The sequence below is a fragment of the Limanda limanda genome, chromosome 6 (assembly GCF_963576545.1).
Source record: "Limanda limanda chromosome 6, fLimLim1.1, whole genome shotgun sequence".
Taxonomy (NCBI): domain Eukaryota; kingdom Metazoa; phylum Chordata; class Actinopteri; order Pleuronectiformes; family Pleuronectidae; genus Limanda; species Limanda limanda.
This window is the reverse complement of record NC_083641.1, coordinates 25,732,721-25,865,522: the sequence shown is the minus strand read 5'-3', so window position 1 is coordinate 25,865,522 and position 132,802 is coordinate 25,732,721. Positions and strand designations below refer to the sequence as shown.

Genomic DNA, 132,802 nt, shown 5'->3' with positions numbered 1-132,802 from the left:
GGGATGACAAGCTTCAGCCTTGCCTGTGATGAATCTGGTCACAGATAAGATGGTTCACCCTTGAACAGTTGATATACCAGAGCCTCATCGCAGAAATCAAATCAGCGGCTGTGTGAGTCCGCGGCTCGGAGCAGCTCTGAGAGTCGGTGGGATCCGGTGAGCTGGAGATGGAATCAGCTTTTTATTCCAACAACACTGACGCTGCTTTTTTTCCACGACGGTCAGTGATGTGTCTGTGATTCACAGAGAATCAGATCAGAATCCGTCAGACGTACAGAAGAGAGAGAAGTTTCTGAAACTTTTATTTTTGTGCCTCTGCGTGGGTTGTGTGATATTCACCGCCGCAGTGACAATTTAAATTCAAACAGATGTGTTAATTATATTTTCTACAAAGTACAATTTTGTTAATTTAAAATTTAATGAGGTTTTGACTTGTTCAGAGTGTGAATGTGTGTATGAGCTGTGATTGACGGCATGCGATTAAAGCAAATGACAGGTTTTGGCAGATGAGAGTAAAACAAAAATAAAAATCCCCGTGTTTGAGAACTACAAAGTGATAAATGTGGAGCTTCCTGCTTCCTGCTTCCCTCAAAGGAAAAGTGGTACATGAGGATTGGCTCCTAAATGGTGGAATGAGCTCCCCATTGACATCCAGACATCAGAATGTTTACACAGCTTCCGCCGCAAACTAAAAACACACCTCTCCCGACTATACCTTGAATAAAAAAATCAAAAAATACTAACAATTTTTGAAACTAACAATTTAGTAGCACTTAAATGGCACTTACTTATAGCATTTTGTAATTTTGCTTTATTTTTGAAGAAATTGTACTTTCTTGATTCTTGTTGTTCTTGGTTTGTGCCCTCTGGGTTGAACGCACTTATTGTAAGTTGCTTTTGGATAAAATGAAATGTAATGTAACGTAATGTAATGATGCACAGTAAAATCAGCATACCCAAATTAACACTGTAAGAGTTGGTCTTCACACTTTTAAAGTGTCTATATGGGTCCACACCTCAGTGTTAATTTTACACTTTTTCGAGTGTTGGTACCTTTACACTAAGTTAGTGTAAATTTGAATCTTTTTGGAGTTAAAATGTAACACTGCCTAACACCAACCAGTGTTGTTTTTTTTAACACTTCTATGTAGTGTTAGCAATTAACTCTCTCAGAGGACTATATATTAACTACACAAGTGTTACCCCCATAACACTTAAAAGGTGTCAATATAGTTCTTATATATATATATATATTCCTAAAAAAAATACTTAAAATTAAAAAGGTAGTCATGTTTGGCAGTTTAAAAACATTTATTTTCAAACTTGCACCACAAATATTAGAACATGCAACAGTAGGGCACAATGTATGTCCTCTCACTCTCATTAGAGTATTGCTTATCAAACGGTCTAAGATACGTCAGCTGGTCAATGAAAATCACAATATGTTCATTCTTTTGCTCTTCTATACAGTATGCATGAAAATGCTAATCGAAGTACAGTGTGTCAACAGCACTGCCTATTATGAAAGCACGTTGTTCATGTTTTATGATATTACAGATTTTCTTAAATACAGGTAGGTCATCGGATGCATGTAAAATCATAACTCTGTGATGTAGCTGTGGTTATTGTTTCTTGTGTTCATAGAAGGTAATGACAAGCTGCAGTAAACCAGACCAGCTCTGTGTTCTTTCATGACTCACATGTGGTCTCTCTGCAGCTCCTGGCCTTTCTTCAGGGTCTGTTCACGTTCTACCACGAAGGATACGAGCTGGCTCACGAGTTCGAGCCGTACAAGCAGCAGCTCCAGTTCAACCTGCAGAACGTAAGTCCCCGGCACCCTCGGGGGGGTGGTGGGGGGGTTTGTGCGCCGAGGCAACCAGCCACGTAATCACATTCTGCAGCTTATCAGGTCCCACGATGCAACAGGCAGGAGTTCACACAAACGGATGTGTGTTTTCCGAGTGTTGTGTTGCAGGCAGTTACCCATTTAACGTTTGAGTTAAACCTCAGCTACTGACATGTCCCCCCCCCCCACTCCACCCCACCCCTACCTCCCTCTATCGCTATATGACCTCACCTCCTGCAGCCCGGCGGCCAAAATCTCACTCTGACCAAAAGTGTCAGCATCATTGCTCTGAAACTTTCCACTCCATCAGAGGTGTAAAAAGTACTGAAATAAAGTACCTTTACTTTGATGAAATTGTACTTAAGTACAAGTAAAAGTACCCATCTAAAAATCTACTTAAGTCAAAGTAAAATGACCCATTTCAAAAACTACTCAAAAAATTACAAAGCACACGAAAAAACTACTCAATTACAGTAACGTGAGTAAATGTAATTCGTACCGTCATACTAGCCCCTTGGTACTGTGCAGCAAAGTTATTTTGAGATATTAAGCTGTATTTGAAATACTGTGATGATGGAACAGCAATGATTTTACAGAAACATATGTTGTTATTCAATTTCAAGCAAAAGCAGCATCAATATAATAATCCACATACCAGAGACTGGAAAATTTGTTAAATTACGTTTATGCCCCATTATGCCTATTGTCGCATCATACCTAAATTGTATATCTATTGTATATGCTATATTGAAATTAACAATCTCCACTTCATTTAGAATCTGTATGACATTTTTTTTATATAATTGGAAATTTATTCAGGCAATAAGGGGATATCCCTTTTCTCTGTGGCCTCAGAGGCAGGAAGCTCCACTCGGAGCTGAGGAAGGTGAAGCTCTCTCCTCTTCTCCCATGACTCCAAAGAAAGACACATTTCTTGCAGCATCAACAACAAGAGTCTCTTTCCTAATTTGGCCTCATCCTTTTCCATTATGGATGTAATGTGTTTGGATAAGATGCAGTGTTTGTATTTTCCAAGGAGCTTCCCGGAGTGTGAGTCTCTCTCTCAGGTGTCCTCATGCAGCTCCACAAATATGAATCATTCGCCGGCTTGTTTGTGAATCCACAGTTATTGAAATCCACAGTTATTGAAAATTGGAACTCTTTTCAGACTGTTCTGCTAATTGTTGCACTCACGCCACAATCTCAAATTTCTGATCTGATCAAAGTCAAATTTGTAATTCGCAAAATTTTTCCTAAAATTCTTAATTAACCGCTTCACGAAGAATCAGACACCACTCAGTCAAGGATACAGACAAATCGTTAAATATCTACTTTCATGAATAATATGTTGATTTATCTTGTTCCAATAATCAATTAATCATGTTGCCAAGTTTGGAATCTCTTTTAATTCATGAGAATATTCATAACTGGTTCATATTGTGACCGGGGCAGCGGGATGAGAGATTGGCTGAAATCAAACACCGTAAAGTGGCTCCCTGCTGATCAACAGCGGCTGCATTGATCGAGCCAAATTCATGAAAGCCTGGTTTGAGCTTCCCGGAGTGTGAGTCTCTCTCTCAGGTGTCCTCGTGCAGCTGCACAAATATGAATCATTCGCCGGCTTGTTTGTGAATCCACCGTTATTTGCAGTCTCCGAGCAAAATAAGGACATTTCCCAGATGAGAAATCGCACGGCACACAAAGATGTCATCTGTAACACAATCCCACGTTTTTTTTGTGTTTCCGCGCACAGACACGAAACAACTTTGTGAGCACCAAGCAGGAAGTGGAGAAGCTGATGAAGAGGATCAGGACGGCGGACCAGGAGTACAAACCCCTGGGCCAGTGGGCGATGGAGGGCTTCCTGTACGTCCAGGAGAAACGTGAGTCTCTCAGGCTGGGCTCCCGGCCAGCTTCACCCCCCCTTCCCCCTCCCCCCCCCGCTGCTCTTCACTTCTAAGTGCACGGTTATGCATCCATCACCATAAACATGACTTGAGTTTCTCCCAGGCCTCGGCACAAGAGATCATCTGACACACAACTCATAATTCATCCTGTTCTCGGATTCGCTTTGAAGTCTCTCAAACAAGGAGAGGGGGGGGTAGCTTTTGATCAGCACTGATAAACAACTTTTGATTTATCCCGCTTTAATTGAAAATTGATTTTCAGAAGTCCTTCCAGAAGTCTGCGTTTCAGAGAAGAATACTTCTTTTTTTTTTTATTTAAACATATATTTATTGGTTTTATATAGTTTTATACATTTACATCAATTTACATACATACAAGAACCTTCACCAACCTGAACATATGGCAGCATAAATGGAAATAAATAATACAAAAGTCACAGAAATTGCTAAGATATGATTTCAACATAAATTCAAGTAAAAAAAATTACAATGAAAATACTAATTTAGTTTAAACTAAATTAAAACAAAATTAAATACATATATATAAGTAAAATAGAATACAGTCACTAACAAGAAACAGAGCACGGCACACATTCCTCATACCAGATTAGTCACTTCACATTTCCAATGCCTCTTCAATGTCACCATTCCTAACAAAGTCCAAAAACATCTCCCAGATACTGTAAAATTGAGAAGCTTTCTTCCTAACTACATGTGGTAACTTCTCAAGAGCCAAACTCGACGTTAAGTTTTTTAACCAGTGGCCTAGAGAGGGGCAACGAACATTCCTCCACGCCAGAGCTATTGAGCGCCTGGCCTCTAGAAGACACAGGTCAACCATTTTTCTTTCTCTATTAGACAGAGAACAATTGTCTGGATAGATGCTAAATATACATAGCTTAGGATTTAGAGAAGAATACTGTTACTTTTCTTATTTATTATTAATTTTTCTGTATGTTTCTGCCGCAGGTCCTCTGGGATGCACGTGGATCCGTCACTACTGCACGTACGAGAAAGGCAGCAACACCTTCGCCATGAGCAACGCGGACATCAAGTCGGCCGGGAAGCAGGTATCAGTTCAATCCGATGGAAGTTTACTCGCAGGTTTAGTCGCAAATACAAATGCTACAAGCTGAGATAAGACTGTGATCTCTGTGGGTGAAAGCAGAACTCCTTTGAGGCGGATGAGAATGTCTCAACCCCCTCCCCCAGAGGAAGGGAAAAAGTCAAGATGACAGAACTGCAAATTGGCCTCAAAACACAAAAGACTTAACTGGAGGAAGACAAAGACGGTTCAAAGACAACACAAGACACAAATAACCAGAGAAGGGAAACCAAGGAACCAGAATAACCTTGAGGTTTCAGCTTTTTTAGGGCAGCGACTGAGAGTTTGTGCTGATCAAATAATGGAGTTATAGTTGTTTCTTACTTTGTGCATTAAATCAAAGTATTCTTTTTTATGGCACTTGTTAAACAATCATATTTTTAGACCTGTATCAACATTTCGCATTTGCAGAATCAGAGCAAGTGGATTCATGTTTATATTTTTCCTGGTAGTTGAGAGGCTGTTTATTCGTGTGTTGTTTTTTTTTATTATTATTATTTTAGAACGGCCTTGTCCTGAGCCAGCCGGAGATGTTCAAGCTCCGATCCTGCATCCGAAGGAAAACCGATTCCATCGACAAGCGATTCTGCTTCGACATCGAAGTGGTGGAGAGGTCTGTGGAATCTGCCTGCTCTGAATAATATGCTTCATCACTTTACCTGCTCTGAAAACACAGAACCTGATATTTAAAGTTATTACCACCAACACCAGGATGTTGTCATTTGTTTTTCTATTTGTAGTTCTGACAATGAATTTAAAGACAACATTTAAAACTATAGGGCAGGACACGTTTTTTTGTCATCGAGATTCTTGAATTATTAAGAAATCAAGGAAAATGTAGAATCTCACTATAATTAAGAAAGTGAAAAAGAAATCCTGGATCTGATAACCATGGCAACGCTTTGTAAAATTGAATTTAAAATGCTCATATTTAAAAAGTAAACAGGGGGTAATTCTTCTTCTTTTTTTTACATTTAACATATTTTACGATTTGAAGTTTAGTTGATGTTTTGTTCCTCATGCATTTTTATTTCCATTGAACCCGACTGATTCTGGCAATTAACCCAGATCATCTGAGGGAGTAAACAGCATTAGAACCTGGTGTGATTCACAACTTCAAAGACCCCCCGTTGACCAGTGATACATGTTTTCAGCTGTTTGTGTCCTGCATGTCTCTCTCTCTCTCTCTCTCTCTCTCTCTCTCTCTCTCTCTCTCTCTCTCTCTCTCTCTCTCTCTCCCCCCCTCTCTCTCTCACTCTCTCTCGCTCTCGCTCTTGTTGTTGTTGTACGTTCACGACGTCCGTATTGACTCTGCTTCTAAAACCAACTCCCGTCTCTTTTCTCTGTGTTCGTGTGGATGTAGAAATGACATCTGTCGTGGAACTCTTTTCAGACCGCTTCAGTTTTTCTATAAAGTCCGGTATGTGAACTGACCCGTGCTGCATGTGCTGCATGAACGTTCTGCTAATTGTTGCACTCACGCCACAATCTCAAGTTTCCTGATGTGATCAAAGTCAAATTTGTAATTCTTGAAACTTTGCCTAAAATTCTTAATTAACGGCTTCACGAAGAATCAGACACCACTCAGTCAAGGATACAGACAAATCGTTAAATATCTACTTTCATGAATAATATGTTGATTTATCTTGTTCCAATAATCAATTAATCATGTTGCCAATTTTGGAATCTCTTTTAATTCATGAGAATATTCAAAACTGATTCGTATTGTGACCGGGCAGCGGGATAAGAGCTGAAATCAAACACCGTAAAGTGGCTCCCTGCTGATCAACAGCGGCTGCATTGATCAACCAAATTCATGAAAGCCTCATTATTATGAATATTATAGAATTCTCTCATCACAGTGTGTTGCTGCCGCGTCGCACCAGCCGCTGCCACCGCTCACCCTTGGCGATTGTTGCTGAGCATGGAGAATAACTGCAGTTTATTCGCAGGACAACTCATTTATCATAAACAGCGATGCCCCGAGGTGCTTATTCCAACCACAAGGACAATGTGGGCCAAGCTCCAGTCATCTTCAGGCTCATCCATCTATCCTTGTTATAATAAACATGCTGTTGAGAGCAGTGCTCAGACAGAAGCAGGCCAAACGTCAAGGGTGTCTACACCCAGGTTACTGGTTTATTCAGTCACAGAAGGTATTTTAATTTGATCTGCTGGGATTGTGACACATCCATCTTATTACGAAAGCTCAGCATGAAGCCCAATTATAAATAATTTTCCATTTTTTGAGTGCCACACTCTCCACTATGTATTTCAATCAATCAATCAATTAAATTGTATTGTTCATATTCACAAATCACAGTTTGCCTCAAATGTTTCAACCAAAAGTGAAGAAAGACTCACAAAAAAATCCCTTTTGACAACAATTGTGCTTCAACAAGACAAAATGTCCAGTGTGGAAATAGAGTTTTATGAGCAGTGTTAAATTCCAGATCCTCAATACAATAAAAAACTGTCTCAATCTACAGTAACGTGTCTTTTTCTAGAACGAGTGTCCCTAGTAATCCACAGCTTACTGGTTTATTTAATCACAGAAGGTATTTTAATTTGATCTGCTGGGAATGTGACACATCAATCTTATTATGAAAGTTCAGCTGGAAGCCCAATAATAAATAATTTTCCATTTTTTGAGTGCCACACTCTCCACTATGTATTTCAATCAATCAATAGATCAATCAATCAATCAATTAATCAAGCAAGCAAGCAATCAATTCAATTGTATTTGTATTGACCATGTTCACAAATCACAGTTTGCCTCAAATGTCTCAACCTAAATTTAGGAAATACTCACAAAAAAATTCATTTTTGACAACAAGCATTGCTACAATAAGTCAAAATGTCAGCTCAGGAAATAGAGTTTTATGAGCAGTGTTAATTTTTAGATCCTCAATACAATAAAAACTGTCTCAATCTACAGAAACGTGTCTTTTTCTAGAACGAGTGTCCCCAGTAATCCACAGATCTGTCAGCAGGTTGTTTTATGTGGAGTCTGTATTCCTGCACAGACGTCTTCATGTTTTCTTCATAAACACACAACCCATGTTCAAAAATCTTAAAACCCAAACTATCTGCATGTCAAAAACAACCCACTGAGGTTGCTTTTGCTGCATGTGTTATATTAATTATAACACATGCACAACCTGACGTGGCTCCATGCTCGTGTACTAACTCTCACTACTGGTGGGGTGGAGTTTTATTTTTATTTCTTTACAGCAGTAATCATCAGGCGAAGTCGTATCTACCGAGGCCGTGCAACAAACACTCGTGTGCGGTGACGGTGTGTGTGTGTGCATGTCGGGTGCAAAAAAACAAGGATTCACTCTAATCTCAAGCACACGTATAGCTTTTAATGGCGGGGGGGTGTGGAATGCGAGCGCACCGAGCCGAGCCAGGGCACCGCATCGTTTGAGGGCAAGAATTTTTGCACACGAGCTATTTTAGTCGCACTAGTCCTTTTATAGTGGTCTGAGCCAGTGTAAACATGCTCGGTCCAGGGGCCCCAGCGGCACTGGGATCAGACTGAGACCAGCTTCTTCTCTGAAATCTGTCCAGGCATGGCGTCATGACCCTGCAGGCGCCGTCAGAGGCCAACCGGAGATCCTGGCTGGAGGCCATGGACGGCAAGGAGCCGGTGAGGAACTGTTGCCAGATTGTCTTTTGAAATATTCATGTTGGTGCCTGATGCTCGTTTGCCCCGGGAAGGTTGGTCGTCACTGGCGTCCTCTACTGGTGGCGTCCGAGTAGAAACCATGACCTCACCGTCCAGCTTGTGCTAATAATAGACCAGTCAAGGAGTGCTGGGAAACAAATCATTCTTCTTCTTCTTCCTGGTATTGTGAAGCAACACTTTAATAATTATTTTTACAACCTTTCTCTAGATTTACAACCTGCCGGCCATTCTGAGCAAAAGAGAAGAGAGTAAGTGTTTTTTATTATTTGAATCCTTTCAAACCCTTTTTCTTGATTTTAAATGAATCCTCTTTCATTTAATTCATCTTTTTTAAGGATTGGTGATAAAATCCCCAACACACACATATCAAACAACACATTTTGTTACCTTTGGCTACAGCGTGTGTGTTCATTAACACAATCACTTGACACACATGCACTCAGCTGACATGGTGAATCCTTCCAGCAAGGCGGTGGGGGGTCGTATCTTATTAGTCAGAGCAGCAGCACACGGGCAGAGCTTATTATTGCTGCCTGATGCGTGGTTAACCCAGACAGTGACTGACGTGTGTTGATCCCTCTCCTCCTGTTGTATTACAGCGTTTCTTAATGAGGCGGGATTTAACTTCGTACGCAGATGCATCGACCTGGTGGAGACGAGAGGTGAGGCCGTTCAAACACAACCACACAACACGCTGCGGCCCGGGAATAACAATGTGCTCCATTCATCCGTCTGGTGGCCGTGGCAACGGGATGCTTGGGTTTGTCTTTGTTTCGCTCGTTCCACTTCTTTAATTTCCCTCTTTCTTTGGTCTCTCAGGCATAAACACGCTGGGGCTGTACAGAATCGGAGGGGTCAACTCCAAAGTCCAGAGGCTGATGACTACAGTCTTTTGTGAGTTGCCTTGATATCACAAAAAGAAACACATGTTCCCACTCACTGCCCCACGAGGAATTGGGTAAAAATAGCCCAAAATCAGACGTTTATGATTATTCATAATGGAAGGAAGAGTTTTTCGTTGCTTCTGAAACCGATCCTCATCATTAGTATCATTGTGTTCAGTGTCTGAAAGCAGCTGGTAGAGCTGAGCAATGATAAACATGTTAAAATCAGTCTATATTGATAATTGCCACGATATACATCACAATATTTTTCTTTTAAGTTTAACATTTTTGCTACTGAATGAAGGTTTTCGGGTATAAACTCTTCTACACGAACAGAAACTGACAAATACTCGATAAACAGGAAATCAGTGGGCTAGTCCTACTCACGGTGCACAATGCATAAGCAATTTATTGATAATTATTTGGAATGTAGATGTAGATTATTGTAGAGTAGAGTTTTTCTGCCATTTCAGCGTTTCTTTATACCTTTTATATTTAATATCATTCTCACACGACAGGCAGCAAAACCACCAGGTTTGATTCTGTCATTTCCAAATACCACGGTGACCATTATCTTTAAATACTGATTATTTTCCATCAGCTCAGGTTGAGTCCTGAGCTGTAACAAACCTGACGTGACCCTGTAGAGTGAGTGAAGAGGTCCTCCTGGTGGCGTGAGGGAGTAACAGCCATCTGGCCTGGTATCTGTCATTACCTTGTTAGATATACATGTAAAAGAAATAGTCTGAATGATTGAGTTAAGCCTGTAAAACCCGATCTCGGTCTCGGCGACGCGAAACACACATGATCATTTCTTTCAGAGTCTTTTCCACAAGGAGACAGTCTGTATTTTTTTAATGCTCCTTCTGAAAGCCGCCTGCCGGGTCGTGTCAGGCCGCCTCGCTTTTCCTTCACACAGTTTACGGCTTAATCGTTGTGGCGATATAAAAAACAAAGTGTGTTCCCCAACAGCCTCCAAGGCACCTGCGGATATGGACCTGGACCCGGAGACGTGGGACAACAAAACCATCACCAGCGGCCTGAAGAATTACCTCAGGTCAGCTCGCCCCTGCCAGCTGTGTGTCCTCAGCTGTCAGGAATCATCATTATCTCCCTAATGTCTCTTTGAAAACCTCGGCGGTGTGAGTCACGCGCTCGGCGCTCGGTGCTGACTCACCGGGGGGGGGGGGAGGTGAATGTGGTGAAAAAGAGCTGTGTCACTCAGGGAATAAAAACTCTTCTCTTTACTCACCAGGTGTCTCTCCGAGCCTCTGATGACCTTCAGGCTCCACAAGGATTTCCTCCTGGCCGTCAGTAAGTTACCACCAGTTACGAACAGTCATATTGTAATAATAATACTTCATATTCTTTCGTTATTGCACATGAGGGATTATTAAACTAGCAGAGTAAACTCCCGTCAGTTAAGTTGTTTAAAGAGCAAGAGGCTTTGAACTGAGCCACAATTTAAATTATTTAATTTCAACATTTCAACGTTTCAACACTAGGAAAATCAAACAAGCAACGATTCGACCAATTAAACTTTTTCCATCTCAGAGAATGGCAGCGTGCCATGTGTGTGCCGAGGAAGAAATGTCAAACTGAGAAATTCAATCGGTTTAATCTGACTCATTTGTTTCTTTCTGCATCTGAGTCATGAGCACGGAAATTCAACGTGGATTTTGTTTTTGTTTTTGTTTTTTAACCATAAGTTGAATTCCGAGTGACGCCCCGGTTCTAACCACGTCTGTGTGTGATGAGCTGTTTGTTCGAAACTGTCATATTCAGTTTATGGATTTAGCAGATGAATTAACAACTGCACTGTCAGTGTGTTTAGCTCCAGAACATCTATCATCACCATCCTAATGATCTTCTATCAATTTGCCTTCTCTCAGAGTCGGATGATCAGAACTACCGGGTGTGTGCCGTCCACGCCTTGGTGCACAAGCTGCCCGAGAGGAACAAGGAGATGCTGGAGCTGCTGTTGAAACATCTCGTCACGTACGTATCTCTGCAGTGATCATATTGTCCTCATGGTAGTTCCTCTTATTGTCCACCATACATGAGACAGTGTCCCTAAGTGATTCCCCGTTGTGTCCACCTGCAGCGTTTCCACACAAAACCAGTGCAACCTGATGACAGTGTCCAACCTGGGGGTCGTCTTCGGCCCCACCCTGATGCGCGCCCAGGAGGAGACTGTGGCCGCCATGATGAACATCAAGTTCCAGAACATTGTGGTGGAAATACTCATTGAGAACTTCAACAAAGTGAGTCACAGCTTCAGAAAGCCCTACTTGAAATACACCCTCAATATTCAGGACAGTGACTTGGAAGTCTGATTCCCCGACTCTCATAGGCAGATGGTCTGTGGAAATGAACAGTTGTATCCCTTTTGAAAAGATTACATATAGTCTCAGAAAGAAATACAAGTTATTTTTAAAAATCTGGCAGCCTTATTTGGAGTACATGGATACACCACCAACAGTACCACAGGACTGTAACTATTTGGAGCTCTGAACCACATTATTTACTGTGTCATTGCGGTATTTCTCTGTGATGTGTCATCCTATGCACCAACTTTTTTTGTTGTTGTTTTTTGTTTTGTTTTGTCTTTGGTTGGGGGGAATTATGTAATTAGTTTTATTTCATCTATGTGTGTATTTTGTTTTTACTTTATTATGTAAATTTCAGTAATGTTTAATGTAGAGTTTTCTGTGTGCTCTGCATGTTCTCATGTTCTGAAAATATTTTGAAAAAAAAAATATTCTAAAAAAAAAAAAAAAAATATTCAGGACAGTCATTAATATTCTGTCATGGACCTCCACCAGATCTTCCACCAGCCTCCGGACCCCAACGTGCCCCTGCCGCAACCACAGAGCCGGCCGGGCTCTCGCCGGAGCCGAGCCATCTGCCTGACCACGGGCCCCCGGAAGCCGCGGAGCCTCTACACCCCAACGCTTTGTCTGGCAGACGCAGAAAGTGAGTACCGACCACCGCGGGTCATCACACCGCCATTTGCCAAAATCCATCAAGGGGCGTTTAATATTTGTCAGACATCTGCACAGTTCCTGACGGTTTCTCCTCTGACGAGCTGGCTTTTATGAAAGGGAGAGCTGAATGAATAATGGGATCTTTCTTTGAGTCATAAATTAACCACCTCCTCACTCGGCAGCAGGTTTTAATGAGGGCTTTGTATTCCTCCTCTCTGGTCCCTGCATAGGTGACGCTCTGAGCAGCAGCCCGGGCAGCACCCCCATGGGCAGCATGGAGTCCCTGTCCTCCCACTCCTCCGAGCAGAACGCCTCCTCCAAAACCGCCTCCTCCTCCTACGCCCAGGTGAAGGAGAAGTCGCAGCTTGACCTCCGCCGGGCGCCGTCGCAGCTCTCCCTCGGCCCCAGGAGTGCCGGGGGGGTCAGCAGCCCGGAGTCCAGCTCCAGGGAGGAGGCGGGCCGGACGGACGGCGAGTCGGAGGACGCCCTCAGCCTGTCCTCCGTCAGCACTGCACCCTGGCTGTCTCCCGCACCCAAAAAAGCTCCACACGTCCGGCCCGACCTGCGGCCGCCGCTGCTGCCGAGCCGCTCGCCTGCTCCCTCCCTGAAATCACTGCATATATCTGAAGGTGGGAAAACCAATGAGTAATCCATCAGTCCCAGTAATCGATTGTGTCTCCCTGGCAGTAAGGAAGGGGAAAGTAACCTCATGAAAGTGTCATTTTTCCAGACTGGATTCGTAAACTGGATTGTTTTATTGTCATAACTTCTTCCTCCAGGACGTGGTCATTTCAAAGAGTGATAGCCCCCCCTCCCCTGCCCTTCCCCTTTAAGCATGATTTAAATACCTGCATTAAAATCTTTCTGACATGGATCATTTCCTGAGTTATTTGATGTGTTTCAAACTTTTTTTTTACTGTCTTTTTTTTGTCATTTCCTGGCAGACTAGAACTTATTATTTGTGTCTCTGCCTCAAGGCCTCAGGAGCTGCTCTGGATCCGTCCAGAGTCTGTCACCACCGCTGGAGCCCAGGGAGAGCCTGAAGCCTGCGGGGGGGCACCCGGACCTGCCGCCCAAACAAGTCCTCCGCCGCCGGCTGGACACGACCGTGGGCAACGGATACCAACGACCTGGCTCAGTGTAATGACCTCAGATCCTTGCTTCTGATACCGATCGTCATCATTAGTATCATTGTGTTCAGCGCGTGTCTGAAAGCAGCTGGTAGAGCTGAGTGATGATAAACATGTTAAAATCACTCTGTATTGATAATTGTCACTATAAATATCTAGGGGTGGGAATTGGCAAAAATGTGACGATTCAATAGTATTGCGATACTTGGGCCACGATTCAATAGTATTGCGATTCTGCGATATATTGCGATACTGCAAGTATTGCGATTTGATTCTGCGATATAGGAGGAAATATATAGAGGAAAATAAGACTGCTCAACTCACTTAAAATGTCACATTTAATTCTGTGAACAACATTGTCTTCTACACATTAACTGAAGTGCTAAAACTTTGTCCTTGAACATTCAGGACACAGGACCTTTGTAATTATTTTCTGAATAGGAGACCTCTCACATGAACCCTGAGCTCCCAGCACATAACTTACAATTATTTAAATACAATACAGTAACGTAAAGCAGACATAATAGAGTAACATAAACCTGAGAATAATCATATAAATAAGAGTAGCCTAGAGCTTCAATCAAATTGAGAAAAATAAACATATGTATGCTACTAGAGTCCAGTCCAGTTGGCTGCAAGGTCATGACCCAAAATGTTAAATTCATTTGGAGTATTGGCATTTTTGTTCAGAAAAAGGAGTTGGTCAACATGCTCAGATGTTAAAGTTCCTCTGGGCCGTTACTATATCTCCTGCAGTGGAGAACATCCTTTCTGCCTACACACTAGGTATCTTTTAAACTCTGAAACTCTCCTCGTCATGCTTTGCCAGCCAGGGGCTGTTACATATATAATTGTAAATAAAGTCTTTAAAAAAAATAAAAAAATGTTTAATACTTTGTGCTACAGAATCGATATAATCGCGGGCGCAAAATATCGCGATACTGAACAGAATCAATTTTTTCCCCCGCCACTATAAATATCCCAATATTTTAAATATTAGTTAAACGTTTTTCTTCCTGAGTGAATGTTTTGGTTATAAACTCTTTCTTTAAGAGCAGAAAATGACAAACACTTGATGAACAGCAAATTATATAGATTCATTATTAGCTCCTCACTGTGCACAATGCATCAGCAATATATTTATATATATATATTTGGAATGTAGATATATTTCTATTGCTATTACAAAAGATAATATTTCATTGCCCAGACATATTTTGAATTAGGTCACTTGTTTCAATTGTAAATCTGATATCTCTGAGTTTGAAGTTTTTGCTCGGGAGTGAAGGTTTTGGGTATAAACTCTCTATATGAACAGAAAATGACAAATACTTGATAAACAGGAAATCAGTGGTTCATTCCTACTCACTGTGCACAATGCATAAGCAATATATTGATATTTATTTGGAATATAGATGTAGATTATTTCATTGGCCAACCGTAGTTTGAATTAGGTCACTTGTTTCAATTGTAAATCTGATATCTCAGGGTTTAGACTGTTGTCTGAGGAAACAAGTGATTTAAAGCAGTTCCCTTGCCTCTGAACATTTTAAACATACCAGGCATTTCTCACTGTTTTCATCATTTAATGAAACAATATATTTATGACTGCATACGTATAATATCCCCTTGGGAATGTTGAGGATAAAAAGTCATGTCTCCTAAAGTCCTAATGGGAGAATGCAGATTTTTGGATCAGTGTGGAAAAGGCCAGCACTGATTAAACTGAGCGTTTCCAGGAAATGAGAGTAAGTCACGGAGCCACGACTCCCTGTCTCCACCTCCTCCTCCTCCTCCTCCTCCTCCACCACCTCCTCCTCCTCCTCCACCTCCTCCTCCTCCTCCTCCACCTCCTCCTCCTCCTCCTCCACCTCCTCCTCCTCCCTCTGTCTGTGACTGTGCAGCATGGAGAGGTCTCTGAGATCACATGAGTATGAGTGAGCAGATTTATGTCTGTTTTCCTCTACGGTGGGAGAACTGGCTTTAATTATGCTCCACCAGCTCCGGGGTTGACGTGACCCAGCAGCCAGCCTGCGCTCGGTTCTCCCGGGACAAATAGATTGTTTGACTTGTCCTGTGTCTGTGTGTGTGAGACAGACGCCGGTCACATGGCATCTCAAGTAGTTGTCCTTGTGTAGCACCCACCCGGCTCGCCCCAGGGTGCAGCTGTCCCCCTTGACTCCGAGGCTTGCGGTGCACAGGTTCGACAGCAGACCTGTCATTTGAGTGTTTTCACCTGGTTTTAAAAAGCTGAAGCTCGGTCCGCCCGGAGGAAGGAAACCTCCCGCCTCTCTCTCCTCCTTCTAGACAATGAGGAATGCTGGCACGGCCGAGGGGAAAGTGGACCGACTGGTTTTAGAAGGAGAAGGTCAGATAGGGTTGAACTTCTCTCTCTGGGGGCAGAACTGCCACTGGAATTGATTCATACCAGTATTGCTTTATAATCATCTCATCACAGGAGCTGTTTTTCTTTCTGTGACAAAATATGTTTGTAATCCATGATATATTGATCTGTTGTTTTTTTTCTAACGGTTGCAGGGTTGCTGCCAGAGCAATGCTGTTTGAAAACAACCCGTCCCAGTCAGTGCCAGTCGGAAGGTGCCGTTAAAACCATGACACAGCAGTTTTAACCTCCTCCCCACACATAGATAGATAGATAGATAGATTACTTTATTCATCCCCGAAGGGAAATTAAGTCGTCATAGCAGCCGGTATATTTGAATACAATAAAATACAATACAATAGAATAAAACAAAAAATTTTGAGGTAGAAAGAATAAAAACAGAAACACAAGATAAATAGGTAGATAAAGAGCAGTGGCAAGATGATGGTAATAGTACTGATGATATGATGGTAATGTTATTGTTAGACAGTATATAAAAATAGTACAGTATATATAGTATATAATATAACATAATATATATTTATATATGATAGTAATTATACCAATATAATAGCAGTATATAGAAATCTCATCTCTTCTAACCTGCCCTGACATCGCTTTTGTTTTTTCTATCTGCTTGCTTGTCTTCACAGAGATGCCAAGGCGATGTACTCCTGTGAGGCGGAGCACAGCCACGAGCTCAGCTTCCCCCAGGGGGCGCACTTCACAAACGGTGAGCCAGAGATTACTGTACTGCAGCAGTTTTCTCGCCACAGCTCACATGCCTCCTAACCCTATCCCTACCCGACATCTGATTCCCAGTGTTGTGTGGACGCAGAAAATGATTTCTGCTCTTAGCGTGACACCCACATATTCATTTGCTAAAGAAACAAACAGCCCCTGGGGATTTTTTTTCTTTATTGCCTCTCTGCTTTTTCCATGAAGAGATGACTTGGCCCACAACCAGTGCAGACAGGTCACTGTAACCCAGAGATGGAAGGCACCAGAGCCTGTTCCCTGTTACCACAGCAGAGCCAGCAGCCAAACGCTGAAACATCAACAAACTCTCCCGAGCAGGAACCAGCAGCCAAAGCACTTTATCAACCGATTCCTCCTCCTCCCAGTCCCGATTCAGCAGATCTGATCATCACCAAAGCTGCTTCTCTTGATTTTGATTGAATCCCAGCTATCGTTTTCCTCGTTGTTTTACTGGTTTCTACTCTTAAGTGTGCGATTAAGTAACATGATCCAACGTTCGAGCCGGAAAAAATGCTCTGCAGGGACGGAATTAATGAGCCGCCTGACCCCGAGTCTTCCTTGATCTGCTTTAAATGTTTATTCGTCTCTGCCTAATAGCGTCTTTAGTTGTTTTGTGTTTTTTTTTCCCCCTGCTGGTATTCACTAAGTCCGGGAAATAATGTAATTAAATCCAAACCCAGTGATTCTCATCAGATAACACTAAATCTGCTTCTCTTGTCTTTCACTGAAGTATTTTTATTTTTGTTCTCTCTCTCTTCCTCCTGTAGTTTATCCCTCTGTTGAACCCGGCTGGCTCCAAGCAACATACGAGGGAAGAACCGGTTTAATCCCCGAGAATTATGTCGTCTTCCTCTAACAGGTGGTGAACGCTGCATCTTTTTTCCTGGTATCCATGGAAGAAAAAAAAAGAAATACAAGATGTTTGTGGCTCGTTGTCGTGTGGCCAATTATCGCTGGCAACCAACATTTCTGCATTTTAAGTATTCTTCAAGTAGAGCAGTAATTGTTTTAACATGTGTTTGTGTCTTTGTTCAAGAGCGTGGTGTTTCAGTTTGAGGACAGGATTTTTTTTTTATTTCACATTAAGATTTTGTAACTCGAATACAGCTGCTTGTGCTCAAATTAGAATATCTTAGAGTTAAGTAAAGATAGTTGCTCTTCCACTCGTGCTAGCGCTGCTTCTGAAACGTCTGCTCTCGGATTTTTTCTCAGTTTTCTTCGTGCAACAAATCCATCAAAAATTCTCTCAACCAATAGAATTCAAGGTGTAGTTGCCCCGTTGGTGCTGTTTTCAAAAAACAAGAAGCAGGACGGCGCCTATTGTGTTCTTATAGCTGCTGTCAACAGTGTTCCCGTCACTAGTAAATTATCGGGAACACTGTGTGCATGACTCCGGTTACAGTAACCACGCGTACGTACAAGACTCTAACAGAAGTGAAGCCAGAACACCCACAACGATGGCGTGACAATTTTGTTTGTTCCAAGAACTGAAGCTAAAGCGCAGGAAATCTGCCCAAGCATCAAAATATCAATTAAAAATATAATTTGAGCACAAGCGGGGGCTGTTTGAGTGCAAGCGCATCTGTAAGTTCGGCTCTCAAACTTAAACACAACCTTGTATTAACGGTCCTAAAATTTCAAAGTCCAAAGTGTACCTCCATTTTCTATAACGACTCCATTGTTACATGTTTAAATGCTCAGAAAAAAAATAAGTACGACATTATTGATGGATGTAAATGTTTGTATATGTAATGACCCGTCGACTGCACTGATGTGTTTTTTTAGTCCTTAAAGATTCACAAACACAATCACAACATCAATTTCACAAGTTTTATTCTCAGAAATATGTAATAATAATATATCTAGAAACTTCCCGTAATATCAACATAAATGTTCAGCAAGTGCTTCATGAAAATCTGCACAGGCTCATAAACATTCGTCTGTATTAACTGTAATTCAACAAACTGTGATTTTTTTTTTTCTTTTAAAGTAAGGATATTAATCTAGTCTATGAGTAAAAGCAATAATGGGGGGGGGGTTGCACCTTAACTGTCATGTTTATGGCCTGTGATGGATGTTGGACCACTGAACCTGCTCACTGCTGCCGTGCACTTTCTGGTTAGCTACACAGCACTGTACTGTACATTGAAGCTCATACGTTAACCTGTAGTCGCTAATCAAAACGATATTAACCTCCTGTAGCTGTTTATTCATATAAATTATCACGTCAAATATAAAAAAAAGTGTTTTTATAACGTCACAAATGCTTCGATCATGAGGTGGAACCTTCAGCTCTGATGCTTGTTGTGGTACTTTTTACTCACTGGTACACTGGTGTACTAGCAATGACAAAGTATTCGATTGTGTTGTGTTATAGATGCCATTCGATATTTAATATTTCTGCCACTGTGGAAACATTTTCAAAGTAGAAAGTTATCAACAATAAATCCTTTTTCCTCTTCAGTCATTACAAACTATTGCTCCAAAAATAAACTTTCTCTGGCGGCCATACATGTATTTCTGAAGGTATTTGGGAATCTCACACTTGCCAAGATCCCGGAGTTCTTTTCCATTTGCACCTTTTAAGAAAGCGAAGTGACCTTGAAGGGTCATGAGGGAACGACACTCCCATACCGTCTGAATTCAGATGTCGGAAATTACGTCAGTATCCTGAATATGAAATCACTTGGCATCGTTGTTTTTATTTCTTTTCTATACTGGCGAGCTTGTTCCCTTGCAATCATAAACTGTGTCTTCACGGTGCCTGAACATGTCTATAAATAAATAGCGTGATTCATTTCACCTCCGCTTCCATATTCTTTTTACTCAGAGGAGAACTTGAATTTGGAACTCAACATGTGAAACATTTTCATTTTAATTCGTATTAGCTGTTGGGGGGTTGAATGCCTTATCTCTCTGGGCTTCTAATTTTAAACAGTTGTGCGTTTCACTTTTGTTAGGGGTAGTATGAGGATGTGGGTTCCTTCCTCTCCACAGTTAAATTTGGTTTTATTGCACATTTTTATACCTTCGTCAAGGCAGGTAAATTTATTTCACTTAAATAGAATTCGTTGTAGAGTTAAGTCCATTAGTTTTAAGGATTTCTTGATATTGTGAAAGACATTGAACATGACTGCACTCACTTGAATTAAATCCATCACATGCGTCCTACTAATCTGTCATTGTGTGGATTTTTTTATGTGGATTTAGAAAGTTAAAAAAATTAGAAATCTCTTCTATTATAAAAAATAACACATTTAGGGCACTGAGCAGAGATTTGCACCGACTCCACTAAATCACTCACAAGGTTTCTGTGCAGTTTTTCACCTCCACCTCAGAGGTTGCTTTTGTTTTAGTGGTTATATTATATATATATTGTGTAATTTTCTGGACCCAAATAAGAACCCATAACATTTAGTTCCCAGAGAATAATTTATGTATCTTAATTTTAAAAAATCTGGCATATTTAAAGGACTGATATATATACATGTGTGCAATTTGGTGCAGATTGATTGAATTTAACAGGACTATTGGTTTAAACACGTGTTTTAAAGAGAGTGGTACTCCTCCCTGACAAAGGTTTCTGACATAACATGATTATTTTAAATGGCAGGTTTCTGCATCTCCTTTATTAAGGAAACACTTTGGGTTAGAAACACTAAATATTTGTGCTCTAGTACAAAAATATCTCCAGAGGTTATCCACCCCAGCTGTTGACCATCTGTACACAGAGGACAGGATGGGAGAGGGCGGCTGCACCAGATTCACACAAGAGGAGCTTCATGGATTCATGCCTCTGAGTTCATAACATTCAAGATGGTTCTCGACTTTAAAACGTATAGAAACTTAGGAACTTGTTCATTGTAGTTCACCTCATAAAGAGCGTCAGAGGCCGTTTGGCAAATTACAGATGACTTGATTACATTTGTAATTGTTGGGTCGCTGAGTAATCCCGTGGCAGGAAGTGTCCACGGCGCCGTCACTTGCTGTGGAACAAGAGAGGCCTCACCATGCCGGCCAGGACCTTGGGAAGCTGGGAGGCAATGACCTCTGACATCATCTCCGGAAACTCCACCTTCATGGCTTCGGCCTGGATGTAGGTGCTCAGACAGAACAGGTTGACCTTCTTCACTATCTGTCGGAGGAGGGGAGACATGCAGACAGTTAGTCTTAGCGAGTTGGATTGAGACATGTGAGTTTATGGTTTCTTTGTGCTGAGCTGTAATGAGGGAGCCTACCTCGTGCATGGTGTCCATGAGCTTGGTGAGGTGGAAGAACCGCTGGGAGCTGGCCATCATGCCCTTGTCCCTCATGTGGATCGCCTTGGTCAGCTCCCGGATGTAGTTCTGTCTCATGTCTTCAAACACCGCCTGGCTCTTGAGTCCCTCGAGAGGCACTGAGGAGCAGAAACATCCAACAAATGATTTCTCCGAACATGCACAGTAGAAACAAATGTAGAAAAGTGAAGATTCAGTCAAACGTTATTGTTTTTTTTCCAAACTCGATAGCAGCTGCTACATAAATCCTGTCAAGGTCCCGTCGCCCAGCGCAACACTCAACACTCAACACTCCCTCCTCTGTGCAGCAGCTCCACAGCAGATTGTTATCGCAGCGTCACATCTCTGCTTTAACACTTTTATGCTGGATGCTTTTAATTCAAACAAAGGTCAATGTTGCAAGAAAAAAACGATTCGGGAGGTGCTTTATCTTTTACCTGTGTTGAGGAGTATTATGGCCTTCATGCAGAGAAACTCCTCGCGGGTGACTTGCAGATTTGAAAACTCCTGAGGAATGAACTGTATCGCCAGGCAGAGGTCGTAAATCGGAGTTCTCCTCATCTGCTCCCTGACGGAGTAGAAAAGAAAAAAATGGTTTCCAGACATCTCCAGAGCTGGTTTGTGAATATATGGGTCAGTGTCACGACTTTGACATCTTCTACTTACTGGCTGAGCACCAGGTCGGGGGCGAAGTATAAATATTCACTGGTGACGTTCTGAAAGGAGCGCCACCCGAGCGAGAACACCATCAGGTTCATCCAAGAGTACTGGATGAGGGTCATCTGATCGGTGATGTGAAGGTTACGAAATCCTAGGAAAGAACAGGAAATGTTTACTTGACATAATCTTGTTTGATTTGAACATTTCCTCTCATATCGCCATGGTGACAGTGAGGTGGCCCTGAGCCGAGCGAGACCGTTACCTGGCAAAGACTTGGACCACTTGACGATCCACAGCAGTTGTTTCTCACACAGCCGGTTGAGACTGGTGAGCAGGAGACTGGGCACGTCGGACTGGGAGTTGTCATAGCCCGAGTACATGATGTCCGGCTCGATGTTTTCCAGAATATTGAGGATCTGCTGGCTGAGCTGCACCTCGCGGATGCTCGGGATGCAAGACATGGAGTTCAAGGCCTGAGCGTCGGCGGACATGGCCAAGTGGGACTGGAACATCAGGGACGGAGCCAGGCCCAGGGTCTTCAGGGGCCCGAAGCGCTTCAGCTTCCTGCCTGTGGCAAAGGACACAAGACCCGGTCAGATTTGAGGATGAAGAGCACAATCTGGGCCGATAACACATCACAGGGCTATAGCTTTTATTTCTGTATTCCAGCTAAATTTACAATTTCAGTGTGGACGTTGAGAAAGAAGTTAAATTTCTTTTTATTTTATATTTTAACTCAGCAAATTGTCTGTTTTTAATCAATTGAATTCACAACTAACTGAAAAGATAGTTTGCAAACTTTGTCATTACTTTTTCATATCTGCCATGATGGTGCATTATCTCTCTGCAGAAAAAGGAACCCTACCTCCGAGCATCATCCCGGCTTGGTAGCACTTCCTGAGGCGACACGCTGGGCAATTTTTCCTCCGGATTTTGTCCACAATGCAGTCGTTTCGCCCGGCGCACAGATAGCTGTGATGGCCTGTTGAGGGAAAAATACACACCATTTTAACACTCCTTGAATCTCAGATACGTGAGGGAGGAGACGGAGAGGCACATAATGAGGCTGGGTGGTGGAGGGGAGGGGGGGTAGATAAAGGGCTCTTGGCTATTAGCGTGGCTGCTTCACTCCACTCGGAGTTCTGAGCAGAGATCTAAGGAAGAAAATTAGATGGAGGCTGTGAGGACAGAGTGACACGGCCGCGGTGAGACATAGTGGCTCTTACATATCTCCCATCGCCAGATAACGAGGGAAAAACAAGTCCGAGACGAAGAACACGGTGAACACTGGTCAGTGTGATACTGTTGTTATAATGACCTTTTAACAACTACCATCGAAGGTCAGTCAAATTTGATGCAGTAACTCCCTCTTTCACATGACAGAGCTGATATCAGAGACTATAATCCCTCCTTTGGGGAATTCGGTTTCTTTGCTTGTCCCGGTGCCCACTGATCAGCTGACAGACTTCATAAATCATCGTAACTTTAATTCACAGGGACACTAAAAATTTTACATTACAGACTATTGGAGTATGGTGATAAAAGGGGTGAAATATTACACATGCACCAACAGAACCAAAACATAAGATACACTATTTACTGTGTTGGAGATAGAAGCAGAGAGATGAAAAACAAAGAGATAGGGTCGATAAAACTAAAAGAACTGGATAGAATAAAGGCATTTAAGAATCTACTGTATCGGATGATGGCTTCATTTCCCAGTTCCAACGCATTAAATATGTGGCTTGCAAATTTGTGTGACTTGAAATGTGTACGCAAACTAAAACTGCCCGTAAAGAGTTGGATTATATCGACTCAACATTTCAAGGAGCAGGTTTTAGGTTTCCCCGTCTTTCTCTTACCTTCCACGGCTCTTTTAAAAAAGACTTTACAGCTGCCACAGGTCAGAACTCCGTAGTGACAACCCGACGCCTCGTCGCCACAAATCACACACTGTCTCTGCGGCGGCATACTGGGGAGGAAAAAACAGAGAAAGTACATGAAAGAACGCCTCCATATGAAGCTAAATTCAAATGAGAGATTTATTTGTGTCATTAAAAGGCAAAAACTCAATGTTCGTCTATTTAAACAGTCTCTATTTTCATTGTCTAACCCTGGACTTGTCTCAATGCTTACAGAAGAGGCATGTTTACATGTTTAGTAAGATGAGAGTAAAAATGATCCATTAGGATCCTGTTATATTTAAGAGTTTGTAGATGGATATTTTACGAGCTTCCTGCTGCTCTTAAGTGGAAGAACATTATTTGTTTTTAAGAAGAACTAGAGTATAGAATAAGTTAATAAAAATTGAACTTGAATGAAAGAGTTTCCATGAGGTACAGATGGTCAGTTGAGATACAGAAAACAGCAGATGTTGTTCTTCCAAATTCTCAGAAACAGAACTGACAAATAATCTTCTTAATAACTTACTGATCATGAACTCACATTGATTATTAAATTGAATTCACATCACAAAGTTAGTTTCAAAGTTTAGATGTGACTCCAAAAAGTTTATATTACCTCCGGCACTTGAAAAGTACTTGAAAAGTGAGAGTTTACAGAATGTAAATAGTTTGAGTTTTGTGTTGTATTTAACTTTTGTTTAAATAATAAGCTCTTTCCACCTTGCTTTTATTTTATTTTAACTATTCCACTGCTGTGTTAACTTGCATTTGACAAATAAAACTTGGTTTAATTACCCGGGGAACCCAGAGAAGGGTGAGTGGTTCCTCTGGGCCAGGGCCTGGTTCTGGATCCCCTCATAGCCCCCCAGGGTGAAGGGGTCGTCGGTCACACCTCCGGACTGGCACCAGTACTGCTGCTCGGCTGGCATCGGCCACCGGGCCACCTCGGGCTTATACATCGACTGCTGAGCTGCTGCTGCGTGGATGTTGGTGTCAAAGTTGATGGCTGTCTTGCCGGATGATCCGCACCTGGAGTCGGCCCTCACCTGGCCCAGCGCCGGCAGCTGCTCCGGCTGGTTCAGGTCCATCAGGAAGTTTGGAGACACGTCCAGCACCGGCCGAGGAGCCAAGGTGGCCACCGGCCTGAACCTGGACACCTCCACGTCCCCGAGCCCCAGGAGAGCCGGGATCTCCGGGGATGGATCGAAGCTGGGACACGGGGTCTCCATAATCCCCGAGGGCTCCTTCTCGTCCTTGATGAATTTATACGCTCCGGTTGTCAGCGCGCCTGGCAAACTGTCCACGTCCGTCCTCTGCACTTTGACAAAGTCTTCCCACGGCACATTGTTACACTTCACAAACTCACTGCCGCGGTCGTAGAAGTGTTTTGAAGCATCGAGCAAGTTATCTTTAAACACTGCGCCCTCCACGCTGGAGTGGAGCCCGTGGATCAGTGCGCCTCCGCCAGCGCCGTGTGCGTAATTACGCACGGAGGACGCCATGCAGGTTAGAGCCTGTGCCTCGCTGGAGAGTTTAATATTAACGTACCCGGCTTCACTGGAGTCCCCCCCCACTCGGGTGTCGGTGGAATCCACGATGGTAGCAACACACATGGAGCTCATCCTTCCGTTCATCTTGTTCTCCATCGTGTGAAGCTCCGGAGGCTGGACGCTGGGTGGCACGTCGTGGCTCAGCTCAGAGATCCTTCCTGTGAATCCTCCTCCCTCTTCTCAGAAAGACTGGGACTTCGTTTCTTTCTTCCACTGAAGCGTTTCTTTCTTTTGCCCTTCAAGTTTCACAGCTGATGAGAGAGAGAAACACAACGATACACTAGTTTCTAGCCTGGTCTTGCTTCTGAGGAGGAATCACTCGTAGTGCGTAATTACGAGTCCTGCCAGAAGAAAAAGCCCTGACATATTTGGACGAATAACAAAGTTTCGTCTCCTTGTTCTTGTGTGTTGCAAGTTTTTAAAGTTGAATAGATGTTAACTTATATAGTAACTTTCTTCGATCTGACTCAACCTCGGAGGAGCTGCCAAGAGAATAAACACAGGCTGGAGAAGTGTGTGGACTTACACGACTTTAACTGGAGACCTACGATAACATATCTAGCCAATGGGGAGAGTCAACAATGGATTTCCTCAATGTCAAGGGCCATTAGCCCCCCCCCCCCCCTGCTGCTCATGGATAAGGTGCAAGATAAATATTAGATACTAGAATAAAAGCAGACATATTATAATAATTGGCTAAACAAAGTAATTAACCACTTTAAATACGGATTCATCTTCAGCCCTGTTGAGTTTCATTAGAGATCCAAATCCATTATTATTTATCTAATTTGTGCTTTAACCTGTATTTATAACTGTTGAACATCCAATCTATGGCAGGTCTGCAATACAATCAAATAAATGGTTTATTTAAAATTTTACTGATTATTTTAGCAAACATTTTTTCAATAGATTTATTTTTTATAATTTTCCATCTTTGCACATTTGCATCTTTTTAAAACTGCTGAAAACTGAAGTTTAACATTTCAGGATTATATTTTTACTGTATATTTGTCATTTATGTTGGAAAGTACAAGACCAGACATACTATATGGACACACTATAGAATAAACAATAATAAAACTGAGGACAAAATCATGCATCCAATTTATGCTTAAACATGTATTTACAACTGTGAAACATCATCCAATCTCTGTAAGGTCTGTAGAAATACCAAAGCAAGTACAATTTTTTACTTTCTTTGTTTTCATTCAACATTTTATTTTCAATTATCTTCCATTTTTGTACATTTGCATCTGTTCAAAGCTTCATGTTTTACTGTATATTTGTGTAATGCACTTTCACAAAGTGAAGAACATCTTCTGTTACATTCTCTGTCATGTCGAGTCATAACTGGAGGGAATCTACTGGTTTACACTGTGTTATCCTGCTCAGATAACACAATGGGTCTGACAGTTGGAGTGTGGAAGTGTGATGCACACGCAGGCCTTGGCCCTATCTCCTGCGTCAACACCAGGACGGTATCACCGGGGATCCTCGTGTTTTGCGGCCGACATAATTCCTGGATTGCAGCTCCACACTCGTATCTAAATGATGTGTTCTTCACCATGCTGTAATGTGGCCCAGTTCTCAGCCTGTAATCTGTAAATGTGATGCTGGAGCCTCATGGTGACCACCGGCGGCTTTCAAATCATTGTGTAACACAATCCCTCTGGCTCCCTCTTTGTAAATCAGATGTCTGATATTGTCGACACACGGGAGGAAAGGCTGCTCGGGGACTCGGCTCGGTAGCTTTTAGTCTCCGAGTGGAACCACTCCACAGGTCAAGCTGCTCTCAGACGTTTGTCCGGCTTCACCGCGAGTGAGGGAGAACAACAATGTCTGATCTAATGATGTGAGGAAGCCATAAAACCCCTCTGTGCCCTGAGATGAAAGCAATCAGCATAGATTTTTTAATTATATTCAGTTGATGTTAGGGATCAACGCTTCAATAAAACACGACATTAGAAACAAGGAGAAACACAGGAATGTCCGAGGGGCCGCTATCACCAGCAATCGTTTCCTTTGTTTTTTATCCAGACTCATACGTCTGTTTTATCACAACTGATTTTACTATTACAACTCTCCCTCAAATCACACTATGCGAACATGATATGTGAGTAATCAGCAGTAGATATGAGGAAAACAGAGGTTGTGCAGCAAGAAAAACCGTGTTCCACCAGTGCCACCATGTTGTTTATCTGTACAGAGACGGGGAGGAGGAGAATGTGACGCTACACTAAGGGAAGGTTTCCATATTTAACATTCTGAATGTCCACGTCTGAGCATTAAGGCCTTTTGACCCTCGATTCCTCAATAATGAGACGAGTGCGGCGTGTCCGGATCTTGATATTGACATTACGTTTTGAAGAAGCCAGCTTGGGCCTCTACTCTTCTTCCTGCTGAACACGCATGACGTCTCCCAGTTTCCCGATGAGCTCAGTCAGCATCTCCGTGTCCTGGCTCTGCCTCTCCAGCAGCTCGTAGCGCAGACTGGAGATGTCTTGCTTTATGTCTTTCAGCTCACCTGTGGGCGGAGAAACAATAAAATATTTTATATTACATATATAAATATATATATTATAAAAAGCAGCGTATCCAGACAAACTCACCTTCTTTTACTTCGTCGTTGTCTTTATCCGTTTGTGCTTTCACGATGTATCTCTTGACGAGGCGGTTCATTATCTGCTGTGGTAACGAATAGAAGATTTGAGTTAGAGAAGAAGAAAAGCTACGTTTGATTATGTAGATTATTATTTGACAGACTCAAGATGTTGGCACATGTTCATAAAGTATATTCACCTTTCATTTCCTTTGCAGCCTTTTACTACATTTTCAAACTTAATTTTCCCTCTTATCAGTCTAAACTCAAAATGGAAGAGCAAGAAAAAGAATTTCACCTCCTTTTTTGGCCAATTTCTCAAAAAACAGAATAACAGATGATTCAAATAATATCACATGTATTAAGACGTATAACTGTCGACATGATTACAGGGTTTTTTATTCCTATTTTCCATAAACAACACAACGACGAAAAAGAGTTGTGTCACTGTCCTGTTGGTAGTTTCAACCTTTGGCCCAGTCTGAGGTCCTGATCTCTCTGGATAAACCTTTCATTTGGTTAATGCCACCTCATGCTTCACAGGCAGGTGATGAGCAGTGTCGGGTTTTTAATCGGACATGATGCTCAGAATTGAGGCTAAATAAGGAAATCATCAGATGAGAGAATCTTGTTTCTCACAGTCTGAAAGTCCTTCAGGTCTAAGGTCGCATGTTCATGTGTTTTTCACATCTGGCCACTCCGTCATGAAGTCCAGACTGTCCTTATCGGATTTATCTCCAGGATCTGCGTGACCATCAGGCTCCAGCCAAGGCCGCTCTCCCCCTGATTGCTTAGTCCAGCCGCGCCATAAGCTCTTGGTTGTTCCAGACTTCTTCATTTTTAAGAATTATGGAGGTCACTGTGGCTCCTGGAAAAACCTTCAATGCCACAGAGTTTAATTTTGTGGCATCCCCCGGATCTGTCCTGCCTGAGAGCTCTGCAGGAAGCTGCTTCCACCGCCTGGTTTGGTCTTTTCTCTGATGTGGATTGAGAGCTGTGAGACTTAATAGACAGATAAGTGCCTTGCCCAAATCATAATCTATCAATTATATTTACTTACTGAGTGGACTCATTGAAGATGTAGATAATTCTCAATGGAAATTCACCTCTTGTAGCTTTTCCATTTCTGTCTTTTATATTATAAATGTTATTATGATTATGATATACTTATGTATTTTTCTTTATATCACAGTTACCTCAGGTACCATATTTATTATATCAGACTCAAGAAGACCATGACTAAAATTATATATTTTTTTTTTACAATGCGTAAAGGTTCTATTATTTTTGTATTAATTCACATTATTAATGTTGAATAGAGATTTATTTTAAAAGAGAAGAGGAGTCACTGCAAAGCCTGATAATTGCAAACTCAGTTTGTCCTTTTTAATAAATTAATAAATTCTACTTTTGTTTTCTCATCAGCTGTCGTTGAGTTTAGATTTCTGTGGGGAAGTCTGAACTATTTCTTAAATGCAGTGTGTATACAGTAATTATCTGATTAGGTTTTTTTAATTTCTCCTCTTGAGTTACTTTACTTTGTAGTATTGCATTTTGTCTTTTTTCTCATGTGTGTTATGAGATGACTCAGCGTTAGGAAACAGAAACGTCTTTACCTGGTGGTGAGTCGGACAAATAGACGCTGCCACGCTCAGATCCTCCTGTTGCCTCAACTGAGATCAGAAAAAAAACACAAAAGAGAAGAAGCACAGTTCATATTTACTTGGAAACTTAAACTGCAGCTTGTAAATGTGACACAAGGGGGCCCTGTAGATCCCTTTTTTAAAGAATATACTGCACCGGGTGAATTCCTGTCTTAACCCATTACTTCACAGTCAACAACACGATTTTGGTTGTTTCCGTGCTTTGAGGTTTTGCTGTCGGCAGCTGACGCCTCACCTTGTTGAGCTCCGTCTCATCGTTTGAACTCTCTTTGTTTTTGCCCTGAGGTGCAGGACGGAGGAATCCTCTGATCCCCAGCAGGAGGGAGATGACAGACTTGGGGCTGGGAACCAGGTTGAAGGGCACGGGCAGCGTGACGCCGTGCTCAAAGTACGAGAACCACAGTTTGGCTCGAGCAAACTTCCACTCGACATCAGCGTCGCTCTGCAGCAACAGAGAAGAGAGAGAATAAGAGGTTTTTCTATTCTATTCTGTTCTATAGTCAGTTTGCCTTTCTGATGTGCAACTTGTCTACATTTCTCTTTCCAATGCTACCTATCATATTAATTGTGATTATTTTTATTTGATTGTTGTGTTGCACATTATTTAATCTGTCATAGGAGACATTTACACAAAATCTGTACTTTTGCATTCATGTACATATTATTATGTCTGTAGCCAAGTCTCACACCTGCCATTTTAAATTAATGTGACAGCTTTTACACAAATCAGCAATAAATCAAAACATCTACGAGTATCTCCAATATAAATATGTTCAAACAACAAAATGGCCCCTTATTGCCTTGGATAACGGATAAGACACAAAAATACATTAGCATTGGATAGTTAAGACTTTACCTGTATTTCCTGGAAGGAGCTGTTGAACATGGCGATGAGCATATTGAGCAGCACAATCACCATGATGATGTTGTACACCCCGAACAGAACGTAGCCGGTGTTCTCGATGAACTTGTGGTCGATATTCAGGACCACGGACTTCACTTCAGACAATCCGAAGATGGCCCAGAATAACGTTTTGAAGCTCTCCTCGAGCCTGGAGGAATGAGGACATGACAATTAAATTAATGTTGTTCAACAAATGTGTTTCTCTCCTCTCGTATTGATTCAACACAGAGTGAATCCAGAGGCACAATTCTCTTTCTTTCCCTTTTTTCAGGTAAAAACTCACGTTGTGAACGCATCGTTGTGCTTGGCTCCGAGGTAGTACGAGTACAGGTTGAACATTCCCACCATGAAAGCCACAAACACTGTGATGAAGACCACCATGAACTTAAAGATGTCTTTCACTGTGCGTCCCAGAGAGATCTGCAGCGGCCCGAAGCTCTCGTTGGCCGGCAGGATGTAGGCGATGCGAGAGAAGCTCAGCACCACTGCGATGGCGTAGAGGCCTTCGGAGATGAGCTGCGGGTCCGAGGGCATCCAGTTGATCCGAGCTGAGAATGAAACAAATGGTTTATGAGAGCAAACGGACTCAGGTGAAAACGTAACGTCTTTGGTGGGAGATATAAGCCACTATATCCACGAAAGTTAAAAAAAGTTCAAAATTCTGTAACCTCCTTTGCAGAGTAAACTACACTCAAAAACAAAACTCACTATTGAATCTTTGCTTTCCACTTCTGGAATTCCCTGATCCCCTGACTCACCCAGCTGGAAGTATTGTATGTCGGAGGGCAGGCTCATGTTGGACAGGTCGGTGAAGTGCTCGTCAACGTAACACTGAGCAGAATACGCGTGCCAGAACGCCATCAACCGGGCGATGAAAGACGTCATGAATATGGCCAAAATGCTGAAGTCCAGAAGGTTCCAGGGTTCGGAGATGTACTCCCGGATATCCTGCGACCAAATGTCTTTACATTCCTCCCAGATCTTCCCTGAACGGAAGAGAAAAATCACAAATATGATCAATTTAATTGATAGTCAAATCACACAAGATATGCTGATGCTGTTTGCTGGCAAAGTGTGTGTGTGTGGGTGTGTGTGTTTGTGTGATGCTGCTCCAGAGTCTCCCCTGTGGCGTGAGAGAGTCACCTTTGCCTTTTTCATCTTTGCAAAGTCACTGCAACTCTGATTTATTATGGTGCACGTGGGAAGAATACATAATTATCTACGTGGGCCATTTCATGGAAGAAAGATGTTTGGGATTTATGACTCGTAATATCCCTGAGCCTGCATGCAGAGCAAAGGGAAGCAACTGTGTCGCAGCCGGACTTAAATCACGAGAGATAGAGAAGAGCTGGCGTCAGAAATATTATCACATTGACATAATCTTGAAAAAATATTCCAATCTACCAGGAAATTATCTGAGCTATAGCGGGGGTTGTATATATAAGAATGGGAGAAGGGCTGGATGAGAGGGAAAGTTTTCACCTATGACCCAGGATATGATGAGGATCTCCATCCAGGTGAAGGGGGTGGTCTTCATACGGAACAGCTGGGCCGGGTGGTCGTGGACGGTCATGTTGGGCAGCAGCGACGTTCCCCCGAAGCGGTCGGCGGCGTTCAGGACCAGCAGGCAGAGGAATATCATGAAGGAAGCAGCGTGGGCCACGAACTTCAGGAAGGGTCCACGCATGAGTTTCCCCAACTGAGAGAAGTCGGGACACACAGAGGTAAAAATCATCTTAAACTGCTCTTTTCATGGTGAGAAATTAATAAACACATAAGAACCAAATCAGTAAACTCTGCTCTGAGAGGGTTTCTGACAATAATGCTTTAAACTTCTATGACCATGAGAACAGAGGAACTTTAGAAAAAGGTTTGTTGATTGTCCACGGAATTACATAAAAGCTACAGGACGGATTTCCACAAAAGGACCAAGAAAGAATCCATTAAGTTTTGGTGCAAATCTGAAAACTTCCTCTCACTATTTCAAACATTGTGACACAGGGAGTTTTTGATGGTTTGTTTGTTTGTTTGTTTTATCCTTGTCACCAATTTTCAAGTGAACAATTCATGGATCTTGATGAAAAAGATCTGACATATTCAGGGAGCCATGTGTGTGGAATTTGGTTTGGATCCAAACAGAAATCCAGTTCTAGCAAGTTTAAACGCGGATTCTATCTGGCCAAATTAGCAAATCCTTTCAGCTGCTGTACGATAACTGTAACTTTGTGTAGCTGAGATAAAGTGGCTTCAGTAGACAATCCACTGTTTATTTGTATCTTCAGTAGTTTTAGAACGACGTCCAAATGACTGTTGGGCCTTGGCGGAGGGACACGCTCTGCTGAATGCTCTTCTAGTTGCCTTCTAAAAATGTTGTGGCAAACATGTTGGCAGCATCGGTTTGTTTCAACTTTCAACAAACAGGGAGAAAGATTGGAAACACGTCAACTGCAAATCAGATGCTCATTTCCCTTTTTTTTTGCTGTGATAGAGTGCAGCTTGAAACGATTTGCAAAAAAGAAAAAGTCAAGACAACAAAAAAGTAGAATCTTGCAGAGTATGGCGGTGCAGGAACTGACCTTACTGGAAGGTGCGATCCAGTACATGAAGGCCAGGATTGGCAGCCCGACTGCTACACCCAGGACGAGCAGGACCTTCACCGCTGTGTTCTGCTGACGGAGTCCGGAGAAGTTCTCGTACCAGATGTAGAGGAGCTGCTGCTGGCAGTTTGGATGAGCTACAAACTGACCCAGGGACAGAGGAAAGCTCCGGTGTGAATTCAAGAACACGTGACGTCTGAAACTAAAACATAAAGTGCGTTTCTCCCATGCTCACCTTTTTAACTTCATACTTCAGCGCGAGTTTCAGCCTGATGTGGCTTTGTTTGCCGAAGGTCTCGTGGCTTTGACACGAGTCGCGGTCCCCGTTTAAGATGGCCTCCACTTCCTCGGTGCTCCGACACAAATCCAGGAGTCCGACCACAAAGTCTTTGCACTGCATGGACAGTTTGTTATAATCGTTCTGCAACAGAGAAAGACAAGAACTGTAGCACCATATAATCTCATCATAGCCTGCAATGGGTTTAATCAATGACCTTAAAGGGTTGCAAAGGGGCGGAAAGTTTCCATGGGAAGTTAAGCTCGGGAATTTTGGGAATTTTGAAAAAAAAAACAACTACGCAAATTAAACGCTGAGCAATAAAAACATCATACAAAACTCTATTTTAAAGATGTATGGAATGCAGCACACGCTGAACGTTGCATTTCAACCCTCCACTGTGCATTCTTCCATCACATGCACAGATAATTCCCAGCATCCTTCACTCTACAGCAGCGCTACTGAGGCCTGCTGTAGTGTGCAGGACTAGTCAGGTAAGTTTCAATGATATTACTGGATAAAATATATTAGCATGCTGATTGAGGATTGTTCATCTGTTCATCTAGCCTATTTCCATTCATTCATCCATCAATTGTAAAATATGTTTACAGACGATTCCAATTGTTTGGCTAACTATTTATATCTCCGGCATTGCATTAGTGTTTTTTTACAAACTTTTTTCTCATCTTATTCTAAAGAACAATGCCACGTGCACTATCTCATGTGTGGAGACACTTCACCCCATCCAATGTAGAAGGAAAGGCTGTGTACATTTGCAAATACTGTGCAAAGACCTATGTTAAGAATGACACAACGATGCAGAAGCATATAGTCAAGTGCCCAAAGTTTCCTCAGGGCTCAAATCAGCCTATGAAAAAAACAAATGTTTATATTTATGTCTGTATATGACAAGGTACATAACCCACAACATTTCCAGTTTATTCCCGTTAATTCCCATGGAAAGTTTCCAACTTTGAATATTCCCGGAATTTTGCAACCCTAATGACCGTACCTTGAACTCCTTCTCAATGTTTGCCAGGACAGCGAGCTCGTTGCTCAGCTCCAGCGCTGCCATCACCGGGTCCTCGTTAGAGAGAGACAGATACGCCGGACTGGCCAGACCTTTGTACGCATTGATCCTGGACAGTGAATGGCTGAAGGCGTCGTATCTCTGCTGCTCGCTGCAGGCTCTGCACTGACAGAAGTAGTCATGAGGCCGCTCTATGCGGGCGCCCTTCGTCAGGAGGATGTGCACGATCTCATACTCGTTGCTCTGCGACGCCAGGATGATGGGAGTGATGTCGTGAGAGAAACGTGTGCCGTCCTCGTCGTAGGCAAAGAAGTCGTCGTGTGACTCCGCCCGGCCCGGGCTGTCGGTGAGTCTCTCACTGTCGGCGAAGGCCTGGTGACCCAGGATGGCCTCCACTATGCGGATGTAGCCTTTGCTGATGGCCAACAGCAAAGCATCGCCTACTCTAGCGAGGTCCTTCTTCCTCAGCAGGAGCTTGGTCACCTCTAGATGCTCGTTGGCCACTGCCAGCTGCAATGCACTCTGGCCCATGTAGTTCACGCAGTTGACGTTGAGGTGTGGAAGCTCCTCCAGCATCCGCCTCACTTCAGGGACGTTTCCGTATTCTGCGGCATCCAAGAAAAGTTCCTCTGTCATGGAGAGGAAGGAGGATGACTGGGCATGGAGGAGGTAACCGGCTCCTCGTACAGCGGGTCTTCGGGGTCTGGACACGGCCGGACGCAGCATCATGGCTTCCCCTTCACTGCTCCATCTGGCAAAAGTATATTAGATGATATAATACTGTTGTTATAAGATAAGATACATTTTTATTTATCCCACACACCTGCACAAACATGCACAGACACACTCATGCAATTGAGGGAAATTTGTCCTCTGCTTTTATCCCATCTGGTGCAGGACACACAGAGCAGTGGGCAGCCATGTACGGCGCCGGGGGGGAAGAGGTTGGGGGAGTAAGGTGCCTTGCTCAGGGGCACTAGACAGGGTAGGGAGAATAGTCTTTTGATTTTTTGGGACAGATCCAGGTTCGTCTTTTTGTTGTTATTCCATCCAGGTAAGTTTTTGTTGAAACTCCGTGGAGTCGAACCGTGGAGTCGAACCAGCATCGAACCAGAGACCTTTTTCTGCCAGTAGTCCAAGTTTCTGCCACTAGTACACGTTATATGACTGCAAGTACAAATAATGTTTCTGTAAAAGTCTAAATACAACCTCAATTTCCACTCACAGCAGCTTCAGGATGAGTATTAATTTCTCCCTAAGCAGACACATGACATTAATTAGTCTACCGGTTTAGATGCATGAGGATCGGCTCCATCTGCATTTCCCCAAAAAAAAGGCCCCGGCATCATAAAGCAGTGAGTGGACAACAATGTGCGATGGACAGCTGGTCTCAGCAGATTCATAACTCTCACAACATGTGCGACGCCACCCACAGACTCATCATCTGCTCGCCTTCATTTCTTGTCCTGGCACCGTTCATCCACTCTGCCTCTGCCTGCTCGCCGGCCAAACACGGAACATTACCCAACGATGCCATCCAGTGTTTAATCCTGGTAAATTTGAATTCACTGTAAAGATGATGGTTACTCACTTCATTAGACGGTGGTGATGATGCTGCCGCGTGACTGTGACTGTTTGGATGCGAGTTTGTGTCGTTGTCAAGACAAGTAAATCCCCTTTCTGTTGTGTGTTATAGCATCTTGAATAATGTGGTTATCTCCGGAGCTAATTGCTTCAGCAATGACGGACGACAATGTTCCTTCATTCAATCATAATTAGAGTTAACAGGATTTTCAATAATTGACCGGTGAGCACAGTATATACACAAATACAGACATGGCATGTTTGGCATCTACGTCAACTGAGATAAGATTAAAAAAAGTATATTTATAGTGAGGAAATTCTGAGTAAAATTGAATTGCATGATCAGCAAATGAAAATAGAAACATTTTTGCATTTGAAATGACAATTTAGCCGTGTAATGAATTTCTGCAAATGTCTTGTTTTAGTTTTTCTGATATTCTTGGGACAGACAAAATTGGATGTGATGAATAAAGGTAGATTAATGACATCACCCCTTTAAAGACGCAGTGTATGATTGATCAGATTGTTCTGCAATCAGTTCATCTTTGTGATATTAATACACATGTAAACAATATATTCCACGTCCTCACTATGTGGATAAGAATAACTCAGTGTTTAAAACAGGAGATCCGGAAACATGTGAAGCTGCAGGATCAGCCTCCTCTCACAGGCTGCTCCTGCTTTTCATGGGCCTCAAACTTTCCCTTCAAAAGCCACAAAATAACCACCAACATTTCTCAAATGACCTCTGCAAGTAATTTCATCATGTTCACTGTGCATCACCAGATATTTCACGTCAATATGAGCAAATCCCAACAAGATACCATCCACTCACCTCAGAGAAAACTGCTCCACTTCATTTCATGAAGCCATTAGAACCCAAAAATATAAAATATATCCACAAGCGATCAGCTGCAGCTCGTGTCCACCAGCCTCTCGCCGACCCGCTCTCCCACCGGTCACACTGACTCTCGCCCTGAGACCTGATTCACAGAGCCGCCTCCACACGCCCACTGGGTGGTTGAGCAGCTTTAAAGGTGCGTATGTAACATGGAATATTAGCATTTGTTGGGTACATTTGGTTCTTCTTTTAGAAAGATCGTATATCTCAGTTTACTAGATTTTCTATAATTGTGCCCGGTGAGCCAAAAAAGGCCAAGATATTAAAACACTATGTCAAACTAATGGAGGATTTAAGCGCTGACCCAACTCACGGTGACATAAATTCAAGCAGACGGATTATTTTCATGTGAACTCTGGTGACGGTCAGTGGTGCACAGGCTCCATGCGGCGACACTAATACTCCATATGGTTGTTTAGGATTTATATGATTATTTAATGCAGTGGGCTTTTGTCAATGCTGCATAAACAATCTGGAAAAAAGCAGATTTCCCTTAATCCTCTTACCTCACCGTGCCCCCAGATGTAGCAGGTAATAATAACCCATGTGTTTGATAAGAGGCAGAGCAGAGCAGGTATAAGCTCGGCAAAACTAATACATCACGAGTATTCAATCAGTGTGAAACGGAGATATAAGATATAAATATTCACCTTATGGTAGTTTCCTCAATATGATGGGGATTTAAAATATATATATCATTATTGTTATTAGTTTAAGTCATGGGTGAAATAAGTTTAAGTGGTAATTCTTCCAAATATCTTCTAGCCTATGATTAAGGTGTTTTTATATATTAGACCACATCCTATTATTCTGGCTGTTGTAGAATTACATGCAGCAATAATAATACTACTACTCATACTATTAATAATACATATCATTGTTGTTGTTGTGTTGTTATATAGCTAAAAGTCACAAAACGTGCAAATACAGATACGGTTGATTTCATTCTCTGTAATTAATTAATTAAAATTAGCGTGTCATTCCAACACCTCTAATCCATCAATTCATTGACCTTCAGTTATCCTTCAAAATATTTACCCTCATCAATGTTGCTAAAACCTTTATCTTGATGATGATGAGAGGCGGTGGACTAGTGGCAGAAACTTGGACTATGGCAGTAAAGGTCTCTGGTTCATCTCTGCTTCGACTCCACGGAGAAACAACAAAAAGACGAACCTGGATTGATCTGTCGAAAATCCAAGAGGATTCTCCCTACCCTGTCTAGTGCCCCTGAGCAAGGCACCTTACTCCCCCAACATCTGCTCACCGGGCACCGTACATGGCTGCCCACTGCTCTGTGTGCCCTGCACCAGATGGGTTAAAAGCAGTGTGCTTGTGCATGTCTGTGCATGTGTTTGGGACAAATAAATGTATCTTAATAAATAAAATGTATCTTAATCTTAATCTACACTTGACATCTATTGCACTTGTATCTGTCCTAGGAGACGGATCCTCACGTGTCTCTCTGAGGTTTCTATGTATTTTTTTATATACAGTCTATGATTTTTACCCTGTTAAAAGGGTTTTTAGTAGTTTTTCCTGACTCTTGTTGAGGGTTAAGGACAGAGGATGTCACACCATGTTAAAGCCCTATGAGACAAATTGTGATTTGTGAATATGGGCCATACTAATAAAATGTAATTGATTGATGATTGATTGATTGGTTGATAATATAAACATGGGCGTCTCCTGGCTTGTAGCCCCTGGTACGTTACAGGCTGCGTTACAGTCGAGTGTGGGACAAGGGACTATTTATTAATTTCGGTCCCCATGTTCTCAGATGAGAGGGGACACACTAGCTGCGTCCCTGCCTCGTCCACCCGGAGAATCTCTTGTTGTTTTAAAACGTGGGAAAACACACAAACTCTGCAGAAAAGTCCGGGACACAAACGCGACAGAAACACACACACACTTCTTCTCTGCACTTTTCTCCATCTTTGTCCTGTTACCGAGCAACCGGCTGCAGAGGACACACACGTCCCACTTCCTGTTTACACCTGTCATGTGACTCACGTTTCCAAGGGCACATCTCCTCTCACGCTGGACGTCGTGTGGCAGCTACCCGGACACACACGAAGAAGAGGAAGAGGAAGAGGAGGAAGAAGAGGAGGAAGAAGGAGGTGAGCTTCCCGTCGGACGGTCACTTCCTCCAGGTTGTTGTCCCGGACACGGACACTTTGAAAAGGACCCGTCTGCGGAGGGACATCCAGCTTCGCATCGTGGCAGCGGCAGCTCGCAGAGGCACTTCCGGTGGTGCACAGAAGCTGCCACTGCTGCCTCCTCCCTGCCTCAGAGCCACTTCCGGTGGTTCACAGTAGCTGCCACTGCTGCCGCCTCCCTGCCTCAGAGCCACTTCCGGTGGTTGTCCCTTATTCCCTGAGAGTTTATGAATGTTTATCAGCGTGTTGAGCGCCAAGAATAATTAATCTGTATTCCCCCACTTCTAATGTGAAATATGTTCGTTTACATATCTGATTTATTTGTTATATTTGTACCTGAATCTACCTAAATGCTGTTAATGCCTTTCCTGTGTTTTGTGTCATTGAACTGAAGCTTGAAATCGTGGCAGCTCCCTCCTCTGTTTGGAGGCAGCTGCCTTTGCTGCCACACTGTCTGAGAGTGGGTTTCTGTTTGTGACTTACTCAGGGAGATTTGGTCCAGTTTGTGAATATGCACTTACTTGTTATTGCTCCAGGGCCATGGAGGGCTGAGACGCTGCCGTACAGTTATGGTTTCATCATAACACCATAAGTAAAACAATAAGTAAACACATATAGTGGTTTATATAACAAATACCGAGTCAGTTGTACTTTCCGAATCATGTGAAAACTGCCAAGGTGATGTAACCAGTTCCTGATGTTTCTTTATGTCTTTCTGTGTAATGACCTTTGTCCAGGCATCATTTCCAGATGTTGATAGAGAGTTGAGCTGTTGTTAAAACGATGAGCAACAATCTGTAGGACACACGGATGTAGCCGGACCTGTGTGTGATGTCAGTGGAACATGATGCTTAATGACTGAAACTGGAACCCTGCTTTCTCTTCAATGAGTTACATAAAGACACTCACATTTTTCCATGACGTTACTCCTCTGTCTGAAATGATGGCGGTGAGAAGCTGTTATTCAAGATTCAAGATTTGTATTATCAAATGCACAACAATAACATTAAGCAGTCGCTGGCAATGAAATGCTTGAGTCACAGGCTCTCTTCTAGCAATGCTCAAGTAAAAAATAAAATAGAAATAGTATAAAATAGAACAAAAATAGAATATCAATAATAAAATAGAATATTATTCTTGATGTATCATCAGCTGTTTAATGCCTGTGTGCCATTGAACGTCAAATATGTTTTAATATAAATGTCAATTTAACCTACAATACCTTTGCTATCTTTGACACACACTTGTAAAACCTGCTGTTTTGGCAGCTCTGTCGAACTGTTTAAGGTTCCATTATGAACATTTACCATAAATTACACAATATTTCATCACAATAGACAATGCTATAATGTAATGCTTTAATTGAGTTATTATGATCTGCCTTTGCACAATTTACTCAAACATAAAGAAATAAAAGGTGATTATTTACACATTTTGAATTAATGGTTGAACAGGAAAGTATAAATAACAGCTTGCATCAATATCAGTACATTTCACTTTATTTTAACAGGATAAGCCAGCCTGTGTTATTTTAATTGTTCTTATGGATGTTAGTGCATTGAACTAAGAGTCCTTGGAGAATGCCTATGAGAACCTGTCATGAGGAAAACATTTTAGCCAAAGTCAACTTATGATTGTAAATAAAGTTTTATTTAAATGGTTTGCATGAGTCTCTCTTTGCTGTCTTGTAACACAAAAAACACAAAATACATTTATTCAGCCTATAGAGAGATAACGTAATGTAATGCACAGTTTAGTCAATACATTGCTACATGAGCAGTGATTATCAGGGAGTTATTCACCATATTATGCAGAATTTAAGGCAAGGATAACAATATACATTTTCTTCTTTGGTTTATCACAGTTTACTCAGGCACAGTATCAGTCAAACTGTAACTGGGAAAACTGTTTTTAAGTTCCTACCCATTCCAGAGACACCAAGATCACACATATGGAAATGAGAGTTTGCAAACTATCTAATAAACTTTCATAAAGCAGAATATATCTCATTGCATGAATCACACACAGCTGCCTGCAAACTGTGTGACATCACAGGCCGCTGCCTCTCAACCGTGTGACATCATAGGCCGCTGCCTTTAGAAGCTGTGGCAGCAAAGGCAGCTGCCCAAATCCCAGAGAGGTGATGTAAACAAATACCCCCGGTTACCATGACTACCAGGTAAACACACAGCGAGCAGGAGACACCGACCGAGCTGCGAAGGAGTTTTAAATCCACCGCATACACTTTGCTGATCCACAGGAGAAGTTACCCTGAACCTTTCCCCTTGTGGGTCCACCTGGTAAACATGGATGAGTGAGCTAGCATCGTTAGCATCGAGCTACACCGAGGTTAGCTCCAGGAGGGACCCGCAGCTCGGAGCCTCCCCGGCGGGCTGCAGCTGCCTGAGAGCCCGGTGTGATCCAGCGGAGGATGAGGCTTCTGCACGACAGCTTCTTCTACCACTCGTATCCTCCTCGTGTTCTATTATCTGTCCTGCAGACTCAGAATAATAATGATTATTGTTATAATTATAATGATGATTTGACTTTATCTAGAGAGAAAAGTGCTGTGCAACAATGACTTTACACAAATTCATCGAACATCACACAGTTTAATGTCAACTAAGATGGAAATCAAACCCAGGAAGTAGATTAAATAACGTCTGAAGAATAAAACGACTGAAATATAGGTACAAAATTTGATTAATATGGAAACACATTTGATATAACCTTTTTTTTATTATTATAACTTTCCTTTAGTTTTCATTATTATGATCCTATATATGTACTCATATATTTATTTATATACTTTTTGTTATTGAACAAAAAGCATACATATTGTAAGATTGCTAGAAATATGATAACATTACACATATATGATGTAAAATTGTGAGAACGGGCATATAAATTAAGTTTAAAAATGTAGATAAAAACGAGTCAGATATTTCAAAACGAGTCGTCCTTAGCTGCTCTCTTCCAGAAATGCCAGGTCCGGTGCTGCAAGCGACCTCCAGAATGAGAAGAAACTTATTGCTGAGGAGCAGAAAGTCTGCCAGGCCCGAGCTCGCAAGTTTTGCCTGGAGACCAAACGACGCAGGAAGTTAGTGAACAGATATTATGATTATGATGCAATGTTGTTTTTAATGTATTATGCAGTCCAAACCTGAACTATCAGGATGAGCATCTTTCATGTCTTCCTGGAGGCAGATGCTGACTTGTTGGTGTAGTAGAGTATGAACCTGTCTCCTCAACATGCAGCCTATGGACTATGCTCCTGTCCTGCTTGGGCTTAACACCTTTGAGGGTTAGATGAGATTTTTTCGGTCTAGGCCTAGAAATAGATCTTGAGCTGCAAAGTTCATCCTCAAATGAGGCTCATACAGACGCTAAAAACAACTTTCCTACTCATGTGTGTGAGTTTTTACTGAATGAAGTCCTCTAAAGACTCTCCTCATCATAATCCACACTGTCACACACAAGAATTTATGAAACAATTATCCATTTTCCAAAGTTAACCACTGAGAAAACCCCTATTCTCAGAGCCTAGAAAATCAAAAGTATTTAAAGTTGCATAGACACTAGGAGGCTTCACTCATAGTAACATCCTCCCAAATGTATAATACAAATACGCAGAACTTTATTGACCCTGCTATGTAATTATTGACAGTCTCTGTGAACCCAGCCTCGAGTGTTTGCTTTAATTTATTAATGACCGAACACATCTCAACAAACAGACTCAGGTTTCTGTATCTGAAACACGGCCGGTCTAGACTCAATCAGTGCCAGCGTGCCTCAGGTATTTGCTCAGCTCTGTGTCATGGCCGCAGGGCGTCGGAGGACAGACAGAAGCAGAGGGACGAGAAGGAGGAGCAGGCCAGGGAGACGATCCTGCAGCAACGCAGGGAGAGAGTGCAGGAGGCTACCGAGCGCTTCCAGAGAGGACACCTGCCTCCCTCTCAGAGAAGGAGACGAAGTCAGTCGTGCATCTCACGTACTTCTCTCAGGAATGAGAAACATTGACGACGGTATCAAGACATTTCAGCTTGATTTGTGTTTTTTTTCCTTCATGTGGTTTTAGCTTTTACAAAAGACGTTCCAAATATTGAGGATGCCCTCAGTCAACTTCAAGGCCCTGTGGGTGGTAACACCCAGCAGTTGTCATACCTGTCCAGAAACCACAACATTAACAGGTAAAACAAAGTCAGAATAATATATGAAATATGCCCCAATCACTGCTTTTAGGATTAAAAATGAATAAATGTATATATTTCATTCGTGGCTCTTTCTTATTGTTGGAGGAGTCGTACATGTTACCTTCATTTTTTCTGTGTTCTCTTGAAGAAACTGCAATCCCTCTCTTCAGTCCACCCACGGCCAAGCTCTCTCTGTTGTGGAGGTCCAGACCAAAATGCTCCTGGAGGAGAGGATGACCTTCTCCAAGAACAGCATAGAAGATGACGAGACACAAGAGAAGCAGCAGAATTACAGCCCACAGGTTCGTCATCATTTCAATTTGAATTCAATTCCAAAACAAAACCTTTTGCTATTTTAAGGTTTTCTTACTCTTTCCATGTTATCCCTTCACTTTTGTTAATGATGTTTAATGTTGTTTTGACTCCCACACATAAGGACCAACACAATCCTGAGGCAAAAAGTAATTAGAAAGATAGAAAAATGGACATTTGAATTAATACAAATGATGGTCATAAAGGTGTAATGTAATCTAAAATTCACATCTTTTTAATCTAATCAATTTATATGAGCTTGATCTAACCCCCTGAACCCTTACCAGCAGATATGTGATAACCTAATTTGTAAACTTCTGTAAATAAGTTAGTCTAATCCTGTTATTTTCTACACTTATAATGTTCTTCTCATATCTTGTTGGAAAGGATGCAGTTCCATTACAACTTTAAAAAAAAAACTGCGCTTCAGATATGAATTCATCCGATGTGGTGTGTGAGGAAAAAACTTCAAACATTTTAGCATAACTGGAGCTTCTTTTGATATATTAACCTACACGAGTAGACCCCTAGGGTGCAGCAGTGTGACATGAGCTCTTCACTGTGGTGGAGGACTCACAAGCCTCAGCACACTGTGGTGCAATATGTGTGTGAATATTGTTTCAAACTTACTTAATGTTTCTTTGTGTGTGTGGGACTAGATGGACCCCAGTAGGTCAAAAATAACAATATGTGCATGAAATATAATTTCTTCTTGTATAAAATCTGTAATTTTCCCACCTGACGATTGTATAAACAACATGTCCAACTCCTTTCCAAAGCTGCCATACTGTCCCAGTTTTGTTAAGAAAAGTGAAGTGCACCTTTAACGGCAGACCCGATTATAAATGATAACAGTGAAGAAGGATCTCAAGTCCTGCAAGCACAACAGAAACCTAGTGTAGTTTTCTAGGTGTATTTACCTAGGGTGACCTCTGAACTACAGTCCTGTGTATGTATAAGATATCTACACAGTTCCCTTTAATCACTTCTGTGTCTCAGGCAGTAGCATTGTTATCAAATGGCTCTGCAGAGTTCAGTTGTCCTTATTTTAACTGACTATTCCTTTTTTGGGGATTTCACTGCGACCCTATCACCTTTAACGGCAACATGATCCAATCATGTCTTGTCTTGTGGGACCAATATGTTGATATACTATGTCAAAGTGGAAAGAATTTATCAAATGTGCGATTTTGTGCTGGAAAAAAAGACAAACATTGTCATGGTTAACAGTTTTTTAATGTGGTACATAAAACAATAGAACATGTCAATCTTATTATCTTCTCCATATTCCAGGACAGCCACGTGTCGGACGTCTGTAAGGACAGTTTGGAGAATGAGGACAACAACAATGCTGGAGATAATCTGTGGAATTCCCGCTTTTACCTGTTCGACTCACAAAAGCCGCCGCATACATCAGACCTCACTTCATCAGCAATGCGGCTTCCCGATGGAAACTTGGCCCGATCACAAAAGCAGCAGGAGCCTCAGCAGAAAACACAAGATGAGTCAGAGGGGCCTAACAATAAGATGCACATTTTCAACGCCCCCTGGGGGTTCAGGTCTGAGCAGACGCAGAAGCCAGAGACACAACCTGCAGTGAACGGCGACAATCAGGCAAACTCCACACGAAACAATGCCAGAGACAACATCAATTTCGTGAACACAGTTACACCCGACAGCACAGCACTTGACTCGTCATGTCCAAAACCAGAGGCTCCGTTGGATCTCCGACAGCAGCGAGTCCACGATGACAGACCCTTCGTACATCCGTCGGCTACAGAGATTCTTCTTCCTGCCAAAAACGGCAACGGCAAAGAGATTTCGTCGGGGGCTCCCCCAAAGCCAAATATTTTCCTATATGATAGCAACATAGATAATTCCTCACGATACGGAACACTTTGGCACACGGGCAAAGAAAACCACCATCTCTCATCCCAGAAAGAGCCCAGCGCTTCCTATATTAACTTCAATAAGTTTTTATACCCGGAGCCCGTGCTGCAACATGCTCGCCCGTCCAACATTCAGGCAGACGCTCTCAAATGCTTCAAGCATCCCGAGGAGGGAGAAGGAAAGTTGCCTCTCTCACTCGGGGAGCCGCGTTCAACGTGTAACGTCAGATTCCTTAAGGGGATTCTTAAAAAGACGTCCAGATACGAGTCGGGAGATTCAGCGTGTGTGCACGGCTCAGGCCGAGAGATCTTTGCAGAACAAGTAGCTTTAGCGATCAAAGATAGTGTTGAATTGATCCGGGTTAAGATGAATAAGGTGAAGTGCAACCCTACCAAAAAGAAGGTGCATTGGTTCGATGAGGTTTATGAGGTGAAAGAGCAGAATAAATACAGGTCTGCCATCCCGTCTCAGTCAAAGAAAAACCCAGAGGACCACCAGCAAAGTCTTGCTCCAGTCCCAGGGGCCCCCAAGCCTGGACCCAGCGTGACCCCTGCAGCCTCCACTGGTTATCACTTTACCAAGCAAGCGTGGGCAGATGTTGGGGTTCAAGTCAGTTTACCCCGGGATAGAGCAGAGGAGGTCAAGGTGCTGCAGAACGCCACCAGGTCCACCGGCCCCAAGGCCCCTTGGAGAGAGAGCTCCGCCCGAGCCAGAGCGGCTCCTGTTTCCTCCGGGGCTAGAAAGGGCACCGTCATACGACCTCAATCTGCCACCGAGCTGAATCGGATTGCCAAAACACAAGGGAGGACCATGGTGCCCCGCCCACCTCCCCGGATGGAAGCGGTGGAGGAGGAGAAGATGGCGTATGTCGCCAAGGCTCCATATGGCGTGGATCACACGTGTGGTGTCAACAGTAAACACGCCGGGGCTGGAGAGCCGGCCCAGCGCAGGGACGCCTCGGGAGGCTCACATCATGTAATCAGAACAGATAGCGGTGTTGTGCACACACCGCTGCCCCCCCCGTACACATGCCCCGGCTCAGAGGGCATGGCGAAGAGCAAGCTTAGCTCAGGTCACCAGGAAACTCCGAGGAGAAGAGGCACGGTGTCCAATGAAAGGGCTCTCTGTTTAGACTTCACTCCCACGGACGAGGAGATCTCACAGCTCTGGCACGGCGTCCGCAGCGCCTTGGCCATCAAGGACGGTAATGTATATTTTGGCCGCCCGGCCCTCACACTGCTCAGGCCTCGGATTGTGTGTTTGCGAGGAAGTGTTATTTAGAGCTGCCCACAGTTTCTCTCAAACCTGTTTCTCTGCCCCCATTAGCTGTCAAACTGAAACCAAACTAAGATAACAATGTGAACTCTTCGCATACGGTTGAATCTCATTGAGGCCGAATCCAGTCGATGGACTGTGTGTGGTGTTTGTGTGACTCGCAAAGTTGTGTAGGCAACCAAGGAGATCCATTTGTCATCATCTACCCATATCCTGTGTCTTCCTTGGCACCACTTCCTATGTCACACATTTGAATAACTGTTCTTTTCGCGTCTCGTATTTGGATCCTGTAAAGTTCTCTCGACTATACACTCGCACAGCAAAGGGGAGGAAAGAAAGAGTAAGCCTGTAATATGTGGAAAAGTGGACTTAGTTGACCCTAAAACCTTCCTGCCTTACAATGGCCCCTTGTCTGCCGCGCCTCGAGCCCAGGCCAATAATCTGTCCCATGTTGCCATCAGCAGCGTCGCGGTGTTATCAGCCACAAGTGATGACCTGCATTTTCTCCCACAACATCACACAGGACTGTTAAAAAACTTGCTTTAAGCAAAAACTGCTCCTGGATACATTCACAAACTCTCATTTAGGATTTGCACAGCTGAACAGATCCAGGTTTGGCTTCATACTGGGAAACTAAAAGCTTCTTTGTCTTTAAATATCATCTTTAATAGGGCAAATATAATTATTGCTATTAAACGGTACATTTACATGTTACAATTAGGGTTGCAAAGGGGCGGAAAGTTTCCGGTAAATTTCCGGAAACTTTCCAAAAAGTTTCTATGGGAAGTTAAGCTCGGGAATTTTGAAAATAATATCAATGGTATTACTGGGGAAAAACATATTAGCATGCTGATTGATGATTGTTCATCTGTTCATCTAGCCTATTTCCATTCATTTATCCATCAATTGTAAAATATGTTTACAGACTATTCCAATTGTTTGGCTAACTATTTATATCTCTGGCATTGCATTAGTGTTTTTTATCAAACTTTTTTCTCATCTTATTCTACAGAACAATGCCACGTGCACTATCTCATGTGTGGAGACATTTCACCCCATCCAATGTAGAAGGAAAGGCTGTGTACATTTGCAAATACTGTGCAAAGACCTATGTTAAGAATGACACAACGATGCAGAAGCATAAAGTCAAGTGCCCAAAGTTTCCTCAGGGCTCAAATCAGCCTATGACAAAACAAAATGTTCATATTTATGTCTGTTTATGACAAGGTAAATACAGTTAGTATAAATTACCCACATTATTTCCAGTTTATTCCTGTATATTCCCGTTAATTCCCATGAATTCCCATGGAAAGTTTCCAGGTTTGAATATCCCCCGAATTTTGCAACCCTAGTTACAATCCTAGGTTGTCTGTTTTCTCAGACCCTTGTAGTCAACTTCACAGACATCTTCTCTTCCTGCATTAGTTGTGCCTGTTGTTGGAAACTTGTGTCTGACAGAATGTAGCGTCGAGCCGGCAGATCACCGGCGCAGCAGCATATCACAACTTGTTTTACTGCGTTTTATTGTCGACCTCCAGCAGCTGTAGTGCCGATGACGGCAGCAGGCCGGAGGAAGTCAGGTGACGTCGTAAAAAAAGAACAAGGAACCAGGAAGTTGGTGGAAGGATGTGTTGGCAAAACTCAGGAGACGTTTTTTTGTTTCCTGTGTTATTTCTGCTGTCGATGACATCCTCATAACCTGAACCATCCGACACCATGGCAACCAACGTCCTCTGATCTTAACAATGCCTCATTTGAACTCAAACCTTTATCTTTTCCTAGACCAAATCAAATTTGTTTTAATTGTTGTAAACAAAGGTCTTAGGAGACGCTGTGTAGTCGCTCGGGTTAAACGACTTGTTGGCGACAACTACAACTAAAGTAGAATCAGTCCCAACAATCAATAATTTAACTTTAATCAAGCTGCACCAAAATGCACAGAGAAATCATTCCTCTAAGCGTTCCTGGTTTTCCATCAAGATCCATGAATTATTCTCTGGGAAAATCAGTGAAAATGTCAAAAACGTCAAAGAAAAGTGAATGTGAATTTATGGGCGTGCTCTCACCACCTTCTATTATCATCCACAATTATGTAGTTCTATTTTTTCATGTTATTCTAACGATTCTGACTAATGCCTTTGCTCTCAGAAAAACTCGCCCCCAGATTCAAGGCGCCGGAAAGTGGGCGTGTCTTCAGGAAACCCTGCTCGGAGCAGTGCAGACAGTCTCCTGGCTCCGGGAACAGGAGGCCTCCTCCTCCTCAGACCTGTCAGGTACATGCACGCCGATGCCCTGTGGGTGGTGGGTGGGGGGTGGAGGGGGGATTTTAAATAATTGATCGGTGGAGGGGTGTGTTTGAACTTGTTGAATCAGTTCACAGTCCCTTTAATGTCGTCCTCGGTGTTAAACCTGACGAAACACAACTATTTATAAGTCTATAGATTTTCAGTAAAACTAAGAATTGACGCAAAATGTGTTGTTTACTTCTCGCTCTGCCTGTTGTGCTTGATTGCTACTATTACTACTACTCGAATATCTTATATAACATTAATCTGAGCCTTAAATAACTTTGTTTATTTTGTGCAGCCATCCAAACAGTCGACGGAGCCAGGCCGAATGTTTCCCAATACGTGCAACGTGGCCTTGACACATGAAGGTATGTGTTCAGTGCATATCAGCATTCAGGTTTCTGTTATAGATCAGATAAGCTTTTCATTTCCAAGAAACTGTCGCCTGTCAAGCTCAACTCATTAGACTTCTCTCCTGCGTGTTTTAAATACCCGAACATTCTCATAGACAGTAGTAAGTAGATTTAGAAAGAAAGACTAAAGTGCAGCCGTATTTTACACATAAAAAGAACTGGCAGAGTAAAGTGGAAGCAGGTGAGAATAGAATACCAGGCCCTTGACGTGATGCTGTCTGTGCTCTCAGCCCAGTTACACCTGGCTGAAGGACACGCTGCCGGCCGACTGGAGGAAAGAGAGATGGTAGCTGCCATGGAAACGGCCCAAACACAGGGCTTCACCACCATCTCCCTGGAGGAGCAGAAAGTCCTTCTCTCGCTGGAGAAGCTCGACCACCGGCTGCACCGTGAGCGCTTTGTAATTGTTGTGTGATTCCAGTCAGAGCTGATCCTCCGCAGTGTCGTCGTGTTGTCATTTTAAATGCAGGGTATAACCTACATCCGGCCTCTCTCTCTTTGCAGGTGTGCAGAAAAACACGCGATGCCTCGGGCTGACGGATGCTGCCTGTGTGAGTGTGAATATCTGCAGGATTCACTGCTTCTCTTATTTTTCTTGCTGAGCATGTTTTAATTCTTTATTTTCTTCTGCTGTTTTCAGACAAAGGAGATGAAAGTCACAAACCACCACAAACCCCGTGCATCCTCGGCTAACGTCCCCCTCTGGTACCTGAAGAAGTCCTGACCGGTGCATTACACCCTGAGTCAAACTCCGAGAGCAAGCACTTTATTACCTTGTAAAGCAGATTTAGTCTCTTTTAAAAAATGAAAGTGCCTTCTGGTAGTATCTGCTAAGAGATAAAACACACTGGACTGTAGATAGTTAAAGTTAGAAAATACCAAAGTAAAATGTAAAGTTTGTGTGCCTGAAATTATTGTATGTTTTATCTGCTTCGGCAAGAATGTATGTAGTCACAAAGATGTACTTTAACTTATATTAAGCCGCTCATTAAACAATCAAAATCAAAGTGCCTATGAAGTCATTTCTACTTTAGAACACACGATCAAAACCAACAAATTATACACTGTAAACTTATATAAGACGAATATAAATCTATATATCAGAACTATGATTTAAAGGAGAATCTAGTTTGGGACCATATTTGACTTGATTAAAGTGTGTTATCGATACACTGATAAACTGAAAAAGTGCAGTATGTGTGTGTGTGTGTGGCCAGATTTGCTATTTCCTAAGCTATGCAGATATGTCTATAAAGCGACGAGGACCGGTTTGTTAAAGTAAGAAAAGACCAAAGTAAAATGTAAAGTTTGTGTGCCTGAAATTATTGTATGTTTTATCTGCTTCGGCAAGAATGTATTTAGTCACAAAGATGTACTTTAACTTATATTAAGCCACTCATTAAACAATCAAAATCAAAGTGCCTATGAAGTCCTTTCTACTTTAGAACACACGATCAAAACCGACAAATTATACATTGTAAACTTATATAAGACGAATATAAATCTATATATCAGAACTATAATTTAAAGGAGAATCTATTTTGGGACCATATTTGACGTGTTATCGATACACTGATAAACTGAAAAAGTGCAGTATGTGTGTGTGTGTGTGTGGCCAGATTTGCTATTTCCTAAGCTATGCCGATATGTCAATAAAGCGACGAGGACCGGAAAGGGTTTATAAAAAGACGTGTTGCGACAGCGAAGGTGTGTTTGTCTTTCCTCGACGGCTGCAGAAAGGACGATTATGTCCTGTGCACATGACTCAACCTACAGGCTCAACAAGGTGAGCCTTCCACAGGGCCTCCGCTCCTCTGCTCCTCCAAACTCTACCGTTGCTCCACTATAAAAAACTATTTCATTTTAATTGTCCACTGCTTATTAGTGAATAAGATAGTTATTAGTTAGAGGCTTCTCTCCCGCTTGCCAAAACAAAAAGTAGGTGCATCTGGGGGAAGAAATAGCTGCAGGGATTATTGATGTGAGTTCAGTGGCCCCTCCTTTACCAGCATGTCTGGTTTTGCCCTTCAGTCCGCCTGCTGGAACTTGCTGCAGGAGGTGGAGGAAGCCCAGGCTCATTTCAAGTGTCGGGTTTCCGACAGTAATGAAACTCTTCTTGGTTTGACTGCAGGTTTCTGACTCTGCTGCATATGATGCATATTCTTTCTCAGACGCTTCACCACAGAGTTTCAAAGGGCTGTAGTTGCTTTGATAAGAAATAGAGTTGTGCATCATCTCCTTTTTACCGTCACTCGAAACCAAAGCAGGGAAATAAAAACATTCAGGTTTGATGATGCAGCAGCAGAAGAGGACGAGTTGTGTGTAACAACACTGACATTTGATCTGAATAATAAAACCCTGGTTTATGCTACTAAATTAAATGTCTACTCAGGAGACAACTAACCTGTCTTTTAATCAAGTGCATCAAATAACAATGTTCTGTATTTACAGTAAGAAGAAATAAGCAAATCCCTCCTTTTCATTAATTTGAACCCTCTAGTCTGTGTATGGATGAATCAGGATGCAAAACTAGAAATACAAAAAACTATACCTCAGAATTCTACTGCTCTGAAATCTGAAAGTCCCTTCGACCGACTGTCGCCAATGTTCCGAGTCATTATGAGCACACAATGCTGAGCTTAATGACATTTAAGCCTTTTCACCGGCACAACACCCAGAAACTCGACAAGAAAGGGCAAGAGTGCTGAAAAATAAGCAAAGACTTTTTTCCACGGATGCAAGTTCGAGCTTGTATTTCTTGGCTTGGTTGTGAAGCTTAAACTCACAAGTATTCTGTCGTGTTTTTCTTTTTGTCACAGTTCATCTAACATGAGAAGAATGATTGAATAATTACTTGGCTGCATGTAGAAAAGAGCAATTAACTGTTCATTTGAAGCCTTGGTGCAAATGTTAGCGTTTACTTTTTTTCACGTTAACTTCCTCTACCTGTTATTGTGCTTTATGCATTTCACCTCCACCTCCTTTGCAGAGTATCATTGGCTACTGAAATATGATCTAAACTTAATTTTCGCCCTGCATGAGTGTATTTTGTTTTGTGAAGCCAACGAAAAACCACAGAGTCAGTCAGAATGTTTCCCTGAACTTACAACACGGCCTTTGGTAATGAACGTGCTGCGTTCACTGTATATCTACCTATATTTAGGTTTTAGTTACAATTCAAAACTAACATATAATTTCTTTAAGAAACTGTTCTCTGTCAAGTTGAACGTTTCTGCATGTATATAATGAGCTTATTGTATTGTTGATATTTGTTTTTAATAGTCATTCACACTCTATACATGCAAAAATATCCATACCCCAAGAACACATGTTCAATAGAGTAAAGTTGTAGATTTTAATTAAATGAAACTGAAAATCACATCTGATAAAAACACTTAAACCTGCTCATATTTTTCATATATATTATATTTGATGGCAAACACTTAATTCCTGTGGTCCCAGTTAAGGTTACTGGTGAGATGTGAGTTGTGGTTGGGTCCACAATGAATGGAAATACAGAGTCCTGATAAGGATAGCTCTGCAAACTTCTGTGTATCTGTGTGTGTGTGTGTGGAGAGAAAGTTCACATGGGTTTATTATGAAATACACTTGTGTAGTACTCATTAAAGTCTGTAGGGGGCGCTGCCTGCAGCAACACTGTGCGTCACTGTGTTCTATAACAACACCAGAGCAACATGTTTGAAACTGGAATATTAGCTACAGGGCTTCAGGCTGATTGCAGGAAATAAAACACGGTATATGGTTTCTGCTGAGTTCTGCAGGTCATCCAATCAAACTCTGCTGAGGAAGAGGAGGATGGAGCGGGATGAAGGGCAGCGTTCTGCTGAGTGGGTGGTCTCCTCTGGGGGGGGGGAGACACTGCAGTCCATCTCCTTTAATGTGTCTGAGTGCGTTACAATGATGTGAAAACGAGCTCTTCCTTCCACATGATGGAGACGTCCTGCCTGGCAGTATGCGTGAACCAAATGTTTCATTCATACAACAGCATCTGTGGCCTTGTGGTTAAATATGAAGAAGTGTACACGCGTTCAAAAAATAAATCAGACTGTGAATCATGAAAAATATTTAAAAAATACACATAGAAATATCTTTAAATCATGTAGGACACAGATACATACATATTATTATGTAATAAATAGAATTGAATATAGTGATGGCATAGAAATCAAACCTGTTGCACGCTCTTGTAAGATATTCTAAAAATGATGTGTAAAATACACAACGTGAATAAACAACAGCAAAATATATGTTTGTGTGTGTGTGTGTGAGTGTGTGTGTGTGAGTGGCTCTTTAATCTGTTCACCGGGGCTCTACAGTGTCTGTGGGTATTTAATAGGGCTTCATAATCATTCATTCAGAAGATGTATGGGAAAAAGGCTGGAAACAGAGCCTCTGTATCCAAAGAGACTGGATCTTGACAAAATGATTTCTCAATGGAAGAGGGGCCTCATTTGCATAACAATTGTGGGAACTGCATGGATCTACTTTTTCATGAGCACTGTAAAAAAGAGAGAGAGAGAAAGAGAGAGAGAGAGAGTGGGAGAGAAAATAGTCCCATTATTATGAGAGAACGTGTGGGTTTGAATTACTGGGTTGTGACATTTTATGTTGCAGCATCATAAGCTAAAGATAAACCATGTTCTGCGTAGCTTGTTTTTCATATTTCTAAAAGTTTTACACGTTCAGTAAAATCCTATTTTTTCTAACGTAAACATTTAAAACAAATAAAGAAAAATATAAACTGGAATTGCCCCAAATAGCTCTACATTATTCTGTTGTTTTTCTGGTAGAGATATAAAAGTAAAAATAACTTATTTGTCATAAAAAATAAAAAATGATTAACGCATCCAAACCCAAATTTAATGGATTCCTCTCACTCCACAAAAGTTTGATGTAAATCTGTAAAGCAGTTTTTGTGTAATCCAACAAATTCAAACAAATCAACAAATTGTAAACGAAAAAGCTGAAGTAAGCACTAAACTTTTCTTCTGTCAATTTCCGGAGGCGATGATAACGCAGCCGAATAAATTATACAACTTGCTTGTGTATTGTATTTTTGGGGGGTTTTGTTTTGTTGTGTGTTTAAAACTCAGGCGCTTCTCACATTTTGTGTTGCAAATGAGCCATAAATCATTGTTCTCCCGAGTGGGCTCTCCAGGGCCCAGCGGGGGTTCCCTGTCATGTGTTTGGTTGAATAAATATATGGAAGACGAGCAATTCAGCAATTAAGTGAAGTGTTGAAGTTGCCCCATCGATTAGTTTGAGATAAACAACAACACAAGTCACACAACAACCTGTGGAATAGACGTGATCCCAGTGAAAAACTTGGGATGAATTTCCCCTTTTTTTAAAAATCTAATTTTTGATTATTTACTGAATTAAAGTTCATGTTTTGGTGTGGACAGGGGACATGTGTGTGTGTCCGCGGGCCCCCTCGGGTTTTACACTCACTGTACCTTTAAAGACTCTTGTCCCAATTAAAGCCAAGCTCCGCCCCTGGAGCAGACATCCCATGAGTCATAAAGTTTGATGTCCTGCCCAAAGTTTAGACCCGACTGGAGCGAAACTTTTTTTTTTTTCTGGAAAGTGAGCCGCTGAGATTTTGTCGCTGCTCGTTTCTTCTTCTTCTAGAGAATCAACCCGCGGACACACGTCTCGTAAGGGGACACACAACACAACACCAGTGGGGACTCTTTGCGCGTTTGTTGTGTTGTTTTTTTCCCGTCTTTTGTGGGTCTGCTTTTTTTTTTTTATTATTTTGTGTGTGTGTCGTTTTTTTGGGGGAGAAAAACGAGACAACACATCCGATTCCAGTGTTGGAATTGTAGATATGCGCTTTGTTAGAACTATGCCAGCACGAAGCCCTAGGGACTCGCTGTGTGTTGCAGACCTGGACAGCTAACACAACACACCGCGGGACAGACACACACAAGTCCTCGGCTGGGAGACACTTGTAGAATGTCTTCGGATCACTTGTGTTGCTGAGAGTCGTCGACACTGATCCCAGTGAAACCAAAAACAACAATCGGACACAAAATAACAAAAAAAAAGTTTTGGGGGAATTGGCCCAAAACTTTTGATTTTTGAAGTTTCGGGACTTTTGAGTAGTTTTTTTGGGACTTTTGTCACCATGGACCAGGGCCAGCACAACCCTCCTGCGGGACACCAGATCGTCCATGTCCGCGGAGACTCGCAGACCGACCTGGAGACGCTGTTCAGCGCCGTGATGAACCCGAAGGGAACCGTCATCCCGCAGTCCGTGCCCATGCGCATGAGGAAGCTGCCCGACTCCTTCTTCAAGCCTCCAGAACCAAAGTCCCATTCCAGACAAGTAAGCCCACCCCATCCCCCCCCACCACCCTCACCCTATTCCCAGAAACCACGGTTAAAGCCCAGGCCCGTCCCAAGGCCTTCATACTGTATGTACACATGTAGGACTTTTACTTTTTAATCCAAATCTATACAGTAAAAAATGTTTGATATTCACTATGTAGGAAGTCAGAGAGTTCCATCGGGTTTACTCTGAACTTATTGAGCAAAGTATTTTTTATAGAACTTTATAGAAATATCCAGAAATGAACAGAGTTGATTGTACACATGTAGGACTTTACTTTACTTAATCCGACTTTGCACTTTGTGTGTTGTTCCTCCTGGAGAAAGTTCGAAGTTGCAACTAAACCCTCCTCTCGATCACATTCCACATCATGTATATATAATGAGGGAATTTTCCAAAACTTACTTTTCTGTCAACACTACCGAAAAAAAACAAAACATGTCCCAAAGGTTAAAAAGTAAAAGTTGAGAAGTAACCAAAGTATTATTTAAAAAGTAACTATTTGACACTTGAAGTTGGTCTTTGAGGATTTGTTGTAATTAAAGTTACTTGTCAAAGAGTCAAACTTCACAGGAGAAATTAACTTTAAATGTGTTTGGTCAGATTCACAACTCGTTGGAAAGTTTATGGACTTTTCCTGCTGGTTTGCATTGAATAAATCAAATGATGGTTGATTTCGTCCTATTTACCCCCCCCTCCCTTCCCCCTTCCCCCCCCCACAACTGTTGCCTGTGGTCCCAGTGGAGTTCTTCTATCATCGGTGCCTTTGCGCATGTGTTGTTGTGCAGCGAGTCTGCGCCTCTGGTCTGTCCCACACAGGCCTCTGATCCCCCCCCTCTCCCTCCCTCCTCCTCCTCCCTCCCCCCCCTTCCCCTCCCCTGGACCTAAACAACACTCATACATGCCTGCACATGAATGGAACTCCCTAACATATGCATTTGTGGCGTGAACACGTATGTAAAGTCACTGGGATTTTTAAAAACATGTGTAATTTATGTACTACACAACACCAAAATCCATAATCCTCTTCTGTTCTGCAGTTATTTGCATCCTTTACACACTATTGCATTTCTTTTGTTTATTCTCATTTTTTAAAAGATTTACAACACATTTATTTAAAAAGTGGTTGTAGTCTTTAACGTTAAATCACATAATAGTTATATCATAATATAATAATTTCACAGTTTTGTGTTCAGTGTATTTCTGTGACATTTCAAGCTTCTGATGATGCTAGAGACAGAAACAAACAAATCTCCTCCACCTCATTTATGAAACTACATTCATGATTCCTCTCTTCTCTTCCCACCCCGGTCACAGGCCAGCACTGACGCTGGGAGTGGCGTGGCCCTCACCCCCCACCATGTCCGCGCCCACTCGTCCCCGGCCTCCCTGCAGCTGGGCGCCGTCTCGGGGGGGTCCCTGGTGGGCATGCCCCCGGCCGGCTCCCCGGGACACCTCCGTCAGTCCTCCTACGAGATCCCGGACGACGTGCCCCTTCCTCACGGCTGGGAGATGGCGAAGACCAGCTCGGGCCAGAGATACTTCCTCAAGTAAGTGTGGGCGGCGTCAGATGTCAACACTGTTCAGAAAAGTATTAAATGTGTTGTGAATGAACGGATGCCCCCTATCGTCTTCATCCCATGTGGTCACCTGGTCAGTTGCTCATCAAGTGCCCAATCTGCTGTGGTGCCATCAAACAGAAGCTCAAGACCTACATCTCTTAAGGGAATAAAAAAGAACGCTTGCTGACTTCAATGCTGCTTTCCCGTCTAACTTTATAATATTGTATTTTCAAATTAAATGCAGATAGTCTGTTATATATTTGAAGACCAATGTCGTCTGTGTGAATATGAGAATGAAAGAACAAGGAAATGTTTTGGACAATCTGAAGTGGTGCATAGCTGTTAATATTGAGGTGATATAATATATATAATCACATAATCATGAATACTGACGTCTGTAAATACACACTTAAATATATTTCCCATATAATAACACTCGTTCTTGCCAGAAGTGCCTTTTGAGTACTTAATGCTTTATGTACTCATTTCTAGATTTTTCAGACATTATCAGGACTAAGACAATTGGCGTCTGTGATTTGGTTGTGCCTCTTAAAGCCGTTGTAGAAACAGCAGAAGTCACAGGTCTTGGTTTTCACGTGCGAGTGAGAATTCTGCTTAAAACCTGGTGTCGAGAAGAGTCACCGGAACATGTCCACCCGGTGAAATGGTTGTTTTCAAAGTGGTCCAGTCTTCAAGGCGACACCCACACGACCATGTTTTTGTTTTCCACACAAGCGTTTGGTTTCCAGATCAGTTTTTGATGCAGAATTGTTCACATGTAAACAGTTGTTTGGTTGTAAAAATGCAGAATTGAACTGTGCAGCAGCTGTTGGCGAAAACAACAGGGACAACAACACTTGTAATCGATTATCCGTGTCAGGTTCTACACTGGTGCACGAGGCCAATGCCAATTATTTTATTTTCCGGAAGAGGGTCATGTGACAGGAGCCTGACAAATCAGCGAAGGTTGTGTTGTGACTGAAAAGACCGAATCAGCAAGCGGTTGTTTTGTGTGTCTCGCCATGTTTCCAAACTTTGGTTTAGCAGCTTTAAAACTGCAGTAGTGGACACTGGGCGTATTGTGGGTTTTAAAACGTAGTAATGTAGCTGCAGCCTACGACAAAAGCTCATTACCGTATAATCTTTACGGTAAAATAATACCTATATTCTAAAGTTTCTGTACGTTAAGGTTAAAAAAGCTAAACTTTTAACCCATAGCAAGTTCAGCGAAGTGTTCCTGAGATTGAATCCTGACACTACAGTTCTTTTCATTGTGCATTATACTGAGAATCATTAACAAATCTGCCAGCGCGTGCGATGGTGGCCAGTGTCCTTCGAATGGACAATTGCAATAGTTGAGTTGTAGTTTATTGACTCGAGTCTCCTCTGCAGACAAGAGACGTCTTAGGAGGAGCTGCTGCTGTATGTAGTGCTCCTTTACTTCGGTCTCAGGTTTCAGGAGAGACAATGGACCACTGTAGCCGTGTCCCAGACAGCCAAGGACAGACGGCCCTGCAGAACTCATCTCCTCCCAGCGCACGTCTCATCCACATCAAGGATCCGACGCAAACTTTGTAAATAGTCGGAAGCTAGAAAAAAGCCAGAGCCCTGTGGGCAAGTCACAGAGTTGATCAGCCACTTGTTGGGCTGTGAGGCTTCTCTTTCTTCTGCATGTACTTAATGGTCTTTTAATGCGTCCATTCTCTGCAGCGCTGTGAAAAGACAGATTGAATAATTCATCAAAGTGATGTCCTCGTCAGCGATTCATGTTCATATAATCTGTTCATTGTGAAACGTCCCGAAGTTTCTGACGCGGGCGGCCGCTCGTGGTCAGAGACGATCCCACGGCCGGCACGCCGTCATTCCGGCTCCTCCCCCAAGACGAGATGTTGTCGGCTCTAGGAAATATTACGGCCTGACACCGAGTCTGAACAAACACGATAGCCTCAGATTCACTCGGATCAACAAAAAAAAGGGAGAGAGCTCTCGGCACCAGATGTTTGAAGGTTTCACATCTGGAGAACATCTGGGCCGTTTGGAGGAGGCTCTCCTAAAATCTTGCAAGAGGACGGGGGGGTAGAAGCAGGATAAAAAACACTTTCCTCACACACTCTCCCAGGATCGCTACAGTTGTTTAGAAACCGACTGATCTGCTGCCCGTCCAGACACTGAATCCATTTTGTAAACTAAATTAAAGTTAGGGTTTGGAATGAGAAATCTTGTATAACTTTCTTGTAGTTCAAACAATTGCTCGGTTTCAGAGGAATGACGTCATTATGTTTTTATAATTGGAACAATGTGTGATTTTTCTTTTTGTTGTTGTTGTTGTTCTTATACAACCACAGGGTAGTTTGAGTTGAGTTAATTCCACTGCTTTTACTTTGAAAACAAAACAGGAAAGCAGAGGGAGAGTTGCATTGATTGATTGATTGGTTAACAATGTGAAACAGAAATCTACAATTACAGATTTGATACAAAGTCACACAACTCTAAGTTGGAATTTAAAAATACTTTTTACAACTTGGCGGAACAGACAACAACTAAACGGTTCCCTCATAAGACCCAACAAAATTGTTTTTATACTCAAACCAAAGCTTTACCAAAAGCCGTTCCTAAACATTAACTCTGGAAAATGTTGGGCTCAATTGACTCTGCATCTTTAAAAGCAGCTTTAGAGAATGAGAGCATTTTAGTAAAGTATGTTTACTGCTCTTTAAATCAATGTTAAACGCACAATAAAACACAAATTAAGATATGTTCACAATGAAGGTTTGCACCATATTATTCAGTCTTATTTGTATCGCGCCAAATCAGAATCAACATTCTCTAAAGGCACTTTACAAAGTGAGTTTGAAAATTTCGAAAAGTTTGTAGCTTTTCTCTAACAAAAAGAACAACTAACTCAAAGTCTCAACTTAATTCGTACTTTTTTTAAAACATAAACGATAAGTGATCTCATTTAAGTAGAGATTTCATAATGTTGTGGCTGCAACTGACTTTTCTGCTCGCTAGTAAACCCGATGTGAACTTTTGGAACTGGAAAAAAAACAGCTGAGTTACTGTGCAGAGAATAGTTTCAGCTGGCGTCTCTGCAGCTCAGAGCATCTGTGCTGGAGTCAGGAGACGTGAAGGAGAAATCTTCCATACGGCCAAACTTCAAAGTGCAGATATCTGATCTGGAATAAAGGCAGCCTCGCCAGAGCTTTGGGAAAAAAGACACTCCCCTATTTATAAACAGGAGTTGCCTGACCAAGACATGTTGCAGGAGGAGTGAGTGTGTGTGTGTGTGTGTGTGTGTGGGTGTGTGGGTGTGTGGATGGACGGGTGGGGGTTGGGAGAGTTGATCACCAGCGAGCAGAGAGCAGGGGCTCACATTTCACTCGGTTGATCACTGTTGTCCTGAGAGATATATCAACTCCGGGTGAAAGTTTTTCTCCTTTAAAGATGCTCCCTCTCTCTCTCTCTCTCTCTCGCTCCTGCTCCGTTCGACGGGTCACTACAGGATTATACAGTCGTGGAATGATCGGCCTCCGTGAGTCACAGCAGCTCCGCGGACGCCGGTGTGTCCCACTCCCCTTTTTAAGACCCCGGCTCCGTTGTTGGAATGAATGGAGCTGTGGGCGCTGGCGACGGTGCCTCCTTTGTGTCAGTGTAGTTAAATGGCAGCCATGTGGAGATGACTAGAGGAGAGGCCAAGAGAAACTGCGGCCCTCCCTTTTGTCCGAGCAGTGAAACAGTGATCTTTATTCAGACCACAGGCCTGTTGAGACTCATGTGAGCCTTCCCAAAATAGACAAATGGCTGACATGAAGCTTGAAGATGGCGGAAAGAGGGAGAGAGACAGAGAGAGAGAGGGAGAGAGACAGAGACAGACAGAGTGAGAGAGAGAGAGGGAAGCAGCTTCTCTTGAGAGCGTTGCCATTTTTCTTCACACCTGAAATGTGAGGCTCCTGACAGGCGGAGAGTTTGGTGTTAAAGTCGTGATTGACCACGTGCAAGAATAACAGTGCTGACAGCTGCAGTTTTTCCACTTTGAATCGTGATAAGCATGAAACGCTGAATTACTATAAGTGCTCAAAACGTCACTAAATCCTTTAACAGGATCTTTCTAGGAGTTTTCTCCTGTTCTGAAACATTCTGTAATATTGTGTTGATCCAGCACCAATCAATTTTTCTTTTACGGGATGTAAAAAATTAACTTTTTACCCAGGAAATGATTTGCCCACTAGAATGGCACAGAGGAGAGTTTATACCTCCGCCAAGGCTCAACAGTTCCCTTATGAAAGCACACACTCATAAATATCAGTTCCCCGAACTATGTCGGATTTGTTTTTTCCTCAAGATCCGTGAATTATTGTCTGTTAAATTAACGTAAATGTGCTGTTTCTCCGCCTGCTGATCCAGAACGGGACTAATATTTAATGAGTTCTTTCCTAAGATATCCTTGCTCCAAGTTTCGTGATTATCTGCTTAGTAGCTTTTGCATCATCTTGCATAAAAACAAACCAACCACTAAGCAGAAAACATGGCCTCCTTGGCCGAGGTAATTCAACTTCATTTACCAAGAAAACACTAATTTTCATAGATTTCAGCTTCTGAAGGATTCATGTGTTATTCTCTGGGAAACACTGAAAAATGTCACAGTTTTAAAGAAAGTTGGGAAAAGTTAAAGGCTCCCTCCCCGGGTACGGAAATCCTTTTTTTTGCGTTATCCTGCTAAATAAATAACAAACAAACTCAAATCCACAATAACACCTCCTTGTCGTAAATCACAAATCTGATAATCAACATAGATTTGTTCTCTTCTTAATCCAGTGGTTGTAGACCCGATGAAAATCAGATACATACGATAAAAGTCTTGCCTGCTAAATGTTTTTGTTGTGGCTGTTGCATAAAAAAAAACAAAAAGCCCTCAAGCGTGGAGAAGACCGGGAGAATGTCAACAAAGTCTGTTGACCTTTCCTCCTCCTTCTCGCAGCAGTTTGCTGTGGCCTGTGATTTACGACAGCAGGGGCAGGGGGGGGTGGGGGGGTCACCTTGCTTGGTGCTCGGACTGAGTGGGGGGGGGGCAGGGCCGGTCTCCAGGGTTGGGTCGTAAACTAATGAAGGTTTCTAATTTAGACACACCGGTGAACCAGGAGGGGTAATCACTGTTTCCGGGCGCTTATTAAATGCAGCTTTGAATGAGCTTTTAGTCCGTGGGAAGTCAGCCCTAAGCAGAGGGAAGCTTTGGGGGGGCTGGGTTGGGTGGTGGGGGCAGCTATTGTGTGCCCTCAGGGGCAGGTAGAGCCGTGTGTGTTGATGGACACTTTTGTCTTTTCTCAATTGGATTCTAAACTGTTTTTACGAGGCTGGTTTCCCACAACGTAGAGCGGCTGATTTGTGTCTTTTTTTTCTTCTTCTATATTTAACTGGAAAAAAAGAAAACACACCACTGTAAAATGATTAGATTCTCCAGTGTGGTCAGATCCGATGAATCCTTTCTCTGTGTGCATTTTAGTGTCCTGTGTGTTTTTTTTTTACTCTGTATAGCTGCAAGCTTCCGATTTTAAAACCAGGAAAACCAAACCAACTGATCACTGGTGCAACTCCAGTGTGTCTCGAGTTTCCTGAACATCTGTTGCACTAAATAGAAGTCAAGACCCCCAATGAGAGCTGGAGGGATCAGTGTTTACTTAGACTTTACCCTGTACTTATATCTGTGTAGCAAGTATTGAGAGTTTCTGCAGACATCTGTACTTTATACTATTTAGCTTGTGCAAAACGAAAATTGTGATTTCTTGTTTCTAAAGTTTTGAGAGCAGAAAAAAAGCATCTTTGCATTGGTGTTTTCTGGTTTTATCAATATTAAGTAGTGAACAATGAAAAGAACTTAAGTTTGATTTTTTTGGTGCATAAATATATACGTGGAAAGCATCTTTTAATGACAGCGATACCCACAATCCTTTGTTATGAAGATGAAACATTATTTCTAAAACATTTATTTAAGTTTTATAGTTAAATTCTTGCTTAACATCTAATGTAAACTTTGTAATACCTAAATATTTCCTTTATCAATTATCTAATTTGCAGCTTTACCAAAATCCATTCCTAAACATTAACTCTGGAAAATGTTGGGCTTAATTGACTGCATCTTTAAAAGCAGCTTTAGAGTATGAGCGCATTTTAGTAAAGTATGTTTACTGCTCTTTAAATCAATGCTAAACGCACAATAAAACACAAATAAAGATTTGTTTACAATGAAGGTTTGCACTATATGATTCAGTATGTAAACTTCGTAATACTTAAATATTTCCTTTATCAATTATCTAATTTGCAGCCAAAAGCTGGGAGCGATAAATGCTGTTATGAGCTGATGCTGCTCACAAATGGCGCTGGGAAGCCCGAGCCGCGAGTCTGCGTGAAGCGCTCGTCCTGGGCAACTTTGTGTTTGACAAACTTTTGGTTTATTGACCACACACAGACAAGACCCTTCCTGTTCCACTGGGGCCTGTCAGCTCGGTACACAAATGGGACTGTGAGAAAGTCAGGCTGGTGTTTACCAAAGTCTTGATGTAACACCTCTGTCCCAGACATCAATGCCTCCACTGTCACCGGGGGCATCGCCACAGAGACGTAGTATCTGGACAGCGGACCCTCTCAGGTGGGGTTCCCGAAAGTGCTCGGACTGTATTTTTATTTATAGAAAAATATTTGTAAATAGCTTGTGTGTTGCCATAAAGCATAACATTTGTATTTTTTTCTATTTAAAAGTATGAATATGATATGTATTAGCGGCAAATGTGATTTGGCAAAGAAGTTTTAAAGTTGTTAATAGCGCTCGCCTACGTTTTTGCCAAAAATCAATCCATTGTGGACTTTAACCCAGGTTCACCTTTTAACAGTGCCATATTCTTTTCTCTCTGTGAAATTCCTTTATATAGGAAGCTGGTTACGTCTAAGATACTTATTTTGTATTATTATACTTGGGTTGGGGTTGTGATTAGATAAGTTTGTACTTCTTCTCACTCCCTGCAAAGTTTTTGAGCGACTAAGATGGAGAAGTTTGTCTGATACAGAGCTAACGTTTGAAAACTTAATAGAATGGATTTAGCCTGGATTTCCTCGTCTCCTCCTTCCTTGTATGGAAGAGACCTAGTTGAGGTAGTTTTGGAATGTTATTTGGAGTCCTTGGTGTCTTCCTTTTGGAGGTTTTCTCGTAACATCCAACTGGGAGGAGACTCCACGGTTGTCCCAGTATTCGCTGGGGCGTTTATATGTACTCTGGCCTCCCTCAGGAGGGGCTGGGACATGTCGCTGGCTGCCTAGTTAGCCGACTCCTGTGACCCGACCCCTGAGAAGTGGAATAAAATGGCCAGAACCAAAACAAACGGCCGTACAACTGAAACAGTTCGGCCACAATCGGTCCCGCTGCTCGGTGAATTAGTTGCTTCATCGGGAAGCGCCATGACACAAACACTCCTTCAAAGGGAAACTTAAAGCCACAATAGGGTCGCAGAGGTCGCCCCAATAATCTCTCTTGATGATGCCCTGCTGATAGAGGGGCAGCCAGGCATCCCCAGTCAACTCGAGGAGAAACGGTCATCCTCATCTTAGAGGCCTGATTACATCTGGCCTCCCTCAGTGCTCTCTTTAGTCATCGGCTTTAACCACCTTCCGAGCATGTACTCCCTGGGTGGAGCCCCTGTGGCCTGAGGATCCCATTTTTAACATTTGACAACTCAGCTGTGGGGTGTGTTTCATCACTGCTCCACTCCCCATAGCTTCACTCCCCTGTTTTTTAACACCAGTGAAATGCAGCTTCTGACATCTGGCTTTTGAAGAGAGACAGTTTTCAAAAAAAAAAAAATCAATCTCGCTTTAAATCCAGCTGTGATCCGCTGTCCTGGCAGGTAGAAGAGCTCACTCGGAGCCCACTTGTTTTTTGGATGGAACCATCTCCTTTTTTTTAAAGACAGATGTAAACGCCACGGTGCTCACGGTGCAAACAGGCCACCTGTGTGTGTTGTTTGTCCGGCTACTGTAATGAAGTCTTGGAAAGTTTCACACTTCTGTAATGGGCTCCCCTTAAAGGGACAGTTCATTGAAAAAACTGTAACTTCACTCACCACTGTGCTGTTGGAGTTGGTGGGTGAAGAGACACTTCTGGAGTCTCAGATGTGCTTTGTAGCATTCGAATCCGATATATAATTGAAGTCAATGGTGCCCGAGACTTCAGACGTAATAAAACAACAGCAGAATGCCTCCATACTGCTCGTGTGTGGTTTCACCCAAGTGTCTGCAGTTCCCAATATTCATATTTGACTCGAAACGAAGTCATAAGCCTAAATGTCCGCTGATATGTTCCTACAAGATGCATTCACTGACCCTCGGACGCACTTTAGGCTTATAACACGATGTAGATGACCTAGTTTCGAGTCCAATATGAAGGTCGGGGCTTGCAGACACTTGGATGACACCACACGAGCAGCATGAAGGCATGTTCTTTGTTGTTTTATTACGTCTGAAGAAGAGTTCCTCCTCCTGAGACTCCAGAAATGTTTTGTGAACTCAAACACTTCACCAACTCCTCCATCGGCACAGTGGTGAGTAGATGAAGGAGTGCATCTTAATTTTTTCCGGTGAACTGTCCCTATTAAGCATGTTGAACTCTTGTTTAGGTTCGGGTTCACCCATAGGAGAGATGTTACATCTTCAGTGATCTCACTTTTACAAAAAATAATCACAATCCTCATGTGACCGACACTGAAAAGTAAAGTTGTTGTACTTAAGCAAAGTCAAGTCTAAACGAAAGGCTCCGCCCTCTCCTTCCTCTGGGAGACACATTATAAATAACAGTGGCACAATAAACGCCGGCTTGATAATTGGTGCCATCAGTCAAGGAGATGTCGAGAGTCTGGGTGGATCCAGAGTCCTGCTCTGTGCAGACACACACACACACACACACACACACACACACACACACACACACACACGTGCACACACACACTGCTCGGCTCAGCCACAGGCGACCATGATGACAGCTCCAGCGAAAATTAGCAAGTGAAGCTCGGCGCTAGAGCCAGACAACTTGATAACGGGTCGTGTTTGAACCACAGCGCTCAGCTTTTGTGTGAATGGCAGTACCTGGCCATTTACAGTCGTCCCCCCCCCTTGTGAGGAAGATAATGATGGGTTATATTTGGTCTTCTGTGTTTCACACAACTGAAAACCAAACTGTTTTCTTACTGTAATGTCCATTCGTCCACAGTGGGATCTCAGATTGGTTTGACAGACCATTTAGCTTCATTTTAAAGATACAGTCGGATTTGGAAAAGAAAATGAAGCACTCCAGTAACGGCGCTTTGAGAAAATGGTTGAAACCACTTGACAGAAATAGGGTAGCAAAGGGGCGGAAATTTTCCGGAAACTTTCCATGGGAAGTTAAGTTCGGGAATTTTAGGAATTTTGAAAAAAAAAAAAAACTACGCAAATTAAACGCTGAGCAATAAAAACATCATACTACTGCTGTAGTGTGCAGGACTAGTCGGGTAAGTTTCAATGATATTACTGTGGAAAATATATTAGCATGCCGATTAAGGATTGTTCATCTGTTCATCTAGCCTATTTCCATTCATTTATCCATCAATTGTAAAATATTTTCACAGACGATTCCAATTGTTTGGCTAACTATTTATATCTCTGGCATTGCATTAGTGTTTTTTTACAAACTTTTTTCTCATCTTATTCTACAGAACAATGCCACGTGCACTATCTCATGTGTGGAGACATTTCACCCCATCCAATGTAGAAGGAAAGGCTGTGTACATTTGCAAATACTGTGCAAAGACCTATGTTAAGAAGGACACAAAGATGCAGAAGCATATAGTCAAGTGCCCAAAGTTTTCCTCAGGGCTCAAATCAGCCTATAACAAAACAAAATGTTTATATTTATGTCTGTATATGACAAGGTAAATACAGTTAGTTTAAATTATCCACAAAATGTCCAGTTTATTCCCGTTAATATTAGACAGACATTATATAAAGCTACCTTTTTTTAGACTTGGAAGTTGGCTTGTGGGCTTGTTCTGTGCTCCTCTCGTGAAGATTAGCAGTGTTGACGTGTTTTGATCTCAATCACTTACAACTGATTCTAATGGTGATAAGTCAAACGCGCCCGAATCTGTTCACAATCTTACAAAACGTGGATTCAAGACAAACAGTCTTTTTAACTTCCAAAGAAACTCTGGTTAATGATTGGGTCAGATTGGACTACAACCCAAACCCTGCACGTGTAAACACTGCTTTTCAAAAGTGTCTTTCTGCTTTGGTGTGGACAGCACAGCCACTTCTCTCTGTGTCCGCTGCCCGGCCCCAGGGTGGGACGGAGCTTTTTTTTTGGGTGGGCTGGGGGGAGGGTCCGGTGTGGCTGTCCTGCTGAGCTCACTGTGGTGTCAGAGACATGTAAAGACAACACCGAGCAGTTGCGACTGGTGGAGGTTGCAGATCATCAGCAATTCCGAAACAGCAACTGGTGGCCTCCAGCCGTCCGTCCCAACAGTTGCTAGGACATTGTTTTGTTTTATGTTACGCCGGCCGGCCGGAAGCAGAGTATAGGCCCCGCCCCCGGCCTTATAGGGTCCGGGGCAGGTCGGGTGAATGGATTATCCTTTAGTTTTAAAAGCTAGTGATGAATTATTGGCTCCCGGTAACTCATTAACCAGCTCTCCCAGTTCCCACGTATACACGGCTCCTTTGAATACAGTGCAGTGCTGACTTGCGCTATTATCACCGGCTGTTCCATTATCACCTCCCTCTGTTTTGTTTTTCTTCTATTGAATCTTTGTTTGCATCTGTTTTGATTGAGTTCGGGCCACAAAAGTTTGATCAGAAAATTCAATATTCGCTCTTTCATCTGCGCCGAGAGAAGATGTTGGAAAAATAAAAGGAGGGTGGGGGTAAAGACAATATGGTCGTAACTGTGTAAACACATGGTAATATACATGAAAGCAAAAGGTATCAGTGACATCAAATTAAAATGTAGGGTAGGTTAGTATGAATATGAATAAGAACAAAAGACTCCTGGAAACTTTTTTTTTACTCAAATAACAGCTCGGCATACATTTCTACATGGCATACAATAAGGAAGAAACCTATGCTACAGTTTGATAGATAGTTGGATAAATAGATGGATACTTTGGTTTGGCTAGTATATCCAGTAAAGCCGTAAAGAAGCACAATTGTTATCCAAATGAAAAGAAAATATTGCTCACTATAATGTTCACTCCCATAAAAACTGTATATCTCTCATTCCCTTTCATGGGAAGTTGTATATTTCCATTCATGTTTTCCAGTTGTTGCGTCTCTGGTGAACCAGGATGTGCAGGCCTCTCATTTACGATAAAGCCTCCCTTCCCTTCTCTTCTCTTCCCTCATCCCAGTGCTCGTCTCCCAGTCTCCTCCCATTGCTCTCTCCCCCCCCACTCCTCCCAGAACAAATGTCATAGTTTCCAGAGTGAGGGAATGAGGCAGCGAAGGGGGGGGCAGGGAGTGTAACAGGACCACAGCAACTCAGGCAGCCAATAGGAATCAGGAAGGGGGGGGGGGATTGCTTCCGTAGATGTTTTTTTGTGTGTTTTTTTTTCACCTCTTTCATTCTTTTCTGTAGTTGTCTTCCCCCCCCCCCCCAGTCTGAGCAGCTCCAGCTAGTTTGCTTGGTTTGTGGTGTTGGTGTGTGTGTCTGTGTGTGTGTGTGTGTGTGTGTGTGTCTGTGTGTGTGTGAGGGCTAGGTCGGGGGGGGGTTGCGGTCGGGGATTTGGCAGCTCCTTTGATCAGTAAAGCATAAACAAGAGGGGGCTTCAAAACGGGGTTGCATTGTGTGTGTGTGTGTGTTGGTGTGTGTGTGTGTGTGGTGGGCTGGGGGGGTTGGGTGGGGGGGGTGGGGGGGTGGAGTGCTGAGTCAGGCCCTCTCTCGCTCTCTGGCCGGCGATGGCGAGCAGACAGGCAGGCTGGGATTACCACAGAGGCCGAGAGAGAGAGAAACTATCCCCAATCTCTCACTTCGCCCAGCTGTTCCCAAAACCTGTGCTAATGGCGCCTGTGGATCGAATGAACACACATACACACACACACACACACACACACACACACACACACACACACTTATGGCACAATGCTGTAGATAGATTTCTAAGGGCGTTGCATAAACTTTCTTAAATTTGTGGTTGTTGTTGTCTATTTGGAATTAATTTGGCCTGCTCCATAAATGTAAGTGTTGGGTTGTGTTGCATAAACAAGCTGCTGGACTTTGGTGCCTGTTTGTTTGAGATGAGTGTGGGGGGGGGGGGTCCCTTAAATAGGATGGCTCGGAAAAAAAACAAAAAAAAGAACAAGTGCATCGTGGGGTTTTAGGTCGTAGCTCAGTCTGCGCCTTTGTGCAGCAGGTGAAAGCTTTGTAAATGTGGCGCCAGATTGTTAAAGCCCCCTGACACTCCACAGTGTCCGAGCCGCTTCCAGGAAAAAAAAAAAAAAAGACCCCCTGCGTTGAGCCCTGGGACTGACCCCCCCCCCCCCCCTCCCTCAATGGAGAGGGTCCCGCTCGGAGAGAGGAGGGCTTCCTGTATTAGCTTTCCATCTTAATCAAGCAACAAGTACCAACAAAGCACTAATTATCAATGCCTTCACACAACGCAACACAATGCACCCCCCCTCCCCTCCCCTCCCCTCCCCCCCTACCCTCCCCTCCGTTCCAGCCCCCCCCCCCCCCAGCGTGGACGAGCCCCTGGAGCAGACGAGTAGAAACATTGTTTGATGTCACAAAAGTTGTTTTGAATCCTCCGGGACGTTTTTAAAGAAGAAATTTTAAAGCGCATTCTACAGTTCACAGATGATTGTAATGGATTTTATTTGCTTAACTTTTATTCTTGTCTTGATTATTCATTGCTTCATTGGTTATTCACGACGTTCAGTTTCATGAGAATGAATCAGAATCAGAATTCTTTTAATTGCCAAGTATATTTGCACATACAGGAAATGGCCTTGGTGTGGTTAGTGCACTGTACATAAATAACAATCAGACATTAAACAACAATATATATATGTATAAAACAATATAAAACAAAACAATATATACAGTAAGAGAGTTATTCAACCCTACGTAACGATGACAGCCTCGTGTGGATCTATACTGAATTGTGCGTCCACGCAGGCGGAGCTGAGTTTGGCTTCTTGTAACAATTGTCATTTACAGAAAGTTGGACTCAGTGTTTTTCAGCTGCAGTCAGTCATCAGCATAGATATATATATATATATATATAAAGACTAGATGTCTTGTTCGACGGAGCCGGACGTCCGCACATGGCGGCCATCTTGCTAGAGGCAGCTTGCTCCCCCATAACATTGTGTTGGTAGTGGTAAATAACCATAACTTGCTCAATTTTCAACCGAATTTTCAACGGTCTGGTTTGTTATAAACGTCAGAGATGTAGTTATGACACTGCATAAATTATTTAATTCTGCCTCTAGCAAGATGGCCGCCATGTGCGGACGTTCGACTCCGTTGGCCGGCAATGCAGACGAGACATCTAGTCTTAATATATATCTATGGTCATTAGCTCCTCCATGTGACCTTCTTGCCCCCCCTGCATTGATACAGACCCTTGTTTGAACTCACAACTGATTATTACTGTTGTCCCTTATTCATTTTGCCTCCTTGTTGTCTCTCCACAGTCACATCGATCAGACCACCACTTGGCAGGACCCTCGCAAAGCGCTGCTCCAGATGAACCAGGTTGCAGCTCCGCCCAACAACTCCCTGCCGGTCCAGCAGCAGAATCTAATGACCCCAGCTAGTGGTGCGTACATGTTCACATAAAAGTTAGTTACATTTTACCGTAGTAGCTGCATGATATTCTTCATAAGATTCCTTTTTTAAAAGTTCAATTTCTTTCATTTTTTAAATACGTTATTTCCAGGCACTTGCTTCGCTTCTACAAATGTATACCATAGAAGTCGGGAGCTGTCTGGTCTAGTTATTACACGCCACGGAGACTCTGCACCTCCGATCCGTCCATGCAGTTGGAATTTGCCCTAGGTGGAGTAAGACGGAGGCAGAACGTGACAGGTCCTGTCTGACATGTTTGGGAGCTCGGTGACTCACAGATTACAGAGTTCATCCGTCAACTCTATCTCTGTGTTTCTCGAATCGTCACTGCTCCGGCAAACTACGAGTAAATCTTAAAAAAAAATAAAAAATAACAACAACCTGATAGCGTGTACATGTAAAACACATTCTACAATCTACAATATAGATAGAGAGATAGATAGATGGATACTTTATTAATCCCAAGGGAAATTTAGATCATCCAGTAGCTTATACACTTAAACACTTAAACACCTCACTGACATAAATCACATACGGAGAATATATTTACAGATATAGGAATGGGATGCAATGATATGATTTTGTGAGTGTCCAGTAGGGAAGTGTTCTTGTGCTTCTGGATACTGGAATCAAACCCTATAGTTTAGGGTTATGGTTAGTTTATTATAGATAGTTTATTATACTTCTGTCGTGCAGTGTTGTCGAGGAAGTGGATGAAGCAGCAGCGTCTCTATCTTTATGATCTGTGCCTCTGGTCCTGCAGGTTCTCTCCCTGACGGCTGGGAACAAGCTATTACGTCAGAGGGAGAAATCTACTACATCAACCACAAGAACAAGACCACGTCCTGGCTCGACCCGCGACTCGACCAACGCTACGGTGAGTTCTGGCGCCGAGAGGCATTTAGATTTGATTTGTTTCGTTTTCAAAGTAAAGAAAACACGTTTGTCCGATTTTTATTAAATTTATATAGTTTTATAATTGGGTAAAAGCTACTCAGAATTAGGGTTGCAAAATTCCGGGAATATTCAAACTTGGAAACTTTCCATGAGAATTAACGGGAATAAACGGGAATATACGGGAGCTGTTGTAGGTAATTTATACTATATACTATAATAATATAATCTTCACGAGAGGAGCACAAAACGAGCCCACAGCCCAACTTCCAAGTCTTCAAAAAGCTGTGACGGTAGCTTTATATCATTTCTGTCTAGGGTTGCAAAATTCCGGGAATATTCAAAGTTGGAAACTCTCCTTGGGAATTAACGGGAATAAACTCGACATTTTGTGGGTGATTTATACTAACTGTATTTACCTTGTCATATACAGACATAATTATGAACATTTTGTTTTGTCATAGGCTAATTTGAGCCCTGAGGAAACTTTGGGCACTTGACTATATGCTTCTGCATCTTTGTGTCATTCTTAACATAGGTCTTTGCACAGTATTTGCAAATGTACACAGCCTTTCCTTCTACATTGGATGGGGTGAAATGTCTCCACACATGAGATAGTGCACGTGGCATTGTTCTGTAGAATAAGATGAGAAAAAAGTTTATAAAAAAACACTAATGCAATGCCAGAGATATAAATAGTTAGCCAAACAATTGGAATCGTCTGTAAATATGTTTTACAATTGATGGATAAATGAATGGAAATAGGCTAGATGAACAGATGAACAATCCTCAATCAGCATGCTAATATATTTTCCCCAGTAATATCATCGAATCTTACCTGACTAGTCCTGCACTCACAGCACACTATTGCTTTTTTTTTTTTTTTTTTAATTCCCCAAATTCCCGAGCTTAACTTCCCATGGAAAGTTTCCGAAAAGTTTCCGGAAATGTACTGGAAACTTTCCGCCCCTTTGCAACCCTACTCAGAATTATAGAACATTTTAGATTGAAACTTTGGTTTTACTTTTGGTTTACTTTCCCGAGTTAAAGGCTCTAATCCTCCCAAAAAAGTAATAGTGTGATTTGATTCTTGCGTGACTCATTTCACACGACATTGTTTTCTTTCTCCCGAGTCACGAGTTTCACCTACACCCCACCTTCAGGATCTGCACCTAACCTTTTGTCAGCCATTTTAGTGCCGGAGCAACAGCTGAGTTGGCCATTAATCCCCCCCCCCCCCGGCGCAGCTACAGTTTGACAGTTAGCTCTCAGTGTGTGTGTGTGGTGGTGGCCCGGTGGCCGGTGAATTAGTGACAGGGCCGCGTTACATGTGTCGGGACTCTGCGTCCATGGGAATGAGCTAATCCCCCCCCCCTGCCCCCCCCCCTTGTGTGCCAGGAAGGCTTCAAGAGATGAAGGTTTGCTGCTTATGTCACTCTGACTCACTTACGCTTCAGGTGCCATCCCTTCATTAAAGCAGCGTTCTCCCAAGGGGGGGCGTGTGGGGTTCGCAAAGTCAACATGTGTGTGAATCAGCACGAAGCCGGTTATCCTGTTTAATTTTAGCGTTACTTCTTTTCTTTTTTGTATTTAACGAACCCACGCACAGAAAAGTGCAGTTTTGTTCTTCTTCTGTAAGAAATTGTGTAACCTGCTCCGGAGTTAGTGAGTCAGTCCGGAGAGTTCAAAACAGAGTTGTAAGGCGAGCGAGGGGGGCAGCTGGGAAGAGATGGCGGCCCCCCGATCGGCGAAAGCCCTTTGAAGATTTATAAGTCTTGAACACACAAAGCTGCTCGGCCCCTGAAAGTGAGTGAGGGGTGAGGGAGGGGGGGAAGGGGGGGGGGACGAGAGACCATTTTAACTCATTAGATGCCATCAAGCTGAATCTGATTCCACCTTTTTGAATAAAGTCAGAATCAGAATCAGAAGGTTTTTATTGCCAAGTAGGTTTACACCTACCTGGAATTTGGTCTCTGGTTATTGGTGCACACAATGAACATAGAAACATAAAAACACAATAAATACACCACACATAAGAAAAACAATAATAACAATAATAAAAAACAATATATACTTACTCACTATTTACTGCTAATTTACTCACTTTTTCTAATATTTATACAAGGTAGCATTTATTTCGACATAAACATATCTATGTAGAAATATATAAAAGACAGAAGATATAAAAAGTGAAGTAGAAAGTGAAATTCAAAATGCAAAACAGTGAACAGTGTAATACAGTATAATATGATATAATATAATAAAATAAAATATGTGTTAATGTAACACATCCTTCAGGTGTTGTCTGTCACAAATCTCCGGGCACACATTCAGACGTGTTCCCACGTTTGCTCGTCTGCTGGTTTTCGTACTTTGTCGAAGTTCCACTCATCTTCTTCAAAAACAACTGAACATGAACTCGTGGCTTGAAGGAAAAAAAAACAAATGTTATTCTTTTGAGTCATATCCTTTTCACGAGTCGTGCACAGAACGGTTCTCCTCTGCATCAGAATCCACTCGGCCGCTGCTATGCAGGTCTCTCTCTCTCTCTCTCTCTCCACTATAAGCCAGCTGCTTTGATAATGGAGGCTAATTTGAGCTCTGAGAAGAAAAGCAGCGGAGCGCCTTGAACTGCTCTCTCTCTCTCTCCCCTGCGTGAGGCCCAGGGCGAGCGAGCGAGCCGCTGCCGCTCCAGACAGACCTGAGTCTCTGCCAGGCCTCTTCATTCTGTGGTCCCAACTCTTAATCTGTTCCAGACCTTTTCAGTCAAAGAACTCCAATGTGAGAGGAGGGGGGGGGGGGCAGAGAGAGTGAGAGGCAAGGCGAAAGGAGAGAAGGGGGGAGAGAGAGAGAGAGAGAGAGAAAGGAAAACGCAGACGGGATAAGCATGCATCCTCTTTGAGGTCCAACGAGGTGGTGAGCAGCGAGTTCAGAGGGGGGGGGGGGTGTTGTTTTCTGGACATACTCCTACTACAGAGGAACAGCAGGAAAACACACACTCTGGTGGGGGGGATGTTGGCGTGCACAGAAACACAGATTCACTCCTGTTCCAGTTGTGCTCTGATGCTTTCACGCTCGCCATTCGTCAAACTCGTCGCCGCGTTAACCGTCATGTGATGTTTTTCTGCCTCCGCCGTCCCGGTCGGAGGAGTTGCCACCTTTTCCTTTTTTTTTTTTTATGGATGTCACCTCCATGACACACTCGTGGTCGGGTTAAAGGGTCGAATCATATTTTCTCACCCACCCTTCAGAGCTCTGCATGTATGTAGGGACGGGTTATTTTAGATTTCAACCTCTGATATTTAGGCTGCAGCACCCTCGGCTCTTTAACTCTCAACCAGAGGGAGGAAAACATGTTAACAGGGAGAAAGGGAAGGACAGAAGTGCAGTAGATGACCTGTGTGTAGCAGAGCACGTCAACAACATGACAAGTTTTACACAACGCTCATGATTCACCGTCCTGATCCATGACCAGGAAGTGGCCGACGTTAATGTGATGAAGAGCGAGAGAAGTTCCATTTGTCCATTTGTTGGAATTGCCACTTATTTTAAAAAAAAAACAATGTTTCTCAATAACTTACTTTTAATGATTCACTCACTTTGAGCAGATTTTAGTTTGAACTGAAAGAAACAGGCCCTTTTTTTTAAATTAAGGCTTTTATTTTGAAACTTTTTTACAATGGCGACACCCTCCAAATGAAAGGGGGTTGGAATGAAATAAAAAAAATACTTAAAAAACAATTAAAACATTACTCTATTTGTTATTCAATGTAATAAGTAAGGTATCTTATAAAATATATAAATGAGTATTGAAATATTCCCATGAAGAGCGAGAGAAGTTCCATGTGTCATCTAGGCCGATATTCGCATCGCCACTTATTTAAAAAAACAATGTCCTCAGAAACCTACTTTTGATGATTCACACACTTTGAGCAGATTTTTGTTTCAACTGAAAGAAACAGGCCTTTTTTTATTAAAGGCTTTTATTTTGAAACTTCTTTTAAAAGCGACACCCTCCAAATGAAAGGGGGTTGGAATGAAATTTAAAAAAAACACATTTAAAACAAAAGACACTTAAAAAACAATTAAAACAGTACTCTATTTGTTACTTAGCTTAGTAAATAAGGTATCTTGTAAAAGAAAAAAAAATATATATATATATTAGTATTGAAATAATTCCATGATGGCTGCTTTATACTCAGTTCTTTTGTTTCCATCCCCACTCCAGAGCCAGGTCAACGCAGGCTGGCTTCACTCAGACCTTACAGGAGTGCGATGAGAAACCAGTGTTTGTTTTACATCCAGACTCTTTCTCCACTTATCTCGACGCTTGGAAAACACAACATTTTCCCAAGGGCCTTTCTTTTTTTTTAAGACTTGTTAAAATCGAAATCAGGCAAATATTGACCGAGCCTTCAAAGCTGCTTTGCCCTGGTCACATTGAGAACTTCCCAGCGCCGGCACACCCTCCCTCCTCACCCTCCTCCCCTCGACCTGCCCCAGGTGATCTCGTGGGGTAATGTGGCTGCCGGTGTGATTGTGTGATTGCGTGATAAGGTTCCTGTGTTGCTGGCTCGTTGTGTAGCGGGAGTGCGTGAAGAAGACAAAAGGCAGACGGCATTAAGTTGTCTCTTATCTCGGTGGCCCACCAGCTATCGCCGCCTGTATGTGCTGCAGACTTCTACCACTCTCACACACACACACACACACAGACACACACACACACACACACACAGACAGACACACACACACACACACACACACACACACACACACACACACACACACACACACACACACACACACACTGCTCTCCGCCTGGACTGGCCTCCTTTTTTAGGCTTTAATCTTCCTGGCCCTGGACTGAACCTGTCCTTCGCTGCTATCTCACCCGCAGATGTAATTCCCTGCTTGGATATACCCATTGTTGTGCATAGTTCTTTTCAGCAACATTAGTTATTGTTTGGTCTGTGAAGTGGTCCTTGACCGAGTGGTTCAGTAGAAATGCAGCCGTGCGATCACACTGCTTTAGTGGATCTCCTTTTTAAAGCAGAAGTTGTGTAATTGTTCTGCAGGAGGACACAGAGTTCAGTTTATCTATGCATCCATCCATCCATCCATCCATCCGTCTGTCTGTCCTTATATTTTGTCTCCAAGCGAACAAAGCTGGCATTTTTGTTTGTGTCTTTAATATTTTTGGTTTACCGAGGGAACCTGCAAGCTCACGTTTACGCACATATTGTATTTTCCAGAGTGGTAAGACCTTGGAACATTGTGGTTTCAGTCCAATAAATCCTCTGGGGAGAGAAATATGAGCGGGTCGCCCATGAGACAGGTTGTAAACAAGGCAGCGTTTAATCCACACGAGATAAAAACTAAACCTCCAGTGTCATTTGAAATAATAATATTTGCACGGGAGGTCCACCTGCCTTTTAGCAACGTTGACATGTATATATAACTTCAGAGAGGGAACAGTTTAGCTTTCAAACATGCACAAAAACTGCCGGGAGCTTCTCTGCACAGACACGTTTACAAGCAGCAATAAATCATCTGCAGGTTCCAGGCGAGAGGAGCAGGAAGTGACGTCGTAGCTCCGCTGCAGAGATCACCTGATTTTCTCGTGTTTTCATTTTTGCGTCAAACTCCTCTGGAGGAAAGTACAGAGGAGGAGTTCCGGTGCGTGTCTGAAAGCAGCTCATGAGTTCAGTGTTATCGGTGACATTAGACCCAAGTTGTTTGAAACCAGAATTCTAATTAAACGTGTGGTTCTCTCGTATATCAGAGGATCACTCCTGAGGTCTCAGTTCCACAGCTGGTGTCCTGACGGCGGAGGGATCCGGCCACAAAAGGCCTCAGTATCTGACAGAGATAAGGAGGAGAAGAAGGAGGAGGAGGAGGAGGAGGAGTGACACCCTCTCCTGTGGATTCGGGTGGATGTGTGTGGGAGAGAGGAGGCTGCACCGTGGCTGTGTGTGTGGCTGCGTCGGGGTGGGGTTGTCAGGGGAGTGAACAGAGAGCCGGGGGGGAGGGAGGGAGTAGTGGGGGGGGTGAGATGGAAGGCAGGGCAGGGTGTGGCCTGCGGAGCTTCCCAGGGAGAGCCCTGAGCCGCGGTTCATTCAGCTGGTGAGATAGTGTAAACAGTGATTGAATGGTGATGAGAGCGGTGCCGGGGCGGGCGAGCGAGCAGCTACAGGGACAGGGAGAGAGAGAGAGAGGAGCTGCCCTCGTCTGGAGCTTTGTTTTGGTTGCTTGCTCCAAACGCATAAAGCAAACAGCGCTCCTCATTGGTCCTGTGACCGTTACACCCCCCTGGTGGTCAGGCACATTTGCTTGTCTGTCTCCACTACAGTGATAAAAAACGCGTGACCTACTTTGCATTGCATAGATTACAGCATTCGCCGTGTCCCCGGCCTTTTTTATTCCTGTGTTTATTATAGCCTCCCCCCCCCCCCCCGCTAGAGTAAAGCAAAACAAAGATTCCACGGGGGAGCAGCTGTGTTTCCAGCACACACACACACACACACACGTTTGCTCCGATATATTGTAAACATATAGCGAGCTTGTTAGTGCACAATGCAATTACATTTGTCGGGTGAGGGAACTTTGAAGCCGGAGTTAAGAGCGCTAGCGGTGTTTACCAATGTTGCTCTATTTTAAATTAACCCAGGGTTCCGATTTGCATAATGTGCTCATATTGCATTCATTAAAGCAGCTGAAGTGGCCTCATCAGGCCGGCGTAAGGAGGCCGGCGGTCTGGAGGGATAATCTGCGATTTGTGTAGAAGGAGAGAGAGAGAGAGAGAGAGCGAGAGAGAGAGAGAAAAAGCACAATGAAAGGATAAGTCATGACTGATGCAATGTACGAAACCAACAAAGCCTGTCTTAGTCAGTGAGTGGGAGGGGATCAGGTCTTACAGGAATAGTGATTGTTTCAGACACTAGGTGGGAAACTTGTATCCGGACGGCGCTCGTCCTACACAACCTGCTGCACTGGCTCCGCGCTGCGACAAGTTCACTGTGCTGACAAAGTCGTCCGGCTTGTTGAGCAGTGTTTTCTAAATGCAGCCACGCATTAAAAGATATAGTTCCTGGATTATTTATAAACTGCTGAAGGACCTTGCGTGGAGTAGTGTTGTGTTTTTAGCGTCCAAGTGTTGGAAATTTGAAATGAGGAATAAGGGTAACGTTACCAGCTCGGGAAATAAATCATGTTAACAAGATAATTCTTCATTCAGGTTTTTGACGTGAGGTGTTTTTGCCAGTACAGAGGAATTCTTAAAATAAGGCTGCTTTATATACATGTCCCTAATATCGAGTTTAATACAAATGAGACAAGGTCAAAGGATCTTCCTGAGAAACTACTAGATCATCAATTTACACTATAAACAAGACCAACTCGTTTAAAAGTCCAAATATCGGGAATCGCAGGTTTAGGTTCAATGTCCCCTAGATTTCCTATAACATAACGTAGTAACCGACCATTTCTGCAAAGCCTAAACTTGCCATGTAGAGCCTCTGTGTGCAAAGTTCAAATTGAGCACGTGTGTGTCATGTGCACGACCTGTTCCGCTGACAGGAGTGACTGATCTGATCTCCCTTTTGTCTCCTGTGCAGCCCTGAACCAGAGGATCTCCCAGAGTGCTCCGGGCAAGGCCGGCCAGCTGCCGCCCAGCATCCACAGCGCCGTCATGGGCAGCAACAACCAGATGCGGCTGCAGCAGATCGAGAAGGAGCGGCTGCGGCTGAAGCAACAGGAGCTGCTCCGGCAGAGACCACAGGTCAGGAAGCAAGAGTGGAAGTGTTTGAAATAAGTAAAGTGTGAACCACAGACCATGTTTAAATTCACTACATCCAGATTTATATTTGGATCTGCACCAAATATCACCAGCTATCATTTAAATGTGCCTGATCTGTACCAAAGTTTACTTGGCTCTTCCTTGGTTCCTTCCCCACCCCTCCACTAAATCTTATGGAAATCGGTTGAATGGATTTAGCTCAATCCTGCTAGCAAATCAAACAAAGACGAAAACAAAAGGGTAGTAGAGTACACAAAGGTCACGGGGTCAATACACTCTCAGGCGATGGCAGCTGTGCCAGGACACCGGAACCTGGGATTGCTCACATGTGGGTCACCGGCAAACTGTTTGTGTAGTAAAACGAGTGAATCAATCTGGATTTTAAATATAATAAATGAGTCATGATTCGTAGGTACAGTGGTGGATCCCAGGCTCACTTTGATGTGTCTTTTTATTATCACACACCGCCCTGCACTGAGGAGCTGAGTCATCCGTGGTCACTTGATTGCTTCCTAAAGGGGATGTGTCACGGGGGGGGGGGGGGTTGCAGCCCAGGACGGCAGTTTACTCAAGGTTGTGTCACAACCACCAGAAACACAGCTTTATGATTATGAATGGCAGCGCTGGGGACTTTGTTTACCATGAGCGTTGGTTGTTTGAAGAGCCCAGTTTAGGAAGTGACCCAAGTGTGTGTGTGTGTGTGTGTGTGCACCAGGCTGTAAAGGGAGAATGATAAGTTATACCATCCTTACTTAAAGTCCAGAGAGCACACACACATGCACTGTGCACATTAACAAACCTGATTAGTGTGGCGAGAGAAATCTGGTTTCTATAACCGGGGGAATTAAGGGATGAAGAGAAATGTGGTTTGCACAGATTGATTTCTGCGACAGCATCCAGATTTCTGAGTCACGTCAAACAGGTTCCCTACCTGTTCTAGTTTTTGTTTTTTTTCTACCGAGAGCGTGTGCATGACAAAGAAGTCACGCATGTAAACAAAGGTGTTCCAACTAACCGGGTTATACCAGTGCAACGTAATCTCACTTCCTGTCTTCCTCTCTGAGCAAGTCGTGTGTAAAACAGGGATAAATAAAGAATCTTTTAATGACAGGGGGAAATAATCAAAGATCTCCATATGACGTACAAACGGCTCAATTATCCAAACCCCAGACAGTGAAACCAAGAATGTAGTGGGAAGTCAAAAACTGCAAAAATGAGAGACGCCTCTATCCCACTCGATTCCAGTAAAACCCCCCTAAAACATTCCTGTAACCTTTCAAAGATACTAAACTCCATGTTTGGATTTGCCGAGGCCACAGTGTTGTAGAAATAAGAGGAAATAGAGAAATGGTTCAGGCTATAGAATCAAGTGGAGAGTTCAACTCGGGGGCAAAAGCTGCCCCACCCAAATGTCTTCCACATGGAGCTGCAGCCGCGTGGAGCTCTGCTGATGCTGCTGCTCAGACATGCACAATAACAGAGCCAGTAAAACCATGGAGGATGTTTAGAGTTTATAACCCTTCAGTGCTTCACAATCCAAATCAGATTGTTTATGTGTGTGCGAAGGAGGTTTGGGGAATAGATCCTGAGCAGGGACTATAGCACCTTCTCCTAATGACAAAACAGAAGGAAGAACTTTTAATTCATGGTTCCTCAACATGAGGAGAGAGATCTTGGCAAGGAAACACTTTTTAATTACAACATGTGAAAGCAAAAGCAAATGTGGGGAAGAGAGTATCTCATTACTTAGCTAAAGGAAGGGCGAATTAAGGCCCTTTCATTAATCTTTTTCGCCAACCACTTTAAATTTAAAAATAAGGAGGTCACATCTCATTGGTTCTTCCTCCTCCTCGTCATTTCTGAGCCTCACTTCCCAGGAACCGTGACGCCGTCATTTCAGCTTCCTGCTCAGGGCGTCCGGAGGGAAAACACCAACATGACTTCATATCCTCGGCCTTATCTGATGCAGCATGTGTAGAAAACAATTGTCTCCAACTGTGGTCGCCCACCCCTCCCCTCTCATGTAATCTGACACTCTGGATGAGGGGGGGAATGGAGAGTCACCATGTTGGAAAGGCTGTGTGCAATTCCTCAATTTAGCTTGTTATGCAAAGACAGCAGCTCCGGCATATTTTCCCTGAAACTGTATCTGTGTGTGATTAGCCTCTGAGGTTCTGGGCGGGGTCGGATTGTGAGTGTCGCTCGCTCATGGGTTTCTCTCTCTCTCTCTCTCTCTCGTTTCCACAGGAGCTCGCTCTGAGGAACCAGCTGCCGACCAGCATGGAGCAAGATGGCAGCACCAACCCGGTGTCCTCGCCCATGGCCCAGGACGCCCGCACCATGACCGCCAACAGCTCCGACCCATTCCTCAACAGGTTGGTTTCCACGGATGTCCGTTCTGTACAGCACACAGGAGAAAGAAATGTCCCACCCCCCCCCTCGGTGCAGCAGCAAACAGGCCAGACACGCAATGTCCGTGCAGGAGCTCAGTCAGCGAGTCGTGTTCCAGGGAGTCTGTGAGCCGGGCCGGTTTGAGTTGGAGCCCCGGTGCAGGGTTCCTACGATCATGGAAAACCTGGAAAAGTCACGGAAAACAATAAAAATCCGAAAAGTTTTGGAAAAGTCATGGAAATTTCTTATATTCATATTTTCATGTCGTTCATTTACGCCGAGTTTTAAATAATTCATATGCTTTTAAAGAAATACGTTCAAAATATAAGCAGGCATACTTCGGTTTGTGTCATTTAAGGTATACTGTAATGCCTTGGAACTCTCATTGTTAGTTTAAATACTACATTTCGTCACTTTTTCACGTACACACCCGAGATTTCACAAAAGGTTGGGTCATGGAAATTTGGTTCAAAGTTCTTGAAAAGTCATGGAAAAGTCATGGAAATCCATTTGGTCAAAATGTGTATTATGAACCCTGCCGGTGAGAGCTCCCTCAGTTACACAAGTAGTAAAACACAGAAGGCCAGTCTCTGGGCTTAACCCTCTTCACATGGTAATGACTCATTCAGCCGGAGTCCACTGCACGACGATGACCTCTGGTGTACGACTGCTGCAGTGGAGGCCAAGCAGGAAAAAACCTAAACGCTGCAGGATTATACTCAAACTATAACAGGATTTCCACAGCTGGAGGAGTGAGGACACACGGACTGAGACTAGAGGAGGTTTGATCTCTACCTCTCTCCTGTGAAGGCCGCTCGGTCGCAGCCTGGGAAATCACTTCCTGCTCGTCTGTCTGAGGACGGCAGAGAGGAAAAGGTCTGAATAGCAAGCAGGCCATGAGAACATGTGGTCCAGTCAGTAGACAGGCCGACCTAATCTCCCCTCCTCCCTGCTGCCTGCGCTCCCCCGGCTCTCACAATGGCCTCATTCATCCTGCCCCTGCCATACTCTGCCTACATATTTTTCCCTCTGCTAATTAGTATAGGCTTGTCAAATGTCTCCCTCACTCCCTCCTTTGTCTCCTCTGCCTCCTTTTCATTGTTGCTCTCTTTTTTTCCCCGGATGTTCCGCAATCAATGGGCGAATAACGCTCGGTTTCAATGGCGTCGCCGTGAATTAGTCGCCAGCGTTGCATAGATCTAAGTGGTGAAATGTGCACGTATATATACAGAGAATACCCCCCCCCCCCATCCTCTCCACCCGAGGGAACCGAGGCCACACTGTTATTTCTCAGCCTGTGTGCTTTTAATAACCCAGTGTGTTTCTTGTGGGATCATTTCATTAAATCCACAGAGTTCAGTTCCGTTTTTCAAAGTACGATCATTAAGGTCGTCCCAAACAAAAAAAGCTTCTACTTCTCTGCAGTTTGGTGAGAATTGAGGATGTTTATTAGCGCCTGTGCAGCTCTTTTTAACTTTTTTGTTATTATTTTTGTATTTCCAGCGGGACTTACCACTCCAGGGACGAGAGCACAGACAGCGGCTTGAGTATGAGCAGCTACAGCGTCCCTCGCACTCCAGATGACTTCCTGAACAGCGTGGACGAGATGGACACAGGTGAGGCTGGGAAACCATCACTTACTGACTGTACGCTCAGTTGGCAGTTTATTAGGAACACCTAGCCAAAGCTCAAGCTGTCACACGTATGTGAATGTGCAGCGAATCTCGTGGGTCAAAGTTCACCGGAGTTGAGCTGCAGGCCACACAGGAAGCAATTGTTTTATAAGCCTCCTATGACACATAAGCGTATGTGTGACCGTGCTGTAATACAACGGTTACATATATATATATAAGCAAATATAAATATATAAATACAATCAATAATATAGAGCTTTAAGTGGGAAAACAAGAGGGTCAGGTGCCGAGGTGAGATTTAGGTTTAAGCTGCTGTTTCAAGGTCGCTTTTCACCAGATTTAAATCAATATTTGTTTACTTAATATTCTCATATTTACCTTCTCCATAAAAAAATGTATTAACTAAAGATAATATCAGCTATTAAATCCAACCTCCATTAAGGTTATAATTAAAATCTAAATACAAATTGGTGCTTAATGGCGTAAAACGTTTTTGATAACAATTCATCAACAGATTTATAAAAGAGAACGTGACCATGTTTCTTTAGATGTGATCAAACTCTTTTAAGGGCGATCATGTAGTTCGTGCCACTTTTGATCTGTGCTGTTTTGTATGAAGAGATGTTTTTCATTTAGCCTATACTGATATGAATGGGGTGAACATGTCTGTATAACAATAAATCGTTCAAAAGGAAGCTGTCCTATTGTTAATCATCACTACAGCATCTCTTCATAACATCTAAATGCAGCCGGAGCCTTAAGCTTCCAACCGTTCGTCACAGAGAAAATCAGATTCATGCCTTTTTAATTAGCTGAATCAACTTCAGTTGACTGTGAACGCTGGAGTTAAACACTGAGCTGATAATGACAGTGATTTTTAATTCTCACCACCATGAGGGTAATGGTGCAGCTCTCTCAAATCCCCGGCACATAATCACCAGCGAACAGCGTGATGGGACCGGTTCCCTCTCGGCTGCTCGTGTTTACTACGTCCTCAAAACATTCTCTTACCTAGAGAATTAAAGTGTATTTCTTCTTCCCGTCCACCAGGGGACTCTCTCCCGCCCTCCATGGGGACGCAGCCCAGCCGCTTCCCGGACTACCTGGACGCCATCCCGGGGACGGACGTGGACCTGGGCACCCTGGAGGGGGAGAGCATGGCGGTGGAGAGCGAGGAGCTGATGCCCAGCCTGCAGGAGGCGCTGAGCTCCGACATCCTCAACGACATGGAGTCCGTGCTGGCAGCTACCAAGATCGACAAGGAGAGCTTCCTCACATGGTTATAGAAGGCCCGGGCGGGGGGGTAGCGCCCTTCCTTCCTCCTCCTCCTCCTCCTCCTCCTCCCGACACTCTGGACCTGCTGCCTGCTCTGATCTGTGAAGGAGTTCCCCAGAAGCCTTTTACAAGACGTTTCAGCGAAGGCCTCTCTGGACTTCTGTCTCGGGCGTTTTAAAGGCCGACCTCCTTTTTTTAAAAATGTTTTCCCGAGGCAGCGTCGCTCTGTTCTTCTCTCTTCACTGGTGTGTTGTCTCCTTTTTATTTTTGTCTGTGTCTTCAAGGCTGGCCCATGAACAGACAATTACGCAAGGGTCCCCGAATCTTTCACAGCTCTGTCCGTGAATCTAGGGCATCTCCACCTAGGGCAGGGGTCGCAGGGGTCGCCCTGTCCCCTGGTCGCCCCCCCACCCACTCCTCTGCAAAGACTGCTCATCCGTTATCACCTGGGGTTCTGCGGTGCCTCCCTTTTTTTTATTTCTTGCAGCACTACTCCACTGTGTTTGCTCCACTCTGAGCTTAAGTAGCTTTGTATTTGGCCTTGTAAGTTTCTTTTTTTCCTTTTTTAATTTTTGTTTTGTATTCAACGAGCCTGAGAAACCAAATATGATGTATTCGAAAAAGACTTAAACAATACTGATTTGGAGGAAAGGCAACGTGTGGCCCAGCTCGGACATGATGGCTTTTTGCCGCTGGGGGGGTGGGGTGGGTGGGGTGGGTGGGCGGAGCCTGGGGACCGACTACATTGCTGCTTGGCTGTGCCAGCAAGTCTAAGTTAAACCTTTGATAGATCAAGTGCCTTCAGTTGTATTTTTTTTTCCTTTTTTTGAGAGACGCGAGCACCACGAACAATTTTTACGAAGTTTTTTTCTGTACCGCAATAAGCATTAGGCTGCGTTCACGAGCGCCAGCCACACTCTTCCTCTATCCACTGTTTCAATAATCACAATTGTATTCTTTTGTTTTATAAACACATGAGGGGATTTAGGGAAATAACTTTTTATCTCAGTCTTATCCAAGCCTAATTCGTGATTCATTCTTTTTTTGTTTTGTTTTGTTTGTGTGTGTTGTTGTTTTTTATTTTTAGGGTTACTACATATGTATGATAGCGTAGATCAAACGGCATTTCGCTTTTGTTCTTCATTCTTTCTTTCATCGATGAACTTCTACATTTAACTTCGCCCGAGAACAAGTCGTCTGCCAGGACACGGATCGAGTTTTTTATTTTATTTTAACAATCTAGCTGATTCATTTCTTGTCTCTTTTTTTATTTACTATATACATATTGGTGTGATTTGTTTTTTGTTGATCACATGCAGCTTTTTTACTATCTTTTCCTAAACATTAACCAAAAAAAGGCAGATCTCAAACAGAAACTATAGCTCTTCGATCAATTGTGACAACGTACATTTATTATACACAACGTTTGAACCCGTCTTCCTGTGAGCATGGTGGGGCGGGGGGGCAGGGGGTTTGTGAACTACAGCTTGGACAAGTTTGAGCAAGTTGAAGAGTCGAGTCGAGGGGGGGGGTGCGGACGGCCGAGGGTTTGACTGACTGGCAGTGAGTTACGTGGATTGTTAATTTTTTTCTTTCTTTTCTTTATCGTGGAGTAATTAAGAAAACAATCAGTTATTATCTCAGTCAGGAATTGTGGTGGCAAATTCCAAAGATGTTTCTTTATTTCTTTCTTTTTTTTTTTTTGTAACGCCGACACTTATATATATTTTGCTTTCATTTTCACCGAGTCCAGAAACGGTTTGATTTGTGAATCAGCCTCTGTATGAACAAACTGTATAAGCTAATGATGAGGAAAAAAAAAGATGTAGGTTTCTAAGTGTTAACGGGCACGTCTGAGTAGGTCTAGCTGAGAGATTCCTTTTATTTTTATTTGTTCTTTTTCTTTAGACGGTTTCGTTTTGAGTGACTAACCCTGAGATTTAAGGATTTAAGGTTTCAGAACAGAGAAGCAAGTGTTTTTTTTTTATTTTCTATCTCCTATAAGCGCTCACATGTTTACACGCTCTCCGAGGAAGACAGAGCGGAAGACCCCGGCGGAGACGACACACCGGCAACACTCTCATAATCATGTTATTTTGATGTTTACACCATGACTACACCTTCTAATTGCTGCAGTAACCTCTGAATAATCCTCCTGCCGTGCCCGCCCCTCCATGAGGCCTCGCAGGATGTCACAGTGATTCTGTTTGCCAGCCGATTACACAATTGGTAGCATTAACTTGATGGAACAATTCATTTTTTTTTTTGTAGATCTGAGAACATGAACTTTTTTATTCTGATCTGTGCGAGAAACCTCTTTTTTTTTTAGTTTTTTTTTATTTTATTGATCATTAAATCATGTGTTGACGATGGATTAAGACGGATAAACAGTGTTGGTGAGAACAATGCAACTAAAAAACGAGTGGTACACTGCAGTGCTTGTATCGCACGGCTACAGAGTTTTCATTTTGATGCAATGATGCATTTTGTCACAGACCTGATTTTATGCTTACTTAGTGTGTACGTGTCGGAGCATATTAGCTGTTGACTGTCAGTGTAGCAGTAGAACTAATCACACAAGTTAAAGGATTTCGTATTTAGAGTTTTTCTAAATGCACATGAAATGATTTATATTCATTAATGATCTATTCATTTTTCGATAGATATGTGCATGTGTTTTAGAAACAATAAATTCTGTTACATTATATCTCTCTCTTCATATGATACTTTGAAATTGACCTGAAATAAACTATATACTTTGTGGTAATATTTTCCCCTGCGTGTCAATTTATTCTTTGTTTTTGGGATTGAATCATAAACTCAGCGATACTCATTCTGTTTTAATGAGTTTAGACTACACTGTTTTGTTTTCTCAGGAAATTTACAAGCAAATATTATGAGCACACATTATGAAACAGGATATACAAGGAAATTATACAACTATGTACGAAAACAATCTAAAATCCATTACTTACCTTCCCTCTGGGTGTTACATTCTCTCTGCACTCTGTTACTCACTGTGAATAAAATAAGTTTTGTAGCCACAAGGTAAACATAATGTGTTAGTACTTGAGATAATATATGTTGTGATTAGGCAGCGTGCAAATGATTCAATTTCCAAGTAGTTTAGTTTTAGTTATTATCTTATTCACTCCTTTGATTGTTGAATCTTTTTTATAACGGGATAGTTCTTAGTATATTTATTGCACAAGTGCTTGTTAGAAACTTAAAGCGAGAGATTGTAGCTCTCAGACATTTTATATTACATCCTCAAACATATTTCAGTCATTTATCCCTTTTTTTATTGTGACACATTTTAGAGTAATATTTCCATTTAGAAGTCCACCAACAAAATAAGCAAGATGTAGTTACCTACTAGGACCTCTAGAGGGCAGAGTTAGCTCAACTCGACGCCACAGACTTTCCCAATATGTGATGAAGTATAACTAATAGACTTTGTCATGTGAGTGTCCATTGGGGTTGAGGTTAAGTGCTGAGTTCAGGGTCATGTGCAGAAGTTAGGTTTAGGGTCAGGATGCTGGAACACGTTAAATCTAAAGGAGTCAAGTAGTGGTTTATATTTTTGGGGCGTCGAATGTACTTTTCACAATATTTGTTCATTTTATATTCATATATTTAGCCAAAAATGTATAGACTATAGATAATGTCACTGTTAAATGTAAATATACAATTTAAACCTAAATGGTTGTCAAAAGTTGCAGCTTTACTTTTCCAGAAAACACATTTGTCTCCTGACACTCAAATAAACCAACACATAAATAACTATATATATGTAAATAATACACAAGACAGTAGAATTTTAGGGTCGGGAGATAGTTGGAGATTTCTAAATAAATCCTTCAGACGGAACATGGATTAGAACATTGATCTAACTAACTTTGCATCACTGGTTGTTCTCCTCTGATGTCGGCAGCACGTTTCCTCTTCATCGAGAAGCTGCTGATGTTTACACACGTCGATGGTTTCACCGTTAAATCGGACGTGAACACATTTCTTCACCGGCGTCATCTCTGACATTCCTCCTTTGATAATTCAAATAAAAAAAACCCAGCCGGTTGAAAACACAGTTGCAGGCTCTTGCATCACTTGTCAAGGTTTTTTCCGGTTTGTCGACAGCGACGGTGAAACGTCAGAACCTCTCGTGGTTTTATGCCAGAATCTCACTTAAAAGGAAATATCTATATGTTAGTATTGTCTGTATACGACGCCTGTGGCAGGGGATCCATCACTCCTCTGATATTTTAAAGCTGAAATTGCTCATTAGCAGTCGATTGGGGACTTGCTGCCTGGAGTTAAAAGAACATGTCACACAGCTACAATAACTATATTCTATTTAAACAATAAAAAACACAAAAATAGAAATGAAAAGGTAATTTCTGACAGTCTAAAGAGAAAAAACCCAAAACACTGAATTCAAATCAAGTTTATTAATTGCATGTGTTATAATGTTTTAATACTATCCCAATAATTATTAAATATCACATGAAAAAAAAAAAAGAATGGTTACATTATTTAAACTGCATCGAAAAAACTACCACAGATCGAAAAAAAGCTTGAACAGTACGTAAGAAAAAAATAAAGAATATCATCTGTGTGTGTTTGTGTGGCAGCAAAACGTCTGAAGGTAAATACCATATCATGCTATAGTGGGTGGAGACATTAATCTTGGAGATGATCCTGAACGCAACACAGCAATGTTTTCTTTTTCACAGTGTGAATTTGGTTTCTCGATCCTACAGGACAGCACTACAGCTTGAAGATGAGCGACCACAAACAACAGCGACCGCAAACAGAAGCAGTTTCATGGGACAAAAAAAAAATACCAGGAACCGAAATATGCTGGAGACAGAAAAAAACAAACAGATTTCACAGTAAATACAATATAAAACAATACAGTATTACTTGGATAACAAATATTGTGAGTTTTTATAAAATCCCATTTTTTTATCATTATGTACAAATGTTCTCTCGTTCCACCTTACGTACATAACCTCGACAGTTTTGGGGCTTTGGGTCTTTCTTTTGTTCTTTTTTTATTTTTTTCGTGAACCAAATTTCACTAGTGGCTCCCGAGAATCTCGTCCAAATTTATGTCTTTCATCCAGTCGTCGTTCCCGGAGCCGGACTTGAGCAGAGAGTCGATGAAGTCTGAGTCTGTGTTGATGCCGGGGACGGTGTTGTCCCCCTCGGGCAGGAAGTCAAAGGTCAGACGGCTGGCCCGGTTGTTCTGGTGGTAGCCGGCCGAGCTCGGGTTGGGCTCGGCGAAGTTCCCGGCTGGAACCCGCTGTTCAGGGGACGCCTGGTTCAGGCTCCCCACCGCCGAGGGGGATCCCATGATCGGCTGGTTGGGTCTGGGACCCGTGTCTCTGATGGAGGGGTTGTGAGGGAGCATCCCGATGTCCGGCGCCACCTGGTTCGGGGGTCCGATGTGCCGCTGCTGGTACGGGTGGTTTGACATGTCCAGCTGCGGGTTGGGGATACGCCTAACGCCAAGTCCAGCTGTCAACTGCTTGTTGGCCGAGCCCCACCCCATGTTGACATTTGTCATCAAGCCTCCGAGACCCTGCCTCGGGACCCCGGAGGAATGCAGGTCAGCTGTCGGCCTCTGGTGTTGAACGCCTGCTACATTGTTCATCCCGAAGGAACCCGCTTGCCCGTTCGGTCCCAGGAACCTCGGTTTATTCTGATTTAGTCCGAGCTGGTTCTGGCTGTTGTGCTGCTGGAACTGGCCGATGCAAGGAGTCGGATGACAGTCGGGGCCGAGGCCGAACCTGCGCTCCGATGGCGAAGGAGTCATCTTGGGACCGGGCCCACTCGGGAGGTGACAGGCCATGGACTGCAGGTCGTTCTCTGGGCCGTTGCTGGTAGACGTGGACGAGTTCTGACCTGAAGAGATCGAAGAAAAACTGGTTATGAGCATGAAAAACAATCACATCGGTTAATTTATGTCCGATCAGAAATGGAAATACCTGTGTAGATGTTTCCTTGCTTGAGTCCCACCATACTTCTTGACTGCTTGTAATCCGGGGGGGGTCTCGTGAGGTGGCGGCTGAACTGATCATGAGCGTTGTCTTTGTCCTGAGAAGAAAAACACACAAAAGTTGAAAAAATATAATCAATAATTTCTCACGAATCATCGCTGCTGTCTGACCGGCTCATCAGTTTGTGATCTTACCGGGTTGCCGATGGCGAGCTGCTGCTGGTTGAGCTGCCTCAGCATGGCTGGCGTTTTGCTCGGGCCTTTCTGCTGGAGGTTTGGCGCCGGAGCTCGAGGCTGCGACTGGGCCGACATGACGCCCAAGCTCCCGTTGATGGGCAGCCTGGGACCCGGAGGAACGCCCTAAGAGGAGGACACACACCGAACGGTTTCACATTAAAGACAACAGCAAATACACCTTTTCTTTTGTGACTTTTCTCTGCTGAGTGCAAGTGAAAGAATTACATGTAATGATAGAGTTTGGCCACGAGAGGGCAAAACTCTACAAGGCATTTTTTAGATCTGTGTCAAAGATGCTATGCAACCTCCAGAATGTGGTCAAGGCGACTCCCTCTGCAGATAAAAACAGGGAGACTTGGTGAGAGGATTTTTCTTTTTTGGGAGGGAGGGTGGGTGGGGGGGATGAGGGGGGGGGGAGTGCGAGCCCTCCTCCTCAAGGCCTGCGTCTCCCTTGATAATTGAGTCTAAAGAGAGTGGAAAGAATCCCTGAGACAGCAGAAAAAATGTGTGCCGATAGGGAGCAGAGCGCCAGCACCATGACTACCTCCATTTAAGCTCTCTCCTTTACTGATCACTGTTGTGTTTGGCACGGAGACATCCCCCCCACCCACCCCCCCCTCTCCAGAAAACCCATTTGGCTCCTGACACTATCACACTGATTAAAACGTTGTAGAGTCGGCTGCACTCAAAGGAAATTGAGACATCCAAACCGGATTTTTTATATTTGAAATCGTTGTCCCGTGTGTGTTTTTTTCCCTTTCAAAGCTTTCACCATCTTGGCATTTGAGATGTTACATATCCTTGTAATGCATTTTTTTTTTTTCACACACGCCATCCATACCCTCCAGAAGTGAAGTGCTAAACCGGTCTTTCTTGTGGACACAAGGACACCCCCCCCACGCCTGGGCCTTGACAAAGTGCAGGCGTTTGTCACGAATGAGGTTAATGTGCACAAAATCCCAGTCAACACAGGCTGTGTGTACAGTGTCAGTCGTTGTGTTGACTTAAAATATTTCCCAGGGTGAAGTGGATTAAATCCAGCAGTGCATTTAGCAGAAGCTATTACTTAGAGAACAGATTCTTTGCTGAGGACGACTCTCTGCAGGGTGGTGACTCTGTGGTCCCCAAAGAAAAACCGAGAGAAAAGAGAGGGAAGTGTGTGTGTGTGCGTGTGTGTACGTGCATATCTGTGTGTGTGAGTGAGAGAGAGAGAGAGAGAGTGTGTATGTGTGTGTGTGCGTCGGTGAATGATAATGAATGGGGGCTGAAATATGGAGAACTAACGAGCCGGGATTAGAGAGCGAGTGAAGTTGAAACTCATCAGGAGTCACAAGCCATTTCAGAGGAGCTAATATTCAGCTTCCCTCGCCCGAGCTCCACCCACACAGCAGAGAGAGAGAGAGAGCATGGCAATGAGGTTACACAGGGACTGGAACATCAAAACACTGCTTTCTCCTGTTACTCTCCCAAAAGCTCGGTGGCCGTGAGCCGACTGTGAGAAACTGTGTCCATCACAGACACACGTCTCCCCACAGTGGTTTGTTCCATCGCCCCGGAGACGGCTTGGTAGATAACTTGTCATCCGCAGAATTGTAAGATAGAGTGTGAACAGTATTACAGAGGGTATAAGCACAATAAGTACACCAACCTTTCCAATAAAAAAATGTTGTTGCTTATAATTATTACTAGTAGTGACATCTGTAGAGGCATGAGTATTACCAGTGGCTATATCTGCATTCTTTATCAAAACGGCACAGCCTAGACATTGAGAGACAACCCATTGCGTGATTACTTTTACTTTTAATACTTAAAGTAAATTTAAAAGTAAGTACTTTTTACTTTTACTTAAGTAGGATTGTTGAAGTAGTACTTTTACTTTTACGTCACCCCTTATTGCCTGAATTAACTTCCAATTATATAAAAAAAATATTATTTATGTTTTTGGCTGTCATACAGATGCTAAATTAAGTGGAGATTGTTAATTTCAATATAGCATAAAGATATAAAATTAAAGTATGAGGCAAATTAGCGACATTAGGCATAATGGGGCATAACCGTAATTTAACAAATTTTCCGGTCTCTGGTATGTAGATTATTACATTGATGCTGCTTTTGCTTGAAATTGAATAACAACCTATGTTTCTGTAAAATCATTGCTGTTCCATCATCACAGTATTTCAAATACAGCTTTATACCTCAAAATAACTTTGCTCTACAGTACCAAGGGGCTAGTATGTATTTTCCACTCCGACCACTAGATGGTGGCAGAGTACTTCCAATACCTTCATGGTGTGTGTACAATTTGCACCATCAGGCACTAGTGGGATAAAAAGACCGGGATGGGGTTTGCGGCGAATTCGCGACATTCGTCTACAAGGGGTTAAGTACATATTTTCCTGGGTACTTGTACTTTTACTTAAGTACTAAACTTCAGTACTTCCTCCACCACTGACGGCTTGTTCCCGCGCCCGCTGTAAGACAAACCCAGTGAGGTGTGTTCTAGCATGTATGACTGAGTAATCCTCTCTGTCATCCTCATGTGTCATAGAGCTGTTTTCCGTGTTCAACCCCCCCCACCCCTTCTTCTCTCATTCTTCACAAGCTTGTTGTAAATGAATACCACATGTGGCTCGGGCCTCAGAGAAGGATCCCGGTGGTGATTTAGTCTCCCATCCTGCGGCAGTAGGAGGCAGCTGACAGCGATCCGGGCCCGGCCTCCTCGCCGGCTCTCACACTGACTGCACTTCCTCCAGGTCTGGAACCCGGGACACGCGGGTCCCCGGGGAGCCGCTCGGCATCTGGACTTGGCCGCGACTCCCTTTCCCAGGAAACAAGCACTCCCTTAGTTCACTGCGCTGCCGGAGTGACCCGGTGTGCAGAGGCTCAGCCCTGGTGGCTCAGCTCGGATCCCAGACTGAGGGATGTTGTGGTGCCACCGGGGGAATCAACACAACATCAACACAACGCTGCAGAGACGTTATTTACATCGAGAGGAGCTTCGGCTTGAGTTGCACTCACAATTCTGTTTATGTAGAAACGAGAGAAAGCAAAGTGCTAGCTCTAAATGGGAATCTATATTAGCTGAGGTTAATCATGACAGCAATGACACTCCTGCACAATGTAGGTACACAACTCAACAATTTATATCACACATCTAGTTGCTTTTAGGCATTTTAATGAAGAATTGCTACATATAATCTTTATTTTTTTAGGAAATTGGTCCTGTTATATGTTTGTTGGCTCTAACAGATTATGAAATAATATTAAACCTTTCTCCTCCTTTTAATAAAACTGATTTATCATATAACTATATACAAAATATGTGTCTTCCCGTATGCTGAGCAGATAAAATACTATATAGAGACTAAAGGGTATCACTGTTTTCACTCCACTAGAAAGGAGAGAAAGCAAAGTGCTAGCTCTAAATGGGAATACCTATTAGCTGAGACTAATCACGACAGCAATGACACTCCTGCACAATGTAGGTGCACAAGTCAACAAAATATATCACACATCTATCTAGTTGCTTTTAGGCATTTTAATGAAGAATTGCTACATATTATCTTTATTGTTTTAGAGGAATTGGGTCATTTGGAGTCCTGAAATATGTTTGTTGGCTATAACAGATTATTCAATAATATTAAACCTTCCTCCCCCTTTAAATAAAACTGATTCATGAGTGAACTATATGCAAAATATCTGTCTTCCCGTATTCTGAGCAGATAAAATACTATATAGAGACTAAAGGGTATCACTGTTTTCACTCCACTAGATCAGTAGATGGTTAAAACTATAAAACTGGAAAGTGAAATTTATAAATCTGTCCTGGAGGCGGTTCCAGTTCCAGTTCAACAGTATAAATCCAATCTCCATTGTGAAAACTTGCTCTTTCTCTCCCCCCGCATTATTATATTATATTACAAGAGGAGTGAATAACTCAGAATACCTCAGTTTGAGCCAGGAAAACCACTTTGTTACAATATATTTCTCAAAGATTGCCTTTTCTGCACCTGCATGCATAAAGCTCCGAGGCATTTCCTTACCAGGAAAAATTGCAAACAGATATTTTAACGCTTTCCACAAAAAAGGGAAAAAATGGGAACACGTCGGATTTCAGGCGTCATAAATAACGACAGCCTGAAAATTATTTTATTAACACGTCAGGTTTTTCTCTTTATAGCATTTGTCACCGTAGCTTAAATACACAACGTAGCTCCACCGCTGGAGTGTGTCCTTGAAGCAGCTCTGCCCAGCGACCACAGCAGGTTTCATAATGCATCAGTGTCCTCTGCTGTTTTCTTACTTTCCCTGAGCGAGGTGTTTTTTCTCTGTGTGTGTGTGTGTGTGACGTCATGGTTTGAGTTTTGCCGAGTGGTGGGTTTGAATTCTGACACGTCTGACTCTGCAAACGATTATTTCAACTGCAAAGCTGTTTTTCTTTAAGGTGGAAAAGGTCTTCGGCCTCAGGAAGCCCGAGTCCTTCTCCCAGCCGGAGGAAGCACAGGGGGAATCGGGGCCACTCTTTCAGGACCTTTTACTTTTCCAGCATTACTAATTCAATCCACTGTGGGAAGAGACTCTTTTCTCTTTCTCCTCTCAGTGAGCTGTCGCTTCCTCATTAGCTGGACTTTTAACCCGTTCCTCGCTGACAGCACAAGACAAACACCGCTTTCAGCTTCTCTCAAACACCTCCTCCTTCACGTTTGCATATTTCATTTGTTCAAAACCTAAAAAAAATGCATCGTTAAAGCTCCACGTTCTTTGGAGGAAAGTTGTCTCCCCCCCTCGTGAACTCCTGCCACAGCCTCGTGTCCTCAGCAGCTGAAGACCAGAGGTGACTGAGCTCTTTTACTTTCAGGAGCTTCGGGCTTTGAAAACTTTTGCTTTTCTAAATAATTGATCAAATTCCAAGTCAAAGCTTTTTTTCATTAAGCTCTTCAGCGCGTCTCTTCCATTTCCTTTTCACCACTGTGGCTTTTTAATTATGCACCATTTTTATTCTCATAATTTCAGATTTTTTTAATATGCTGCATTAAGTTAAGAAGGACGGAAATATCATCATTAGTGATTATCAGCAGCGCCTCTGGCATCACTGATATTAAAGTTACAGCTAATTCTGAATTCTTTTGATTAAAAAGAAATTGGAACTTTGGCAGCCAGGGGTCTCCCAATCAAATCAATAGCAAAAGACCCAGTTTGATGATGTCATGAAGCAGTGTGGGATCATGGGAGTTGTGGTCTTCACCCCCTTTGCGGTGGGAAATCTTCCTTAAACAACTCCGATGAAAACCACGTTCACGGATGAGGTCATCAAAGTTTCATTCACGTAACGCAGCAAACAAGTGTGAATAATTGTTTTTACTTCTCTATTCGTCATTTGCCCTGGAAGTAACAGCAGGAAAAGAGGAAGTTGTGAAATTAAAAACCCAAAACTAAAAGTCCCTTGAATAAATTGGGGGATTTCTGTTTTGTTTTTATACATTTTAATGAAGAATTGTTATAGATTATATCTTTAAGAAATGGGTTAATTTAGAGTTCTGGAAAAATACAGATTACAGATGAATCAATAGTTTAGATTTTAAAGATCTCAGCCTCATAACTGTGATGATGAATATATCTTTAGACACTTTAGGGGGGGGGATACATGACCACGTGCACGGATGAGGTCATGAATCAAAGTTTTATTCATGTTACGCAGCAAACAACAGAGAATAATCGTTTTTACTTCTCTATTCTTCATTTGCCCTGAAAGTTACAGCAGGAAAAGAAGAAGTTGTGAAATTAAAAAACCAAAACTAAAAGTCCCTTGAATAAATTGGGGGAATTCTGTTTTGTTTTTATACATTTTAATGAAGAATTGTTATAGATTATATCTTTTAGAAATGGGTTCATTAAGAGTTCTGGAAAAGTACAGATTCCAGATGAATCAATATGAATGAATTCATAAAATAAAACATAAATCTGTGATGATGAATATATCTTTAGACACTTAAAAGGGCGGGGGGGGGGTGGGGGGGGTAATACATGAGCGTGCACAGCTACACTTTGCGTTGAAGCAGTAAATGACTCCCTGGTATGGTAGTAAAACAGGTTCTGTTACACCCAAGCATGATGATGTATTTGTCATCCTATCTTGTTTACTTCAATGTCTGCACGGCCCCCCCCCCCTACCCCACCCCTCCACCCCCCCCCCCCCCCCCCCCACCCGCTCTCCTTCCTCCCACCCTCTCCCAGTCACTCAGGCACTTGCCTTGATCTGTAGAGGTTAGGAGAGCACTCTTGTGCGGCTCGCATTATCATGTCATACAAAGACGGCTACAGATACTGTTAGTGCAAGAAAATGAAAGAGGGGTGGGAGGGTGGGGGGGGGCTAAATCTCCCCAATCATAACAAATCAGTGATTCAACCTCGGGCACCAGGCTAAGCAGATTACTGTCATTTTCCACCACTTGTCCCTCGTAGCTAACAACCTCCAATTAGCAAATCCCGCTGTGCAGATCTGGGCCCTGACGCGGAGCCGCCATGACAAGCACAGGAATTAGAAGTCCTGCATGTTAATCTACCGCGGGTCTGGCAATCTGTGTCATCATCAAAAAGCACTTTCAGTGGGAAATACGTATTCAGCAGCAGGAAAAAAGGGGGCCGCGAGAACAATGAAGACGAGAAAGTCCCAAAACAAACAGCCGCGAACGGAGGAGGTCGACTGATGAGGAGGACGAGAGCCGGTTTGTTTTTACACCGGTTTTACTTCGGCAGAGGAGGTGACATCCAGTGCTGCAGCTGATTCTTATTTTACACATAGAGGAATAAAACAAACAAGGCATACACTCACAACAAGAAGATAAATCATCGAGATTGAATCTTGAGAGATTAGAAATTAACTTTCAGCTTCTCGCAGCGTAATTAGTCCGATTTGCAGAATGTTTGGTAATAACAGATCAGAGCTGCTGACATTAACCAAACGCTCGTGATTTAATGACATCTGCCGCGTTGTCATCGTGTGATAAAAACCTCGTAACGCCAATGATCATTTTGAGATCAAAAATGCATGAAGGAATATTCTGTGTATTTTTAATTGTCTCGGGATGACCTAGTTAGTGTCTTGGTGTTTTTTAAAGTTATCAAAAGAAATGCAAAGCAGATTTGTTCTCTAACTCCTTAAAAGAGAACATATTGTGCTTTTTAAGTTTCTCTTTCAAGTGTGTGACTACATTGTGTTCGTACAATTTCTGCAAAGCTAAAAAAAGCAGCAGAGGGAGCTCCTTTTCCCCACTGCTCCTGAACGCCTCGTCAGCAGCAAGACCAATACTTGGGACATGACGTTGTCCCACATTTGCATAATGTACACAAAGCTGCCAGTCTGACGGAAACTGTCTGGCACTTTGAACTGCACCGACCTGTATGAAAGGTGCTATGCAAACAATGTTTAAAGGATTGAATGAATAGAGCACGTGAACCTGAATACGAGCATAAGATGTCTCTTTCTAAAAGTTTGGAGATACAAGGTTTCATGTAATAATATATATATTTAAAAGGGATTTTGAATGGAGCCTTTACCTGTCTCTGTTGTGCCAGTTTGAACGGCAGCCCGGCAGGACCGGTCTTGGGCTGCAGACACAGGGCCCCGGACGTGGAGATCTGCTGGTTCTGGAAGTGGAGCGATGCGTGCGGCTGGTTCTGGCACGTGGAAGGCGACTGCTGCTGCTGTTGGGCTGAAGTCTTGTTCACCGAGTTCGTCATGATGGACATCGGCTGACCCCCGGCAGAGTGCGGAGCTTTGGGGCTGAAGTGCAACGTGGGCTTGGTGCTGAGGATCTTCATGTCCAGGTGATGGGATCCGCTGTGGCCGTTGGGTTTGAAGAGGCAGTTGTTGATCCCTTTGCTCTGGGCGCCGATCCTCTGCTGGTTGACCTGCGCCGGGCCGGAGACCTTGTCCTGGGGGAAGCTGCTGGTGGAGGAGTGGCTGTTCATGGCAGGAGCCCAGCTGGGAAGTCCCACAGGTGGCTGCTGTTGGTGGTGGTGGTGGAGCAGAGAGCTCGGCTGCTGCTGGTTGGCCGCCATCTGCTTCAGCTGCTCTGCGTGGGATATTTCTGGCCAGCAGGGCATGGCTCTGGGGTGTCCTGCCGGAGGGTTGGGTTTCTGCGTCGTGGAGGAGGAAGAGGAGGAGGTGCCGGTCAGCGTGAAGGAGGGCCCTGCCGAGGCCGGGCGAAGCTGTGGCGAGCCGGCGTGAACCTGGCCAAAGTCCGGGGAGTGCTCCATCTTGATGGGCTTGTCCATCGGGGAGCACAGACTGGCAGCTGCGCCCGCTGAGCTGGGCCGACCCAGATCCAAACCGAACGTGTCATCCTGTTTCAGCATCTTCTCGAACTCCAGGTCGTTCAGCGGGGACACCGTCTTCGTCAGCTCATCAAACAGATCCTGGAGATCTGGGTCAATCTGACTGCCACATTCGTCCTTGAAGTCGAAAATCATCTCCGTGTTCGACTGGCCGCACGACGGGACTTCGATGGGCTCCTTCTTCATTTCCTTCAGGGTCATGTTGAAGATGTCGGACCCCACTCCGTGAGGCATCATGTAATTCTTCCTCTGCATGCCCATGGCCGACGACCCTTGAAGAGAGTGAGACTGGGTCAAGTTATGGTTGCAAGGTCCATGTCCCATAGAGCCGGGGTCCACGCGGACCCTCTTATAGTCCGCTCCCGAGAAACCGCAGGATAACCCGTTCTGCTTCGGTAGGTGTCCCGGTGCATGGCCCTCGATCTTTCGTCGCAGAGATCCTTGGAGCTGCAAAACACAAGAGAGCAGAGTTTTAAAACCTTGTGTGGAACCGACACAAAACCCTTCAGCTCACGTTTGGTTTTATATATTTATTTCGAGAGCGACCCTGAATAAACCCTTGTCAGAACAGCCCTTTAAGTTCTTGCCCTTGATTCCTGTCAACCAATTTATTTTGTGGCGATAGTTCTGTGCATTAAACTCCACATCCATTTCAAAGTATCAGCATGTAAATTAATCCAATTTCACAATTTGCTCCGAGGCCTGTAGATGCAGCGCACTTGACAAACTTGTGAAATTTAGGAAGATTACTTTTTTTTATTAATAGACAGTTTCTTCTTTCCAACAGAGATTCAGGCTGAAGTCACCCGCTCCCATTTGCAACGTTGAGAGACCACGCAGATACATTCGGATCGGAGCTTAAAACATATAAATGTGTTTAACGACCTGCAGTGCATGATGGGAAACGCTGCTGCAGCACTTAGAACCTTGTTTTTATATAATGTAGCTGGAGCTCAGTGGATGGGCTGAGGAGATAGTTAGGGAATCTGATCCAGTCGACGGACCCGAGAGAGAAGAATAGGGTCTTTGTCTGTTTCCCTCATTTGCATACATTATATCTTCATCCATTGTGCTTCCTCAGATTGCAGAGTTTCTCCTTTGTGGCTGAGATTTCTGCTTAACATGCTGGTGCAGATATCTGACTTCCTTTTGTCCTAGCTCCGTGTTTTCCATTTAAAAGGTTCTAAGCAACACGGCGACGACTCACAACTCCAACACGCCCCCTTCAAAGCATTCAAAAACTAAATTCTCCTCCATGTTATCAAAGTAAAGAAACAAAACAGGATTACTCATATTTTCAGATGTTATCGTCGTGTCAATAGAATAATAGTTTCCTAGCGTCATCGTCAACAACTGGCTGAGAAAGAAATTGTTTATGCAGCGGCACAGTGTTGTATACACATAAAAAAAAACGTTTTGTGCCAGTATCTGACCATCTTTTAATGTGGCGCCTGCATGGAAACCAAATGACTCCGATCCTACGCCGACCTGAGCGCCGGAGAGAGGAGTATCAGCGTGATGCATATTTCACTGTGGGAACAAATTTGAGTCATTTCCACCTGCTGGCACACATTGCATTAAGATGATTCATAGCCTGAGGGTTTGGAGCGGATCCTGTACTTCACTACATTTCTACTCGGCTCGTGTCTGAGTTACTTCTGCTAATGGTCTCAGCGCCGGTTTGGAGACGGGCCTGCATGCTCACATTCTAATCAAGGCACAGAGGCGTCTCTGCCACCGAGGGCGTTAATGGAGAATCTCTCCGCCGCAATTAGCTCCTTTTCCTGCAGAAGATCAGACTCCCTGCTTTTTGCCTTTAGCTTCAGGAGTGCAAGCTTTTTTTTTTTTTTTCAAAAGCATGATTAACTTCCAGGTAAACATTGGGGTTATTTCAGTAAACACGTGCCTGAGCTCCGGGACAATGACCGATGTGAAGGCACAACAGAATAAAACCATTCACCGAATCCCACTCGGCCAAACACAAAGGGAGACTGATGTCAAAGTGAGAGTGGACAGTTTGTTTCCTTTATTTCTCTTTGCCAACAACATGTCGTCACTGTGTGGAGCCGCAGCTGGAGGCAGAATCCTGCTTCTCCACTTTGTTTGGTGGCTGATTTACAAACCTCCTGACATCTGAAAAATGTTATAATATTCTGTCTGTAAGCAATAAAATGTTCTTGTTCGACATGTGACTCAAACACATTTTGTGTCTTTGGATGCAGTGAACAGCGACTGTATTATAACATGGCAATATCTAAATGAAATAAATGTAGTATAGTTGCAGTAGCTTCCTTTTAGTTTGACGTATTTGGGTGTACTAGGTATTATGTATCTTAGGCAGAGCCATATAGCTGTACTACATATTATGTATATGTATAATAATACATATCACAACATTTCACCTGATTGATTATGGTAATAATTTACATTGATGAAATGAATATATATTTAAATGTCGGAAAAAGTAGTAGTAGTAACTGTTTTACATTAATAATTAACATTTTCATTATTATTATTGACAATAATAATAGTAGTGATACTTATTTCATATACTCTACTTTGCTCATATTATATATTAATTACATAAATACATGTAACTTTGAGATGTTGGATGTGGATAAACTGCACTAACTTACTTTTGTGTTCTGTGTCTGACTGTTTCGTATGATTTTATTCAACTCTATGTTTATTCTATTCTATATAACATCCCCCACAGGGATCAATAATGGACGATCTCGCCTTTTACCCTTTGAATAGTGAAGTAAATGGATAGAAAAAAGCAATAACTTTTTTGAAGTGGAATTCACTTTGACACAAAAGTAAGGCTGACTTGAAAAATCCTTGACCGAGACGAGAGAGAGCAGGAAATCTTGTCCGATGATGTAATGGCAGCCGGGTCGGATGATGCCAGCTCAGAAAATTACAGAGACACATACAGTTCAAACTTGGAAACGTTCCATGAGTTCATCTACACTGTGTCTCATTCACCAGCTCCCTTGCACCATCCTCACCGAGGTCCAGACTATTAAGCGTTCTGCTCCTCCACACATTACTGGACATCTGTTTTTCTACAGAACCAGATGAAAACAGGCCCTTCCAGTGTGTGTGTGTGTGTGTGTGTAGGTGTGTGCACTTTCTCTCTCTCACTCTCCTTGTGGAGAAGACAGACAGGAGTACTCCTCGTGGTTCAAGGCACCGTCTGAGCAAACACATCATGAATAATGGAACGGACAGTGGATGTGTTGCAGAAAGCCATTGTGAGACCGCGTAGTCTCACTAGTGCCGCTGTGCCATTTATAAAATGGACTGCGGTCAAGGGCAGCGCTTCATTCAGAATTCAAAGCCGAAGCTTCTAAAGACGTTCTGCAGTTTGGGTGAAGGTCGGATCACGAGTGCATCAGGATGTTACCGATGTTCAAGTTTAAAATAAATAAACACACAAGCTCAGACACTTGTTCAAAATAATTTCCAACAAATAAAGGAAGGTCCTGTTCACTGAGCGCTCAGATGTAGTCGCCTCCTGGCTGACCTGAAATCCTCATGACGGATCTCCAAGTGATCTGAAAATAGATTTTTTGATTAACATTTAATGAGCTTAGAAGCTCGGAATCACTTTGAAAGTGACTCCTGCTGCATGAGAGGCTCAAACGTACATAGTACGTATCATATACCCGTCATCCTGGAGATGAGAGCGTAACAGTGTTTTCTGGGTTGGTTAAAAATGTTAATTCATCTATTTTCTGAGTTGGTAGCGAACAGAACGTCCATTTAAGGAATTCAGTGACACAAAACCAAGGCTGACGAAATGATTTCTACTGGAAGATGGAACATTTCATCCAAATTTCCTTTTCAAACAACCCACTAACACCAGCAAACACCTATATAACTGTTATTTTGGTGAAACAAGGCTCAACTCCTTAAATTGACCTACTAGTGGACACACAATCCCATTTAAAAACGATATTAATGACTGAATCCAGAATAGATTTTCATCATTTTCAATATGTCCTCTTTCTGCTCACTGATCCCCTTCGACAGTGGCAGCAGCGGAACCTAACCTTGGCCATGTGAACAGAGGCTATCTATTCCTGGGAGCTGGGTGGCTGGTCGCTCGTGTGTCACGCTGAGCAGTGTGGTGATGCTGAGCGCTGTGGATGGAGCTCCGGGTGAGCCGCGGCACCAGGCCTCCCGGTACCATCTGTCACACCGGTGGCACAGACCCTCAGAGCCACGCCATGCTTCCAGGGTTTGAACAGTGTTTGAAGGTTTTTTTCTGTAGCCTGTGCATGTGTGTTTGCGTACAAAAGTGCGGCTCCACAAAAAAAACCCCGGCGCTCGCCAGCCTTTAATCTATTCACCAGAGTCCTGAGACATGTTGCAATCCGCTCCCGCAAGAGTTAGAAACCTTCCTCTCGGCATCCGACATGGAAAAAACAGCCCCAAAATAAAGGAATAAATACCGCTATTGTGTTTCTAGGGAGACATAATATTTATGCGGTTCTGCAGGTTGTGCACGGTTACAGGAGGGGATTTCAGCTCGCTTATTGCCAGATAAGAAACAAGAGCCCTCTCAGTCCGGTGCCAATGATCAGCTGTCATGCAAAATTCAGCTATCTGCCTGAAAACAATGTGGAGGGCTTTGTTTAATTACAGGGTTTCTGTCTGAAGCTGTAAGCCGTGACAACACTGTAAATCCAGGGGAAACGGAATCAAACATCCTGGAGAACTTGACATGGTTTATAATGGAGGCGGGGGGGAAGCTGAGGCTGCTCCAACACAGTTTTCAGAATAATTTATCTGAGTTTAGTTTCAGTCAGATCGGATCAGAAGGGGCGAGTTCATGTCTTTGCCCGCGTCTGTGTGTTTTTCTGTTGGTTTGTTTTTCTCTCAGCAGGATTACGCAAAAAAAAAAGACAGAACGGATTTCTACGAAACTTCAGGGGAAGGAGCTTGTTGCCTCTGACTTACAAACATCGCCCCTAGAGGTTCTAAGACGTTTTCGTGACAACACAGGAGTTTCTGGTGCACTCGGGCGATGCAGGTGCAGCAGAGGCAGGAAGTAACGTGTTAAATATCACAATAAAACTAGCGTCGGTCTCTTGATATCTTCATTGGTGTCCTCTATAGGTATGGCACTGCTTTTCAGATATATTTGAATTGTTTAAGCATCGGTTTTGCTTCCATCGTGTGTTCGACACGTCCTCAACACGTCCACTCTCTTCCTCTTAATCCTGAGGGGGATCTCCTGCTTTTTTTTCATGTCGGCTCATGCGGACATTCTCCTGAGTTCTTACTAGGAGCGAGAGAAACTTCGGAGAAAATCTGGAAGCTCTCACTCAGACATTAGCGTTGTCTCGGACGAGCCACTCCAGAGAATGTCAGGAGATTATCCAGAGTTAGAAGATATATGGGTTTTCACTGATTTCTCAAAGAATAATTAATGGATCTTGATTAAAAACTATCAAGCATATTTAGGGAACTGATATTTATGTGTGTGTGTGCGATTCTGTGAACAATTGCGAGTCTAGTTCCACATTTTTAGCTTGTTACTAAGTCTCAGCTAGTTTCTATTGAGAATTACAATGTGTACAATATGTTTTTATACTATGACGCAAACATGTATCTCATTACAGAGTAAATACTGACAATACTCACAGCATTTTTCCTTTGACTTTATCAGGATCCATATTTGTTCTAATGTGTGTTTATCTTTAAACTGTACACTCATCCTTAAGCTGTTTAGCTCTAAGCCTCATATACATGTAATTTAAAGAGATCAGCACGGCAAGGGAAGTGATGCTTGTTGAGGTGATGCACAACAAGAAATAGTTATTTATGAAATCTATATCTAAAACATATGCCATGCCAACACAAATAGTGTTTTTATAAGAATCCAGCAGCTCAGCTCTTGTAAATCTTGGCAGCTTCTTGCAGCATTAAATTAAAACCTTTTCCGAGACGTTTTTTTTGTGGATAGATTAGTCCCTGACAAAGTGATAACATCGGCGGGTTTGAAATCCTTCTTTACACACAGTGAATTACACACATACATGTTACAATCTTTTTTTTCCAAAATGGAACAACAGAGGAAACACACTTAGCATGTTTGGTGTGCCGTGAGGCTGCACAGGGATGTGAGCACACAGGATCGTGGTGTACTTTCCTAATCAGGCTGGCGCGTGTTGGGACAAAGCAGCACACTGCAGAGGTGGGCTACTTTTGGCTCATCAGCACTTTGCATCCCCACACTTCCTGACACAGTTGTATTAGATTGAGGCTGCCCTCCAGAGAGCCGGCAGGAGAGAAGGATGAGCAGCAGAAGCAGCAGCAGCAGCAGGGAAAAAAGAGAGAGAGAGAGAGAGAGAGAGAGAGGGAGGGAGAGAGAGAGAGGCAGCTTTGTGGCCGCCTGTGGGAAATGGAAAGAGATGATAAGAGCTCCTTTGAAGAGAAATCAGCCATTATGTTTACTGAAGGCAGATTTTTTCAACAGTTACTGTGGCTCGGCTCGTCGTTCCGTGGAGAAACTTTTGCTATTTTAACTAAAAAAAAAAAACGCAGCTTGAGCACAAAATAAATCCTCTTCGGAGACATCGCCGTTCAAAGATCAGCTCTCCATTATCCAAATGCACAGATTAAAGCCAGTGTTCCAATCAGCCCCTTGCTTTGACGTGCCCTTTAGACGAGTTTAATACGATATCCCCGAAGGCTAAAGCAGCTCCGGCTTCAGAGGGAAATATGTAGGGGGGCCCCTCCAAAAAAAAAAAAAAAGAAGAAACAAGCAATGCTGGTATCTCTGCAATCACCGGTCACTGCACAGCCATTACAATGATGAGAGAGCTTAATTGAGGGTGACAAGGTATGTGAGGCTGCGCTCGGACAGTTTGAGTCACCGGTCAAACGGATTTTTAATACAGCTGCGGTGTTTGAATCTGTAAAACACAAATCGTAGGTAGTCCGGGGCCGAGCTATTGTCGATTCTCCTGTGAGGTACAAAGAGTCTGAGAGCTGTGTAGTTCCTTGCCTTCTGATTCCAAAGATAACAGGACAGCAGTGAAGTGATCCTGTGAACCAGCATGTGTGTGTGTGTGTGTTTGAGGGGGGGGTGGGCGGACTCTTGTCAAGGCCTCGCCGCAGTAGCAGCTAGGCCACGCCACTGCAGACGTACCACAGGTCACCAACATCGCAGTGACAAGCTGTCACATCACATACACCCGTCGCCATGTGGCTCACAGAGCTCCTGACACTGCTGTCGCCTCTCATCTGCATGTCATCCTCCACCGAGGAGACGCTGGCTGAGGAGGACCGAGGGCGCCCGGGACGCCGGAGCGGTCCCGTGCAGCACGCACACCGCTGTGGCTCTCAGAGGAAGAGGGATCCCTTCAATTAATGATTCAAAAGCCGCAAACGACATCGGCCGAAGAATCATTCGCAGTTTTTTTTTAAAGGAGACATGTTTTGCTTTCTCAGGTTTTCTTTCCTCTCTAGAGTGGAAAAGTGACAGAACCACTTTGAGAACGCCTCTAGGTTCCGGAGGTAAATCTCCCGTTCATTTCTCCAATGGACGTCTCCTGGAAACAGGCCGAGCTGCTACAAGATAAATCGAGACCATGAAGCATTTGACTTTATAAAAATATTGGAAAACGGAATACGAATGGTAAAGGTCCAACATCGCGACTTCCAGCATTATTCTTCTTGATCTTAACGTTGTTTTTAGTATAGTATTGCAATATACAGTTTGTGTTTTATGTATATAGTTTTTCATATACCAAAAAGCACAGTAACTTAGTGTTGTGACACGTTAGAAATCGTTGTTGCTCTGTTGTGAACATAATGTTACGCTGAATTATCTGATCAGAGCCGACATGATTTCCACGGTTGAGGTAAACATTTCCATGGTAACAGCAAGTTCCACCAATCAGAGGCGTCGCGACCACACCTGGGGATTGTGGGTAGTCTAGTATTTCTCTTTGACATCGTGAATAAAACATTCTCTTCGAACACAGCTGACATCAATACGGACTTGTGGCTTCCACATGAGCATATAAAACTGTTTCACAGTCTCTTGGCCTGTGGTGAATCTACCATGGATGGTTAAATTAATGGGATTCTTGAACCACACTGTTGAACTCTGTTGTGTTATATACGTGCATGTGAAAGCTCGGCAGAGTTTGTCCTCACTCATAAAACAGAGACAGGCCGATGGACAGGAGGACCAGAGCCAGACTTACACAACCGTACAGAATCTGCTTGTCACTTGAACACATGCTGAGATGTTCCCGTAGTTCAAAGGGTTTCATTCAGTTGCTTAAATTCTCACTGGTCCAACAACGCTCCAGTTGTGGAAACACCCTCGATGAGCACCCGCTCTCCAGATCCACATCTGAAGTGTTTCACTCTGAGCACCAAAAAAATGACAGGACATGATCTATCGCCCATGATGACATGTTTCTTTCAATTGGTGCATGTACTTAAGTGTGAGAGGCAGGAGGTAGAAAACAATTTTCAGCCTGGGAAACTGCTCGAGGGTGTGGGAGGGTTCACATAAATCAAAACCTTAAAGGGCTCTCACCAGCAAAGTCTTAGGAATAAGAAACTAACAACGCTCGCAGACACCAGAGGTCACTGTGAGCATGAGAGGATCAGATGGAAATGTTCAAGTTAACAATGCTGGATGCACTGTGAGGATTCACAACATTAGAGAAGGTAAACCTGGATAACAACAGGAGTGTAACCTGAGTCTTTAGGAAGCCTGCAGCTACATGACGTGGGTTCACATATCAGCAACTCTGGGTTCCATGGATTGTCTTTTTTGTTTGACTATCACATTACACAAAAACAACAATAAGTGCTTAGGTGAAACCAAGACATAAAAAAATGAGGCCTGGACATAAACTGGCTGATGATTTTGCTCCATTAAAAAACAAATCCCTTGTTAAAGCCGTCTAAAGCACGACAGGCATGTTTGTAGCCTTAAAAGGCGATTGCCACACAACTGCAAGCACCTTTTTCCCAGCAACTGTCAAACACAGGGCCGGCCTCCGGTAATGCCACAGGAAAAGGCCCATAAGCAGGGAACAAGTTCCCTTCCTGTTTTCAAAGACGATTCCTATGGCATGCAGAGCCGTTTCCTGCTCGCTAGGCTCATTTCACCATCTCAAACATCTGGCTGCTCTTCAGCGTGCAGCTGCAGCACGGTGAGAGCCAACAGTGCCACTGCTGAGTGGAGAAACACAGTCGTTCCAGTCATGTCTCTGGACACTACAAAGAAAACCAACGTCTAGCTTCACTATGTTATCAAAGGCTTCCTAACAGTGTGAACTGCTCAGGATCTGCAGTAACTTTAGAGGAAATAACCTGTAATTGTGCTCAGGGCTGGAAGTAATTACAATACTTTCACTTTTGATGCTGTATCAACTAGCTTTGTTGTGTGTACTACTTTTAAAAAACAGTAACTTCACTCTTTTAACTCAAGAGTAAACACACAAGTGACTTTGTGAAGCTGTGATTAAGTTTTTGAGCCAAATCAGCAGCGGTAGCAAAGCAGAAGCTGCACCACCCGCCAAAAACATCCCCAAGTGGACAAAATCAAACATGCCGTCAATGTCGTGTGACCAACAGGTGCATGCTGGGTCTGCAGCTAAAATGTTGATGTTGAAACCTTCAACTGGAACTTGAGCCGAATGAGCAGGACTCACAATAGTGACATTCAGACAGGGGGTTGTTATAGGCCACTGCACAGAGCCTACAGTGGCCTTTTTTTAACTACATATTTTGTATCTATCACCCATAGAAGGTTTGATATACAGACAAGAAAAAAGGAAAGCCAAAGTGCCTCAATCACCACCTAGTGGTTGGCTGCAGTATTGTTCATAAACCCCGCCTTCATATCTGGGATAATTTGGCTTCACTTCCGGATATTTGGAGGGAGTGGAGATGCCTCATCCATCATTTACTGTCTATGTTACAAACATATACTCTTCTCGCCTACTATTTACTTAGAGTACATTTGAACTGACTGACTTTGCATGTACTTGAGTATAATCTAAGCAACAGTACTTGCACTTGTCTAGTATCTGTTGCAGAATAGTATTTACGCTCTAACTGTAACATATTTAAGTCTTGTTTACGCGACTGCAGTTCCAAATCAGGAAACACTACTCGTCAATAACTGATATGACTGCAGCAAAGTGCTCTTTAGCAGCATCGCCGTGGCGATTTCCCACTGAAACAAGGATCCATTTTACACCCCATGGGAAACCTGGGCTGAGTGGTTAATGCTGTGCTAATGCTGCTTCACTCAGCCAGGTCTTGATAAGCCTCATGCTCTCAGTGAGGGGAACACAGTTAGAGTTTTAAACCGCTTCAGTGGAGAAAGCTTGGAAAAATCCACTGGTTGGAAAACTAAACACTTGTTGATTTTTTTCGTCTCTCTCAGGCTTCTCTTGAATTAGACCCTCACGCATTAGAACAGGCGAGCAGTCGCACTAATCTGCCCTCACGCTCTGAAACAATCCTCCACTGGTTGTGTTTGAAGAGGGACTGCTGCAGCGAGAAAGTCAGAAGAAAAACATAAGTGAGTGGGAAGCTTTATTTGACTCCCACTCATATCAGTCCTGACATTCCAAATAAGGTCTGTGTAGACCAGCGCTCGCAAGAGACCGACACAGAAAACACTGCAGAGCTCTCACCGACGCCAACCAAGGGAAAGTGTGCAGGGAGGGAGGAAGGGAGGGAGGGAGGGAGGGAGGGAAGGAGGAAGGGAGGGACGGAGGTGGGGGTTTGGGTGGGGGGTTCATTGGGGGGGATCGTGGAGCAGAAAATATGTGACCTCCAAAAATGTATCATCAGCCTGACATTTCCCAGAAGGACACAAAACAAAACACCCCATGATACTGATACATCTTAGATATAAGTTGGATATCGCCATTCATGAAAAACAAACAACTCGGGTCAATTTCTAAACCTTTCGCCTGGATTCAGAATAGCTGTGGTCTGAGAAACAATCGTCTTTCTCTCCGTTGAAAACAGGAAACTCATGGGAATCATCTGGTGGAGCTCTAAATTAATAGCTACACAATGCAGTTTGCACTCATCCGGCTCCGAAGGATTCTAGGAGGTAACTACCCCAAGAAATCATGAGAACATGTTCATGGTTAACGGCAGATATTAAATTCACTATCTAAACAAAACACTGGTGAAGGGAAAACATTGATCCAAATCAAGTGCATGCTTCTTCCTGTGGGAGTTTAAATACTTCTCTTTAAATTAAATTAATCAATATTTATTAATAATAAGATTGAACCAGATTATTATTGGAAGGGAGCATGGAGCTGACGGCTCCATGAGGCTGATGCTCGATCTCGTCACGCGACAGGAAGTCTTAAAAAAGAAAATTCCGGATCCACCCTTTTATCCAGGTCTGCTCCTAGTGTCGAGCCAAAAATATACCTGGGAATCACTCTGTCAGGGCTCAACTCTCCCCTGTATTTTAATCAAAGTCCCTTAAATATCAAGATCCATGAATTATTCCCTGGGAGAATGGTGGAAACGTCACGAAACATAAATTCCTGAATCCGCCCTAGATCCCAATCCTGACCAAAACTTTCCTGGCATCCTCCCCGCACCACACCCTTCCACTAAGGTAATCCATCCAGTGCTTTGTGTGTAATTCTGCCTTCTATCAGACAAACACACACACACACACACAAACACGCAGATGAAAACATAACCTCCTTGACTCGTACTGGAGGCGTCAGAGAATAATATCTCCTTGTTTCGGTTGCAGCACATTTACAGTCTCTTTTGGAGGTGGAGACCAAAACATAGATTTAAGAAACTTAAATTCGTCAGGCGACAGGAAGCTGACCTTAAAACGAACACATTGGCTTCTTCATCTTTATGTCACATGTCAGGATGGTGTCAGTTCTGCACTTTAGTGGTTAACAAAACTGATTACGCTTCAACTTTTCATTTGTCGCTTCCTGAAACCTCAACATCTGCATTTTGGCAACAGAACACTCTGCTCTACAGCGTTTGTTTCACACTCAACTCCTTTGTATTCTCTTGCACACGTGAAATATCTAAAAACATTTTTATTTCGAGGGGGTTTTGCCTAAATTGCCTTCCCATAGAGGCCTGCAGGTACTGAGCTCACAACTGTCTGGGCGAGCGGTGGCTCTCACAGTGGCAGGGAGAGTTCAAGGTTGCAGCAGAGCTTGTGTCTCTGAGCAAGTTCGTGCTTGTAGGCAGCTCCCGGTGTGTGTGTGTGTGTGTGTGTGTGTGTGTCTGTGTGTGTGAACCCAGGCTTTAGGTCTTTTTACATGTCGCAGCTGGTGAGAGGCAGAGAATCGGTGTGCTCTCAGGTAATCTGTCCAAGTGGAAAAAAACTCCTTTCCCATAACGTGATCATTGACACGCATGCAAAGTTGAGGGGAAAACACAAAGCAACCGTTGTGATAACTGAGAGTTGGGAGGATTTGTTTTTCCCCCTCTTCTCATTAAGACAGTTTATCTCTAAAGTGTGCGATCCCATCCCATAATAGTTCATAGCAGTTACAAGCAGGAGGTCCGAGGTACAGCGGCATCTGGTCAAGAGAACGTCTCATCCGTTGCTGGGAAATAGACAAACTGTTCTTAATGGTGAGCATTTTGTCTGTGGTTTAACGTGCTTGTCCCAGTTCCTCTCCTGCCAAGACATATAATCATTCCTACATCACCGAATTCCTTTTACCTCGTTAAATATATTAAATTCAGTTTGGCAAACGCGTCCAGGATGAAAAATGCAATTCTGCTTCGTCCTGACTTCCACTGACAACAAATTAGAAGAACTAGAAGAACTAGAAGAGCAACCAGGGAGCCCCAAGGCCCAACTGTGCCCTCATGAAAACCACATTCAAATTCACCAGATGAGGAGTTTGATTTGGATCTGCACTAAAATGCACACACTTGTAAATACCAGTCGAGTTAACACAGCCTGATTGTTATCAATGTGAATTATTCTCTGGGATCTGCCCTCTGATCCGGATCCTCACCCACATTTAATGTGTTATTTCCCACATTTTGGCATAATCCTGCTAAATTACAGAGAGACAAACCATCTGATATGAAACAATAACACATGTATATGACACATAAACTGAATGGACTGAATACTGAATACTCAAAACTCAGTAAAGATGAGGAACTCGGAGCCAAGTGGCAGCATCTGTTTAAGAGGAGCGAGCAGAATCTGGCCGAGCTCCCTCTGCCCGTTCTGTAGAACTGGGCCTCGGAACAACAGACCAGACAGAGGCTCTCATACGGCAGATGAACCAGCAGATCGCACATAGCTAGCAGAAGATGAAGAGATTGGAGCGAGAATGAAAATACAAGATAATCAATCTCATGTTGTTGTACCCGAGGCCGAGCACAGTGTAGGGAGAGTGCGAATGACACGATAACAGAACCTGTGGCATTTAGAGTTTAAAATGCAGTTTGGTAGAAACCTCATTCCAGCAAAAGCAACATCTATACCTTTAGTACCAAGGTGACAAGATCCAGGATATCACCTCGTACATTCTGCTGCTGTCATTTCAAATTACAAACTATCTGCACCTTCCATCCCAGGATATGATATTTAGTCTGGGTGGAAGAGATTATCCTGCCTGCTTATGTGAATTTCACAGCTCAACTGGCAAGACGTCCCTTCACTCGCTAGACAGCTGTTCACCCCCACTCCCCCCCCATCCCTCGCTTTGACTACTTCAGGCAAAACACATGAGCCTGGTGACTCAAACTCAGCCAAGGCAGCATAACAGAGGGGGAAAATTCCTTCTGACCAAGGGCATGAATTCACCAGGAATGAGGATGAAGACAAACACTGATGAACATGGGTGTCGAGTGTGTTAATCACTCTGTGGATCTGATGTGCTGCACTCACTGTCGGAAAAAAAAAAGGGCTATTAGACGAGAACTATGTGCACTCTGCAGGTCAGTGACCCACTTAAGTGACTGTTTAACGACCGCATGTTCAATTATAGTAAAACAAATATCTGAGGTGAGCGTATAACTTTTTACGGTAACAAGGACAAACAGTGTCATTGATGGAAAAGCCCACAAAACCCAGCAGAGCAGCCAATGGCAACAGATGTTCCAGTGCCTGCACATGTGGCCCTGAAGTCTGAGTCAACCCAGCGGCTCGCAGACAGAAAAACACTGAAGCTCCAAACTCTCGATGCCTGTAGATGGCGAGAGGTTTTAAAATGTGCAGCAGCAGCCTTTGTCTGCGAGAAGCAACATCAGCGTGTTCTTCAGGTTTGATCAGCGGCGGACGCTGCTAGCTTTCTTTACATGTGAAGCTCCCACATGTAGAACTAATTCTGCTTTAAGACATCAACTCCAGAAAATGACTGGAAAATTGGGTCTGGGTATTCTCCGCACTTTGCCTGTAGCGTATGAGGAGCACAGCAGGAGGCTGTCAGAGTCAGACGTGATTACAGGAGAATCTCCCGAGCGTTGAAAAGGAGGCGGCGGAGCAGCAGGAGCCGGGACACAACGTACAGTTTCTGTCCCGAGTCAGCTCTCATCCCCAAAAGCTCTGGAAACTCGTCGTCTTTCCAGGTTGACATCTTCGTCGGCATCTTCCACGTGAATGGCTCCTCCTTTCCAGCCCGAAATATTTATATTCTCTCTATTATATTTGAATTCTCCCACCAGACACAATCCTGCTGCTCACATGGGGTCGCTCTGACATTCTCCAGGGTTTTTACCGGGGGGGGGGGGGGCTGGCAGGACAAAGTCAGAAGAATGTCTGCAGCGACTGACTTGCAGTTTTTACGATGTCTCTGGAAAGTTTCAGGAGATTATCCGGAGTTCCTTCTTTAGTACATTACATCCTGAGATCGAGGAGTATTAACATTTACCACAATCTGGTTATCAGTGCTCGCACGAACATATTCTAATGTTCAAATCAAGGAGGAAATAATAACATTATGAGGCTTTGATTTGATAAATTTCAGTAGCAAACAATCTAAATCACATTAATCACACCAAACTGAAGGGCTTACAGTATTTAATTCATATTTAGTATATATATTTCAGTATTATACGTTATATGTAACAGATTCTGCTCTTCAGGGAGCTACTCGAGCCAACGGTGGGTGAAGTGAAGTTGGGAAAGCATGGGCCTCTATTAATCTATCACATTTGACCATGCCTGTGAGCAGCTGAGCCGCAGAACACCATGCTGTTAGGTTATGGCATAAAAAGGCTGGCTTTGTTGCCGGATGTGGGAAAAACATCCAATAGACTCTAAAAAAAGCACAGGAAGGAAACTGGGGGTGGGGTGGCAGCGAGTAGCAATGGGGGTGTGGTGGTGGTGCAGAGTGGGAGTGAGAAAGGAATGTTCTCTGTTCACTCTCTCTTTCTTCGTCTTGTTATCATGCATACGCACACATAATAACCCCACTTTCCCACTAACAGATATGAAAAGAATGCTGCATCACGGTTTTTCTCGGCGAGGGACGGCAGCGGAACGCGTCCTCACTCGCTCGCCGTTCGCTCGCCATCTCGGCTCCGTCCGAATAATGATATTATTACTGTTTAATAGTGAATTGAGTTTGTTTGGTCTCGTGTGCTGCATGTGTCAGCGTTTGGAGCGACTGACACTGACTGACTGACAACTGATGGAGAAGAGCAGAATAATTCATTGATTAATGATCATTTGCAGCACTTGCCCTAACGCATGCTTCCCCTGTCTGATGCCAGGAAGCTTAGGCTACATCCATACTGATAGAACACGACCTTTCACGTTTGATGGGCACGTGCACGTTGGTGTCAACAGGAAGCAGGTTGTCCTCTCTGCGGCCACACGGTGCTTAGTTGCAGAAAACTACTAGAAATGAGGAACAGCGGTGGTGAAAAGATCATGGATTTCATTGCCTTGGAATCGACGGAGAATTGGAACTCTGACTGATGTGTGTTGAAGCGGAGCCAGTGACATTTCCAAACTGGTGTAAACGTAGCAACAGTTTCAGATTTTGAAAGTAACACAGTTGTGTCACAGTCAAAAGTTTGTTTTAAGGATCAATGTCAGTGAAAAATAACTGTTATCTGGTGCAGAATACTCACATTTTACCTGGTTTATAATGATAATGTATATTGTTTGGAGTTACCCTATAAACAAGCAAGTTGCTACCATATAGTTATAGGATTCCCCTCTTTTATTGCTGTAAGACTTAGTCTCACCTTCTGGAAACAACACCTGGCAAACACACTTTCTACTTGTTCAACTTTAATGGGCAAAACAACTATGTGAAAGAATTACGAAACATTTCTACAATAACCTGAGTGTGCAAAGAACTCTGCGGGTGAGAGGAAGACAGTGAAAATAAAGGTCCTCATTCGGATGCTAGGAATTCCCTCCCCTAACTTCCCGTTTTTATTATTGTTTTCACTCTGAGTTAACAGAACAAAAGCACGGAAACCTCTCGTACACTGTTATACAAATCCAGTACAACACCACAAACTGCAATCTCACAAACATAAAAACAAAATAAGAGTACTTTATAATATCATAGGGGGAGTGGTTTCAAACTCTCTAGTGCACTTATTCAATAGTTAAACCTCTGGATCACTCTCCTGCAGCTGACATCAATCTTATGCAAATCACACAACAGTAAAATGTAAACAATTTGGCTGACAACGAAAAACACGACACACATCATCCATCACACAGGAAAGACTCAGGAAAGATCCATTGCTGCAGCTCCTCTTTTCAGCCTCTGTCTGAAATACTCGGTTTTAGCTCCTGTCTCTTTAAGGCCCCCCTTCCAGAAAAGCCCAGTCTGCTCTGATTGGTCAGGTGCCACACTCTGTTGTGATTGGTCAACCGCCTCCAGCGCCAGTAGGAGATGTCGGCCTCCGCTCTCACTTTACCTGGTTTTGTTTCAGACGAGCTGCCTTGAGTGCAATAAGAAAATCTGGGGCATTGAGACGTCACATGTCAATAATTCAGAAGTTACAGCCGGACTTTGTTGAGGTGAGTGGAGCAACTTGGGCTTTTTAACTTTGCAGAACTTTTCACATTCACCAAAACAACCATTTGAGACACCAGAGGGACGAGAAACGCAAAAACGAATCATACGTCTCCTTGAACGAGACAAAGTACAGTATTTTTAAAGGCTCTGTGTGCTAGCGTCTCCGTCACTGCCGGACCTGCTTCCTGTTACGGGCAGGCTGCAGATGATTGGACGGGGCAGACAGAGACCAAAGATCTTCCCCTGGTTTCACCTTCCTGTCCATGCAACAGCGGCGTCTGTGTACCTCCAGGCAAGGTGGAGAGAGAGAGAGAGCAGGCGCCAGAGCGCGGCTCAGCACCGTGACACCTCACCGCAGCCGAGCACTAACGCAAACATTCCAGCTGCCACTCCTCAACCTTACTGGCAGCGCCGGGGCGAGGAAACAAGACCATCTATGTTCCTCCTGTGGACCCGTATCTGATGCCCGGCTCAGGCTGGGCTAGACGTCGGAAACACATGAATTAGGATTTTGACAGTTGTGGAATTTGGAGGCTGATATAGAACCGGTACATCTATATTTCTTACTGAAACATTTGCTGACAGCCAAAATATTGTCGTGGATTTATATTGTGGAATGATTCAGTGGATTGAAGTATTGCAAAGGCCTTTGAATTACGAGATATGACATCAAATAGTTAATTCTAATTTCCTCTTAACAAACTTTCTCTGCAACAACGATGCTGTGATGGTCGCCTACCACCTCTAACTGATCCTACAGCCATTCACAAATGATTTCAGACCTGTACTGAACACCGCAGATCCTCCGCCGTTTCTCCAGAGGACCCACTCCTATTGTAAATATGAAGTATATATAAAGGGCCCATTCTAGGGTAAAGAAAACAACAATTTGTACAATTTAGATAAAAGACACGAGTGAAAACATGACTGGGATTATTTGATCAGGGAGCTAACAAGCTAAAAGTTTAACCAGACTATCCACTACTTTGCCTGGAGGCAAAACAGAAAGTGAGAAAGTGACTGCACCCACAGGGAAAACTGTGTGTGCAACTCATAGGCAAGTAAAGGTAGGTCATACTTAAACTATGATGGATGTTCACAACGATCAGTTTGCCTTTGTTTTCTCCTCCAAATAATGCAGCACCTCCAGATAAAGCCAAAAGAAAACAACACACACATATCTGTACAATAACTCTTTAAAATGTCCTTGCAATGTCTCTCTTCTTTTAATAACGAAGACAGTAAACAGACTAAATCACAGAATAAACCTGTAGGGAAATAATGACGAAACTTATGGAAAATAAAATGTTAAAAAGCAACTCTTCGATCCCTCTCCAGTAGTGTATTACTCCACCGTAAACTTGTCTTTCTTCCTCAAAATCACATATTCAAAAGCTTTGTGAAGAGGAAAGTCCCCTCATGGTCTTAAAATGGCTCAAATGTCGTTCTACACCTTACTTCCTCTTATGGTGACTGGGATTAATGCTAATGAGGCCATAGTGTTTATAAACTTGATTTTCACAAGACAGGGACTTAAGAGTAATTTCAAACTATATTTTATATTGTTAATATCGGCTGGGTGCTTCATATACTTCCATCAAGGAGGTTATGTGTTCACCCCTGTCTGTCTGTTTGTTTGTTGGGCTATTTACCAAAGAAAATTCCAGGTAGTTGTAAACCTACCTTCCTTTATGATTCTGATTCTGATTCTGATTATGATTCTGATTGTCTGTTAACATGATTAACACAAAAGCTACTGGACTGTTTTCCAAGAAACCTGGTGGAAGGATGTGGTATTGTTTATAGAAGGATTCATACAATTTTGTGTTTTCCCTTTCTTTAACATTGTGAGATGTTTTTTATCATCGTTGATTTCTAAGAGAATAATTCACGGAGGTTGATGAAAGGAATCGTATATTTAGTAGACTGACATTTATAAGTTTGTGCAATTTGGTTCAAAACAACCGGATCAATTGGATTTAGATGTGGTTTCATGATGGGACTGTTGGGCCTTTGCGCAGAGATTTCAGTCTTCTGAGTTTCATACTTGCATTTCTTTAAAATATGAGAAGAAAAAACCCACTTGAGACTGTCTTACATTGTTTAAATCAGCTGTTTGCTTCAGATTGAATTACTAACAAGACCCATGAAGCTTGTAGATAAATCCTGCCCCACAGCAGTGGAATGATTTAACTACTCAGCGATCTGAGATGGGAAAATAAAAACATTTCACCCACATTTGTTTGGTGTGGTCGAGTTGACACTGACAGGATCTCATTTTTGATAAAGTACCAGTTTTAGCTCAGTAGATTAACTGTTATTCACATATTGGTGAGGCAGAATTCACCTTGTGTGTTTTGCCAGGTATTGTTTTTGTCACTGCTGAGGCAGAGAGAGGGCGCTTTGCATATTAAAGAGAAAACAGATGAAGCAAAGGAGAAGTCAAGGACTGGAGACCCAAAAAAAAAAAAAAAAAAACTGTAATGTATACTTATGCAGAATTTGCTATGAGTTCCTGACGTTGGTTTCGTAAACAATGTCGGAAACATTTCAGACCTGCAAACGTTGCCTGTATCAATTTGGTTTGTGACTTTCACCTTTCGTACATTTCACGTCTGTAATATTCCCCGGAGGAGAAGAGCAGAACGTTACCACGATGCAAATGGAGTTGAACTATGACTCCGACCCCCGAGCGCAAGAGCGGGAACGAGGGAGGGAGGGAGAGAGAGGGAGAGCGAGGGAGCGAAAGAGAGGAGAAGAAAAAGTGAATGCTTGTGCCTCTTTTCAGCACTCTGCAACTCTGGAGCCTGGGAACTTCGGCAGCTTGGGCCGGGCTCTGAGAAATATCCTGAGCTGTAATGTAAACATGTCTGAACTCTGATCTGGCGTGGCCCTCCCCTCCACTACCCTTCCCCCCCCCCCCCCGCCTCCTCCCAGTTTAACCAAGCGCTCTGTGTTCGGGGGTTTGCCAGTGACATCAGGAGCCCACTTTCTCATTTCCTGAGCAGGGGTAATGACCCTGGGGAGAAGAGGCCGTTTGAAGTCCTGCAAATAAAAGCTGCTCCGCTCCGAACCCCGATTGTTCCCCGGCAGAGGAGCGAGATCGGCCGATTTTAATTCGCGGTTTGAATGGTTTCTGTGTGATAAATAGACCTCGTAATGAAGCTATAAACCCGCGGCTGAAGACTGGAGTGAAGCGAGGTGTGGAAGGAGGGAGGTTGTGTTGCCCACGCGGTGACACACACACACACACACACACACACACACACAGAGAGTGGACATCCACACCCAGTTCTCCAGAGGCAACTGTGATAATCAGATCTGTTTACGACATCAGCCGCACAAGTCCAGGAAACCCTGACGTATCAGGTGGCTGATTGGATTGTCAGATACGTGTGAGAACAGTTATAGATAAGATCCCGTGTGTCCGAGCACACAACTGCTCCGGCTCCACACAAAACCTAGATATATATGAACACAAAAACACACCTTGTCTACACTAATTTCTTCTTATTCTCCTTATTTTAATTAAGATTTAGCAGTACTAACCAAATGTAGACAAACTGGTTTTTAGACGCCATCGTTGCTGTTGTTTCTGGCTCCTGCTCTTCACACAAAGCAGAAGTGGGCATTTGAGAAGTAAATTGCGATGTCACCGATTTCCCAAATGCTCCATTTTACATGTAGCTTCACACGGATAAACACCGAAAGGCATTTGTAAGATTGAGTTAAAACGCTGCGGGAAAATGTTTATTTTTGCTAAATCTCCACATTAGTGTGTGGAAGGGGCATAAAACACACACACCATTATCACCGGGTTACAGCAGCCTGCACTTTCTGGGTCTTGTCCTTTGACAAACAAGTGAGCAAAGTTATTGCTCATGTTTTATTTTGTCCCCTGGATCCAGCTTCCATGCACGGCACATTAAATACACCTGAACATGCTTCTTCCCACAGGGTTCCAGTTTCAGCGCCGGGTAGCAAAGCACTTGTGGAAAGACACTCCGAGGCTCTAACCCTCCTCCCTCCCCTCCCTCCCTCTCCTCCCCCTCCTCCCGTCTTTTCCCTCACACACAATCCTGCCCTCTCTTCAATTAAGTCAAGCAGGAAAAACCTGACAAACCTCAAAGAGCTCTCTCAGCAGAAGAAATCGCATCAGGCATGAACGGATACCTCGACAAGGCCCCTCTGAAGATATAGATGTACACGGGCCCGGTCCTTTCTCCTCCTCCTTCTTCTTCCCCTCACATATACACTTTTTGTGTCCACCGTGCAGATGATGAAAAGCCACGAAGAAGCCTATTTCCTGGATGAATTTATTAACTACAATGAGCGCTAATATATTAGTCCTGCTAAAAATTCCCCACTGACTGCAGTATAGCACAGATGAGTTTTTTTTTTTTGTGTCTTGAGGTCCACATAATGCTTGAAAATTCAAACAAAGTGCTGGCAACAACGGGAAGCTTGCTGAAAGCACAAATCAACAACAAAGGGATACAGTGGGGACTCTCTAATCCAAGCCCCTCGGGAACGGAGGTATTTCAACCCCGAGAAAATGTTCGGTTGGATGAAACGCTGAATGCCGGGGTAATTCATATTCATTCAAACATGAAACAAGTATCTGCACACAGTCACTGGAGTCTGCTGCAGAATCTAATTTGCGGCGGGAGGAAATTTAAACAGAGTTGTGCATCATTTTTCCAGGTCATTTTCCGATTTTAGGTGAATTTATCGCATTACATGTTTAAGATCCGTATCGTCGGCAAATCCAAGGCCAGTAAATACTTTACTAGTTTCATATCTTGTTTATTTTATTCAATTAACAACTAGAATTCGATTTTTTTATTTGGATCTGAACCAAATTGCACACACGCATAAATATCTGTCCACTAAACATGAAATGATTCTCAAAGAAGTAAAGGAAAATGTTGAAAAACAATCTTGGATCAACCCTGATCTGGATCTGCACCAAAGTTTAACGATATATATATATATATATAGATAGATAGATAGATAGATAGATAGATAGATAGATAGATAGATAGATAGATAGATAGATAGATAGATAGATAGATAGATAGATAGATAGATAGATAGATAGATAGATAGATAGATAGATAGATAGATAGATAGATAGATAGATAGATAGATAGATAGATAGATAGATAGATAGATAGATAGATAGATAGATAGATAGATAGATAGATAGATAGATAGATAGATAGATAGATAGATAGATAGATAGATAGATAGATAGATAGATAGATAGATAGATAGATAGATAGATAGATAGATAGATAGATAGATAGATAGATAGATAGATAGATAGATAGATAGATAGATAGATAGATCTATCCCAGATATCTTTGAGTATTTCTTTGGTTTGAATCTTAAATTATGATAAATTCATGTTTTACTTTAGGTAGCCAAAGTTTAACGATATATATATATATGTCCTGTAGTTTTTGTGCAATCTTGCTAACTAACAAACAAACAAACAAAAAGACAGAGATGAGCAGCAGCTAATTTTCAGATCAAGGATTATTAGCAAAACTTCCATTGTCCAATGTCATGTTTCCTGTTTGACTTCCAAATGAATCAACCCTTTTAACCCCAGACACGTCCCATTATTGTTTAGTTTTTTTATTCTTCTGAGAATAAACAATGCCAAACAGACATACACAACCTATTATTCATTACCACCCGGACTATAAATGAGCCAATTCAGCACAGAAACACAACAAAGCCCTGCACCTCCAGGGAGGAGACGCTGCAAGGCTGATGTTGATCATTTATTTTCCACAGCGCTCGGTATCAGAAGGTAAAGCTGTTCCCTTGCAGGCTCGTCTGGTCACCACGGACCACGGCCAAGGACAGAAATCGGATACGATCTACGGCCGGTGGTTTCCACTACAACTACCGGTTAAATTGACTCTACCGATGAGGCCGTTAGATGCTTGCACAGCAGCAGCAGACCCCCCCGGGGCCCACCTGGACCGACAGGGGTCTGCGTTCCTCTGAGCATGTTCCCACTTATATTGTATCATCCCCTTGAAGACCGAGGATGAGATGGGTCTGCTACATGATTTCGGCAGCACTCTTCAAAGACAGATACAGCCTTACCATCCCATAGGCTGCTGAATTAAACATGAGGCAAGCGCAACGGGGTGGGTTGCGTGTGTGTGTGTGTGTGTGTGTGTGTGTGTGTGTGAGAGAGAGAGAGAGAGAGAGAGAGAGAGAGAGAGAGAGAGACAGGTGGAGGGTTGGATGTGTGGGAAAGTGGGAAGAGGGAGGGATGGGCTGCTTCTTAAAAACACTACTAGAGATACTGTATATACAGAGCAGACGATCCATGAGGGCTTTTGATTTGACACACATCCTCAGTTGCCCCCCCGCTGAGCGTCTGGAAGCTGCCGTCGTCCTCGAGTTCTTCTTCTCCATCTGATTAATGCGTGTGTGGTCTTTTTTTTTCTTTTCTGGATTAATCGAAATCAATCCAGAAAAGAAGGAGAGCGAGCTGGTGTCAGAAAAAAGCAGCAAATACAAATGGTGCCAGGGACAGAGATGTCCCAGATTCACGGAGCGCGGTTTCCAACACGCCGCCGCATGACACCACATTTGCTGAGTCTTATCTTCCAGGAGAAAAAATACACAGGATTTGTTTCTGCTTCCACCAACATTACATTAAATGAATCATCCGATCAAAATATGATGAAAATGGTTTGACGTTTTCACTTCTATGGAATTACCTATCAGTATTTTATATCATGACTAAGGTAAAACTGCATAACCACTAACTTATTTTTGATATTTGTAACATATAATGTATGATCATTATTCAATGTATTTTAACTTTTGATATTTGTAATTTAACGTATGTTTTAAATATTTGATATAGGTATTGTAATGTATGTTTTAAATGTTTGATATCTGTATGTATGTCTTCTATGTGGACCCCACTAAAAGTAGCTCCATCTTAGGGTAGAGCTAATGGGGATCCTTCTAAATAAACAAATAAACAAATATGACATATTTCCTAAGGCAACATGGACATCAAATTAATAAAAATGCAGTTTGAGGTATTATTTGTTTCATTCGCAGATTCCTAGTTTTTCTATGAGCCATTTTAATGCTGTGGTGAATATAAAGCTAGATTTACCACCCGGTGGTTTTATGCCTCAACCATCCAGTGCAGTTTCAGTCTCCATACTTTCATTTCCAATCTACTATGAGGTCACTGTGACCTTTGACCTCTAGCACCAAATCAGTTCATCTATGTTGTCTAATTTTGAAGAGATTCCCTGATCAATTACTCTATGAGTCTAAATTTGAAAGGTATCTCTCAAGGCATTCAAAAGGCAAACATGTGATTTGTGATGGTCCCAGTGACCTTGACCTTTGACCCCACAACCCAGTTAATCTGTGAGTCCAACTGAACATTTGTACCTAATCTGGAATAATTCCCTGAAGTTGTTCCTGGAGATATTGTGTTCATAAGGCAACAGCAGCGTTTTGTGAGGTCACAGCAACATTTGACCTTTGACCTATAAGCACTAAAATCTAATCCTTTCATCCTTGAGTCCAAATGAATAATGTTGCCACATTTAAAGAAATTTCCTTAAGGAGTTGTCGAGATATCATGTTCACAAAATGGGACAAATTGATGAACGGATTGAAAACTTAAAAACATAAAGAAGCAGATACATTGCATGAAGAGATGATGATGCAGATCAAATCAATGGGAGATGGATGGTGATCCTGGACTGAATGGGACAGACTGGGAGTTTTTTCTGCTAAACGAGGCTTTTTAGCTGACATTTTTACTGATTTCCTTTATCGACTGAAACAACTTCCAGTAAGCCCGGACTGTAAATCAGTTGTCCTGAGCAGCCAGTGTCTCATAGGTCTTTTCTGGGGAAAATCCAGTGGTGCACAGGAAGTGATACATAATTTCTGGCATTGACAGCGTTGTTTGGAGCCTGGTAGTCAACAACAGCCACCAGGGCTGGACTGACATGGAAAAATCCACAGTTTAATCTTGTGGAGGTGGTGAGACGCGGCAGCTGCTCGGGACCAAGGATGTCCTCAAAATCAACAAACCACAATTGCTAGGAAAACCAATTTGGAGAGTATTTGCTGCCATCATGACACCGAATAATATTAAAACTGCGGTTTACATGTATGAAAACAAAGTCTCCATAATATCTTTACTAAGCGTATTCAATAACTGAAAGGGATTGAACAAAAATAAAGCCCCTCTGAGAAATGACAGTCGTCGGTGAACTTTGTTTTGTGCCACTTAAAAAACAAAATCAGAAAGCAAGAGCTCATTGAAGCCTGTGCCCTGCTCGTCCCCGGAGGCCGGAGCAATCGTGATCACAACATTTGTGTCACTAAGTTGTTTATAGCCCATGTTCTCTGATGTTATCACAAAACCGTGTTTACTGGGGAATAGAGACGTTCATTTCACGCACGATTTAGCCCGAGGATGATACAGTAGCTACCGACAAAGTCAGAATCAACACACTGTCCAAACAAAGGTCCGACAGAGGCAGTCATTTCCTGGAAACTGACAGGCCGCGGCATTAGACGTGTGTGTGTGTCTGTGTGTGTTTGTGTGTGTGTGATATTAACCTACTATTTACCTCTTCCTTATATTCGGACCCTGCCTACGTACTGTATATCCGTCACTAACCTTTTATGACGTGTCCAGAACCTGATATAGGTGTTCTCACGTTTCCCAAGGCAAAACATAACCAGGATCCTTTCCATTCATATCAGAGGGTACGTCACAGAAACTGCTATGACTTGATAGTTGTTAACCCAACTACTAACATGGTGGAGGCAGAGTTTATAACAGAGCCAGCCACCAGGGGGCAATCAAGATGATTTGGCTTCACTTCATATGGAGTCGAAGCCTGAAAACACTCAGGAAGTACTTGACTAAATAAACATAAAATGGATTATTTACTGAGAGAGCATCGTAAAAATGACTGATTACTTTAATCATCTCCAATAATCTCTAAATACTCAAATCTTTGAATCTAAGAAGTCTATATTCCCGACCACTTAGCATCCGGCAGTGAGCACAGTTTGACATCACAATGACTCAACCATATTGGAAAACATCGTAAAAAACAGAATAATGTGAAATGTAATAGATTCTGAGTGTTGTTGCTGAACCATTTAAATAAAGAAGACGCTCTGGATGTATGTTCTACACCGAAATCTGCCTTGTATACATAAGCAGAATTGGATTGTAGCCGCGTGTAAACCATATCTTTGAATGGAGACTAATCCCAAATAGAAGGAGGAGATTAACAGTTGGCTTTACACAGTATATGGAGGCTGATGTTAATGTCTTCTAATCAGAGCACGAGGAGACGCTCGACTCATCTCACAGCTCCCGTCTTCACACAATGAGACCAGCGTAATCACATCAGGCTTACAGTGGAGCCGCGCTGTCAATAAACAGGAATTCAGCATTCGGATCGACTGACAGCCAAGCGATCCCCCGAAACAGAAAAACTTCATCCTTCCCATGACAACGTGGAGGATCTGTGGGCTGAACATGGATCCACGCTGCCTCCTCGGGGCTGGGTGAGAAGCTGAGGGCCTCACCGTGGGTGGCCCCCATGGACCCGGGCTAATTGTTTCACATCACAGCCGAGCCGGAGTGAGCTCAGACCACCGGCAGCTCGGATTCAGGCGGTTCAACAGCCAAACAGGGGATGCCAGGAAACACTTACAGCACACACACACACCCCAAGCCCTGTGCACTCTCACACACACACACACACACACACACAGGAACACGCACTTCACCCAACATACATGACCACAGGAGAGTACAAGGAGATCTTTCCTCTCCACACTGTCGATCCACTAGACAGCTGGAAACTGTTGTTACACACCCGAGGATAATGAGGTAAAGGGTCAGTGCTCGAGTCACAACGGTTGAGCAAAATGTCGCACAAACAGTTTAACTGTCCCTTTTTTTATCTGCACTTGTTTGTTTGTCAGCAGAATTACACAAAAAACGACACGACAGAGCACCATACAATTTGGTGGGAGTGTGTGGTATCGGTCGTGGGAAGAAGTCGTTCACTTTCTTTTACATTGTGAGGCGGTAGCGTTCTGCGACATTTGCACCGTTTCCTCAGAGAATAATTCATGGATCTAGATGGAAAATGTAGGGGGACTGATATTTATGAGTGTGTGCAAGTTGGTGCCGATGCAAATAGAAATTCATATGTAGAGAAATGAAAAAGTGGTTTCATATGGGAACTGTATGAGCTCTCTGACTGCACTTAGTTAAGATGAGATGTGGTCTTCGAAAACTAGAAAAGTGTTTTCTTGCATTTTACATTTAGTTTTGAGATGTGTCTGATACGGATCTACAACTTGTCATCTGATAAATTCACCTCAAATTTGAGAAATGACCGTGAAAACTCCCTAAACTACAAATTACTATGGCTCCTGCGGCAGAGTTTTGTAGCTTCCTGGAGGCTCTTGGGCCTTAGTGGACATACGCACTGTTTTCACTGCTATTCCAGTTAAACCTGCAGTGGAGTGGTTCCCAGATTCCTGGCTCCTGACCCCAATAAATCCCAAAGAGAGGAAAAAAAAGAGGGAGCCTTAATTAGGGCAGCGTCTGAAAAGTAAGTCCAATGTTTGTAGCAGAAAGTTATTTTTATTTTCCCTTTCCTGTTAATCATCTTTGGACCTCTGTGATTAATCTTGTGACCTTTCTGCAGGGTGGGAGGGGGGGTCCTGAGACTAAGTTGGGAACATCTGATCTGCCATCAAAACAATGCAACTGACCAGAGCTGCCAATTTCTAATCGTTTGGCCAAGGTGCGGCAATTGTGCCAAACTAACACACGAAGAGTATTTCGGGCCGTTTTCAGCACAGAGAGCGAACAGGAAACAATAAGCTGAGGAGGAAGAAGGAGGATAAACAACGGACGCTGCAGCAGTTTGAAGTGTTGGACCTCTGGATGACCGAGGTGCACGGAGAAGGAGCTGCTGCCATGTGGACGACACACAGATTCAGTATTTGGGGGGGGAAACGACAACAGGCAAACACATCATCAGCATACAGAGCACATTGAGCTCTCTCGCTGCTTCAGGCCAACACTTCCAGGATCTGTCAGTAGCACAAGACTGGGAAATAACAAAAAAATCCTCCGAGTGCACACAGGCCTGTTAATCACCAGGCGTCCCGTGCCTGCTGCTGTTCTCAAGGCCTGTTTGACTTTAAGTAAACACGTGCAGGAAATGTATTCAGCGGCTCCAAACATTTATACGGGGGCCTTGTGTGCTTCAAACTGTTTCACGGCCAGCTCATCTCTCAGGAAGGTGCTTAGTGAGCCATTTGTAAAACGCCTGATAATAGGGCATGACAATGCACGGCCTGCTACATGCAGCCAGGCTATATCAGGCCGGTGTTTGTTAAGCCTTCAGTTTCATGTGCTCGTTGATAGACAATGTAACATGGCTGCCGGATCCTGATGAAACCGAACGTCTGTACATTGTAACACACAGGGCCAGTGTTTTCCACTGTGTGACCTATATTTCTGTAGTGAACGCTTCCTCTGATACAGGTATGAAGGGAAAGATTGGAGGGGAGGGGTGGAAAGAAGTCTAAATCTAAATCTGAATCTAAAGCGGACGATCCAACGAGCTTTCCACGAGTCCACGCGAGCATTAAGGAAAATCGCCGGATAAGTGAGAGCGCTCGTCTCTCCTCCTCCTTTTTCCCCATTTCTCCAATTTCATCTAAGAGAATATCCTTTTGTTAATCTGCTCTGAATGAGCGCTGTTGTTAAGTGCTGCTCACTCCGCACTCCCAGCAGCCAGTCATAATCCATTGTGTTGTTTGCCCCTCGCTCGGTGTACATTTCCATCGCAAATTCCAATGTGAACAGTCAATAACACGCACAGATGTGGCCATTGTGGAAGCCTCACTTCTTTTTTTTTTTAATTCAGAAGAATGCACTATGGTGAATTACAGCTGCACCCCAGGAAAAATATGTGGAGACAAGCGATTCACTGTGTTTTTTTAAAAAAAATCCGAAAAACGATATAAAAATACATCTTTTTCAAAGAATTTCGCGATTGGAAGAGTTATTCTAATTTTTTTACACAGTTGAACTGGATAGAGCTGCGAGGGGGGGTTGATTTCTGCAGTTGCTGCTGTTCTGCTTCACCCAATCATCATGAAAAAGGAAAAAAAAAAACACATATTAACCTCAGGGTTGAAATAAACATGTACGCCAGGACTTCATTTCCTCCTCAGCATGTTGCTGCACTCATCAGTTTTGTGTAGAACACGCTACTCCAGAGTCAACATCAGTGAAACAACAAACTGAAGCAGTACATGATAATGATGTTCCCTGACCTCCTTCAGACAGTAAGTATAATACATGATGTTGTTGCCTCTCTGTTCCACAGCTGCACTGTACATAACAGCATGAAAACCCAAACACGTCAGAAGCCATGAAGCTAAACTGCACTTCACATCCACCCTGTAGGTTTATTGCAAATGTGCTTTTCATGTACGTTAAGAATCTCGATCGCTGCACAAGCCGATGCTAGTCGCTTGACATGTAGCGGTTCCAGTGATGACAACAAATGAACTGACGGAACAATCATCGCTGTCCTTTTATGGACACGCTGGGAAAAAAAAAAAGTACATGACATTGTTTATTTTTCCATTCGACCATCTCAAGCAAATCCAGAGCAGGAACATCTGCAATCTTTCACCCTCCTGACATCGGAGTGAAACGCTGGCTTGGGAAATAATTCATATGCTGAACTCCCTGGTGCCCGATGAAGGAAAACAACAAAATAAATCTCTCCCCTCTCTCCGCACTGACGGTGCCCTTAATGCCTGGCAAACAGGAAGTCAGCACCATCAGCACCAGCAGCACCAGCAGAACATTCTACACCACACCGACACCAGTTCATTCTGACACTTTACTCTGGGGGATTCTCCCACTTCACAAAATGAGCCTTGAAACGACTGTATGTTAACTTAATATACGAGATCTCTGGGAAACAAGAATCACTTTTGATGACTAATGCGACACATGAACTAAACTGAATTATCTGCAGTGCACAAACGAGATGACTGTGCATATTAACCCAGCCACGGAATGCACCCATGGTTCTGTCGCCTGCACAGAAGAGATGTTGACACGGTTTATTTTGTTTTTGCAGCAAATGCAGATATAGAAAAAACATCCCCGTGGCCCAATGACCCCAAAACCATTTCCTCTGAATGGTTATTTGCAAACAAAAGCTCTGTGATACTGTATCATCCCATCCACTTCAATCAGTGAAACCAGGGAAACCAGATTTTTTTTACATGTTCTGGTTTTCAATCCTGCCATGGTGGGAAACTGGGTTTGATTCTCCCTGTTGAAGTTTGCGACCAGGGCCTCAACTCTTTGGTCTTCACTGCAGAGGGAGTTGTGTAGAAAAAAACACACAACACAAGTACTACAGTGAAGTACATACTGTGACGTACAGTGACGTGCAGCTCTCTCACACACTGAACGAACACAATGCACAAAGAGCACTTAACGACCTGTCCTGACCAGAGTTGAGTTCTTATCCAAGTTTGGGCAGAAGTTTGCACATGACCACATGTAACAGGAGCCATGACATCACCGGCATCATTACCATGACATCACCCACCCCCCCCCCCCCCCCCCACTCACCGCTATACGTGTGTTGATCTTCTGCTCGCCCTCGGTTCCCTTCTGCTCCCCGTTGGACCTGCTGTACTCCGGAGGCTGCTGCTGGTTCGAGCCCCGGCCCCCTTTGGTCTTGCGGTTCCCGGGCCCCTGGTGGACGATGTTGAGCAGGTGCAGCGTGCTCTCATGCTCCCGGTCCGAGCTCTCGGCCTGACCCCTCTGGTAGCGGGTCTCGCAGGTGGAGTGGTGCCGCCGGCACAGCTCGATGCGGGCGCGCAGCCGCTCCACGATGGCGTTGTGCAGCTGTGGCACCGCCGAGCCCCTGGAGGTGCCCCCCACCCCCGGCCCGGTGGACCCCCCGCCGGGCATCCCACCTAACCCGACTCCCAGCAGGGGTCCGAACGGGCCCGAAGCGGACTGCGCGGGGGTCGCCTCTCCCATTCCCGCGGGTCCACGGCGCGTTTAGCTCAGGTCCGCTGTGCGTAAAATGTGCCAAAGTGCGGACATGGAAGAACGCGATGCGCACGGACTCGGCTACGGTTCCATGTGGGAACGCATGGTAATAACCTGATAATAACAATATATAAATATTTTTAAAAAACCTATGAAGTCAGATGAGGTCAGAATGAACTCACAACATGCTCCATATTAAAAAAATAAAATAAAAAAAGAAGTGCCAGTGTTGGAGGATTTCATTAGTGGTTTCCTCCTGTGTCAGCTTATAATTAAAACTCTAATGATTTACAAACAGCTGGATCCGCTCGACCCCTGCGCACAGAGAGGTTAGATTCCCCGGTGGTCGCATGCCGGGCACATTGGACTTCTTATATCTCCAACACTTTATTAGATCAGAACCCGCGAAGAAGAGGAAAAACCCCCCCCAACAAGGCGTCCGATGATGGAATCACAGCGAAACGCACGGAAACCCCTCTTTAAAGTTCGAGACTCACGGCGTTTTTCTTGTGCGTAAAAAAGGGGGAAACGACTCCTTCTTCTCCTTTTCCTCGCTGCGTCCTCTCTGCTTCCATCCGAGGAGGATCCGGTCGCGAACACACAAAACAAAACCCCCCCACCCCACACACACACACACACACACACAAGTCACCGAGCGAGACGCGAGGAGACGGAGAGAGAACCCATAGAGATCCGTCTGGAATAGTCCATTGACAAGCGTGTGTCCGTGTGGTGCACCGAGGCAATAGAGGGAGCCACTACACACACTCACTCTCACACACTCTCACACAGACAGACACACACTCTCTCTCTCTCCCTCTCTCTCTCTCTCTCACACACACACAGAGCCTCATTGTATGAACATTCCTCCTTTGACATGATACACTCAACGAGCAGAGCCTTGGGTGCAAGCACGCACTCTGCTGGAGAGAAGCGGCACTGCACCTTGGAAGATAAGGAATTCACATTATGATAGTTAATTTATAATAGTTGTCTCCTCTTATCCCCCCTCCCTCTTGTTTCCGCTCACCCTCCAACCGGAAGAGGCACTTGGAACATGTTTGCTTATAATGGGAACTGCTGGGTTTCTCTATAGGTTTGTGAATTATGTAAAGTGCATTGACATAATGCATGTTGGGATTTGGTGCTATGCCTAGATAAATGAATTGACTTGAATTATTGTTGCATTTGCAGATAAAATAAGCTGATAAAATAGTGGTAGGGTTCAGTGTTGTATCATTACAGCATCAAATTAATAAGAACAATCTCATAGATTTGAAACTAAGACACCAAAGGGAGGTAGAACAATTTGAAAGAAAAGATACAATACTAAAAAAAAAACGTGAAAAGGATACAGATGAAATAATAAAATGATAAAAAATAGATGTGAAAAAGATAAAGACAAAATGATAACATATTAGCAGATGTGACAAAATAAAAATTAAGTAATACTATGGTCAAAGTACAATCCAAGGTAGAAGTTAAGTTATTAAAGTGAAAAAAACTCAGAGAAAGTAAAGTAATTGTGTTTTGTCCCCCTCTCTTAGTATGTAACTAATGTTCATCATTGGAGTGAATAAGTTCATGAAGTAGAAAATTATTCAGATATTTCTACTACAAAACTGAGCAGGTACATTAAGGGTTTATGTGTTTTATAGATAACAGAAATATCCATTTTGTCCATATGGTCATATAATAATGGCCAATGGCTAATAATAATCTACACAATCACATCTAGGTTGTATAATTATGTAATCTCAAAAGAGAAAACTTCTGTTTGCACTGAAGTATTGTCAAACTTCACATTTAGGCCGACATCAAATCTTCCGGTTATGATTGAAGTGGTTAAAGCAATTTACAATAAGAACTTGTACACTCACTCATTCCTTATTTGTAAAGGAACAAATAAAAAGCACCCTTACATATTCATTGTGGCATATGACCTCCTGTAAGTCCAGACAAGGTGCCACTTTATCAATTAACCAATCAAAGGAGCTGATTGGCTGCTCATGAAACCTGCAAACCTCCACAATCCATGTCTTTAATTTGTGTCTAACAGGAGGAGGTAAAGTGAATTGGTTTTGCCCTTGTTATAACCCTAACCCCCCCACCCACACACCC

The 132,802-nt window shown here is 43.2% G+C and overlaps 6 protein-coding genes across 7 annotated transcripts in view; 3 read left to right on the top strand and 3 right to left on the bottom strand.

The window, feature by feature from the left end:
• Positions 1-19,491, top strand: part of LOC133003351 (rho GTPase-activating protein 42) — a 74,249-nt gene extending 54,758 nt beyond the window's left edge. Inside the window, exons 7-24 of the mRNA XM_061073059.1 lie at positions 1,718-1,822; positions 3,600-3,729; positions 4,723-4,823; positions 5,362-5,471; positions 8,432-8,510; positions 8,758-8,797; positions 9,149-9,211; positions 9,369-9,443; positions 10,406-10,490; positions 10,689-10,747; positions 11,326-11,431; positions 11,538-11,697; positions 12,259-12,409; positions 12,651-13,049; positions 13,398-13,560; positions 16,089-16,148; positions 16,587-16,666; positions 17,460-19,491. Of these exons, the coding sequence (XP_060929042.1) occupies positions 1,718-1,822; positions 3,600-3,729; positions 4,723-4,823; positions 5,362-5,471; positions 8,432-8,510; positions 8,758-8,797; positions 9,149-9,211; positions 9,369-9,443; positions 10,406-10,490; positions 10,689-10,747; positions 11,326-11,431; positions 11,538-11,697; positions 12,259-12,409; positions 12,651-13,049; positions 13,398-13,560; positions 16,089-16,148; positions 16,587-16,666; positions 17,460-17,548 (2,055 nt within the window). The 3' untranslated portion in view covers positions 17,549-19,491. The remainder of the gene's footprint in view (positions 1-1,717; positions 1,823-3,599; positions 3,730-4,722; positions 4,824-5,361; positions 5,472-8,431; positions 8,511-8,757; positions 8,798-9,148; positions 9,212-9,368; positions 9,444-10,405; positions 10,491-10,688; positions 10,748-11,325; positions 11,432-11,537; positions 11,698-12,258; positions 12,410-12,650; positions 13,050-13,397; positions 13,561-16,088; positions 16,149-16,586; positions 16,667-17,459) is intronic.
• A 666-nt stretch (positions 19,492-20,157) lies between these two features.
• pgr (progesterone receptor) lies at positions 20,158-25,179 on the bottom strand. 2 transcript variants are annotated; one of them, XM_061073057.1, is made up of 9 exons: positions 25,082-25,179; positions 24,329-24,742; positions 23,492-23,601; positions 22,495-22,611; positions 21,892-22,197; positions 21,636-21,780; positions 21,407-21,537; positions 20,931-21,088; positions 20,158-20,827 (listed from the first exon to the last, which is right to left on the bottom strand). In XM_061073057.1, exons 1-9 carry the CDS (start codon positions 25,177-25,179, stop codon positions 20,672-20,674), a joined length of 1,635 nt encoding a protein of 544 aa, XP_060929040.1. In that variant the 3' UTR covers positions 20,158-20,671. The 2 variants fall into 2 exon arrangements, with proteins under 2 accessions (XP_060929040.1, XP_060929039.1); XM_061073056.1 differs by having other exon boundaries at positions 24,329-25,179.
• A 1,159-nt stretch (positions 25,180-26,338) lies between these two features.
• On the bottom strand, positions 26,339-38,788 carry trpc6b (transient receptor potential cation channel, subfamily C, member 6b). Its single transcript, XM_061073324.1, has 12 exons — positions 38,653-38,788; positions 34,137-34,905; positions 33,083-33,268; positions 32,827-32,991; positions 31,733-31,949; positions 31,009-31,236; positions 30,534-30,798; positions 30,203-30,398; positions 29,582-29,788; positions 29,299-29,355; positions 27,693-27,768; positions 26,339-27,607 (listed from the first exon to the last, which is right to left on the bottom strand). The coding sequence occupies exons 2-12, from the start codon at positions 34,881-34,883 to the stop codon at positions 27,468-27,470; spliced, it is 2,484 nt and encodes an 827-aa protein (XP_060929307.1). The 5' UTR covers positions 34,884-34,905; positions 38,653-38,788; the 3' UTR covers positions 26,339-27,467.
• A 2,441-nt stretch (positions 38,789-41,229) lies between these two features.
• cep126 (centrosomal protein 126) lies at positions 41,230-49,893 on the top strand. Its single transcript, XM_061072590.1, has 12 exons — positions 41,230-41,264; positions 41,779-41,898; positions 42,626-42,771; positions 42,877-42,988; positions 43,140-43,293; positions 44,597-46,397; positions 46,842-46,955; positions 48,617-48,741; positions 49,055-49,124; positions 49,400-49,558; positions 49,674-49,720; positions 49,810-49,893. The coding sequence occupies exons 1-12, from the start codon at positions 41,230-41,232 to the stop codon at positions 49,891-49,893; spliced, it is 2,967 nt and encodes a 988-aa protein (XP_060928573.1).
• Positions 49,894-54,767: 4,874 nt separating this feature from the next.
• Positions 54,768-85,436, top strand: yap1 (Yes1 associated transcriptional regulator). The gene is made up of 8 exons (XM_061073242.1): positions 54,768-55,521; positions 56,842-57,074; positions 70,794-70,918; positions 71,711-71,824; positions 79,455-79,618; positions 81,884-82,011; positions 83,531-83,643; positions 84,712-85,436. The coding sequence occupies exons 1-8, from the start codon at positions 55,321-55,323 to the stop codon at positions 84,945-84,947; spliced, it is 1,314 nt and encodes a 437-aa protein (XP_060929225.1). The 5' UTR covers positions 54,768-55,320; the 3' UTR covers positions 84,948-85,436.
• Positions 85,437-89,423: 3,987 nt separating this feature from the next.
• zmp:0000001236 (mastermind-like protein 2) lies at positions 89,424-131,290 on the bottom strand. The gene is made up of 5 exons (XM_061073202.1): positions 130,253-131,290; positions 98,732-99,958; positions 91,133-91,297; positions 90,927-91,035; positions 89,424-90,843 (listed from the first exon to the last, which is right to left on the bottom strand). Exons 1-5 carry the CDS (start codon positions 130,667-130,669, stop codon positions 90,017-90,019), a joined length of 2,745 nt encoding a protein of 914 aa, XP_060929185.1. The 5' UTR covers positions 130,670-131,290; the 3' UTR covers positions 89,424-90,016.
• Between the last annotated feature and the right edge of the window lie 1,512 nt (positions 131,291-132,802).

Coding starts and splice junctions, on each gene's coding strand:
- cep126 (XM_061072590.1), top strand. CDS start 41,230: ATGAGGCTTCTGCACGACAGCTTCTTCTACCACTC. Junction 43,294..44,596: donor AGCAGAATTACAGCCCACAG/GTTCGTCATCAT, acceptor TCCATATTCCAG/GACAGCCACGTGTCGGACGT. Junction 49,559..49,673: donor GCTCGACCACCGGCTGCACC/GTGAGCGCTTTG, acceptor CTCTCTTTGCAG/GTGTGCAGAAAAACACGCGA.
- trpc6b (XM_061073324.1), bottom strand. CDS start 34,883: ATGATGCTGCGTCCGGCCGTGTCCAGACCCCGAAGACCCGCTGTACGA. Junction 33,269..34,136: donor ACATTGAGAAGGAGTTCAAG/GTACGGTCATTA, acceptor TCTCTGTTGCAG/AACGATTATAACAAACTGTC. Junction 30,399..30,533: donor CACAACGATGCGTTCACAAC/GTGAGTTTTTAC, acceptor TCATTCCTCCAG/GCTCGAGGAGAGCTTCAAAA.
- pgr (XM_061073056.1), bottom strand. CDS start 25,179: ATGGAGAACAAGATGAACGGAAGGATGAGCTCCATGTGTGTTGCTACC. Junction 22,612..23,491: donor TTTTAAAAGAGCCGTGGAAG/GTAAGAGAAAGA, acceptor TTCCCTCAACAG/GCCATCACAGCTATCTGTGC. Junction 20,828..20,930: donor TCATGGACACCATGCACGAG/GTAGGCTCCCTC, acceptor CTCCTCCGACAG/ATAGTGAAGAAGGTCAACCT.
- yap1 (XM_061073242.1), top strand. CDS start 55,321: ATGGACCAGGGCCAGCACAACCCTCCTGCGGGACACCAGATCGTCCAT. Junction 70,919..71,710: donor TCTAATGACCCCAGCTAGTG/GTGCGTACATGT, acceptor CTGGTCCTGCAG/GTTCTCTCCCTGACGGCTGG. Junction 79,619..81,883: donor TGCTCCGGCAGAGACCACAG/GTCAGGAAGCAA, acceptor TCGTTTCCACAG/GAGCTCGCTCTGAGGAACCA.
- zmp:0000001236 (XM_061073202.1), bottom strand. CDS start 130,669: ATGGGAGAGGCGACCCCCGCGCAGTCCGCTTCGGGCCCGTTCGGACCC. Junction 99,959..130,252: donor AGATCAACACACGTATAGCG/GTGAGTGGGGGG, acceptor TGTGTTTTGCAG/CTCCAAGGATCTCTGCGACG. Junction 90,844..90,926: donor GCAAGGAAACATCTACACAG/GTATTTCCATTT, acceptor CGATCTCTTCAG/GTCAGAACTCGTCCACGTCT.